This window comes from Peromyscus californicus, unplaced genomic scaffold (genome assembly GCF_007827085.1).
Source record: "Peromyscus californicus insignis strain IS unplaced genomic scaffold, ASM782708v3 Scaffold_13__1_contigs__length_99412109, whole genome shotgun sequence".
NCBI lineage: Eukaryota > Metazoa > Chordata > Mammalia > Rodentia > Cricetidae > Peromyscus > Peromyscus californicus.
Window position 1 is genome coordinate 59,153,044 of NW_026294424.1, and position 144,179 is coordinate 59,297,222.

General features: G+C 45.0%; 4 protein-coding genes across 9 annotated transcripts in view; 2 read left to right on the top strand and 2 right to left on the bottom strand.

The window, feature by feature from the left end:
- Positions 1-874: 874 nt before the first annotated feature.
- On the bottom strand, positions 875-80,396 carry Rfc1 (replication factor C subunit 1). Of its 3 annotated transcripts, none has more exons than XM_052734993.1 (25): positions 80,262-80,395; positions 59,018-59,146; positions 52,217-52,289; positions 49,115-49,237; positions 44,967-45,199; positions 43,900-43,977; positions 38,330-38,407; positions 37,102-37,189; positions 34,715-34,992; positions 31,784-31,891; positions 27,683-27,862; positions 24,883-24,987; positions 19,574-19,973; positions 18,868-18,977; positions 17,747-17,861; positions 16,054-16,145; positions 15,741-15,878; positions 14,623-14,718; positions 14,201-14,299; positions 12,973-13,127; positions 12,737-12,854; positions 8,673-8,818; positions 5,766-5,979; positions 3,827-4,018; positions 875-2,145 (listed from the first exon to the last, which is right to left on the bottom strand). In XM_052734993.1, the coding sequence occupies exons 1-25, from the start codon at positions 80,262-80,264 to the stop codon at positions 2,062-2,064; spliced, it is 3,435 nt and encodes a 1,144-aa protein (XP_052590953.1). In that variant the 5' UTR covers positions 80,265-80,395; the 3' UTR covers positions 875-2,061. The 3 variants fall into 3 exon arrangements, with proteins under 3 accessions (XP_052590953.1, XP_052590952.1, XP_052590954.1); XM_052734992.1 differs by having other exon boundaries at positions 18,868-18,980; XM_052734994.1 differs by lacking the exon at positions 3,827-4,018 and having other exon boundaries at positions 18,868-18,980; positions 80,262-80,396.
- Positions 80,397-94,937: 14,541 nt separating this feature from the next.
- Positions 94,938-131,788, top strand: Klb (klotho beta). Its single transcript, XM_052734995.1, has 5 exons — positions 94,938-95,762; positions 117,827-118,331; positions 122,067-122,335; positions 125,389-126,532; positions 128,929-131,788. The coding sequence occupies exons 1-5, from the start codon at positions 94,938-94,940 to the stop codon at positions 129,315-129,317; spliced, it is 3,132 nt and encodes a 1,043-aa protein (XP_052590955.1). The 3' UTR covers positions 129,318-131,788.
- A 2,788-nt stretch (positions 131,789-134,576) lies between these two features.
- On the bottom strand, positions 134,577-137,987 carry Rpl9 (ribosomal protein L9). Of its 2 annotated transcripts, none has more exons than XM_052735002.1 (8): positions 137,933-137,987; positions 137,467-137,513; positions 137,258-137,373; positions 136,615-136,710; positions 135,678-135,810; positions 135,294-135,374; positions 134,833-134,947; positions 134,577-134,660 (listed from the first exon to the last, which is right to left on the bottom strand). In XM_052735002.1, exons 2-7 carry the CDS (start codon positions 137,510-137,512, stop codon positions 134,841-134,843), a joined length of 579 nt encoding a protein of 192 aa, XP_052590962.1. In that variant the 5' UTR covers position 137,513; positions 137,933-137,987; the 3' UTR covers positions 134,577-134,660; positions 134,833-134,840. The 2 variants fall into 2 exon arrangements, with proteins under 2 accessions (XP_052590962.1, XP_052590963.1); XM_052735003.1 differs by having other exon boundaries at positions 137,915-137,944.
- A 107-nt stretch (positions 137,988-138,094) lies between these two features.
- The window catches only part of Lias (lipoic acid synthetase), a 20,603-nt gene continuing 14,518 nt past the window's right edge, over positions 138,095-144,179 (top strand). Inside the window, exons 1-4 of one of the 3 annotated variants that reach the window (XM_052735000.1) lie at positions 138,098-138,247; positions 138,960-139,132; positions 141,592-141,685; positions 142,594-142,674. In XM_052735000.1, coding sequence (XP_052590960.1) covers positions 138,200-138,247; positions 138,960-139,132; positions 141,592-141,685; positions 142,594-142,674 — 396 coding nt within the window. In that variant the 5' untranslated portion in view covers positions 138,098-138,199. Of the gene's footprint in view, positions 138,248-138,959; positions 139,133-141,591; positions 141,686-142,593; positions 142,675-144,179 lie in introns of all 3 variants that reach the window. The other 2 variants (XM_052734999.1, XM_052735001.1) reach the window with 2 other exon arrangements.

Here is a 144,179-nt window from a genome sequence, read left to right on the forward strand (position 1 = left end):
ACAGACATGGGAGGCACCGATCAGGGGATTTGCGTACAGGAGCCAGCCACTGGGCATTAACTACAGCACCTGGGGCCGAAGCGGCCCCCCTTCACCCCTCCACTTCATGTCTTCTTGGGGGCTCACTAAGCGGTACACCTTAAGGAGAGGTCACCAGTCCCAAGCTTCCCGCTACCTCCTCACCCCACTGGGGAAGAGTCACAGCCACCTGGCATCTGTGAAGCCAAGCACGTTGTATTCTGGGATTTACAGGCCTCCGCTTTCACTTGTGAGCACACCCGTTCTAGAACGTCAGGAAGTCATTTGTTTATAACTTCAAGAGGTCAACAGATAATGCCAAAAGCTATCAAAAGGAACTGAGGGGAACTGTCTGTGAGACAGCCATCCAAATGGCCATGACCCGGCGCTCCCCACTTGGGCAGCGAGGGGCACCCAGGCCACTTCAGGAGCTTCGACGAGATTCAATCCCAAAACAAGGACATTTAGGTCCTCATCCAACTCTACGGGCTTCACAGCTGCCTGCCTTTAATCTGCAGCCTTCACGTCATGTTTTAGGAGGGCTTCAAAGAGGACTCCACAGACCACCACGGCTAGTCTCCCGTGTTAAACAACACGTCTAGATTCCAACTCTAAAAGAAATTGTTTTTACAGCTTGCTCACAGCACTCATAATTGAAATTGTAACTATATTAAATAAGGAAACACCATTTTTTTGTTCTGAAAGCAAGCAGAAGACTGGGCCTTTCCTGGAATGTCTGTCCGTCTGAGGGAGGCATGACTTGCATGGATGAATGTGCACGGAGTCTCCTCTAGTGAGGAAACCGTCAGTGCAGCGGCCAAGTGTCAACAGAGAAGAGAGGGCAGGACTCAGAGGCTCAGGCTTCAGGGCAGTTTATTTCCATAATGAACCGATTTCCATGAAACACACTTTTCACACTAGTTATTACACTTGCAATGTCTCCAGGACTTTGTCTCCTCTCCCAACAAGGCCATGCATCCTCCAGGCAGAGCACGGTCCTTAGATTCTTTTTGGCATATACCTCACAGAGGCAGCATGGTCGGTCCTCTGCGCACTTGCTGATTTAAAAACAGTTAAACACCTAAAGGCCAGGTTACATCCATGGCCCAGGGTCCTTCAACAAGCACAGTTCCAGATACATGGGAAAACTCCAGTAGGGATATGAACTCCATCATCACAGGACAGCACCTCCCGGCTGTCCATAATGGACCTGGGAATGTGACCCATCCTGGACGCTACTGGTCTCCCCCTGAAGGCTGAGACTGCAGGATGACGGGAATGTGTGGCAGTCCAGTGTCTGCACACCCGACTAGCCCAGAGGCCTCTTTCAGACTACAGCAGCAATGTGGCCAGTGCAAAGGATGCTGGGATTGGAGCTCTTCACCTGCAGACCTTCAATTCTCAGGTTATGCCGAACGTTTTAATCTAACCAAAGTAATAAGGAGAGGAACATACCAACATAATATCTGGCTGTACAAGATGACAGTCTTAAGAATGATCCATACATTACATGGACATTTGGTTCCTGATTCATACTCTGCAAGATACCTGAAAATGGACCGAGAATGCTCAGCTCCACGTGGTGTATTAAGGTTTATTTACAGAATTTCACCATAAAATAAGAACTACCATGTTTTTAAAAAAATCAGCACTGGTCCTCTTAACGGCCATTAGGAGAAACTGTTAAGCTACAAAGATGCCTCCGTTCCACTGCCCAGACTGGCTATGGTTAACTAACACCTGGCTCCAAAGCCCGTGTGGGGACTGAGTATTGAGCCTGCAGTCACTCTGAATCCCAGCAATCTAACTCGGTTGGCAGGGACAGTGCAGGGCTGGAGCAGTCCTCTGCACCTCTATAAGAGGTGCGTGAGAGCTGGCTAGTCAGCCCGTCTAGCTGTACCGTCCTTTATAGTGGGACCACCAGGCCACCCACCCCACTGTCTACACATGGTTACTCTGGCAAAGGGTAAGGCTTCCGTTCTCTAGACCAGCTGGACTAGTCGAGAGGGTAAGTGAAAAGCAGCTATTGGTACTGAACAGGTTTCATTTCTTCCAACTTCTTCCTTTTCCTTTTTTGGACTCCTTGTCTTTTTCTGGTTTTGAAGGCTTTGAAGACCTTGTCTTTTTCTGTTGGAGGAGAGATACACAAACGGTGGGTAAATGAAATGACAGCATAATCTTTGCCCACAATTTAATTAGAAACGCAAGGTCACAGGTATCTGCCGCTGCCCCCGAGAGCACCAACCACGCCTCTTAGAGCCTTGAGAGGTGGCAGCACAGAGGAAACAGACTCAGACCTAGAACTAAGGTGCGCCCCGTCTAAGGCAGTTTCCTGCGCTCAGAACACAGTATTCTTAGGAAAGCCAGAATAATCGAGGGGTGGCTGACAGATACGGCAACGTCTACGTGACGAACTTCCCTTTTAGCCTCTCACGGAAGATCTAAGGACACTCATTTTGTGAAGAGGGGAGAGAAGAGGAGAGAGGGAACCAATTCAGCTGCAAAGGGCCTGTTCCTACAGACATGCAGCACAGGAGGAGTAAGAACTGCATACACGGTGGAGAGAAGGCTGCATCCCTTCGCCTTGGCAGCTGTAAACAGCAGGCTGATTCCATGCCTCATTCACATCTTTACCAGCAAAAGACAAATTACCAAGTTTTTCTCTGAGAAATTTTTACAGGCAAATAACAGAAGTGAGCAACAGGTTTGTTTAAAACGTTTTTCTGTTTATGCTATAAGATGCCCCTGTGATATGAAAGCACACGCCAATCACCAAGTAAGTATAAACAGTACTCTGGGCAGGGGAGATGACTACTCGGTGGGTACATACTTGCTGCACAAGCTTGAAGGCCTAAGCTGAGACCCTCAACACTCACATAAAGCAGGGTATGGCAGGTATACACTTCTCTAACCTCAGTGCTAGGGAGTGGGGGAAACTCAGGCACGTAGATCCCAAGGACTCACTGGCTAGTCATCTAGCCAGAGCGGCAAGCTCCAAGTTCAGGGAGAGACCCTGTCTCAAAAACTAAGACAGATGGGGCTGGAGTGATGGCTCAGTGGTTAAGAGCACCAACTGCTCTTCCAGAGGACCGGGGTTCAATTCCCAGCACCCACATGGCAGCTCACAACTGTCTGTAACTCTAAGATCTAACACCCTCAGACAGACAGACATGCATACACTAATGCACATAAAATAAAGAAAAAAACTAAGACAGAAACAGAAGCAAACATACACATGCACACATTCAACACACATGTTCTTACAGTGCACATGACCGTCACTACGATGGCCTGTGTTCTTACAGTGCACATGACCATCACTACGATGGCCTGTGTTCTTACAGTGCACATGACCGTCACTACGATGGCCTGTGTTCCTGCTGACTGGCTTTTCCACTACTGTAAATTCAATTTATAAAAATGAAATCGTGAGGTATGGTGGTGCACGCCTTTAATCCCAGCACCTGGGAGACAGAGGCAGGAGGATCTCTGAGTTCGGGACCTGCCTGGTCTACAGAGCAAGTTCCAGGATACTCAGAGCTACACAGAGAAACCTGTCTTGAAAAAAACATAAAAATGGATGGATGGATGGATTTAAAAAATAATAATAAATGTGTTTGTGTGTGTGTGTGTGTGTGTATAAATGAAACCCATCCCATCATCTTCAATTACAATGAGCAAGACGTAATTGTATTTTCAGCTTACCCTGCTACATGTGGAACAGACCTCAGTACTCCCAAGGCACATTACCCAGAGGAAAAGGTCCTCCTCTCCTTTGCGGTCCCCTGCCCGTAGCTGCATACACTACCTTGATCATGGCATCAGCCTCTATTGCATCCTGCTCTTTCTCATCAGACTGACTGTCTTCTTCTTGTAACTCTTCGTGGTATTCTGAATCCAGTGCTGGGCCTGTGCTGAGTCTCGATGTCTTTACTACCTGAAGTGAGTATGGGGTCAGATGGACCTCCTTATTATAAGCTCTTGTGAAGGCTGCTTTCACCTAAAGTACAGAGGAAAGGGGTTGGTTACCTGAGTGCTGGACAATTCATTAACATCTGTTGAGTTCAAGTTTTGAGAAGCAGAAGAAATTCCTTTAAACTATTTGCAAAATAGTTACATACATAATAGAGATTAAGTCTATTCAGTCTCTCTAGAGACATCTGGTGTCCATGTGTTACTAGAGTGTAAGCCTTGTGCACACTAGACAACCCCAGCACTGAGCTACATCCCCAGCTCATGGCATTTATTTTTATATGGTTTATTTATTTGAGAATTTTGAGCCCACAGTTCAAAAAAAAAAAAAATTAAGAGTCAGTGGTTAAGCCAGGCGTAGTGGCACACACCTTTATTCCCAGCACTTGGGAGGCAGAGGCAGGAGGATCTCTGACTTTGAGCCCAGTCTGGTCTACAGAGCGAGTTCCAGGACAACCAAGGCTACACAGAGAAACCCCATCTCAAAAACAAACAAATCAACAACAACAACAAAAATCAGTGGTTAATCTGTGAACCACTAACTAAGTCAAAAAGAGCTCACTCTAAGATTCAAGTTGGTCTTGACTACAAACCATGGAAAGTGGCACACATGGCAGCATCACATGACTCTAATCCCAGTGACTTGAGGAGACTAGGACAGGAGAACACAGGCTTGAGGGTTGCCTGGACTATATAAAACACAGTCGAGGTCAGACGAGACAACGCAGTGAAACCCTGTCTCAAAAAGTCGAAAAGGAGTCGGGCGGTGGTGGTGCACACCTTTAATCCCAGCACTCGGGAGGCAGAGGCAGGCGGATCTCTGTGAGTTCGAGGCCAGCCTGGGCTACAGAGTGAGATCCAGGATAGAAACCAAAAGTACATGGAGAAACCCTGTCTCGAAAAACAAAAAAAAACAACAACAAGTTTAAAAGGAGCTGGAGAGAGACCTCAGCAGTCAGAGTCCACGTCTGGAATACAGAAGGTTCTAGGCTCAATTTCTAGTTCTGAGAAAAGAACACCAGTCTGTTCATCTTTACTAAGTAACTTTGGTAACCTTAGCTTCCAGCTTCAAACAGTCAGCATCCCAACAGTGGATGCCTGCTATAACAGGAAACTGATGCCGTTAAGTCAAACTCTAGAGAGGACAAGTCACGGAGACTGTCTTCTAAAGCTGCATCCCTGAACGCACGCAGAGGTCATGTTCCATCGCTAGTGTTCATGGGAGAACCGGTGGAACAAATACCGGGCCAGCAAGTAGATTTAGGAAGGAAGAAGAGGGGCACACGCCTATCATCCCAGAAGCCTGGAAATAAAGGCAGGAGCATCAGGAGTTCGGGGCCAGTCTGGACTAAACAGGAAAAAGAGGGGGAAAGAGAGAGGAAAGGAAAGAGAGGGAAGGGAAAAGTAGAAGGCAAACTTTATAAAGACCCTCAGGCCCTAACCACGTTCTTGTTTTTATACCCTCCACCCCCACCTCACGTTTGCCCCAGGCTCATCCCATCCCATCAAGAGCATATCTGCATTGGCACCTTACACCTGACCCCTTGTTTTCCCTCAACCTGAGGTCGAGGTGAAAACACAAACTGGAGTGTCAGATCCTGCAGTCTTCTCTGAACACTAGCCTGAAATACCGTCTCTGGAAAGCACAGGCCAGAAAGGCAGCGAAGATTCAGGGAGGCGGAACCAACTGTCCAAAGCAAACAGAACATCCCTCAAGCACTGCTGGACAGTATGCTCATTACCAGCGACAGTGGGCGGTGGGCAGTGCATCTCACCTTGGGATCCAGCCTGGAAAAGGGACTGGGCTGGCCACCCCAGCTGCTAACTTCCATGATATTCTCAAAGTCTTCTCTCATCAAATAGTACGTGTCCATAAGTGTGACAACATGCTGAACTCCTTCTGCCCCTTGTGAGGCCAAGGGTCGCACAAGTGCATCTCTGATGTGTGACAGGTAATCCATGTTCACCGTCCTTTTGCTGGAGTAAGTTCTGAAACAGGACACACATCTTCATTTTTAAATCGTGTCAATGGCACCCCATTACCAACGCCCACTTTAGATCATCACCACCAGTCAACCAGGCACAGTTCAAGCTTTATCTTCTCAACATGTAATTATTTTATAACGTGTAAATTATCTCACAGATCCTTTTAATGAACAGTATTTTGTCCTTAGGAAAACAGCTCTTAGGGCGGCCAGATGGCTCAGTGGGTATAGGCACTTGCCAGGCAAGCCTGATGACCTGAGCTGATCCCAGGACCTCCAAGGGGAAGGCGAGAACCAACTCTATCCTTGGACCTCCACAAGCACTCTGGAGCATGCAGATGTACACACATCATCAACCGACCAATAACATTCTTCAACCACTAGCAGAACACTGTATTCAAAATGAGTCACTAAAAATAGACACAGAATTCAAATCACAGAATCAATGACCTGAAATGTGAAAACACAGAATTCAAATCACAGAATCAATGACCTGAAATGTGAAAAGGTTTTGGCCAGGTATGGTGGTGCATGCCTTTGACCCCAGTGCTCTGCAAGAAGAGGCAGGAAGATCTCTCTAGTAATTCAAGGCTGGCCTGGTCTACATTGAGAGCTCCAAGCCAGACAGGGTTACATAATGAAAATGTCTGTCTCTCTCTCTCTCTCTCTCTCTAAATATATATATAAATTTCAATAAGCATTGTAACTTAACCAATAAACCAGAACTTGTAAGTTAGCTATGTGTTTCTATGCATCCCCCCTAAACTGCCGGTCCAAGTCTAATAGTGTTCAGTGGGCCACCTGCCGTTTAACGGGGGCACTGGGACATCCAGCACTCCACCCCACTGTGCTCAAAGGCAGTTTTCTACGTCTTTGCTGTGACAGCAAAGCAAACACTGGTTCTACTTCCCTCTGACTCGAACACCCCAACAACTGTGTCTCTGTGCTTAGCCTTACCACAGCCGTATCACACGCCACTCCCAGTCCCAAACACTAAAGGCATCGGAAACAGCAGTGAGATTTCCTACATTCGCGCCACTGCTGCAGGAGTGGTGTGAGACTCTCTTTGGTCTGACTGTGACAGACAAAACTGTACATGAATCTCCTTTGCACACTTCCTCATGGCTACACTCTGAACCTCCCAGAGCAGGGTTTTCCTAAACCCAACAACTGCAGAGCGTGTGCCTGCCCAGCTGGGAATAGTCTGTGCCATCCAGAGGAAGCAGGGAAACAGGTTCTGGGCTGCTGAGAACTAGAATGTTATCAAGAATTAACTTTCTGGGCTGCCGTGGTGGCACAACCCTTTAGTCCCAGTACTCCAGAGGCAGAGGCAGGTGGATCTCTGGGAGTTCAAAGCCAGCCTGGTCTACAGAGTGAGTTCCAACACAGCCAGGGCTATACAGAGACCCTGTCTCAAAAAATAAAAAAAAATAAAATAAAGAAATGACTTTTTCCTCTCCCAAATACTGGCACTCCCTTAAAGTAAAAACTGAGCAAAATACTATTTGTAATGCCACCATTCTAAATTTTTATAGTTGCCTCTATCCTGGCAATATCATCCCAGGTACTTTAAACTCAAGGACCTCAGGCTGGGTGTGGAAGTGACACTGGTAATCCTAGCGAGCCCCAAACAACCTGGGGGCTCCTCCCTCTCCCATGCCACAGACCCGCACCTTCAGATCTCCCTGACTCTGACAGAACTGCCTCCGTTTTATAAGGACCTGGGGACGGCACTGTGCCCACCCAGAGAACCCCTCAGGGAGACAGTAAATTTGGGTGGTTTTAAGCCATTGTGTTAGAGTAGCAACAGACAACTGGGGTGGAACAGGACTCTTGCCATGAGGTCGCAAGAGGGAAATTAGTGGAACCGAAACTTCCCAGGCCAGGAACTGCCTCGCCTTTACACAGTGACCAGGGTGGATCTGGATCCAACAGTAACAGCCGGGCCAGAAATGGAAATGGGATTCTTCAGCAGCCTTCATGGGTTTAAGCAGATCCTTCACATTGTAAAAACTTATAAACATTAACAAACGGTGACAAACTTGAGTACTTTTGAACTTTAAACATTTCCAAGTGTATTCACCTTCATTATCCAAGTGGCAACTCCTGTGTGTGTCAACCTGTGTCCCTATCTCAGACAGGACTAGGTCAGCTTTCTAGTAAAACAGGTAGAAGCTGGTTTTTCATATTAACTATTCCGAAGAGCAAAGTTATGTCACTAAAAGAGACACACTTCCCATAACAACAAAAAATAGCAGACCTCAGATGTTTTTAAAAATATCCCTTAAAGCCAGGCGGTGGTGGCGCACGCCTTTAATCCCAGCACTCGGGAGGCAGAGGCAGGCAGATCTCTGTGAGTTCGAGGCCAGCCTGGGCTACCAAGTGAGTTCCAGGAAAGGCGCAAAGCTACACAGAGAAACCCTGTCTCGAAAAAACCAAAAAAAAAAAAAAAAAAAAAAAAAAAATCCCTTAAATCGGGACACAACTGCCATCGGTCTGTTGTTTTTTTTTAAAAACTTCATGCTGACATCAGAGGACAGAACTCAGGCCAAATGGCAGGAACTTACCCAGGATCATTTAGCTGATGAGCAATACAGTCAAACCTCAAACTTCAAGCCATCTTCAAGCACGTACTATCCTTACGGAGTAGAGCTAATGCACCTACCACCAGAGTGACAAGTGCACTAATTCACTTACCTGAGACTCATGTGCAAGGCTAGGTCCTGAACAATCCGATCATGTTTGCCCGTGGATGAGTACTTCCCCAGCCAGCTTGGGAAGGAGGGAAACTGAGTCATATAGCCCCTCATCAACTCTCCAGGAAGAACACTGGCATAAATGGCCTGGGAGAGGGGGGAAATCAAACATAGTCCAGAATTTAAATTTGGTATAAAGCTATTTCTTTAGCAGCTCTCCTCCCCATTGTGAGGTATGAAGAGGTAGAAACTTAACCCAACTGTGGCATTTGAAGGTGGGGTCACTGCAAAGTGATTTGGAATAGAGAAAGTCACTACAATGGAGCTCTCCTAAGTGAATGCTGGATACTCTACAAGAGAGATCAAGTACATGTCCACCTTCCACCATGATACGCTGTACCACCTCAGCACTCTAAGCAAGGAGGCCATCACCAGACTCATCTCCCAAAACTGCGAGCTCAAGAAACTTTTCTTTACATTTTACCCAGTTTGTGGTCAGTGCATTATAGCACTCAAAAGTGGACTGGCAGTCTATGGATAAGTAATGGCCCAATGCCTGATTACAGCACCCCTTCCCTGTCCTAATTACAGGTATGGGAAGCTGCTCCCCTAGAAAACAACAGAATAGAGACTGGGGAGAGTTTAGTAAAGTGCTTGCCACCCCAGCATGAGGACCTGAGTTAGAGCCCAACAGCCAGGGAAAAACCAGGCATTATAATGCACACTTGTAATCCCAACACTGGGGAGGAGACAAGAGGATCCTTGGGACTCAGTGACCAGCCACTGTAGCCTAATCAAGCTCCAGGCCATCAAGAGACCCCATCTCTATTACCTTGGGGCTGGAGAGATGGCTCAGTCATTAACAACACTTAGTGCTCTTCCAGAGGACCCTGGTTTAGTTCTTAGCACCCACACTGGGCTGCCTCTAATGCCAGTTCCAGGAAGGTCCAACAGACTAGTCTCCATGGGTACCTGCACTCGTATGCACATAGCCTCACAAAGACAGACAGACAGACAGACAGACAGACAGACAGACACACACACACACACACACACACACACACACACACACTAGGTATAGCAGTGCACAGTGCTGTGGGATGTTCTGTATGTCAAATGTGTTGCTGATTAGTCAATAATTAAAACACTGATTGGCCATTGGCTAGGCAGGAAGTGTAGGCGGGACAAGGAGGAGAATAAAGCTGGGAAGTGGAAGGCTGAGTCAGAGAGACACTGCCAGCCGCCACGATGAGAAACAGCATGTGAAGATGCCGGTAAGCCACGAGCCATGTGGCAAGGTACAGACTAATAGAAATGGATTAATTTAAGCTGAAAGAACATTTAGCAAGAAGCCTGCCATGGCCATACAGTTTGAAACCAATACAAGTCTCTGTGTTTACTTGGTCGGGTCTGACGGCTGTGGGACTGGCAGGTGAGAGAGATTTGCCCTGACTGTGGGCCAGGCAGGAAAACTCTACCTACAAATGGCGTCCAATGTGGTGGCAAGAGTTTCCACCTAAAAACCTGAGAAAAGATTCTAAAACGGAGCTAAAAACAGTTCCTAATTGTCTCTCTCAAATGAGTGGCAGCTGCTGGTTTGAGCTACTGGTGGGTTCCTAGCGTGCGTGCTCGACCTGCCTATGGCGGGAATGAGGCCTCTGCAAGTGGCACATTAAGCTACATGGTAGATTTAGCCTTTGCTGGTGCAAAACAAAAAAGGGTTTCTGGGCTACTTGCTGCTTGGATAAAAGCATAGACCCACGATAGCTCCCAGAGTTGGCGGTAAACCACTGCCATGTTGGGAAGCTGAGGTGGGTGGATCCAGCAGCCACAGCTGCTGCAGTTTAAGGCAATAGATTCACAATAAGACAGATTCAGATGTAATAGTTTACAATGTGTGTAAAAGATACATAGGCTTGAAAGAGACAAAAAAGATGATATATAGAGTTATAGAAATAAATACATAGTTTTAAAAAATAAAGTCTTTAAAGAGACAGTAAAGGTAGTATAAAAAATAAGCCACGTAAAAATGGATATTACACAGAGAATCTGCATTGTGTTGTCTTTGGGACTTTTAACTGCAGAAAAATATTTGATTGTAAAAGCTGTTGAGTTATGCCAAAATGTATATTTTAAAGGTACCTTGACTTCAAAATTTGGATATAAGGATATGTTACTTTGGAAAGGAGACTCTGCTTTTGTTCCCACAGAAAGCCAGAGGCTATGGATTTGTTCCAGATTAAGATACATCAGGTTTGACCAGCCAAGACCCCCTGAAAGGTCTCCAATGACACCATGGCCCAGATGATCCAACATCCAGAATGGTTTGAAGGCAACTGGCTCAGACGATACACCCTCATGGACTTTATCATGATCCTAAAATTTTCTTTGTATCCCCATAAGATACAGCGCCCCCCTCCAGCAGGAAGTAGTAAGAGAAGCTACGCCCAAATTCCCAAATTATATGTAATTTTACTTTGTTAAGGTTAAAACCTTCCTTTTTTTTAAAAAAAAAAAAAGGGGGGGGGAAGTGCTGTGGGATGTTCTGTATGTCAAATGTGTTGCTGATTAGTCAATAATTAAAACACTGATTGGCCATTGGCTAGGCAGGAAGTATAGGCGGGACAAGGAGGAGAATAAAGCTGGGAAGTGGAAGGCTGAGTCAGAGAGACACTGCCAGCCGCCACGATGAGAAACAGCATATGAAGATGCCGGTAAGCCACGAGCCATGTGGCAAGGTATAGATTAATGGAAATGGATTAATTTAAGCTGTAAGAACAGGTAGCAAGAAGCCTGCCATGGCCATACAGTTTGAAACCAATACAAGTCTCTGTGTTTACTTGGTCGGGTCTGACGGCTGTGGGACTGGCAGGTGAGAGAGATTTGCCCTGACTGTGGGCCAGGCAGGAAAACTCTACCTACAGCACACCTTTAATCCCAGCACTTAGAAGGTAGAAACAGGCAGATCTCTCTGAGTTCAAGGACAGCCTCATCTATAAAGAGAGCTCTAGGCCAACCAAGGCTACATAGTAAGACCTTGCTCAAAAAAAAGCAACCAAACAAAACAAAACTAACCAAACAAAAAACCAGGTAGACAGCACCTGATGACTAATTCTCAAGGTTGACCTACACACACACACACACACAGCAGTGCACAGAGGTGAAGTAGGTGGAGGGAAGCGGGGGGTGGGGGTGGGGTTGGGGGGGATGAAAACAGAGAGACTACAATGCACCCTGGTCTAAAACTGTCTCAGGTCACCTTGCAGCCTTGACCAGCCAACCTCCATGGTGGTGGTGGCGGCGGCGGCGGCGGCGGCGCACGCCTTTAATCCCAGCACTCGGGAGGCAGAGCCAGGCGGATCTCTGTGAGTTCAAGGCCAGCCTGGGCTACCAAGTGAGTTCCAGGAAAGGCGCAAAGCTACACAGAGAAACCCTGTCTCGAAAAAACAAAAAACAAAAAAAAAAAAAAGGAGTGCTTTTAAAGATCAAGTGTATAGTGAATCTGTTCTCACGGCACCTCACATAGACTGACAATGAAGAATCTTGCAATTCCTGCCCTGGCTGCACTGTTCTAGGAGGGGCTCTGTCTGCGCAGTGACCTTCTGACAGTGACAGCCACAAACGCACCAAGATTCTTAAGGCAGAACAGCAAATGAGACTCCTGATGGTCACCTGTGGCTAGAGTGACACCTAGACTTCTTATTCCCATTCCTCCGTTACATTAAAACACTTCTGAACAAATAAAGACAATAGTGACCAGTGTATTTTTCTCTAAACAGTCTGTAATTTTGCCACAAAGACTAGAGATGGCTCAGCAGTTACAAGCACTTGCTGCTCTTCCAGAGGACCTGGTTTGGTTCCCATCACCACATGGCAGCTCACAACCATCAGTAACTCCATTTATAGGGATCTGGTGCGCTCTTCTGACCTCCACAGGCACCAGCATGCACCCATGCAGGTAAAACCCTGCACACGTAAAATAAAAAATGTTAACTATAAAAAGGAAAAAGCCTAACTACAGGAACCATGAGAGCCTTTCTTCAGTCAAGGCAGGCCCCCACTTACCTGTGTGGGCAGGAGACTCCAGTTTTGCTTACTCCGGATCTGACTGTCCACTAAGTCACCGTCACATATGCTGTCTGCGGCCCGGCTTAAAAGCATCAGGTGCTTCTTCATGTCACCCCTGCAGAGAAGAACTAGTCCGGATTACACTGTCTCTCCCAGCCACTCTGCACAAGAGCGCGGCCTCCGCCATGCTGGAGGGTCCTAACCTGCCCTCACTGCCTGCCCTCAGTGCTTACCCTGCAGCCACAGGCTTTACATGGAGGTAGTTCTCCTGGACAAAGAGGGGGGCTATGGAATAGTCATGGAAAAAGAGATCCGATTTGTCCATCAGGGACATGTGTGCGGTCTCCTCTCCAGCTGCAAACACTTTTCGGGCAACGTCAAATGGACCCTGAAAAGAAGGGGCACAAAATGACCAAATGACCAAACCTAATCCTGGGAAAGACATGGAGCAATAGAGACCTTCAAGTGCCCGCTGAGGAGAGAGGCACAGCCTTTGGGGGTCCCAAATGAACAGTTTACAACATCTTTACCATCACTGCCAAAATCTGGGAGGACTAAGATGTCCCTCAATAACCAAGTGGGTAAATAAACTGATACATATCCAGGCCTATTACTCAACAATTTTAATAAAAAATACAGCCAGGAATGGTGGGACACACCTGTAATCCCAGCACTTGAGAGATGGAGTTCAAGGTCAGCCTCAGCTACACACTGTCTTAAAGCCAGCCTAACTGAGCTACAGGCCACACAATCTCAAAAGACCAATGAAACAACCAAAAAGGACGGAAAGGAAAAGAGCGGGTGGCGGGTGGTCAGTCCATTAAGAGACATGATGGAGCCTTAAATGAACAGGAATGTACTCTCCAGTGCAGAAGACGTCTTTCTCCAAAAACCACATACTATCTGACTCCCATTATATGAAACCCAGGAAAAGGCAGAGCCATAGAGATGGAATAGACTGGTGGTGATGAGCCACGCCTTTAATCCCAGCACTCAAGAGGCAGAGACAGGCAGATCTCTGTGAGTTCGAGGCCAGCCTGGTCTACAAAGTGAGGACAACCAAGGCTACACAGAGAAACTCAGTCTCAATAAAACAAAAAACAAAAAAACTTATCATCACTCTAACTAGCAAAACGGAGCACAGAGGTAAGTGATAGAGACCTCACTCAGCTTTGGAGGTTAAACACCTAATTCCCAGCAGCACAAAACCATGCTGGCCATGAATGCATGCAGAAAGTGCACTGAAAAAGCCACCTGCATGAAGCATGGGTCTCCCTTGAAACACCCACTTCCTGAATCTGTAACGACGATGACCACGCTTGAGGAAAAGTGCACTGGCCCGCTGTCTACAGGTCTGACAAGTCCTTGGGCTCACAGGTCCATCAAGGAAGTATGCTGTCCACAAAGACAGTACAAGCAGGACAAGAAACACTTCAGAACTAAGAAGGGAAACACAGTTACCAGTTTGATGTCCTTCTTGGCCCTCTGAGAGTCAGCCTTGGCTTGATCGTAAGTCAGTGCCTTGCTCTGTGCACACCACATGCTCATATTATGTAAAACCTACAAGAAACATCAGTGAGACAATGTCAGAATGAGGAAGGGCTGCTGGTCTCCTAAAGAATGAGGGGGCAAAAGAATTCACAACTGTCAAGAGCTGGAGAGATGGCTCAGCAGTTAAGAGCACTGGCTGCTCTCCCAGCGCCCACATGGCAGCGCACAGCCATCTGTAACTCCAGTTCCAAGGATTCGAATGCCCACTTCCGGCCTCTGCCAATACTAGACACACAAGTGCAGACATACATGCAGGCAAAATACCTATGCACAGAAAAAATGAAATTAAATTCGAAAAGTAACAACTGTCACATAGTATATATCTAACTCACCTGTCTGACATCTTGATTAGCTCCCAAAATTATTTCATTCATAGCTGGAGGGGGGATCTTTAAACCCTCTTTAAATGCAATAGACAGCATTGCACTCTGAAAATGACAAGCAAGGAAATTGTCATTGACCTTTTTTTTTTTAACTAATAGCATCTGCAATTCTATAAAAATATTTATGAGATACTTTTAAAATTTGACCCTTGAGCCGGCTGGTGGTGGCGCACGCCTTTAATCCCAGCACTCGGGAGGCAGAGGCAGGTGGGCCTTTGTGAGTTAGAGGCCAGCCTGGTCTACAGAGTGAGTTCCAGGACAGCCAGAGCTGTTACACAGAGAAACCCTGTCTTGAAAAACCAAAAAAAACAAAAACTGATCCTTGAGTTTTCATTTGGCAATCATCAGACCTTGGATAAACTCACTGGCTACAATATGACACTATCTAAAGTTAAAATCAACCTTTCTATAAAGATAATAATGTCATTTAAAAAAGAAATTGTGGGCCAGTGTGCTGGCTAGTTTTCTATCAACCCGACACAAGCTACAGTCATCCAAGAAGAAGAAAGGGGATTGAGGCAATGCCTCCCTAAGATCAGGCACCTGCAGGGCAGTTTCTTAATTAGTGATCGACGTGGAAGGGCCCAGCTCTTTGTGAGTGGTGCCGTCCCTGGGCTGGTGGTCCTGGGTTCTATAAGAAAACAGACTGAGCAAGCCAATAAGCAGGACCCCCTCCCCCATAGCCTCTGCATCAGCTCCTGCCTCTGTTTGAGTTCCTGACTTCCTTCTATGATGAACAGTGATGTGAAAGTGTAAGCCAAAAAACCCTTTCCTCCCCAAGTTGTTTTTGGTCACGGAGTTTCATCACAGCAATGGGAACCCGAAGGCAGCTAGCAAGCTAGCTCAGAGGGTCAAGGCAGGCACTTCCATCACGCCTGATGCCTGAGACTGGCCCCTAGAACCTACACGGTACAGGAGAGAACTGACAGACAAAGGGTGCCCTCTGACCTCCACATGTACACTCTATTGCACATGCATGAGCTCACAAGTGTGTGCTCTTGAACACACAGGGACACACACCAAATAAATCTGTTGTTTTCATTGTTTTTTAATTAAAATTATCATACCTTAATCTGTTCAACCCGAGGTCTTTGGAAACGAAGATCAAAACAATAATGAACCAAAGAGCGAATTTTGGGGTGATTTCTATCATTGCACATACAAATGATGGGAATTTTAGTATGCTTTATCAGGCCTATTAGTTCCTAAAAGGCAAATTTAGAACATAAAAACCATTATTTTTTTAAAAAAACAAGATATTACGCAATATATTTTAGTATTTTTAAAAGGCCCTCAATTGCTATGAATATCCATGCACATAACCCGTATTTCTTCATCTAAAACCCAACAGTAAAACAAAAAGACAGAGCATTGCGTTACCTGAATTCCGCCCCTGTCCTCACTGCCGGCCATGCCGTCAACCTCATCCATGATGAGAGCATGCTTCGAGCTTACCGAAGGAGTTGCTCCACCTGGCCAGGAGTGAGACGGGACAAAAACACAGGAACACGCTCAAACTGCTAGTTTCCAGAAGTTCTAAACACATTCAAGTTTGAACAACTGCAGGAGTTACGCCATGAGAAGAAACTCTCCCAACCCTTCTGCATTCCCAATTTTTCTTCCCAGCAGCTCCCTTAAAAGGTGTACCTTGTGGTTTTCACTTAATCAGTGACCACTGATCCATTTCCATCCATCCATCCATCCATATATAGATAATACTTTTTTTTTTCCCTTAAGATTTATCTGCCAGGCAATGGTGGCACACACCTTTAATCCCAGCACTTGGGAGGCAGAGGCAGGTGGATCTCTGTAAATTAGAGGCCAGCCTGAGCTACAGAGCGAGTTCCAGGACAGCCACGGCTACACAAAGAAACCCTGTCTCAAAAAGCAAAAAACAAAAAACAACAACAACAAAAAAATCCTAATAATAAAAAGATTTACTTATTTTGGATATACTAGTGTTTTGTATGCATGAATGTCTGTACACCAGGAGAGGGAATGTCCAACCCCAAGAACATTTCTTTTTTAATGTAATTTAATATTCTACTTCATAATAATAATCTTATTAATATTATTATAATTTAGTTTATTGATTAAATATTAAGATGCTTCCAAGCTTTTGCTATGACATACTAATAATTAAATATCTCCATATGTATGTATGTGTCTATGTGTGTGTGTCTATGTCTACAGTGTGTGTGTGTGTTGTACACAACATTGTGCACATATTAAAGTATAATGACAGCTAAATTCCAAGAACTGAAATTTCTAAATTAGAAATTACGTATGATTTAAACTTGAGGAAAAATGCCAGATTGCTCAACTGTATGAATTAACAGCCACATACAAGAAGTAACCTGGAGAGATAACTGTCAGTACAGTGTTTGCCTAGCAAACACAAGAACCTGAGTTCAAACCCTACAACACGCAAAAAACTTGGGTGTGGTGATGTGCGCACACACACACACACACACACACACACACACACACACACGCACACACGCACATATAGAAAGAGACTGTGTGTGGGAGAGGACGTTTTCTGAGCAACTTCTTTCAAAAACTAATTTCTCTCATTAAAAATGCCAAGGTTCTAAGTAAGTCTCCACAGGCATGTTTGATCCTTAACTTACACATCTCCATTTCCCCCACTGTCACAGTCTGAACCACAATGGGCCCCTCATTCTTCAAGGCTTTTTGAACAAATACCATCCTTTTACTGGTGGATTACAGAATGCCTCACACAATTTCCTCCTCAACCACAGGCCTTACACAGGCCGTATGACCTCATACAGTAAAAATACACTGTATTTTTTCATTTATTTTCCATATTCCTTTCCAGGATTCACCTGGGACTTGTCTAAAATCACATACAAAATGAACACTAGGTGTGTGTACACATATTGATCACATTCTCAGACCAAAGCAGATAACCACTGCTCCCAGAGTTTCGTCAGAGGCCTTTCCTGTCTTGACGGCCCAGGATGCTCACCACACAGTGGTGCTCACCACACAACACTGAGTGACTTGTTCTCAAACCACATCTATAGCCACGATTCAAAAGGGCACATACTTGTATAAAAGCCTTTGATGCTGGTGTTGTTCAGGGATTCAGCAACAATAGCTTTCAAACTGTTCTTACTCCGAGTATCACTTGCATTTAGTTCCACGTAACTGTAGCCCAATTCCTAATCAAAATATTGGAAATTGTTACTATCACAGTGCAAATGATAGGGGGGGAGCTAATTAAGGAACAGAGGTTCCAAAACTCATATAAAAAACCACGAATAAACATATTAAGTATGATACTAACAGAGAACAAATTTAACATTAATTTAATAGTATTAGGGATTCTTTTTTTTTTTTTTTTGGTTTTTCGAGACAGGGTTTCTCTGTGTAGCTTTGCGCCTTTCCTGGAACTCACTTGGTAGTCCAGGCTGGCCTCGAACTCACAGAGATCCTCCTGGTTCTGCCTCCCAAGTGCTGGGATTAAAGGCGTGCGCCACCACCGCCCGGCAATATTAGAGATTCTTAAAACACCAGACAGACATACAACACACACAGAAGTTTGCTCTTAAGACCGCAGCTGGTCAGCCAGGTACAGTGGCTCATACCTGGTTATCAGACCACCTGCCACAGCATCACAGTGAACTTCAAAATGGCCCCACAGAACAAGAGTGGGAATGTAGGGAGGGCACCAGGACCCAGACACAGAAGAACGGAGGAACCCTACCCAGCACCAAGTGGCAATGGTGCAGGACACAGAGGGAAAGCGTGGTCCACGCAGGGCCCTGGACTGCCTGCAGCTACGGCACCTACTGGGGTCCTGGGGACACAGCCTCCACGTTTAAGGGAAAATGGATGCTATTGTAACAGCCAACAGAGTAACAGGTGTGGGCCAGCTGTTGGCTTTCTTTGTTTTTTTAAACGTTCGGTGCCATGGAACTCACCATGGAGACCTGGCTGGCCTTGAATTCACAGAATTTCACCTGCCTCCCCAGTGCTGGGATGATGGGCACGCACCTCCACACCCGGCCAGAATAATGGTATTTTTCAAAGGATGCAGTGACAAGCTTCACCTGAGCCGAAGAAAGTTCTGCAGACTTTCTGACTGGAGAACAATCCACACTGTGGGTCTGCCCACCCAAGAGCTGTCTGCTCCTGCAGGTTTGACCTTTTTCCACCTGCACCCACCTGGCACACAAGAGAAGCGGTTGTGGTTTTGCCAACACCCGGCGGCCCGGACAGCAGTGCTGCCTTGAAACTGGAACCATCATCTTTGCTGGAAAGTCTGCCAAATTTTGCTGCTGGGGAGAAGAAGTTCCAGAGCATTAACACGCACCATCTCGCAGACACCCCAGAGCAGCAGGAATCGTTCCTGAACCGCCCAGCGACATCCAAAGCGGAGGGCAGCCCTGCTGCACTACCAAAAGCAAACGAGCTTCAGGCCACTGTGCCGGTGCGGACAGCGGCTTCATGCCTTTCCCTCCTGGGCCCTGAGTGCTCTCACTGCTCGCTCGCTCTCTCACAGGCCTTCAGACCTTGGACTGGTCATTCTTTCTGCCCAACATCACACACAGCTCCCTCACCTAGCTGTCTCCCAGAGTCCAGATCCTCTTCCCTGACTGCACAGCAGCATCCCCAGAGCTCCCTGTACTTACCCCTACAACAGTACTTGGCACAGGCATTTAACAGCTGGCTCACAGTCCCCAGCTCTCTGGGGCTCCTACTCTGTCCACAGCAGCACCACTAGGGCCTGGGACAGCCCCTGGGCTCTGAACAAGCTCTCAGTAAACACTTGCTGACAGGGAGATGAACCAACCGTGAGCCGCTGCCCACGTGTGCAGCTGAGCACTACCTGTCGACAGACACACATCAAAGGACTAAGTTGGGAAATCACCGTGCTTCTTCTCTTCCGGAGAACTCTGATGCCAGTTTCGGAGCCAGCGCAGCAGCTTGTTGGCACAGCTCTGGTCACCCTGCTGTCCGATTATGTTCTTGAGGGAGGTGGGCCTGTACTTATCCACCCAGAGCAGGCTCTCCACTTGGTCCCCACGGCGGTCCGCGGCCGGACCCCGAGCCCTGCTGTGGCCAGGCGTCTCCTTGACTACCTGCTCCGTGAAGTCCAGGCCCCTCCGAAACACATTCGCTTCCTTCTTGGTGGCCTTTGCAGGGCTGTCCTTTTGGGGAGTCAGTTTGCTCTTTTTAGACTCTGACTCCTTCTCAGTTGGACTTGTTTTTCTTTTTCCCTGGTCATTTTTTTGGGGTGTTCGCTCCAATTTGGACTTTTCTTTCTTCATCTGAAGAGGGGAAAAAAAAGAAGAAGGAAAAAAAAAAACCGGATGAAACACAGAAGACTTCTATCCTGCTATACACATGCCCCCGAGGCAAGGGGACACAGTCAGGTGAGCTACTCCAGCTAGGCTGCTGCTGTCACAATGGACTACTGCAGGTGTGAGGTCACCACTCTCCAAACCTCACAAACATTAACAATATGTATAGAAAGCCAAGAATAGAGTGGTCATTTTTCAAAAGAAAGACAGGACTACCCTAGGCTGGAGGAGGCTGGAGAGCACAATGTCGTGCAGGATCCTGGAGCAGAGAAAGGACAATAGGAACACCGTGCTTTACGGCAAACACACACACACACACACACACACACAGACACACACACACACACACACACACACACACACACACACACACACACCCCGCAGCTGACCACGGAGCAGCACATTCGTCCCCACTGCTGCATCCTGACCATGGGTACAGAACCCCATCATCCCCCACTGCTGCATCCTGACAATGGGTACAGAACCCCATCATCCCCCACTGCTGCATCCTGACCATGGGTACAGAACCCCATCATCTCCCACTGCTGCATCCTGACCATGGGTACAGAACCCCATCATCCCCACTGCATCCTGACCACGGGTACAGAACCCCATCATCCCCACTGCATCCTGACCATGGGTACAGAACCCCATCATCCCCACTGCATCCTGACCATGGGTACAGAACCCATCATCCCCACTGCATCCTGACCATGGGTACAGAACCCCATCATCCCCACTGCATCCTGACCATGGGTACAGAACCCCATCATCCCCACTGCTGCATCCTGACCATGGGTACAGAACCCCATCATCCCCACTGCTGCATCCTGACCACGGGTACAGAACCCCATCATCCCCACTGCATCCTGACCATGGGTACAGAACCCCATCATCCCCACTGCTGCATCCTGACCATGGGTACAGAACCCATCATCCCCACTGCATCCTGACGATGGGTACAGAACCCATCATCCCCACTGCATCCTGACCATGGGTACAGAACCCCATCATCCCCACTGCATCCTGACCACGGGTACAGAACCCCATCATCCCCACTGCAACCTGACCATGGGTACAGAACCCATCATCCCCACTGCAACCTGACCATGGGTACAGAACCCATCATCCCCACTGCATCCTGACCATGGGTACAGAACCCATCATCCCCACTGCATCCTGACCATGGGTACGGAACCCCATCATCCCCACTGCATCCTGACCATGGGTACAGAACCCCATCATCCCCACTGCTGAACCTGACCACGGGTACAGAACCCCATCATCCCCACTGCAACCTGACCATGGGAACAGAACCCATCATCCTCACTGCAACCTGACCATGGGTACAGAACCCCATCATCCCCACTGCATCCTGACCATGGGTACAGAACCCCATCATCCTCACTGCAACCTGACCATGGGTACAGAACCCCATCATCCCCACTGCATCCTGACCATGGGTACAGAACCCCATCATCCCCACTGCATCCTGACCACGGGTACAGAACCCCATCATCCCCACTGCATCCTGACCATGGGTACAGAACCCCATCATCCCCACTGCTACATCCTGACCATGGGTACAGAACCCCATCATCCCCACTGCATCCTGACCATGGGTACAGAACCCATCATCCCCACTGCATCCTGACCATGGGTACAGAACCCCATCATCCCCACTGCATCCTGACCATGGGTACAGAACCCATCATCCCCACTGCATCCTGACCACGGGTACAGAACCCCATCATCCCCACTGCATCCTGACCATGGGTACAGAACCCCATCATCCACTGCAACCTGACCATGGGTACAGAACCCCATCATCCCCACTGCATCCTGACCATGGGTACAGAACCCCATCATCCCCACTGCAACCTGACCATGGGTACAGAACCCATCATCCCCCACTGCTGCATCCTGACCATGGGTACAGAACCCCATCATCCCCACTGCTACATCCTGACCATGGGTACAGAACCCCATCATCCCCACTGCATCCTGACCATGGGTACAGAACCCATCATCCCCACTGCATCCTGACCATGGGTACAGAACCCCATCATCCCCACTGCATCCTGACCATGGGTACAGAACCCATCATCCCCACTGCATCCTGACCACGGGTACAGAACCCCATCATCCCCACTGCATCCTGACCATGGGTACAGAACCCCATCATCCACTGCAACCTGACCATGGGTACAGAACCCCATCATCCCCACTGCATCCTGACCATGGGTACAGAACCCCATCATCCCCACTGCAACCTGACCATGGGTACAGAACCCATCATCCCCCACTGCTGCATCCTGACCATGGGTACAGAACCCCATCATCCCCACTGCATCCTGACCACGGGTACAGAACCCCATCATCCCCACTGCATCCTGACCATGGGTACAGAACCCATCATCCCCACTGCAACCTGACCATGGGTACAGAACCCATCATCCCCACTGCAACCTGACCATGGGTACAGAACCCATCATCCCCACTGCAACCTGACCATGGGTACAGAACCCCATCATCCCCACTGCATCCTGACCATGGGTACAGAACCCATCATCCCCACTGCAACCTGACCATGGGTACAGAACCCCATCATCCCCCACTGCATCCTGACCATGGGTACAGAACCCATCATCCCCACTGCATCCTGACCATGGGTACAGAACCCCATCATCCCCACTGCATCCTGACCATGGGTACAGAACCCATCATCCCCACTGCATCCTGACCACGGGTACAGAACCCCATCATCCCACTGCATCCTGACCATGGGTACAGAACCCATCATCCCCACTGCATCCTGACCATGGGTACAGAACCCATCATCCCCACTGCATCCTGACCATGGGTACAGAACCCCATCATCCCCACTGCATCCTGACCACGGGTACAGAACCCCATCATCCCCACTGCATCCTGACCATGGGTACGGAACCCCATCATCCCCACTGCATCCTGACCACGGGTACAGAACCCATCATCCCCACTGCATCCTGACCATGGGTACAGAACCCCATCATCCCCACTGCATCCTGACCATGGGTACAGAACCCCATCATCCCCACTGCATCCTGACCACGGGTACAGAACCCCATCATCCCCACTGCTGCATCCTGACCATGGGTACAGAACCCCATCATCCCCACTGCATCCTGACCACGGGTACAGAACCCCATCATCCCCACTGCTGCATCCTGACCATGGGTACAGAACCCCATCATCCCCCACTGCTGCAACCTGACCATGGGTACAGAACCCCATCATCCCCCACTGCTGCAACCTGACCATGGGTACAGAACCCCATCATCCCCACTGCTGCATCCTGACCATGGGTACAGAACCCCATCATCCCCACTGCATCCTGACCATGGGTATAGTACCCCATCATCCCCACTGCATCCTGACCATGGGTACAGAATCCATCATCCCCACTGCAACCTGACCATGGGTACAGAACCCATTATCCCCACTGCATCCTGACCATGGGTACAGAACCCCATCATCCCCACTGCATCCTGACCATGGGTACAGAATCCATCATCCCCACTGCAACCTGACCATGGGTACAGAACCCATCATCCCCACTGCATCCTGACCACGGGTACAGAACCCCATCATTCCCTGGGGCTTTTCTACTGGAATAAACTGGGCGGACCATCTTGTCACACTGGTGACGGTGCTGGGGACATTAGTCTTGGCATCCAGGCACTCCTGTGTCCTCCATGTGGACAGGCAGATGGTAGAATGAAAACCAGCACTCACTGGGAGACGTAAACACAGAAAATGAAAGGGTTCAGTACTGCCAGCTTGGCAGACTGAGTCCATCCTGTCCTCAGCTTAGCCATGTGAGCCAACTTTTTTTTCCTTCTTCTTCTATTTTTTTTTTTAACCTTTGTTGAAAGGCAATAGAGACTAGCTTCTGTCATAATTGAAAAACTCCTAGTAAAGTTTTCACTAAAGATGCTGATAAACTCCTCTTTAAAAAACAAAGAACAGAAAATAAAATGTTCAGGCAGTAACATTTACAATAAAGTCAATACAAGAATACAGAATATGGATTGGAGACATGGCTCAGCAGTTAAGAGCACTTACTTCTCTTGCAGAGGACATGAATTCAGTTCCCAGAACCCCTGTTAGGTGGCTTACAATTGTACATAACTCTAGTTCCAAAGAAAGATGCCCTCTTCTGGCCTCTGTGGGCACTGCATTCATGTGCATATGCATGTGCATAGACAGACAGACAGACACATACACACACACAAACAAATTTAAAAACTGTGGCCAGGTGTAGTGGCACACAACTTTAATCCCAGCATTCCAGTGGCAGAGGCATGTGAATCTCTATGAGTTTGAGGCCAGCCTGGTCTACATATCAAATTCCTTACCAGCCAAGGCTAAGTAATTGTTTTTTCAAAAAAAAAAAAAAAAAAAAAAAAAATAGATGGAGCGGGGCGGTGGTGTCGCACACCTTTAATCCCAGCACTCGAGAGGCAGAGCAGGTGGATCTGTGAGTTCGAGGCCAGCCTGGTCTATAGAGCGAGATCCAGGTTAGGCACCAAAACTATAAAGAGAAACTCTGTCTTGAAATACAAAAAGCAAAAAACAAAAAACAAAACAAAACAAAAAGATGGAAGATAAGAATGAGTAGGTATGGTATACACAGCACACTATTTGTCACCCTCCCCTGAAAGGTAAACAAACACCAAAGGCGTCCTGAGACACAGTCTTTCGGGTCACAAGGAATTCACTTGTGGTGCAGGGGAGTCTGATCTTCTAGGCCACAGTACTGTCTGTTATGCATCCCCATCAAATACGAGGTTTATATGCCAACTTCAATAACCCAGGTTTGTCTTAGACACACCTCAGCTTCAGCAGCTATTTCATACTTGGATTTCTTGCCTGGCATAGTTCGAATCAGATCCAACAGACCATCTTCATCAAGGATTTTTGTTCCCAGAGCTGCTGCCTGTTGATTAAAATACAAGTCATCAGAACTCCATCTGAACCACTTCCTTCTGTAGAGAATAAATTATTTTAAGGCCTACTGGTAGATGAAGAACCACATTGTAAGTTAAACTCCAGAATGTATTTGGAATTATTTTGAAGATTTTATTGTATGTGTATGAGTGTTTTGCTCATCTGTGTGTCTGTGTACCATGAGTGTGCCTGGTACCCAAGAAGGTCTACAGTGGGCTTCAGATTCCCTGGAACTCAGAGTCATGAACAGGTTTGAGGGGTCATGTGGGTGCTGGGAATTGAACCCAGGTCCTCTCCAAGAGCAACAAGTGCTCTTACCTACTGAGCCCAACAATGGAATTAAGAAAAAAAAAAAAAAATCACCAAACAGTTACCATTAAGGATGAAATCCAGTAATACAGTACTGGATATATGAAGCATTACAGAGGTTATAAAGCTGTTTTCCTAGTTTCAATTCTGCTATCGATTTTTCAGTTTTTCTGTTTGGTTTAGGGTGTGTGTGATGAAGTACATTAAAAATATAACTGATAATGTAGTACAAAGCTCAATGTGAAGCTCCAGAGCTTCAGAATGGCTATGATAACTGTATGCAAGTACCTCTGAGATGTACAGACTTCAAGTCAGGCTAATGTTACTACCTGTTTATTTGCAAATTCTTTACATACGGTTTTAATTTTTAAAAATTATCATTAAGGCCGGGCGGTGGTGGCGCACGCCTTTAATCCCAGCACTCGGGAGGCAGAGCCAGGCGGATCTCTGTGAGTTCGAGGCCAGCCTGGACTACCAAGTGAGTTCCAGGAAAGGCGCAAAGCTACACAGAGAAACCCTGTCTCGAAAAACCAAAAAAAAAAAAAAATTATCATTAAAAAAAATGGGGCTTGGGATGTAGCTCAGTAGCTAAGTGTGCTGGGTGCACCAATGAAAGGACCTGAGTTCAAATCCCCAGTACCTACATAAAAAGGTGGGTGTGGCTGCTTATGTACCTATAACTGCAGCTCTGTGCAAAGTGGAGACAGAGGTGGGTTCCTGGACACCAACCTAGCCCCAGGTTCGTACGGTATCTCAAAGGAATAAGGTGGAGAATAACAGAAAAAAAAATATCTAACATCTTCCTCTGAACACACACATGTGCACATGCATGGGCACAGACACACACACACACAATGATTGAAAGGCAGGAGAATGAACTTTAAGGACTATGAAGCAAGATCTTGCCAAAGAATATAGACAGGAAGGGAAGAGGAGAAGGTTAGCCATGGCATCACATTCCTACCATACCAGTATTCAAGAGACAGAGGCAGGAGGATCAAGAGTTTAAGACCAGCTTAAGCAAGACAGCAAGATCCTTTTTATCCCAAGAAACCAAGTGGTGGAGTATCTTTCTAGCATGTACTGGGGCCTGGGTTCAATGTACAGGACTATCAAATAAATAAATAAACCCACTCCCAAAGAGTGGTATCTCAGTTACAGTTCCTGCTGCCGTGAGAAAACACTTAACCAAAGTCCTGAAACTCGCTTACAGGCGTCCCCCACTGGGGAAAGGGAGGACAGGAACTCAAACAGGGCAGGAACCTGGAGACGGGAACTGTGGAAGGTCACGGAGGGGTGCTGCTTACTGGCTTGTCTCTCATAGCTTGCTCAATCTGCTTTCGGACAGCACCCAGGACCAACAGCCCCAGGGTGACACCATTCTTCGTGAGCTAGGCCCTCCCCTATCAACCATCAATCAAGGAAATCACCACAGGCTTGTCCACAGGCATATCTAGTGAGGGTATTTCTCAACTGAGGTCCCTCTTCCAAAATTACTCGGACTTTAAACTGACGTAAAACTAGCCGCACAAGTGGTGAGTGGGTAGTAGTGGGGTACGGCAGGACTCCTTTTGTGCTATCCGTCACCTTTGCATCCCCGGAAGAACAAAGCCAGGAGAACTGACGTCAGCTATTCCTACCCCTCCTGTGTTTGATTCATGTGGGAGCCATCTCCCACCTTGCTGCTAACAGGACTCCAGCATGTCCAACTCCCAGGGAGACTGACTTGCAGCAGGCCCACCTAACCAGAAGCCCTGTTCTCCTCAAACAACGAGGTGGCATTCTAGAGCATCCCTGGGACAGCGCCTGAAGACCAGTCCCAGCGACACTGTTCTTTTTCCTGACCAGAAGGAAGCTATCTCACAAGCACAATCAACATGCGTGATGCCCAGAAGGCTGAGAGGAGGTGGTGGGACTATCTGGGTTAAGTTCCTGAGCTGCTAAATGACCAATTCCAGTGACTATTGCCTCTGGAATTCTTGTTAGGCAAGGAAAAGAATTAGTCGGGTATATCTTGTTACTTCCGATAGACCTCTGCTTCTTCCTCACACTCAAACACAGGTTCCAACAATGAAAACTTAAGATGGGATCTGTAAGGCATGCATGAGAAAATTTGGAACTAAAAAACAAAACTGTATGCCTCTACGTTAAAAATGTTTTTAAAAAGGTTTAAACTAGAATACACAAACAAAGTCAAATAAACAACAACTATGCTCCCCACTAAAAAACCAAAACCCTGTAATCCCGACCGACAGCGTGTATACGGTATGCAGAGACAGCCAAACTACAGGCTTCCTCCTTTTCTTTTCTCACTGCGACGTGGCCAGCAGCATTAGCACCAACAGCCACACTGTGCAGAGAGCCAGCGGACCCACCTTGTCACTCTTGGACTGTCCGCTGTCCCGGCCCATGACGAGGTAGTTGGTTTTCTTGCTCACATTTCCTGTTACCTTCCCCCCATAACGTTCAATTAGAGACTTGGCCTCTTCTCGTTCAATGGACTCCAGCACGCCTGTGATCACAAACGTCAGGCCTTCCAAGCAATTTTCAGCTCCCTACAAAACCAAAGTGTTCAAGCAGAGAAGAAATGACATGGTAGCTTTCCAAAGGAAGAATTGGCAGCCAAGCTGCAATGAGGTGACGTTTCTCACTCGACATCATAAATAACCCCAGCATGAAACCTGGCTGGAGACCGCAGCAGAACCGCGGAGTCAATCCTGATGAATTCCCACATAGCTAACATTCGACAGATACCAAATGAACGAGGAGAAACATACTGTCAGCGAAACTAAAATTACCCATTCACGCTAGTCTCCGCTTCTCATGTTTACATCAGCAATTAGCTTTCCTACTTTAAGTAAACAACCTAATGTAATCTGCCCCTGGAACTCCCACTGTTGTTAAAGACCAGCTCTGGGTCTGGAAAGCTTACCAAGTCGGAGCCCTCACCATTCTCTCTGCTGACTACCCTCCTGAGATAAACCTACGAAACTGCTAGAAAGAAACATAAAGCTAAGATGGCACCATCCATCCCCACTGGAAAGATAACTGGTAATCTAAGAGCTGACCAGGCTTCTCTTCCTAAGTCTGAACTACAACTCTGTACCATTATAGATTTTGTTTTTAAATTCTTGTAAATAGATCAGCTAAATTATACAGACAAACAAAATGGTCATTATACATGATATGCCGTGCTCCTTATTACTCTTTGAATAGAATGAAGATTGGTAAAGACTTAAAAAGTCTTGAAGAGAAGCTAAACAAACTTGAAGCATGCCCCAGCATAAGCTGATCATCACCCTCCACATAAGAACCTTTCTTGGGAGAAAAAAGGAAGGAAAGAATAGTTATTATTTACTGAGAAAGAGGGGGAAATGGTTAACAGCATCTCCTCAGTCCCTCCATTTCCAGGAGTGAAGTGAACTCTCAACTCTTCTCAACAGACTCCCAATCACCCTGGGGAACGCCACATCAAGACACTCCCACATTTCAAACCCCAGTCTGCCATCTCCTGAGTGCTCTCCCGCGGAGCTCACATATCACTCCAGTGATCAACCAACCTCAGCCTCACCAGCCTCCTCACCCAGCTCATCATTAGAGGACTCCTCTACAGCTCTGACTCAAGAAACTCCCAGCCGCCTCAACCTCTTCAACATTCCCTCACAGCCGTGCTGTCACAGAAACACAGCAGTGCCCTAGGGACACCACTTGGCCTCAAGTCTCCAGACAGGCGCCTGTTTAGTCTCTCGTGTTACACCGTGCTACCGGAGGCAAGGCTGGTCTCTGCTCCAGCTCCTTCCCCTTCTCTCTAGCTACCTACCTACCCTTTCTTCCTTAGGGGAACTACTAACCTCCTTATGCAGCCATGTACACCAAGCAAGATGAAAACTAAACCTATATGTATACCGAATATATCTCCTCCCCTCACAGGAGTCTCATGGTACAGAGAATTATCCTTCCCTGTCTGGAGGATCTATCCCGTCAGCAAGGAGCATACCTTAAGTACCTCCTACCTTAAACACATCCACCTCTTCCCTTAAATCCCACTCTCCATTTCTACTTCACAACCAAACCTAGCAAACGAATCTGTCCCCATCTGTCCCCTCCTACTCTTCAAGCCACTGCATCAGCTGTCTCCACTGTTCTCAAACTGTTCTTGCCGAGGTCAGTAGGTCCATTACTCATGTTATACCTGCAATGGACAACTGAGTCCTCCCTTTGCTGGAAGGTCCACAACATGGCAGACCGTCCACTCAATCACCTCTCTTGCCTGTGCTTCTCTGATGTCACCCTCATCACACTTCTTTCTCACATCCTCAGTCCCATTCTGGTTTGCACCCCTTTTCACAGAGCTGTGATAGGCCTCGTCTCAGTCTGCCAAGGTCTGTCGGGGATAGCACTCCCTCTAAACATTAGCTGTACACTAATACTGCCGACGTTCACGTGGAGTCATGTTTTTATTCTGTGTTTCATTCCCACAGCCACTTGTCCACTGAGCATCTCCACATAAATGCCTCACATACATCTCAATCACAATATGGCCAACAACAAACTCATCATCTTTCCAAAACAGCTCTGCCTCAATTTACCCGGATGTTTATGCCATCACCAGGCCATTCCTGGTACCCGTTCAGCCACACTTCTCACTTTCAATTATCACCACGTCCTATAAGCTTCTTCTGTTTCATTAAAAACCATGTCAGTTGGTGCTGGAGAGATGGCTCAATGGTTAAGAGCATTGGCTGCTCTTCTAGAGGACCTCAGTTGGATTCCCAGCACCCACATGGTGGGTCACAACCATCTGTAACTCCAATGCTCCCTTCTGGCTTCCACAGGTACTGTAAATACATGATGCACATAGATATAGGCAAAACTCCCATATACATAAAAGAAAAACAAATAAATCTTCACACATACACAAAAGAAAATGTCACTCCTTAGCCTTCTCAACATTCCTCCTAAGTGATCACCTGTATCTTTTTCTGCCCTAACCAATACAATCTATTCTCAACAGCCAAAATGATACTTAAAACTCATTCTCTTTGGGGCTTGGGAGATGGCTCAATGGTTAAGTGCTCTTCCAGAGAGCCCGGGTTCAATCCTAACACCCACATGGTGACGCACAACTCTAGCTAACTCTAGTTCCAGGAGATTCAAACCTTCTTCTGGCCTCAGAGGGCACCAGGCACATACATGGTGCACAGATATACATGTAGACAAAACACTCAGACACTTGAAGTAAGTAAAAAAAAATTTTGTTTTTAGATATTTTTCAGGGAACCAGAGTTCAACTCCTAGCACTCACACAATGGTTCACAACCATCTGAAACTCCAGTTCCAGGGACTCTGACTCCCTCTTCTGACCTCTGAGAGTACTAGGCATGCACATAATACACATACACATATGCCAGCAAGCTACCATACATATAAATTAAAATAAAATTAAAACAAGAAACTCCTTTTAGGCAAAAGTCCAGAACATTGGGCCCTACAAGATATGTCCCTAGTCACTTCCTCAGCCATCCTGTCCTTGGTCACTTTGCACCAATGACATTACTTTTCTTTGAGTTCCTTAAGCATCCTGTGCAAATTCCTTCTCCTCTTCGAGATGGCATACATTCTGACAGTGACACATTACCATGTCATCATGACCTCTTCACACCTAATGATGTCTCTTCATTCTTCAAATCCCATTTCAATGTTGCTATCTAAAGCAGTGGTTCTCAGCCTGGGAGTCAAGATCCTTTAGGGGTCACATATCAGATATTCTACATATCAGATATTTACACGATTCATAACAGGAGCAAAATTACAGTTATGAAGTAGCAACGAAAATAATTTTATGGTTGGGGGGGTCACCACAGCATGAGGAACTGTATTAAAGGGTCACAGCATTAGGAAGGTTGAGAGCCACTGCTCTAAATGATCCACCCAGGTTCATCCATGTTTCTCCTACACTTTCTAAGAGCACCTGGGACTTTTCTCTCACAGCACCTAACACAATTACTATCAAATATTAATGCATTTAACATGCTCTTCCTTAAGCTCTGAGTACCATGAAGACAAAAGACACTGCACTTATCACTGGTGAATGGAAAAGCCCTTCTCAAGCTACTTATTATTTAAGGAAAATGGCTAAGCGTCCATCAGTGAGTCACAAAACCGCCTAATTCATAAAAAGAGAGCTGGGATTCTTCTGTTAATATGGGCTTATTAGGGGCTGGAGGGATGGCTCAGAGGTTAAGAGCACTGCTTGTTCTTCCAGAGGTCCTGAGTTCAATTCCCAGCAACCACATGGTGGCTCACAACCACCTGTAATGAGATCTGGTGCCCTCTTCTGGTCTGTGGGTGTACATGCACACCGAACACTGTATACATAATAAAATAAATCTTAAAAAAAATAATTGGCTTATTAACTCTTTGCTGGACCATGAATCAGAGTTCTTACAGAGTAACACAATCCTCATGACTCTTACCTTGGGTATTTCTTTGGAGCCCAGAGCTTTGGGACCTTCTCGATTTAAGTAGCTTCGATAAGCTTGATAATTAGTGCGTTTCTTTTCAGAATCTTCTGGACTTACAGACTTTGGGCAGAGGGAAAGAAAAAAAATCATGTAAAATTGAAATGTACCTAGAAAGAATTACATTATACTACACACACACACACACACACACACACACACACACACACACACACACACACACACACAGATACTGGGTGTGTCTACATCATGTATATTAGGGAGGGGCCCCCTAGATAACTTTCAGAACTACTACAACACTTGTCATTATTTTTTCCAATTCCTATTTTATATCACTTTTAAGTTAAAAGTAACTCTAAATCTCTTGAAGTAGACAAAATATTTATTTGCATAAAAGTGATATGACCAATAAGATAGTTAAGCTGGTTTTAAGTTAAATCAACTACTGCAGCTGATACCAGAATCCAAGCCTTTTGTTGTTGTTGTTGAGACAGGGACTCACTGTACAGCCCTGGCTGGCCTGGAACTTATTATGTAGACTAGGCTGGCTTTGAACTCAGAGATCTACCTATGTCTGCCTCCTGAGTGCTGATATTAGTGGCATATACCATCACATATAGCCCCAACCCTACTTAATAATAGCTCTCAGTCATTAGAAGGTCCTTATCAAATAATAGCTACCTAGACCATGTGCCCTGGGAAGCCATGTTTTTAACAACCTTCAAAAGATAGTCCCATACACCAACTGGGAATGTTATTCATTTGTAACAGTAATTCTGTTTTGTAAAAATCTGAAATAACTTTGGATTATCTGCATGCCTGTCTTTTGTTTATTCTGTGACAGTCTCACTATGTAGCAGAAGCTGGCCCTAAACTATCAATCTTTCTTCCTCAGCTTCCCAAGTACTGGGATTACAGGTATCACCACACCTGGCTATAACATAACTGAAGCACAGTCATTTACTAAGTCAGAAATATTTGACTAGATCAACTGAATTTACTACACCCTGATGTTCCTAAGTACAGGTTCTGAGTTATTTCGAGCCCAACTTTGAAAAACAGCATAAAAATAACCATATCACTTTTAAACTTTTATTTCCTCCTTTCCCCAAAACAGTCACCCTCTGTAAACTTCCTCATGTACTTAGTGTGCCTGAAGAAAAACTTCTCCACCAGATAAGTATTCAGCAAAGAAAAATCTGAGGGCAAAAAGTTAACTGATACTTTAAGCATATTTATGAACATTTCCTGCAAACAAAAGCATTTAAGATCATCACCATTTCACAGTTCCGGGTACACACACACACACACACACACACAGACACTATTCTGCCTTTAATGCTAAGGGCCTCTGTGGCACGAAGGAACGGTGGTTTCTCTTAGAAATCTAAAGTGCTTCCAAAATGGAGGTCCAAAAAGACCCTTCTGTTGGTTTGGTTTGTTTTTTTGAGACAGGGCTTCTCTGTGTAATAGTCCTGGCTGTCCAAGAACTCTCTTTGTAGACCAACCTGGCCTGGAACTCACAGAATTCCCGAGTCTGGGATTAAAGGCATGCACCACCACACTCGGGGGGGGGGGGGGGGGGGGGACGGACACGACAAAAACAAAACTTAAATATATCTGAAAACAAAGACAATTCTTTTTGTGTCTTTGGGGAACTCATTTTGTGGCTCAGGCAGACCTTATCTTTGAGATCCTCGTGACTCAGTCTCTCAAGAACTTATTAGGCCTGTATCACCAGGCTGGGGGGGGGGGGGGCACAGGACATGACGCTTTTGAAAAGCATCATTTCTGCTGGTGGCTTCACATGCCTTTAATCCCAGTAGAGGTCAGTGCAGTGGATCTCTGTGAGTTCCAGGCCAGCTTGGTCTACAACACGAGTTCCAGAATAGTCAAGGCTGCCACACAGGGAAGGGGGAAAAAAAGGCTAAAATATGTATAGCACTTATTACATCCCAGACACTGCTCTAAATGGTTTTATAAATTAATCATTAAACACGTTTTTTTTTTATTTTTTTATTACATTTACTTCGAGTGTGTGTGTGTGTGTGTGTGTGTGTGTGTGTGTGTGTGTGTGTGTGTGTACACATGTCCATGGAGTTCTCCTTACCCACTGAATCATCTCATTGGTGCCCAATACATACTCTTATCTCTATTCACCATCACATGGAGAAGTAACCAGATCAGAATAACACATCTGTTCAGCAGGAGAGCTATGATCTAAAGCCGGTTCCAGACTGCTTGAAGGCTCAATGCTCACACTGCTACAGTCTTCAGAGCTCAAGGCCAGCTCTGCCACTCCACAGGCCATCTTGGAAAAGTTACTAAACTCAGCCTGTTTCTTCATCTTTACAACTTTACATAATAAAGTAAATGCCTCAAGGGTCAAGACTATGGGATGTAATATATGAGTATGAGCACAGTTTCTCATACACAATAGAAATACATAGCGGGTCATTTAGCTATGTTACTGATGACTATTCTTTAAGAGATTTAAATGGGCCGGGCGGTGGTGGCGCACGCCTTTAATCCCAGCACTCGGGAGGCAGAGCCAGGCGGATCTCTGTGAGTTCGAGGCCAGCCTGGGCTACCAAGTGAGTCCCAGGAAAGGCGCAAAGCTACTCAGAGAAACCCTGTCTCGAAAAACCAAAAAAAAAAAAAAAAAAAAAGAGATTTAAATGATACAATGTCTTCTGGGGTCAAACACGGGGGCTCCCATATATTAGGCAAGCACTCTACCACTGAGCTACACCCCCAGCTTCAAATTACTTTTATCTATTTATTTTGTTTTTACATCCCAACCAGTTTCCTCTCCCTCCCCTCTTCCCCAAATCATATATTTTTTAAAACAATGTAGAAGCTGAAAACAATCAAGCTTGAACCAACACATATTCAAAAAATACATTCTTTTCATAAAGTTCCTACCTCTTTTTTAGCTGGAGAACTTTTGGTTTTCTTAGGAGTTTGTTTCTCTCCTTTGAGTTCAATGGCATTTTCTTTTCTTTTTGAGGCTGTCAGTTCTGTGTCTTTGTAGGAACTTTTTTCTTTTGCTTTCATAAGTGCCAGCTTGGAGCTAGCCTTGGGAGAGGAACAGGCTTCGCTCTGGTGAGCTGACGATCTGCAGGGCTGCGCAGACCCTCTGGAGCACCCACCCCTGCTGGGCTTAGCAGGACTGCTGGGCTTCCTTTCGTTTAAAAAGTGCTCTGCTTTTACAAAGGGAAAATTGTGATTGCATCAACATTTTCATTCTTCATCTTTCAACCGTGTGATTTTAGTAGTACTTAGTACCACATAGAAATTCAAAACATTTACTACTTTAGCTCAGATAGCGTATTTATTTTTTTAAATTAAATATTCACATAATACTTCTTTGTAACCAGTTCAAATTAAGAGATCTGTCATTTTTTTTTTTTTTTTTTTGGTTTTTCGAGACAGGGTTTCTCTGTGTAGCTTTGCGCCTTTTCCTGGAACTCACTTGGTAGCCCAGGCTGGCCTCGAACTCACAGAGATCCGCCTGGCTCTGCCTCCCGAGTGCTGGGATTAAAGGCGTGCGCCACCACCGCCCGGCTGAGATCTGTCATTTTGCTGGGCAGTGATGGTGCACACCTTTAATCCCAGCACTCAGGAGGCAGAGGCAGGTGGATCTCTGTGAGTTCAAGGCCAGCCTGGTCTACAAAGTGAGCTCCAGGATAGCCAGAGCTACACAGAGAAACCTTGTCTCCAAAAACGAGAGAGAGAGAGAGAGAGAGAGAGAGAGAGAGAGAGAGAGAGAGAGAGAGAGAGAGAGAGAGAACGAGCGCTGTCATTTTAAATTCAAACTATCTATCTGATATACTATTGTAAACAACACAGGAAGATATTGCTGCAGCTCAGTAGTGTAATGCTTGCCCGCCAATGCACAAAGCCTGAGTTCAATCCCAAACAGTGTGAAAAGACAAAGACTTCATTCCACAGATATGCTATAAAATTTACAGAGACAAAACTCACTGACTGGAATACATTACACAGAATTCTGTAAAATAGCAAGAAAGCCCCAAATCCTGAATTGCCAAGGCTAAAAGGTACTACCTAAGCAGATTTATTTCTAGAATTAGATTTTCTATTACCCCCCACACCTACAGGCACCATAGCCATTGCGTCAACCAGCTATGACTAGAAAACACTTTGTATATTTTATCCTGATCACTGCAACAATACAGTATAATAACTATTTCCATATTTCCGTAGCATTACACTGTACGAAGGTAATCCAGTGACGGTTTAAAGTATACAGGAAGCCAAGCTGTCTGTAAATTATATGTAAACTCTACACTTTTTGTACTAAGAGCTTGAGTCCCCACAAACATGGGGACCACAGGGGTCACGACACCAATCCTTCACAGATAATGAGGAGGGCGTCTGGGCCACAGGCCTGTATACCAGCTACTTAAAAGGCAGAGGCAGGAAGATTACAGCTCTAAGGTTGAGGTACAGACTGACCCAAGGCCAGCCTGGGTTACTCAGAAGGACCCTATCTCAAAATAAAAAGCAAAAGGAGGGCTGAGGATATGGCTCAGAAACGTATCCCTGGTGTTGCAAAAGAAAAAGGAAAGGGTAAGAAAAGGCAAGGGCTGACTGTATCAGTAGACGGATCAATATCAAGACCATCGCAGAACAGGCCGCCCAAGACAATCAGAAGAGCTTCAGATGGCCTGAACAGTCAGAGGCCAACACTGTGACACTACCTCTAATGTGCAAGCTCAGGGCATTGCCTCTCTGTCTTCCCACAGCAAAATTAACAAGCCAAGAGTACCTAATAGTTTACTTTTCCTAACACTAAGTGCAGAAGGGCATTCTCTACCCGGTAGTATCCAGCTTTCAAAAGTGCGGGTGATCCTTGACTTAGGACTGTTCAACTTAAAAGTTTTCAACTTTATAATGGTGCAGAAGTAACACGCATTCAGCAGGCAAACGTGGCTAATTTTGAGGTTTGACTTTACAGGACTGTGACCATGTATCAGCCCACCATCCCTATGGGTCCCACACTCATGGATTCAGTACCCTCCTGAGATACTGGGCACCAGCAGTGAGACTCGCCACGGTGTGCTAGCTGCTGACACTCAGAAGCCTGGGTACAAACCTGCACTTCGCACTATGACCTGCTTCAGCTGCTGACAGTCTTGAGCCCCTTTATCTAAATAGAGCCTGCTCGAACGGCTCTCTGAAACATCCACCAAACCGTTAGTGAGAAGAACGCTGAAGCACAGTCACCAAGTGTCCTCTTCTATAGAGACAAGGAAGTGCTCTCTCTCACGCTCCGCTGCTAGGATTACCTTTATCAGGGCTTTTATGGTTTTCTGCTTTGCTTAAATCAGCTTGGACAGGTGAAAATGATTCTCCCTCTTCAGGGTCCTTTCGGGCCTAAACAAGTGTAAAAAGTGTCAGAAGTATTAAGTAACAGGGAAACTACTACCACAAAATCTGCTCTTAAAATGGATTAAATTTTTAAGTTTAAGGGTCGCCTTCCAAACCAAACCAGCAAGATACTACAATAAACTGCCATTCATTTACCCACAAAAACTACCACAGCAAAAGCAGTATTTTATTACTTCATTTTACTGGTAAGGAAAGAGATAAAAGGTTAGAACAATACGCCAATAAAACATCTCATTCCATCCCAGTCTCCTAAACCGGAAATGGAAGCCTTATTAGCCTTTTGTTTATCTCAACTCCCAAACTACTAGTAGTATAATGCAGCTGAAAACTAAAATGGAAACAAACCAACACAAAAAACTGAAAACCAATTAAAGCCCAGTAGGAAAATGAAAGAGAAGCCAAGAGCGGCGGCTGATGCCGAATCTCAGCACTGGTAGGCTGAAGGCTGAGCCAGGAGCTTGTTGCGTTTAAAGCCAATCTGGGCCACCCAGAGCTACCTGTCAAAGACTGCCTCAAAACCAAAGCACAGAAGAGCACTCTCTCAAGAGAAAAAGAGGTGCAACAGTGAGAGTCTGCTTCCGAAAAGAGTACTGTAGTTATTAAACCCTCATCCTGTACAACTGATACCCATCACTCTGAAATAACACATAAAATACATAAAATAATACATAAAAAATCCCTATGGCTTTGTGGGGCAAGTTCTGATTTGCTTTATTTCTTGAAATCTTTTAAAAAGAGTAACTTTGTAAATGAATTTCCATACACACACACAAATTACAAATTAAAATAATTTAGCTAGTGGGATGACTCACTGGATAAAGTCCCCCCACTTACTGCACCTGCATGGGGACCTAAGTTCTGGTCCCCAGCACCCATGGGAAAGCCAGGGATGGCAGTGCACCCCTATAACTGCAATGCTCAGGAGGACAGAGACAGGAGGATTCTGAAGGCTCACTCACTGGTCAGCCAACCTAGAAGAAATGGTGAGCTCCAAGTTCAACTAAGGTAGAGAACCACAAGACCGGACATCTACCTCTGGCCTACATCACACGTGAGCTCACTCTCACCACCACCCCACCCCCCTCTCTCACACACGCACACACGCACAGAGTAACACCATGTTACCTTTTTGGTCTTGGGTTCTTCATCCAACATGGCTAACGTTCGGGCAAACTCTTCATCTTCATGCAACTGCCTCTCCAGCTGTAAAAGCACCACCACAGTGAGATGCTTTTGTTATTTTTGTATCTAAACGCTTTTAAATGTGTGCTTCATATGTTTAGAAGGAGAAAAGCTTCCTAAAATAACAATGCCATCTTCACACTAAACATTAACAGTCAAGTATCACAGACCTCTTTCACTAAACTAACTTCACAGACTCTACACTTCAGCTCTGAGAGCATAATAAAGTTGGTGTATTTTAAATTTATTATATTTATTTATTGTATATGTGGGTATGCATGCCATGGCACACGTGAGAAGGTCAAGAGACAATCTGTAAGGGTTGTTTTTCTCCTTGTGGGTCCCAAGGATTGAATCCAGGCCCTCAGACTCAGTAGAGGTACCTTTTTCCTGCTGAGCCATCTTATTGGCCAATGGGGTTGCCACGTTCTAAAGTGATATTTCTTTATAAAATCTGAAGTCATATTTTCTCTTAATGATTTTAATATAACATCTCTTCATGACATGTTTTTGGGCCTTGTCTACCCTAAGGAAAAGCTCATGTGTATATGTCCATCTATGTGGGTATGTACACTTGAGTGCAGACACCAGATAAGGGCATCAGATCCCCTGGAACTGGAGTTATAGACAGCTATAAGGCACTCAACCTAGGTGCTAGGAACCAAACTCTGATCCTCTACAAAGGCAGTATTAGTTAGATCTTAACTGCAGAGTCATCTCTCCTGCTTACCCGACCCACCCACCCTTTTTTTTGAGATGGGGTCTTACTATACATCTCTGGCTGGCCTGGAACTCACTCTGTAGCCCAGGCTGGCCTCAAACTCACAGAGATCTGCCTGCCTCAGCCTCCAAAGTGCTGAGATTAAAAGCGTGTGCCACCATGCCTAGCTTATCCTCCTCCCAATCATCTTTTGTGGAAGGTAGTGAGTGGCTCATGTAGTGCTAGAAGGTCTGGAACCTGCTATGTACACCAGGCTTTGAACTAGCAAAGATCCACCTGCCTCTGCCTCTTCCTCTTGAGCACTAGGATTAAAAGTGTGTCCAACATCCCCAGCTTACTTATATGTATTTTAAACTCTAGAAATATCCCTCAAAGCAATCCTATAGGGCTGAAAATATGTCTCAGCTGTAGTGATATATTGTATACCCTAATAAAATCTGCCTGAAGATCAGAGAACAGAACAAGCCACTAGATTAAACATAGAGGCCAGGCAGTGGTGGCACACACCTTTAATCACAGCACTTGAGACCTCATGTCTTTGCTTGGGAAGCACATACATCTTTAATCCCAGCACTAAGAAGGAAATGATGGCTGGGCGGAGAAAGGCGTGAGGAGACAAGAACTAAAGGCTTTTCAGGTTGAGGAGTCCTAGAGGTAAGACATGGCAGTGGCTTGTTCCTTTGTCTCTCTGATCTTCAGGCAAATTTTATTAGGGTACACAACATATCACCACACTCAGTAGTTAAGAGGACATACTGCTCTTTCAGAGAACCCAGGTTAGGTTCTCAGGACCTATGCTGGGAGACTCACAACTTTTTAACTCCAGCTTTAAAGAGATATGATGCCTCTGATGATCCCCACAGGCAAGTGGACTCACATGTACATACCGATATACAAACACACACATATACATATAATTAAAAATAACAAAAGTAATTCTTTTTTTTTAATTCTCAATCTATAAGAAAATAATGTAACCCTGTATCTAACACTGGGAGATAGCTGAACAGTTAAGAGCACCAGATGCTCTTCAGAGAACCCTGTTTGATTCCCAGCCCCCGCATGGCTGCTCTCTTCCAGGCTCCACAGCATCGGGCATACATGTGGGGCAGGCATATATGTAGGGAAAACACTTACACACATAAAGGACAAAAATAAAAAAAAATTTAACAGAAAAGTATGTTTTCTTTATACACACAAATACCACCATTTTCCCTGTCAAACCTCTATTAACACACGGACACTCTAAGCACCTATCATTGCCAAATATATGTACTTTCAGCAAAACAGAGCTTCTTTCAGAAGAGAATGTAAAATAATGAAATTCACTTACCATTATAAACTAAACATCTCATGTACCCTGGAAAACCTAACTGCCCAACCTAGTATCCAACAACATTTTATATTATTCAAACAGGAAAAATCTGCAAAAACCTTTTCAGTCTGAAAGAAAGCTGAAAGCTGGGATACGCTTGATTAGAACTCAGTAAACAAGCTCTTCTGGTTATAGAATGAACTAGCCACACGGGAAAATAGCTCACCGATAGAGGCCACATACTTAGCATGTGCAAGACCCACCATTTCATCCCCACTAGCAAAACAAAAACCTAGCCTATGAACTCATGCTAAGTCGGGCTATAAGATGCAGACAGGGCAGGCACCCTTACATGTTCCCGGCTAGCATTTCTTCACTACAAGTGGACTCGGCACCTAACTGCTAATCAACGTGCATGTCTTCATCACAGGAGCTGCAGACTCTATGGCAGCCTTGATACCGCTGGTTCCAATACACACTACACACTGCGGTGTGTTTATGGTAGGGGGGTTCTAGGTACTTTAGAAAGAACCGGTACACTTCTGTTAGAAAATTCAGGGCAGTGGTGGCGCACACCTTTAATCCCAGCACTTGGAGACAGAGGCAGGGGGATCTCCGAGTTCCAGGACAGCCAGGGCTACAGAGAGAAACCCTGTCTTGAAAAAACAAAAGAAAGAAAGAAAAGTTTACCACTGGTGATTATGGCCTGTAATAAAGAACACTGTGTTTTAACAGAACGTTTAATGTAACTGACTTCATGTGGCATCTGATATATGGACTTGAGTGTCAGATAATGGACATACAGTTACCATGAATAAAGAGAGGTACAACTGGGATGGAACTCTTGGAAGATAATTAGGAAACAATTATTAACATCCTAAAAGTCTTTCATTAGATTACTAAACTAAAGACTCTAAAGAATGTGACAGAAATGGGGAAATGGAACTGTGATACCGTTGGAAAGAACTGGATAATCCTCTACTATTTGGGACAGATAAGGTAAGTTAGATCCCTGAGAATGACTTCACAGGCTGACCTAGGTCATTTGTACTACCCTGAGTCATCAGGATACCTGTTTAGAAATAATACAACTCTAAATAACCAAAAACAGGAAGATATTTTTCTTTTTTGTTGTTCTGAGACAGGGTCTCACTATATAGTGTTGGCTGGCCTGGAACTTGCTATGTAGACCAGGTTGGCCTCAAATTCTTAGAGATCTGCCTGCCTCTATTGGGATTAAAGGTGTGGACCACCACATCCAGCTAAAGAATAAATAATCACGTGTGAAGCATTATGTTAATGAAATGAAGAACCACAGCACGGTCTAGCCCCTGCACTACAACAAGCATTTAGACATAATCAATTATGGGAGGTAGACCTTGAAAGCTACACACAGAAGGCATTTATATCACAAGTTTAATAAACAAGAATAGTTGCTGAGGGTCTAGAGAGTCTGGGAAAAAGAAACCTACTCTAAGAAACAGGGAAGGAGTTCAACAAAGCCCTAAACCTGAAGCTTTGGAAGACGAGCCCTCCCGTGAACTGCGTTCATAGTCAGTGTCTGCAAACCCCTAGCTCCCCTGATCTCCCCCTTCATTCACAACTCTCCTCATCTCTGCTAGATCCTCCTCTTCATCCCTTTTAAATGTTAAAACCCCGTGATCCTGGCTGCTCTTCCTGAGGTCCTGAGTTCAATTCCCAGCAACCACATGGTGGCTCACAACAATCTGTAATGAGATCTGGTGCCCTCTTCTGGCCTGCAGATAGAACACTGTATATATAATAAATAAATCTTAAAAAAAAAAAAAAAAGTATTCAATCCTGGAAGCCTCTCCTTTTGTTCACATTCTCTCCAAGGTATACACGTATTAAATGCCACACAAATGCTAATGACTTCCAAATACACAGCTTCTGCTGAGCACCAGACTTGTGAACCTCTTCCCATCAGCTACCTCCTCTGCATCTCACCTGGAGGTCTATCAGACATCTACAACTTAACTGTCAAAACACAACTCTTTCTAAAAAATTACTGTGTATGTGTGTGAGGGAGTGTGCGTGCATGCGTGTTCATGTGGAGAGCAGACAACAACTCTTCTACCTGAACGTGGGTTCCAGAGATCAAACTCAGGTGGCCAAGCTTCCCTGTCACCCACCCTTAATCACCTCGCCAGCCCCCTAACAGAACTTTTAACTGCTCTGTACCAACTGGCCCTCCGCCCTGTGTTCTGGTCCTCATTAACAGCATCACCACTCACCCAGCTGCTCAGGTCCCCTTACTGCAAACCTGTCAGCAGCTCTGAGGCCTTGAGTCGCCTCTCACCGTCTCTTCCACTTCCTTCCTGATACAACCAACATCTCCCACCCGCCACACCTTACAAGTCTCCAAGCCGGTCTGCTTCTGCTCATGCCCAACTACTGGGAAGGACCTCAATTACCCTGCTTGCATTAGAGAAGCCAGTGTGCTTTTAAGACCCACCAAGTCGGGTCACTTTATTAAGAACGCCACCATTTCACAGAAACTAAATCTGAAGTCCTGACCAATCCAAATTCTTTTCACGGGTATCAAAGACCCAGTGTGACCTACAGGACTTGCTGATGGCCATTTCTCCAAATCACCTACCTTTCTTCTTTCTCACTCATTTGCCCAGCCATACTGGTCTGCTGAGCACACTTGCTCCTCAGGATGCTTACACTTGCTGTCCCGTGCTTAGTGGGGATCTGAGTGGCCACCACTGACTCACTGTGCTCCATGTTCTGACACAAGTCATTCCCTACCTACCCCAGAACTACACCTGTGACTGCTGGCATTCTATTTTCTTAAACCTTTGTTTTCTATGTAAACTGTAGTCACCTACTGCTACAGCAGTGTGAGGAACTCCGTAAGTGATGAACACACCCTTGTCAGATATGGGTTCACAGCTCAAGAGAGCATCCTGAGTCAAACTGAAGTCATCAGTATATACAGTGACCAAACAATGGGAAACGGTAGGTGTGCTCAGAGTGAAAGCAAAAAGGCACAGGAACAAATGAAATTCTTTCATACACTGAGGAGCCTCCTAGTCACAGAACTTCAAATTTTTACATAAATAATTATCCATGAGTCTCATCATTTATCTTTTACAGGAATTTATAATCCCATATACTAGATTTTAATTTATTTTACACCAAACTTCTAATGAGGCTCAATTCAAAATTAGACTATAACAATTTTGAGCTAAGCATGGTTGTGCACAACCATAATCTAGAAAAACTGAGGTAGAACTGTGAGTTCAAGGCCAGACTAGCCTATACAGTGAGTTCTAGCCCTGTCTTGGATAGATGATAAATAGATAGATAGACAGACAGACAGACAGACAGTCAGTAAGTAATGCCCTATTCAAAGGAAAAAAAAAAAAGCTGGAACATCTTGACTATTTGTAAATAAGTACCAAGTCACAACCTCAAGTTATTAATGATAATTAAGTGGAATGGCAATACCTCTGCGTCTTCATCGAGCTGCAACTGCTTGGCAATAGCCTCATCATTTAACCTGGAATCATTCATGTTTTGAGAAGTCTGTATTCCAAAGAAAATCAAGCAAGACAAAACGTAAATTAGGCTAAAAGTAAAGTGCTTTTTTGCGGGGGCAACACCTAATTGAACACATCAGTGAGAAAGAGGTCTATCGGTAATAGTCACAACCCACAGCAGCAACAAAGTCAAGATTATGGTTATTCTGATGACGTCAGTTCATAAAGAGTGAATATCCTACAGACAGATGGTTCTCATTTTGTTCTTCTGGTACGTTCAAGAGAAGTGTGCGCACACACACTATAGGTTAATGCTCTGGCTTGCAAAGTAGTCTAAAACACTGGCCAATCGATGTAAGAATGACGTCTCAGGCCTGTGCAGGCACCAACCAATCAGCACACACTATAGCACAGCCTATGAGGCACTACCTTCCCTGTACTTCATCTATATGCCCATTTCCTAAACAGCCAGAAAAAGATGAATCCAGTATCAGTCAAACTAGAGAAGATCAGCACAGCTACACTCTGTTACTATGATGTTTATCTCATTTCAAGAAAAATTGTGCACTTCTGTTTGCTAAAGGCAATAGTAAAATAAGTTTGCATTTTGAAAATTCCACTTAAATTCTAAAAACTGTGATTTTTTTCTGATAGTTAAATGGTTTCCTGCTTTCAAGTAAAAATAAATACATATCTACATAGCTTCCAAAATTAGGGCAATATTTATCTATAACCATAGAAAATTATTTCATTATTAATAAAGCATGCTTGCTCATTCATCATATCCCATTATTAGTATCCATGAGTGGGTGTCAATCCTGAACATTCTTTTTGCTATTGTTTCCAATAGCCTCATTATGCAGCCCAGGCTGACCTCAAACTAGTGATCTTCTTGCCCCAGTCTCCCGAGTGTGGGCGATACAGGCGCACGCCAGCATGCCCAGCAATCCTCACTCTGGCGTGCGTGCGTGCGTGCGTGCGTGCTTGCGTGCGTGCGTGCGTGCTTGCGTGCGTGGGTGCGTGCAGAGTGCTCACCTCTTTTCTTCTGCTTGCCACCATCTTCTTTCCAGATCTCTGGACACTTTCGGTTCCAAAATAATCGAGCACTGACGTTGGTGTAAGCTTTATTGGTGATAAAGGTTTATTCTTGGTCTTCGTGTTCTCTTCATTCTTTTTCGCGGTTGATGCTCCATGGTAACTGTTTGCAGACACTCCGTTCTCTTTGGATTTGGAGGCTGCCTTTTTACACACAAAGTCATCGTCTTCATCTTAAATGGAAAGTATTTTTTGATAAAGCATAGGTCTTAATTATATAAAGTAATCGTTTCTAGCAGCTTTAAAAAAAAGAAAAAGCAGGCCGGGCGGTGGTGGCGCACGCCTTTAATCCCAGCACTCGGGAGGCAGAGCCAGGCGGATCTCTGTGAGTTCGAGGCCAGCCTGGGCGACCAAGTGAGTTCCAGGAAAGGCGCAAAGCTACACAGAGAAACCCTGTCTCAAAAAAAAACAAAAAAAAAAAAAAAAAAAAAAAGAAAAGAAAAAGAAAAAGCAATACCTTGGGTTGTTTTTTCCTTCCTATCTTCTGAATTTAACAGTCACGCGTTACATTCACAAGGGCCAGGCCTGTGGTTACATAAATACCTGCAACATACCCACTATACACCAGGCACTGAGGATGCAACTAAAGGGCTGAGAAGAAACTGCTTCAGCAGTGAAAAGACACACCACACCCACTGACCTCATGGGGCTTCAAATTGCTTGTTTTGTTACACTTTAAATCCTAAAAGAACTTCCAGCAGCCAGGAGATGCTGCAGTAGGTACAAGTGCTTTGTTGCTAATCCTGATGACCTGAGTTCCATCCCTGAGACTCACCCGGTAGGAGAGAACTCACTCCCACACACTGTGTTCTAACCTCCAATCATTCACTGAGGCACATGCACCCATACATGTGGGATACATTTTGTCTACCCTGAAGGGAGGAGCTTTGTTCTACCACATGCTCTACACCACAATCTTCTGCCTTGTCAAAAGCCTAGACGGGATCAAAGATGGTTCAGTGTTTAGGAGCACTTGTTTTTGCAGAGAACCCAGTGCTCCATTCCCAGCATCTACATGGTAGCTCAAAAATCAGCTGTAACTCCAGCTCCAGGGGATCCTATGCCCTCTTCTGGCCTCCGTAGGCATTACATACATGTGGTACACATACACAGAAACAGGCAAACACTCACACACAGAAAATAAAAAATAAGTATTTTCTAAAAGAAAAAAGTATGAAGAATTATTCTTTTAAAAAGCCCATTAGCAAAGCAGCCACCTAACTGAAGCCTCTGAGATTATGAACCTAGTACTTTGTCACAGTGATGGAAATCCTACCAGAATACTCTGTCACAGGCACAGCTGAAGACATCTTGTCATCTTGCCTTGATTAAAAACAAAAACCAGGGGGCTGGAGAGATGGCTCAGAGGTTAAGAGCACCGACTACTCTTCCAGAGGTCCTGAGTTCAATTCCCAGCACCCACATGGTGGCTCACAACCATCTGTAATGAGATCTGGTGCCCTCTTCTGTATACATAATAAATAAATAAATCTTTAAAAAAAAAAAAACAAAAAACAAAAAACCTCAAGAAAGAACAACTCTGTCTCTACACCAACTAGCTGTCTTTCAAGTCCCTTCAGCCTTGAGTTATTTCAAAGGCTACACCAACGTACTATGTAGAAAGAAGCCAATATAGGCCATGTGGCCAGGTGTGGTGGTACAGCCCTGTAACTCCAGCACTTAGGAAACTGAGGCAAGAGAATTCTAGCGAGTTCTAGGCCAGCTTGGGCTACACAGTGAGATAGCAGCTCAGAAAAACAACAAAAAGACTACAACACAGTAACTTGCTTCCCACAAAGACGCAATCGTTTAACGGTTTTGCGGAGCCATCCTCTGGTAAAATAAGAACTCTGCAATCCTACACAATGTGCAGTTCCTCTTGTTTTCTAATAAACCTGATTTGTTTCTGTCTTTGTCTGAAGCCAAAGGCCAGCTGTTCTCTCCTCCCCAAATTCTGTAATAAAACACTGATAAACAGATCTAAGTCAGATTTCTGACAACTACTTGAAAATCATAGGCAACTCAACACTTAAAATTTCCCTCCAGGATATCTGTCTCCTTGTAAAAATGCCATTTATTTTTATTTATAGACAACATAATTTCAAATGTGCTAACAATGACCGAGTAAACTAGCATTTTCCAACACAGAGCAGAGGAATTGCCTAGGAGAGGAGATTGCTCTGCCACTCTGAGTTAGACATGTTCATTTATTCAGAAGGATAACGGCTGGACGAGAAAGGGATAATGTGAAGGTCTATCATAAAATCTATTTACAAGCCAAGGAGGAAAAACAAATCTAATTCTAGAGCTCCTGCAGCTGAGAGTTTGGCCTCTGCAAATGGATCCGACTGTCCTAATGCTACGAATGTCTTGCCTTTGGTCTGGAACATACCAAAATCCAATTAACAGGTAGATTTCATTATAAGGATTAAAAATAACTGACTTAGCAACAAGTGAACCTCTAAGCAGGGAAGCTGGGCAAATGCTCAGTGTATGTATGCAGTTCCTTTTCAACACTTCTCACTGCTGGCTTGGTTTGGAAGGGGAGAGAAAGGGTCACTTAATCTTAGGCCTTCCAAATACTCGTTCATTAAATGAATGGAGAGGCAGCAAACACCCATCTCTGTTCATTCATAAATCAGTCTCTGCATATAATCGAAAAATAAAACCGATCAAGAAGCCAGGAGTCTCATGATTTGTTACCAATAAATCCTTTCAGAATCAAAGTGGGTCAGTTAAATAAATGCAGAGACCCACAGTCAAACATTAGGTGGAGTTCAGGGAATCCTGCAGAAGAGGGAGAGGAAAGATTGTAGGAGACAGTGGGGTTAAGGGCACCATAAGAAAACACACAGAACTAATTAACCTGGACTCATCGGGCTCAGAATCTAAATCAACCAGGGAGCCTGCATGGGCCTGACCTCGGCCCTCTGCAGATATGTTACCGTTGTGTAACTCTGTCTTCCTGTGGGACTCTTAACAGTGGGAGCAGGGGCTGTCTCTGATTCTGTTGCCTGCTTTGGGACCCTTTCCTTCCTACTGGATTGCCTTGGGTTCAGCCTTAGTAGAAGAGGAGGTGCCTAGTCTCACTGCAACTTGATATACCATGGCTGGCTGATATCCATGGGAGGCCTGCCTTTTTTCTGAAGAACAACAGAGGAGGAAGAGTAGATGGGGGGGCGGGGTAGGTAAAGGGGGAGGACCTGGGAGGAGAGGAGGGAGGGGAAACTTTGGTCAGGATGTAAAAACAAAAACAAACCAAACAAAAAGAAACACATCAGTCTATTAAACATGTTTCAAAAATGGTTCAGGTGCAGAAGAGATGGCTCAGCAGTTAAGAGGACTAGTTACTGCCAGATGGTGGTGGTGCACCCCTTTAATCCCAGCACTCAGGAGTCAGAGGCCAGCAGATCTAAGTTTGAGGCTAGCCGGGTCTAGAGGTTGAGTTCTAGAACAGCCAGGGCTACATAGAGCAATGTCTTAAAAACACAGGAAGAGCCAGGCGGTGGTGGCGCACGCCTTTAATCCCAGCACTCGGGAGGCAGAGCCAGGCGGATCTCTGTGAGTTCGAGGCCAGCCTGGGCTACCGAGTGAGCTCCAGGAAAGGCGCAAAGCTACACAGAGAAACCCTGTCTCGAAAAACCAAAACCAAAACCAAAAAAAAAAAAAAAAAAAAAACCCACAGGAAGAAAATAGGGGGGGGGGGGGGCTAGCTACTCTTCTAGGTTTGATTCCCAGCACCTATATGGAGGCTCACAGCTGTCTGTAACTCTAGTCCCAGGGGATCCAACACTCCCATATGGCCTCCACAGGTACAGACATATATGCAGACAAAATACACATAAAACCAAACTCTTTCTTAATTCCCCTGGGGATTGGGGATTTAGCTCATTGGCAGAGTACTTTCCCAGAGAGTACGAAGGCTCTAGGGTCAGTCCTCAACTCCGACAAGGAAAAAAAAAAAAAGACAAACTACTCCCCTAGGGCTAGGAACTTAGCTCAGAGGTGGAGCATTCACCTAGCCACAGATGATGATGCCTTTCCTCTGACAGATACAACAGTCAAAAGGAACACATTCGGGATCTTACCTGTCTCAGAAATGTAAGTAACAGGATCCTTCCGAGAAATTTTACCAGGTTTAGAAGACAGTGGCAATTTTTCTGATTTCTTTTTAGCATTTTTTACCTGCACTGTCTCCTCTGATTCTGAATCTACAAGAGAAGAATTAAAACTATGAAAGGAAATATCAGTGTATTTTTTAAGTGGTCATTATGAACCAATCCCCCAAGGAGCATCTCTTGATGAGTTTTTACATTACTTTTATCCAGTAATGAACTCATGCATTAGATTCCTATTGCTGTTTTAACAATCACCACAAACCAAGTGGCTTAAAACCCACACATGTGGGCCGGGGACATCGTTCAGTGGGTAAAGGTGCTTGTTGTCAAGTCTGATGACCTAAGTTCTGTCCCCCAGGACCCACATAGTAGAAGGAGAAAGCCAACTGCCCCAAAGTACCTGTCTTCCACATGCACGCACGCACGAGCACACACACACACACACACACACAGAAGTTCAACACAGATATATTATCTTTAACAATTCCTGACAAAGTCTGACACAGGTCTCATGAGGACAACAGCAGGGGTGTGGTCCTTTCCAGTTCCCTCGGGAAGAATCACTTCCTTATCATTTCCACTTGCTAGTGGCTGCCATCGATACACAGCTCTTAACCTCCCATCTTCAAAGCCAAGAAACTGGGCAGAGTGGCCCTGGCCAGGGAGACTCAAAGTTTAGGCTTATCTGGGGTACAGGTTAAAGGCCAGCATGGGCAACCTTAGTAAGACCTTGTGTCACTAACTTTTTAAAAATATTTTTGAAAGAGCTATGGATGTAGCTCAGGGGTAGAATGTTCGTGTAGCATGTGTGCATGCAAGGCACTGTGTTCAATTCCTACACCACACACAAATAAATAACCTCAAGCAGAGTGCTACCATCGCTCTGGTTTCTGACCTTCTTACACTCTTTGTTGGGAGGGGGGAGGATGTTGAGAAAGGGTCTCTCTGTGTTGTCCCGGAGCTCTCTAACTGGACCAAGGTGGCCTTGAACTCACAGGCCTGTCTCTGCCTCCAAGTGCTGGGATTAAAGGAGTGTGCATTCTCACACTCTAATCTCTCTCCAGACCTCTTCTGCCTCTCTACTCCTCAGGCACATTGAACCCATCTTATTTTAAGGTCATCTGACTCAATCTGCAGCTTTATTTCCACAGAGTCTAGGATTTCGATTGTGGCTCTATTGGAGACGTTACTCTCCTACTTGGCCAGACTACTCGATGCGGTGTAGGGCAAGGCTCAAGCACCTAACACAGAGCCTGGTACAAAGCAGCCCATTCATCAACTCTCTGCCCTCCCTCTGTCCACACATCTAAAAGCTCGGCCTCACCCTGCGTGGATCAGTTTCTGATTCTGAGACAGGGTTTCACCATTAGCCCTGGCTGGCCTGAGATCCACCTGCATCTGCCTCCAGACTGCTGGGGTTACAGGTGTGTGTCACCATACCCTGACCATACTGCTTTAAATTAGTGTTTAATGTAATTATTTCCAAGAGGAAACTCAGAGAATACAGGTACACATTTCCAATTTCCTTATGATAAAACACAGTAAAATGCACTTAGTAAATATTGAAGTACTTTGAAAAATCAGTCAGACCCTGTGCTATCATGTGAAAGTTCCGACAACCTACATGCTGTGACACACTGCAGCACCAGCTACTGCAGAGGAGGCAGGGAAGCCCTTGAGCCTAGAGGTTCAGGCCCAGCCTGGGCAACAACGGTGGGGCCCAACTAAAATTATATATATATATATATATATATATATATATATATATATATAAAATAAAAATATTTAAAATATAAAATATGTTGTTTAAAGAATAAGGAACAAAATAAACCCAAAATATTCATAATACACAAATGCTTCCTTGGCTACATTATTTTATATCTACTAGGCATAATGGCGCATACCTATAATTCCAGAATTTAGGAAGTGGAGGTAAGATCAGGAATCTAAGGTCATCATTAGCTACAATAGGAATCCAAGGCCAACCTGGGCTTCATAGAACCTTGACTCAAATAGGTGAGAAGAAAAAATACCAGATAAAATAAAAATTAAGTCAGGTGTAACGTGTGGGGGGGGGGGGTGCAGGGGACTGACCCACGCCTGCAGTCCAGTTACTTAGGAGTCTAGGCAATATCACAACATCCTGTTTCAATATATAAACAGAGCAGGGGGGTAGGGCTCAGTGGTAGAGTGCTTGCCTACCAGGCAGAGGGCCTCAGTTCAATCTCTGGCATCGCAAAATAAATCAGTGAATAAATAAGACATACGCACAAAAAGTCCTGTTCCTCATCTCAAAACTATATTCAAAGAAAATCCTTCAAATTGTGTTTATTGCTTTTTCAACAGAAATAAAATTATCAAATCTTCCTATCACACACACACACACACACACACACACACACACACACACACACACACACTTAATTTTAGATATTTGCTTTGGGGTGATTAAGATGGCTCAGCAAATAAAGACACCAACCCCAAGCCTGATGCCCTAGATTCAACCCCCAGGAACTACACAGTGAAGAGAGAGCCGACTCCTACAAGCTGTCCTCTGCCCTCCACTAGAATGCCTTGGTACACATGCCCATATACACATGAATTAATTCATTAAATGAACTCAATATTTGCTTTAACAGCAGCACTATATGGTACTTTTTTCTTTTAGTTTCTTTCTTTTTTAAACAAATTCAACTTCTAAGAACCTGAGTTTGAAAAAAATTAATGGGAGTATTTTTTTAAAATGTGGGCTGAAACTACAGATCAGTGGCAGAGCAATTACCTAGCATGAGTGAGGCCCTGAATCCAATCCCTGAGCTAAATAAGTAAGTAAATAACCTGAGCTAAATAAATAAGTAAATAAGCCACACTCAAAGTAAATCTGAGACATGCTACATATTCTATCCCTCACTAAACAAACCTTTAACACATTAAAATATTTAGGTTCTGGTAAGTTCTGCTGTTAAAGCTCTCTTCACCCAGCACTTACTAATAATGTCAGATGTCATTGGAAAACACAGTTACCGGGGAAATGAAAGACGCTGAAGCCTTGAAGGTCCTCAGGAAAGTTACCTGAGTCATAGATGATCCTCTTCCTCTTGTGTGGCTTTGGTTTGGAGACATCCTCTCTACTGGAGTTATTAGCCTGTAGACAGCAGGGTGCAATTAGAACAACTTAGCCCGGCATTCTCCTTAGACTCAGGGTTCGTGGCCGTCAACTGAGGCGAGTTTGCCCCCATGGAGACATCTGTTGATACCTAGAGCCACTGTTTATCACAAAGTGGGAGACGGGTTTTTTTATGACATCTAGTACATAACGACGTTACTAGCATCATCCAATGCAACAGTTATCTAACCCAAACGTCAGAATGCTCTTACTGCACAGGACAAGACCAGAAGTGCACAGGAGAGAAGACTTACAGAAAAGCTATACTATTATTCAGCTACACGGTCAGCACCAGTCCACAGATAAGAAAGAGTAAAAGGATGTTGTGGTGATATTTTGTTTGTGCTCTGACAAATAAAGCTTGCCTGGAGATCAGGCGGCCGAGCTAGCCACTAGTTAACTATAGTGGCCAGGCAGTGGTGGCTCACACCTTTAATACTAGTACTTGGGAGGAGGAAACGGGACGTGATATGGCCGGGCAGAGAGAGGAATATAAGGCTGGTGGAGCCAGGAGCTGGGCCCCTTTTTGCAGTCTGGGAAGTTGCAGAGGTAAGAGATGACTTTGGCTAGCTCCTTCAGTTCTCTGATCTTTCAGCATTTACCCCTGTATCTGAATCCAGGTTTTTGTTATTAAGAACAATTAGAATTCGTGCTACAGGGGGTCAGACACCAGAGGGCCAAGATGTTTACTAGATCTTGAACGTCCCTGAATGCCTTGGTCTCCAAGGTGGTGCAGACCCTTTAAGAGGCAGAGCCCAGTGGAAGGCCCCTAAAGGGGAAAGAGAACCCTATCCCTTCCTCTACCAGTCTGTCTCTTGGCCATGAGGAAAACATTCACTCTACCACACACTCCCAGTGTGATGTGCTGTTTCCTGAGCAGACCCACAGCAATGAGCCAACAACAGATCACAGACTGGAAACCTCCAAGCCAAATAACCTTTCTCTTTATAAGTAAATTATCTCAGATACTATTTTGTGATAGTAATGGAAAGGTGGCTAACACGCAGGACAGGTGCTTCCTAAAATGCAAGATAGAAACAGAAATAAGAGCTAGACTGGCAGCCCGTCGCTGGCAAATGCATGCTGAAAAACTAAAGGCAAGTCAAAAGGTTACCTGTATTTGTAAACATCACATTTCTAACACACTCAGATTTTCCCAAAATGCACAGGAAAAAAAAAAAAAAGATGACTTAGAAGATAGAAATACCTATGTATTTCTGTCCATTAAAATAAAACTTCAAAAATATCAGAACACAACTAACTTCAAAAACTAAGACAAATGAACCATAATTTACAGCCACAACCAAGAGCTGGGTCAGGAAACAGAAGGAAAGGCAGTTACAGTAACTCTGAAGACAGACACCTCGAAAGAAAGTCTCCAATTCTTCCTATAAATCTGCCCAAACCTCCTGTGCTGTTTCTATAAAATAACTCAAGTACTTAGAGGGTCAAAGTATTAAAAGGCTAAATAAAAAGAACTAAACAAAGCCAGGCAGTGGTGGCACATGCCTTTAAGCTCAATATCTGAGAGGCAGAGACAGGCAGATCTCCAAGTTAAAGGCCAGCCTGGTCTACAGAGTGAATTCTAGGATAACCAGGGCTATACAGAGAAACCTGTCTCAAAAAAAAAAAAAAAAAAAAAAAAAAAAAAAAAAAAAAAAAAAAAACTAAACCAAGATTTCACCTGCTGCCCATCAAACAGGAAAGCAAGAATTTGGAGCCTAAGTTTGGTCAAGTTAACTACATGCTAAGCCAAAAGAACAATCCAACAATCTTTGGAGAAATATAACTGAATCCAATACAATAAACCCAAAATAGGAAAAAAGCAAGAAATTCAACCTGTGTGATTAAGTGTGTCAAGATAACAAATCACAAAAGATCCAAATACCTGATCAAACATCACTCCAATGTTTGTGTGAGGTGCTTTTGGATGAGATAACAAATCATAAATGATCCAGATATCTGACCAAACATCATTCCAATGTCTGTGAGGTGCTTTTGGATGAGTTTAATATTTAAATTAATAAAATAAAGATGTCCCTCCAGGAAGTAACTGAGTCTTATCAAATTAGCTGAAACCCTGAGAAGCTAACCTTCCTTGGAATGAGAGAGAAATCTTCCTGCCTGACTTCTAGCTAGGATGTCCGATTTTTCCTGCCTCTGGACTGGAATCAGACTACCACTTCTTTGGGTTTTAGGGGAGGAAGGGGCAGGTTTTAGGTTTGGTTTGTTTGGTGTTTGGGTTTTTTTTGGGGGGCGGGGGGTGTTTGGTTGGTTTTGGTTTTTCAAGACCAGGTTTATCTGTGTAGCCCTGGCTATCCTGGAACTTGCTTTGTAGACCAGGCTAGTCTCAAACTCGAAGAGATCCTCCTGCCTCTACCACCCTAGTGCTGGGGTTAATCACTTCCCAGCCCAGCCCATCACCTTCTAGTGGCCTCTCTCTACTAGAGTAGACCCACATGCTCAGCTCTTCTGATCCTCAGGCCTTGCATCTGGACTGGACCTCTACCATCAGCTCTCCTGGGTCTCCACCTTACAAGCTGCAAGCCTTGTCAGCTTCTACAATCCTCTGAACCAATTCCTAGTAATAAATCTACTTATGTTCATACTATTGGTTCTGTTTTACTGGAGAGCCTGGCTAACAGAAATTTTCAGTGCTAAAAAATGGAAGACTGCTATTAAAAATATATCTAAAATAAAGAAGTAACTTTAAAACTAGGTACTGAGTAGAAACTGGAGAAATTTTGAGATACATACTAGAAAGAGCCCAGAATGCCATAAAGGAACTGTGAGTAAAAACTCAGTCCAGCCCAGCCAAGGCAGGTGGATCTTTAAGTTCAAGGCCAGCCTGGTCTACAAACCAAATTCCAAGACAGCCAAGGCTACAAAAAGAACTCCTCACCCAAAAAAAAACCAAAAAACACATGAGTCCAGTGAGAGCTCATGAAAAGAACAGAGCCACAGTGGAACTCTTTTATCTCAGAAGTCAGTGCCTCGTCTTGAACAGCACGCTGGTAAGTGTTTAAAGAACTGGAGCACAGCCCGGCGACAGGAGTAGTTTGCCTAACTTACACAAAGCCCTCCCCCATTTAGACCTCAATGTCGCTGTAATAAAATTTAAAGAAAGGAAAAATGAAGTTAAAGGCCAACCTACTGAGTTCTCTGACAGAAACAGCAATAGGCTTTTGAAAACTGCAGGCAAGAATTTGGTTGGGCTGAGCAGTGCTGGAGCACGCCTTTAATCCCAGCACTCGGGAGGCAGAGGCAGGTGGATCTCTCTGAGTTCAAGGCCAGCCTGGGCTACAGAATGAGTTCCAGGACAGGCTCCAGGGCTACACAGAGAAACTCTGTCCTGAAAAACCAAAAATAAAGAAGAACTTGGTTGTGTGCAGACCTAATGGCACACGCTTTTGATTCCAGCACTTACAAGCAGGCATCTCTGTGAGCTGGAGGCCAGGATGGTCTACAAAGGGAGTCCAAGCCAGACAGCCAGAACTACAGAATGAGACTCTGTCTCAAAAAAATAAATAAAATAAAATAAAAGGGGAGAGGACCAAATCTCGTTGTAGGACTGGAGATGGTTCAGTAATTTAGAACACTTTTTGCTCTGAGGACCCAGCTCAACTCCCAGCACCCGAATGATGGCTCACAAACACCTATAACTCCAATTCCAAGGGATCCAAAGTTCTCTTCTAGCCTCTGTGGGCACCAGACATGCAGGTGGTACACACACATACATGCAGATAAAACACTCTTACATAAATATATACATATATAAATATATACATACATACAAAATAAAATAACTTGGTTGTATTCTAGTCCTCTATGAAAAATAAGAAATTACAGTACTAAGCTAAAGAGATTCTGAATCAGAATGATGAGGTATAGGTTGAGTTCTGACAACTTATGGTAAACTAAAGAAAGGTTAACTACACAAGAAAACCACAGAATCAACTAACCTGGGCCCATAGGGCCTCACAGAGACTGAACCAACAGCCAGGGAGCCTGCACGGGTCTGATCTAGACCCTCTGAATACATGCTATGGCTGTGTAACTCGGTCTTCCTGTGGGACTCCTAACAGTGGGACAGTCCCTGACTCTTGCCTGCTCTTGGAACCCTTTTCCTCCGATTGGTTGCCTCATCCAGCTTAATAGGAGGGGAGGTGCCTGGTCTTATTACAACTTGACATGCCACGTTTGGTTGATATCCTTGGGAAGTCTGCACTTTTCTGAAGGGAAACGAGAAGTGGATGGGGGAAGGAGAGGTGGGGGAGGGGCTCGGAGGAGAGGAGGGAGGGGAAACTGTGGTGAGGATGTAATATATGAGGAATTTTTTAAAAATCCATAAGCTAGACCTTGGTAAAATAGTTTTTTTAAAAAAGAGAGAAAGAAAAGACAAAGGAAGGAAAGAAGGAAGGGAAGGAGGGGGGAGGGGAGGGGAGGGAAGGAAGGAAGGAAGGATGAAGGAAAGGGAACTAAAGTACTGCTAACCAAAACTTGATGACTTGGAAAATTACTTAGACTATCCACACTGCAAAACTGAGACAGAATAGTTTGAAGAAAGTTATCAAGGATGTAGCTGAACTATCACTAAAGAGGTATTAATACATGCAGAAACACACTGCCCATTTTAACTAAAGGAGCCAAAAACAGGACAAAACAAAGAAATCCTGCCTGACTTCTCACATTTCATAAATAGACCCATACGGTTATTCCGAAGGTATCATCAGGACTAACTTCACTTTCAAAAGACCAGACAGCCGCCGGGCGGTGGTGGCGCACGCCTTTAATCCCAGCACTCGGGAGGCAGAGCCAGGCGGATCTCTGTGAGTTCGAGGCCAGCCTGGGCTACCAAGTGAGTCCCAGGAAAGGCGCAAAGCTACACAGAGAAACCCTGTCTCGAAAAACCAAAAAAAAAAAAAAAAAAGACCAGACAGCCTTTACCTGGAGCCCTAAGGAGTCCCAGGGACAAGGCTGCTGCCTAGGCTTACAGGAATGCAGTAACCCAGAGGGTCTGCGAAAGAGACGATAAAACCAAGGATTATTGCTGCATCTTAAAATATTATGGCATTTCTTTGCTGGGTTTTGGACTTGCTTGAGAGCCATTATCTTCCCTCTCTCTCCCTTAAGATGGAAATGTCTACTCTGAATCTCTACCACTACTGTATGCAGGCTTCTGAGGTTCACAACTAGGAAAGAATTTGCCTAAAAATGAATCATCCCTTCAAGCCTTATTTATCTTTGACTTAGATGAAATTTAAATGATATCAGTCTTTACACCTGAGAGTAGAATGAATCAATACTGGGGAGGGGGTGTGACTGAAATAGAATGGAAGTACTTTCAGTTGGCCATGGATAAAATGTCATAGACTGGATGTTTACATCCCCAAATTCCTATGTTGGAGCTCTAGTCCTTAGTCACAGCCTTCAGAAGGCAGAGAAAGGGGCATCTCGGAGAGTTCAGGGCCAGCCTGCTCTCCATAGCCAGTTCCAGACCAGCCAGGGCTGCATAGTGAGACTCACTCTCAAAACAAACAAACAAACTTCCAAAGTGATTAAAGTTCAATGATTTAACGAGGTGGTATGGACTATGTCCTGATCTGACAGGATTAGCATCCTGGTAAGAACAGGCACCAGAAGGCTCAATCTCTCCTTCCTGAGCACAGGCTCCCAAGAAAAGGCTGTGTGAGGACACAAGGAAGACAGCTGTCTGCAAACCAAGAGTCCTCACTAGAAACTACATCAGCCACAGAATCATCATCATGGACAAACAGGCCCAGGACTCAGAGAAAGCACGGTTCTCCTGTTTAAGCCACTGAGACCATGGTATTAAATTAAATCAAATTAAAACATGACCTGCAGACTCAAGAGCAAAGGCACTTAATAAAGATATTCCTCATATACTCCAGATACTGGAATTAACAGACAAAAACTTTAAAGCAGAGTCGAACACCATCTATCTGAAGACAGGTCCCCGTGTCTCTATGAACAAACCTGGTTTTTGTTGTTGTTGTTGTTGTTGCTTTGTTATTTATGACCCAGGCTGACTACAAACTCAATATACTCCTGCCTCACCCTCTTCATTTTATTTCCAGCACATGCCATGCCACCACAGCTGGCAAATTTTGATCTTAAAATAAAAAAATTCTGCCAGGTTGTTGGCAGTGCATGCCTTTAATCTCAGCACTCATGAGGAAGAGACAGGCAGATCTGTGAGTTCAAGGCCAGCCTGGTCTACAGAGTGAGTTCCAGGACAGCCAGGGCTACACAGAGAAACCCTGTCATGAAAAAAAAAAAAAAAACAACAAAGAAGCAAAGGTTTTGTTTGTTTGTCTTTGTTGTTGTTGCCAGCATTAGTCTGTGCACTGTGCGCATGTCTGGTGCCCCTGGAGGCCAGAAGAAGGCTTCAGATCGCCTGTAAATGGAGTTACAAATGGTTGTGGGCCACCATGTGGGTGCTAGAAACTGGACCTGGGCCCTCTAGATAGTGCTCTTGACCACTGAGCCAAAATGCAAAGTTTTAACAACTAAAAGGAGAAAGAAAGAAGGGAACATCAGGATCGAACACCACGCTGTACTAGCTAGACATATCAGCCTTACTGCTTTCTCCCTCCTCCGTGAACTGCGCTGAAATCTCTAATTATTCCACACCTCCCAGCTGCCTGGACACCCCACACAGTACAAACTTGGACCTGGAAACTCACCTTGACTTCCTTTGCTCCTTTCTTTCCTTTGACAGTTCCCTCCGAAGGTTTTATTTTCTCATTCTTCTTTACGGCCTCACTCACAGGCTTTTTTCCACTTGATATAACCCCAAAGAATTTCCGAATGTCCTAAACACAGAAGAGGAGACATGTAAATATTAAACACCTGACGCTCTAATTTCAGTTACTACCAGGACAACTTTACTCAACTGGTCTAACCCAAGTCACCTCTCCAAATCAAGGCCATCTTTATTCAGCAGCATCCTTTTTATAAATAAAAGCCACCTCATAACATTACCTGAATCAAAAATAAGTTTTCTAATGTTCTAATGTAAAGTAATATTAATCCTCAGAATGTAACCAAAAACAATGCAAAAATAAACAAGTAAAATTTTTGATAAAGGGGCTGAAGAGATGGCTGAGTGGTTACAGCACTTCCTGCTCTTGCAAGGACCTGGGTTCAGTTCCCATCACCTACATTAAGTGGCTCACATCCACCTGTAACAACCATCTATTTGGGGGTCTGATGCCCTCTGGCCTCTGCGGGCACTTGCATGCCTGTGGTGCACAGAACCTCACACACAAACACACACATAAAAATAACAAACCAGTTTTAAAGAATTGTTTTTGAGGAGCCAGGCGTGGTGGCACATGCCTTTAATCACAGCACTCGGGAGGGAAAGGCAGGTGGATCTCTGTGAGTTTGAGATCAGCCTGGCCTACAAGTTGCAGAATAGCCAGGGCTGTTAAACAGAGAAACCCTGGGGGGGGAGGGGGAGGGGGGCTGTTTTTGACAATGAGAGCACAGTTATGAAGAGGCAGACAGCAGGAATAGTGACTGAATATGCATGCACATACAAATCCCATTGTCCTACAAGATTGCACTTCAGCTTGAGAAAACAACTCTCACAACCCAGATCGTTCTTAGAAACTAAGAACACTGAAAAGATTTTTCTCTACATGATTCTTTTCAAACTCTAAAAAAAAGAAAAAAGCTGGTGTCCTGCTATAATATACTCTTCAATACTTGACCCTGGGTTAAACTATAGAATTCAAATTAATCATACAAGTTAGCATTAAAAGCACCCAGTTTTCTTATTCTTCACATATATATTTTCCTTACCTTTTTTGTTTTGTTTTTATTTTGTTTGGAGACAAGGTCTCGCTACGTAACCCTGCTGTCCAGGAACTCACCATGGAAGCCAGGCTGGTCTCCAACTCCTAAGAGATCTACCTGCTTCTGCCCTCAACCCCAGTACTGGGGATGTAGGTGTGCACCTCCACGCCCAGCTCCCTACCTTTCTGCAACTAAGTTCTGAAGAAATTACATAGAGAAGAAAGTGAACAGAACAGACCTTCGAATCAAGAAGCCTTGGTCTGAATCTTTGCTCTAGTGCATTCTACTTGTGTGATCCTGGACAGTTCACTAGCATCTCATCTGTTTTCAGATAAGTAAAATGGAATTCATTATATCTACCCTTTATAAAGCTTCAACATGCATCTATTATCATTTTGGCTCAGCAAAAAAGCTTCTCCACTTCATTTTTGAACTATTATTCACTTAAGTCACTGAAACACCCCCTTTTGTAAACTGTTTATAAACAAAGGTATAAGATTTCATATCTCCCTTTGCAGATCTCCTGTTATATTAAAAAGTTCTAATTCATTAATTAAATCTAAGTTTAAAAAAATCTTGCTGCCAGGCTGGAGGCATGTGCCTGCAACCAGGTGGTAGAAGCTGGAGCATCAGGAGTTCAAGACCAGCCTTCAAGAAACTACACAGCAAGTTTCCGACTAGTCTGGGATACAAGAAACTGTCTCAAAATAACCAAACAAATAAACACATCAACAGGGAGCCAATGTGATGGCTCAGCAAGGAAAACTAAGTTCAGTCTCCAGGACCCATGTAAAGGAGGGGAGGGGGGGAGAACTGACACCTGAAAGTTGTCCTCTGACCTCCACGTGTGTGTGGCATATGTGCACCCACACAAACATCACACACACACACACACACACACACACACATACACAATAATAATAATAAGATTCAAAAGTAAGTGACTAAAATACAACCTATTGAATGGACACCTTGGCTCTAAAACTCAAGACATTTGTGTCAAGTGCTGAAGAATCGGACAATAAGGAAAGCCACAATCACATGTATAATTTACCAAGAACTGAGCTTGAGGCTGACTACTTTATTGCTTCTGGAGGAAATGACAGTTTCTAATCAGTGTCACTTTTTAGAATTACACAGTGATTCTTCACTCAAACAGTGGGGCTTAAACACATACAAAGGAAAGAAAAAGAAAAGGACAGAGATCATGCAGGTACTCCACGGAAACAGCAAAACTAGAGGTTAATAATGAGGGAGCAAGCGAGATGGCTTGGAGGGTAAAGGCGCTTGCTGTCGGCCTAAGGACCTGAGTTCGATCCCTGGAGCCTACACGGAAAGGAGAGATCCAACTCCACATTGTCCTCTGACTTCCACACCTAAACTATGGCACGCACGCACGCGCGCAGCAGACAGACAGACAGACACACACACACACACACACACACACACACACACACACACACACACGCAGAAAAAGAAACAAAATGTAAAAACATGGTAATTACAGTCCTGGTCTCACCTTGTTTTTACACCACAGACTAAAGAAACCAAACATTCAGCGAAGGAAGCGGCGGGCAGCAGTGAGCACTGACTGACATACAGCAGAGTCTGCCCTGCACTCGGCACGGCTGCCCTTCTCCCTAAGGAGCTGGCGGCTCACCTTCCTTCCTTCTCCTTACTCCACCTACTCCTCAATCCCTACACCGACGGCGGCGGCAATATATACTGTATGTACGTATATCAGTATCTATCGCAATATGTACTAAATATATACTGTATGTGTATATATATATATCAGTATCGCAATATGTACTAAATATATAGTGTATGTACGGATATCAGTATCTATCTCAATATGTACTAAATATATACTGTATGTATGTATATCAGTATCTATTTCAAAATGTACTAAATATATACTGTATGTACATATATCAGTATCTATCTCAATATGTACTAAATATATACTGTATGTACATATATCAGTATATATCGCAATATGTACTAAATATATACTGTATGTACATTTATCAGTATCTATCTCAATATATACTATATATATACTGTATATATATATATCAGTATCAATCTCAATATATACTAAATATATACTGTATGTATATATATATATATCAGTATCTATCTCAATATATACTAAATGAGCCCAATCTCAAATAAATCAACTAAAAATGTTTACAGAAAAATGAAATGAAAGATATCATAAACAAAAATGTCTACAATATAAGTTATACGTAAGTGGGCTTCTACAAATCAACGAAAGACAACCAAAATAAAAACTGAATAAAAGCTAATAATAGGTAAACTATAAAAAGAAATGCAATACCAACAAAACATACATATTATCTTTTCTCCCAATAATCACATTTCTTATATTTTGGGTTGTGAGCCTAGCTTTTAACAGCTGAAGCATCTCTCTGGCCCAATCATCACATTTCTAAAAGAAATGCTAGTGGATGGAAAAGCGCATACTGCTCTTGCAGAGGACCTGAGTATGGACTCAGCACTCATCACACCTCGTGGCTCACAGCTGCCTGTAACTCTAGCTCTGGTGGCTCAAAACCCTCTTCTGACTTTCACAGGCACCTGCACTCACATGCACACACCCACACACAGATACACACACACACACACAGATACACACACACACACACACTTAAGAAATTATAAAGGAGAACTGGAGAGATGGCTCAGTGGTTAAGAGCATTGGTAGCTCTTTCAGAAATCCTGAGTCCTGAGTTCAATTCCCAGCAACCACATGGAGGCTCACAACTATCTACAGTGAGATCTGATGCCCTCTTCTGGCATGCAGGCATACATGCAGATAGAACACTCATACCAAAAAGAAAAATAAAAAATAAAAAAGTATAAAGGAGGTGAGCATAGTGGCACACATCTAATTCTATCAGTAGGGAGGCAGAGGCAGGCAGATCTCTATGAGATCAAGGCCAGCCTGGTCTACAGAGTAAGTTCCAGGCAGAAAGAAAGAAGAGGGGGGTGGGGGGAGCCGGGCAGCAGTGCACGCCTTTAATTCCAGCAATTGGGGAAGCAGAGGCAGGCAGATCTCTGAGTTCTGAGTTCAAGACCAACCTGGCCTACAGAGTGAGTTCCAGAACGGCCAGGGCTACACAGAGAAACCCTGTTTCAAAAAGCCAAAAGGGGGGGGGGTCAAAAAAGAAAAAAAGAAAGGGGGAGGCATGAAAAAAGGGAGATGGGGATGGGGGAGGATGAAGGAGGGGACCAGCTAAGTGTAACTCTCCTTTTTTTCTTGGTGATTATTAGTTTTAAAAAACAGGGAAATTCAAGCAATACAAAAGATTCGGGCAAAACGCACACAAAAGTTCAGTTTTAGCAGCAATAACTAAAAATAAGATTACCAGCCGGGCGGTGGTGGCACACGTCTTTAATCCCAGCACTCGGGAGGCAGAGCCAGGCGGATCTCTGTGAGTTCGAGGCCAGTCTGGTCTCCAAAGCGAGTTCCAGGAAAGGCGCAAAGCTACACAGAGAAACCCTGTCTCGAAAAACCCAAAAAAAAAAAAAAAAAAAAATAAGATTACCAAAAATAAGTAAGTTTTTCATGTATTACTTACAGCAACTGGACACAGATTTATGTCTTTTGATGAGCCCGTGAGGTAAATAGTTGAAGTAGAGTGGATGCGACAAACACAAGGTCTGGACAAACTTGACACTTACTGAAACGACACTTCGAATGAGTTACTTCGTTTTTCTGTCCCTTACTTTCCTCATGACGTCACTTGCCTCACAAGATCCTTCTCACAACACAGGTGGCATACCTAAAACCTCTGAAACTGAAATCTGGTCTTCCATCTCTAAATCCCTATCCATCCTTCAACTTCATCTACCTACTCACTATTTCCATAACTCGAAGGACTGGGCAAAAACAGACATACCATTAGCAACCTTCCCTTGACCCATTTGGTCTTATATACTTATAGGAAGGCACAGTGTAGGGAGATAAGATGCAAAGTGAGCAACCCCTTATGAGAAAAATGCCCTTGTGAAGCTACTCTGGAGACACATGAGTATGTAAAGACTTAAACACAATGGTACATGAGGCCACGAGAGTACAGGAACCACCTGGCACAGGACCTCAGGGACAACACATGAACAGGGCCTTACTATGACTAGTAGGTGCATCGGGTGATACTCACCAAAACTGAAGCTTGGAGATACTTCTATAGGTTCTACCCAAAAGGCTTGGACACTCCAGACAAGCAGGGAATGAATATTCCATGAGCACACAGGTGATTAGTCCATCATGGGCTCAGACAGACTAGTTTATATACTATGAAAATGACGTTAGATTTGCTTTTACAACACTTTGGCCACAGCCTCCTCAACCAGGGCCTCTGCCTCTCACCTTCTCCCAAACAGACACCCAACAAAGTCCGAAAATATGCAAGAAGACAAACAAGCCAGCTGCAGGCCTTCACAAAACGTGTGAGCAGGACCTGAGAGCTCTGCAAATGCAGGAAATGTACGATGCCAGGGTAATGACCACCTGCTGGTAATAAAGTTAACTGAGAAGACAGTATCAAGGAAGAAACAGTAATAGGGAGGGAAAGAAACAACAAAGCATAAAGCCATCTCCAGCAGAGTCATCTAGAAACTGACAATGGAGGTGTAAGTGAATAGAGAGAGAAGCTCCCCAAGAAATGGAAAGATGGCTGGCTGTGGTGGCACTCACCTTTAATCATTTCAGGGCCAGCCTGGTCTACACAGTGAGTTCTAGGACAGCCAGAGCTACATAACAGAGATTCTGTCTCAAAGGAGGGAGGGAGGGAGAGGAAGATGGGCCAGGTGTGGTGGTGCATACCTTGAATCCCAGCAGAGAGAGGCAAGTGGCTTTCTGTGAGTTCAAGGGCAGCCTGGTCTACATAGTGAATGAGTTCCAGGCCAGTCAGGGCTTCATAGAGAGCTCCTATCTCAAAAGAAAGGAGGGGAGGGGAGAAGGGGAAGGAAGGGGGAGGGGAGAGGAGGGGAGAGGAGGGGAGGGGAAGGAAGATGAAGCTAGGCACAGGAATGCCTAACTGTAATCCCCAGCACTCCGAAGCTGGGCCACAGGAGGATCATGAATTCAGGGTCAGCCTCAGCTATGAAAGCAATTCAAGGCTAGCTTAGTCTATATCAGACAGGTACACAACGGCCATAGAAATGGAAAAAGCAGAGATAAGCAAGATGATGGGTCAGGTGAGTGAAAAGGGACGGCCATGGTAGCCCTAAATGTGATGAACTACAGAGACCACTGTCCTCTTCACAGTTGCCATCAAGCTAAATCCCCACTTGGCCATTCTGTATCCTAAGAGAATCATTGTCCTCACCACATCACAGGTGCCTCTGCCATCTAAGACAGAGACAGAGCCACTGAAACAGACCCTGATTCACTCAGCCTTACAAGTGAGAAGAAACGCTCACACATTTCCGAGTCTCTAGGCAGCAGCAGGCGACAATCTCATCCTGGTCTGTGTTGAGGATGCCAGAACAAGAGTAGACATTCAAGGGTGGAGGTGCGGGAGGGCTCAGTGGTTAAGGCGTGTGCTGCTCTTGCAGAGGACCTAATCCAATTCCCAGTACTCACAACCACCTGTAACTCTAGTGCCTGGGGATCAGATACCCTCCTCTGGCCTGAACAGGCACCTGAACTCACAAGCACATATCCACACCAAGATACACACTCATACATAATATAGAAATAATAAATCTAAAAACAGAGAGAGAGAGAGAGATTTAAGGGTAGGTCCAGAACACTGTAGAACACTGATGAAAGAATGAGATGTAAAGCAGTATCAAAACAGAATAGAAAGGGTTAAAAGAGCAGCGCTCACAACAGGTGTTCTGCATGGCATTTCTGGAGTAATGCCAGGTGTCTGCATGGCATTTCCAGAGTAATGCCAGGTGTCTGCGTGGCATTTCCGGGGTATGCCCGGTCAGTTTCCTGAAGGAGTGCCTGGAATGGTAGGAATGCCCAGAGCTGCCCGCAGCTCTGCAGGATCCAGAAGTGACTGTGGACTTTGTGGATATGGCAGAGAAACAGATAAGTATCTGAGCAACCAAAGGTTATGAATCTCGCCAGTACACGTCCAGTCAAATTCAGAGTAAAAGCCTATGGTCTTTTCGGCCAAGCGTTTACTAAGAGTAACCACCTAAGGGATGTCTAACAGTACAAACCCGAGTCTTGGCCATCAACAGAACTGTGTTTTAATGCTAATCTTCACGCATTGGCACCAAATGCAGCTCAAGAGTTTTACAATAGTGTGCTAGGAGGGCATTCATTCAAATCATGTTTTTCTAGTAGGAATTATACATTTTCAACTTTTTACAGTCCTGGGACTTGAATCTGAGGTCTTGCCCAGACTAGACACATATTTTACCACTAAGCTACATTCCCAGCCCATCTCTTACTCTTTATTTTGAGACAGGATTCAAAGTTGCCCCGGGTGGCCTTGAACTTGTGATCCTCCTACCTTAGCCTCCCTGTGGCTGTAATCACAGCTGGTACCACCAGGGATGGCCCAACACTTTTTAAACTACAAATTTTTAAAGGGCAGACAGAGATGGCTCAGCACTAAAGAGCACTGGCGGCATCTCTCAGCAGCCTCATGGTGACTAACAACCAACTGTGACTCCAGTTCCGGAGGATCCAACAACCTCTCCCGGCCTCTATGGGCACTATAGTCACATGGTGCACAGACACACATACAGGCAAAAAAACATCCCTACATAGAAAATAAAAATGTTATTAGGCAGTGTTGTACGCCCTTAATCCCAGCACTTGGGACAGGCACATCTCTGTGAGTTCAAGGTCAGCCCAGTATATACACTGAGTTCCAGGTGAGCCAAGACTACATAATGAGACTCTATCTCAAAAAAACAAACAAACAAACAAAAATAAATAATGCAAGAGGGTGTGTTAACTGCTAACCAAAATAAATATTATGTGTACTAAAACAATCTTTAGCTGGGCATGGTGGCACACACATGTGACCCCAGCACTGGGGAAGCTAAAGCAGAGGACTACCAAGTCCAAAGCCAGCCAGGGCTACACAACAGTACCAGGCCACCAAGGGCTAGACAGTGAGACCCTGTCTCAAGCCCTCCACCAGGAAGTCCTTAACTGGAGTTTTTGCTAAGATTTTACTTGCTGCTTTTTGTTAAGAAAATGTGGGCAGTGGTGGCACATGCCTTTAATCCCAGCGCTCAGGAGGCAGAGGCAGGCAGATCTCTATGAGTTCGAGGCCAGCCTGGTCTACAGAGCAAGATCCAGGACAGGCACCAAAGCTACACAGAGAAACCCTGTCTCGAAAAACCAAAAAGAAAGAAAGAAAATGTAAGAAGAGGCCCAGGAGACAGCTCAGCTGTGAAAGTGCATGCTATGTTCAAATACTCACCTCTCATAAAAAGCCAAGCATGACTGCACACATGCTATGTTCAAATCCTCACCCCTCATAAAAAGCCAGGCATGACTGCACACATGCTATGTTCAAATCCTCACCCCTCATAAAAAGCCAAGCATGACTGCACACATCTGTAACCCCAGCACTGTGATGGGGGCACAGACAAGAAGACTGCTGGGGCGGGCTAGCTCGGGGTTCAGTCAAAGACCCTATCTCAAAAGAACAGGATGGAAGGCGACAGAGCAGGCCCCAGGTGTTTTCCTGGGGACTCCTCACGTGCTGGGACACACACACACACACACACACACACACAACACACACACACACAACACACACACAAAACACACACACACACTCTCTCTCCTTAAGGTATTAAATTAGCACTGTGTATTATTCTGAACTAAATTACTAAAATTCACCTTCTATATTAGATCTATATTCTCATGTCATGTTGTATTACAATATTGTGGCTATAAAAGACAAAAACTACTTTCACATTTAGTAGGCCATTTCCTCTTCCTTCCAAATTGGTTTTTGGCCAAACAAATTACTTGTTTCAGAAATCAAAACCATCACCACACCCGACTGACATTACTGACGCAGCAAGTCTGGCACCTGCCTTGAGCTCTTCCCTGAGAAAGATATCCTGAGTAAACAAGTACGGTCTGAAATCTTTGAATTTTTCAAAAGTTCCGGGGGTGGGGTGGGGTGGGGGTGGGGGGGTAACTGTACAGGGAAGAGCCTGTGACAGGTTCCAGGGAAGAAGAGTCTATGGTCCTCACTGACGGCTTCATTCACTCAGGGTACCACTCAACTTCTAACAGCCTTCAACAGACAGGAGCAATGCTCAGTGCTCAGAAGAAACAGAACAGGAAGCAGGCCAGCCCGGGAGGCAGAGGCTGTCGGATCTCTGAGTTCAAGGCCAGCCTGGCCTACAGAGCAAGTTCCAGGCCAGCCAGGGCCACACAGAGAAACCCTGGCCCCACCACCACCACCAAAAAAAAGAAAGAAAAAACATCAAGAAAAACCAAACCCTCTGCTCTCACAGAGCTCGCATTGGTCTCGCTGCTCTTCAGTCTGTCTTCAGAGAACAAAAATTGAGCCTGGAGAAGCCAGCCCGGCCCGGGAAGGGAAGTGGGGCCCTGTTCCTGCTGCTGTCCCTTGAGTCTACAGACGGTCTTCCTGACAGGCTCTTCTGACAACGGAAATCTTAACTGTGTCAAGAGGATACAACAGTCTCTCAATTAAACACTCAGCATACAAGTTTTCAGGTTCCTGTCCCAAAGTTACAAATGGACCAAACTGAGCACAACACTGAAAATATTATCTAATTGAGATCTGAAACAATAAGGTTTCTTTTCACAGCTGCTCAGCTGGGATAACTAAAGTGTCTGAGGCTGATTGTGCCTGAAGAAGTGCTTTATTCCAGAATGCTGACATTTTCACCACAGCTAACATACTGATTGAAGTTCTCATTCATCCAGAGGTTAACATTTCACAACTGATTTCTAACCCAAAAAAATCAAATTTCAACTACCTACATGACCACATAACTTAAGTTCAAACCCAAAACAGACCTAAAATATAATACAGTAAAACACCACACTTCTCTGGGCTACCTTACTGTCATTTAGAGAACTAAAACAAACCAAGATAGTCAGTCACCAGGTAGCCCTGACTGGTCTGAAATTGGCTATGGAGACCAGGCTGGCCTCAGACTCAGGAGGATCCATCCACCTGCCTCCACCTTCTGAATGCTGAGATTAAAGGTGTGTACTACCACCACGCTCACTCGTGAAATGTCTTAATAACTTAGACACATTATGAACAAAAGGATGGAAAAAATATTTTAATAATTTAGTTTACTTGATGTGTATGAGTGTTTTGCCTGTATGTATGTGTGTGTACCACATAAGTGCCTGGTGCCTATGGAAATCAGAAGAGGCCTCAGGTCTCCTAGAAACAGAGTTATGGATGGTTGTGAGCCACTAGGTGGGTGCTGGGAACCGAACTTGTGTCCTTTGTGAGAGTAGCAAGTGCTCTTAACCACTGAGCCATCTTGCTTGTCCCTAGAACAGTGATTCTCAACCTGCTGCAACCTTTTAATACAGTTCCAAAAGTTACAGTAACCCCCAACCATAAAATTATTTTGTTGCTACCTCATAACTGTAATTTTGCTACTGTTCTGAATCGCAATGTAAATATCTGTGTTTTCCAATGGTCTCAGGCAACCCCTGTGAAAGTCCTTCACCCCCCCCAAGGGGTCATGACCCACATGTTGAGAACCACTGCCCTAGAAAATGTCATCATCTTTTACCTTCCTGGGTTTTTTTTTAAAAACTGGAATTACAAAGTTTATTCACACCTCAAATATGTATGGGAAAATGTACCATCTGCCAAACACTACAGAGTACTTCTCTGTCCCTGTGGCTTCTATCCCCACAAAGACTATCAGTAACAAGCAGCCCGTTTAGTAAACTATGTGAATGTGCCAAAGAAACAAAACAGGTGGTCTTTGACTACCACACTAATCATTTTTAAACATTCATAAACCTCAGAAGTTATATTTTCCCCAGAAATATTCAAAAACAAACATGCACACACACTCTGACTACAGATCTGAGGTATAATCTGGGATGAAGACTTGCCTATCATCAGTAAAGCCTGAGGTTTACTCTCCAGCACTGAGGGGGGAGTGGGGGACAGGAGGGACTGGACCAGTGTCATGGCTCAGTGGGTAAGGGTGCTTGTCACCAAGTCTGAGAACCTAAATTCAGTTCTGAAGACCCAGGCCGCAAGGTGCCTCTCACCTCCACACGTGTGCTGTGGCAGTCATGTACACACACACACACACACACACACACACACACACACACACACACACACACTAATTAAATAGATGTGGCTAGTAGATAAACTGTGGCTGGGCAGGGTGGTACATTCCTGCAATACCAGCACCAGGAAGATGCAGGCAATAGAAGGAACTGAAGTTCAAGGTCATTCTCAATTCAAAGACAACCTGGGGTACTTGAGACTCTGCCTCATAAATGAATGAATGAATGAATGGATGAATGAATGAATGAGATCAATGTGCTTAATCCATGTAACAAACCTAGAAGTTGTTAGCCCCAATTCACAGGCTAGGAAACTGAGAATGCCAGGAAGCCATTAACTAGCAAAAGTTTGAAAATTGAAGATTGGGCTGGGTGGTGGTGGTACACACCTTTAATACCAGAACTCAGGAGGCAGAGGAAAGCAAATCTCTGAGTTCAAGGCCAGCATGGTCTACAGAGAGAATTCCAGGACAGCCAGGGCTACACAGAGAAATCCTGTCTCAATCAACCCAAAATAAATAAATTAATAAATTAAATAAAATCAAAGGCTGGGGCTGGAATGATGGCTCACAGTTAAGAGACTTTCTATTCTTCCAGAGGACCTGAGTTAGGTTCCCAGCATCCCTATCGATTCTCATAATTAATCACCTGTAACGCTAGCCTCCAAGGGCAAGTCACACATGTAGCATTCACTCAGACACAGAAATACACATAAATAAAAGTAAGTATTTAAATTGAAGACTGTCTTAAACGTAAGGGGGAAAATCCTCACTACCAACCCAGCACTAGGGAGTCTAGGCAGGAGGAACAGGAATTGAAGACCGCCCTGGTGGTGGGTGAAACTGCCTCAACAGGGAGACAGGGTTAGGGACAGGGAGGCAGTCCCATCATCGTTCAGGTATAATTAACAATTTACAAGATGACTGATTAGAAAGAAGGAAGCGTCGCGAATCAGGCAACCCAACACAACTGACAAACAGACCAAACTGAATTACCTGACCTGCCAGGGACTGAAAGGAAGGGGGCACACTTTCTAAGTTTTAATCTCCACCAAGACACTTCATATCCGACTCGGTTTCAAGTCTATTAGTACAAGTAGAGATGCAAAAAGAAAACTTTGCTATACGCAGCAGACTATGACATCAGCTTGAGACACTCCAGAGTGTAAAAGCAGCCCTCACAACTGTTCCACCGTAAGGAGCCCAGCCACCAGATGAGGAAGACGAAGGAGGAGGGCGAGAATTATTATGTCACACATTCTCTCATCTCTGAGTACAGGATTTTATGCAAAGTAGACCCCACAGTGTTCCGCAGAGCAGCTGCTGAAATAATACACATTGGTTTTACTTCTCTATTTTAAAATTAGCAAAGAAATGAAAATATTTAACATTTTAAACAGCCCACCAAATTTACAAGAAAAATGATCATCAACATCCTTCACAAAACCTACTCAAACATTCAACAAGCTTTCACTTTATAAAGCACTAAAATGTAAACTGTATTTGTTGTTGTTTGCCCCAGGCATACGGTGACATACAGTGGCAACTAACACATACAGAATGGGATACTCCTACCAGCATCAGGGAAGTAAAACAGTCACTGTCACAGCTGAACAAATGAAGCAGGTAACACCATCTCTCAGAAACGAGAAAGCAAGGCCCAGCACGTGAGTAGGGCACTCAAGGTCCCACAGCAGTCGTGGAATGGCAGGGAGGGAGCAGATTTAAACCAAGGCTGCTTTGCCACCCAATACCCTTCTTACCCTCTGAAGAATGGCCTCACAGACCTGGCTACAGGCCCCATCCTTCCAAGGAAGAGAGAGACAGTGAGGACCACAGGCTCCTACAGCTTACTGAAGTGTGCATTCAAACCTGGCTTTGACTCTGTGTCTTCCCGAGATCACATGCTCCCTCCTGAAGCCCTCCTGACCTCCACCCTCAGCCCCCAGCACCACTCCCACCACCTGCCTCCTCTCCCTTTTCCAGAACCACCTTGGCCTCGTCAGTGGCTTCCTTCTGATCAGTGTTGCTTCCTTCCCTAAAGACAGACCATCCGATCTGACTTCCCCATTCTGCCACTTCCTAAAGGGCCACTGCTTGTCTCAGGCTGTGCTGAGTACTGAGGTTCAGAGAAAGACAGCCTTGACCTCAGGAAGCTGGAACCTGCATCCTGCCAGACCCACTCAGCTCCAACAGGCCTGGGACATTGAGGGTGCTGCGTGTACAGAAAGGGATACCCCTTCTCTGAGGGTTTTCAGGCCGCCAAGAGCTGTTTTGGTTTTTCAAGACAGGGTTTCTCTGTGTATCCTGGCTGGCCTGTACCTAGCCATATAGACTAGAGTAGCCTTGAACTCAGAGATCCACCTGCCTCTGCCTCCCAAACGCTGTGATTACAGGAGTGTGCCACCAAGCTGGGTTTAACGTTTTATTCTCTTGAATCTTGAATGATATGAAAATGTCACTATTAAATAGGTAGAAACACAATACTAAAAAGGTAATAAAGGAAGCCGGAGAGATTGGCTCAGTGGTTAAGAGCACTGACTGCTCTTCTAGAAGAGTCAGGTTCAATTCCCAGCACCCACACGGCAGCCCACACCTGTCTGTAACTCCAGTTCCAGGGCTTCTGACACTCTCACACAGACATGCATGAAGGCAAAACACCAATGAACATAAAATAAAAATAAATTATTTTTAAAAAGTCATAAAAAGCCACATAAACTGTGCATTGCCGTGAGATTTAACTGCTTAAAATATAAGTAAAATCCTATAGATGCTTTTTTTTCTTAATCAACAATTGGCTGGTATAATTATTGAAAATATGCATATGGTTGAACTAAATGCACATCAGTCTTTTTTTTTTTTCTTCTATAAATGTGCCTGGGTGTTTTGCCTGCATATGTGTCTGTGTACCATGTGCACGCAGTAACGTCTTGTGGGTGCTGGGAACTGAACCCGGGTCTTCCGGAGGACCAGGAGCCATCTCTCCAGCCTCTGAGTATCAGTATTAAAGGAAACCTCTGGAGTGGGGTCAGGTGTCTGGATACTCTGCAGTCTGAGCTCCATGCCCCACTCGACAGACACCTTTCCATCACTCCACAGCACATCAGAGCTGACTGTGGAGTGGTCTCCCTGGGGCAAGGCTGGCTGTACTGCAACACAGCTTTTCCATTTGTGTTAGAACTTGGCCTGCTTACTTTTCTGATTTTATCCCTCTGTTTTCCATCAGGTGTGAAATATAGAGGCCCAAATTTATTCTTTATTCTTTGCATGAGGGTATCTGGTCTTGGCAGCCCCCCCCCCTCCAGACAGGGTTTCTCTGTGTAGCCCTTGCTGTTCTGAACTCACAGATCCTCCTGCTTCTGCCTCCTGAGATTAAAGGTATGCACGTTTACACCTGGCTTTGACAGCATTTTTTTTTAAATAGACTACTGAACTGTCTCAACACCTTTGTCAAAAATCAGTAACTCCCAGAGCAAAAGTTCTGTCTACGGATGAGCTTCAGACGAGCAGGAAAGGCCCTCAAATGGTGTTAAGTGCCTACAGGCATCTCTGCTGGCCAGAAAATTTGCATACCGCTCACCACATTTATCAAAGGGAATTGTGGCCCAACATAAGAACTTCCTTTTGTGCTAACTGCTGGAGGACTAAATTAAATATCAGTAAATAATTTTTTTAAACATTTACTTTAGGCTGGGCGGCAGTGGCATACGCCTCTAATCCCAGCACTCGGGAGGCAGAGGCAGGGGATCTCTGTGAGTTTGAGGCCAGCCTGGTCTACAAAGTGAGATCCAGGACAGGCTCCAAAACTACACAGAGAAATCCTGTCTCAGAAAACCAAATAAAAAAACTCTACTTTATTTATTATGTGTATGCTCTTTTGCCTGTATATATGCATGTGTATCACATACATGTCTGGTGCCCTTGAAGGTCAGAGGAGGGCTCTAAATTGCCCTTGGACTGTAGTTACAGAGAGTTGCAAGCTGCCATGTAGATGCTAGGAATCAAACCCAGGTCCTCTACAAGTGCTTTTAATTGCTGAGCCATCTCTCCAGCCCCAAAAATACACATTGGGGGGGGGGGGTTGCTTATTTTATGTGTATGCATGTGGGTGTGTGCATCATGTAGGTGCCCTCAAAGACCAGGTGCTTTGAATCCCTTGGAGCCGAGTTACAGACGGCTGTCAGTCACCCCATACGGGTGCTGAGAACAGGAGGAGAGTCCCTCTGCAGGAGCAGTTGGTTCTCTTAACCACTAAGCATCTCTCCAGCCCAATACAAGATTCTCCACTTTCTAGAAACTTTTCCTTTTAACAAACAGTAAAAATTTGGCCCTTTCTTTTCAACAAGGAGAATGACTTTAAGTTCTACCAAAATGAACCAGGAGCTGGTAAAGTGCTCACCACACAAGCAGGAGGAGCTGTCTGGATCCCCAGCGTCCACATAAAAGACAGGTGTGTGGGCACACACTGTAATCCAGCACTGGATCCCAGACTCCACATAAAAAGACAGGTGTGTGGGCACACACTGTAATCCAGCACTGGATCCCCAGCGTCCACATAAAAAGACAGGTGTGTGGTGGCACACACTGTAATCCAGCACTGGATCCCAGCATCCACATAAAAAGACAGGTGTGGTGGCACACACTGTAATCCAGCACTGGATCCCCAGAGTCCACATAAAAAGGCAGGTGTGTGGGCACACACTGTAATCCAGCACTGGATCCCATCGTCCACATAAAAAGGCAGGTGTGTGGTGGCACACACTGTAATCCAGCACTGGATCCCCAGAGTCCACATAAAAAGGCAGGTGTGTGGTGGCACACACTGTAATCCAGCACTGGATCCCAGCGTCCACATAAAAAGGCAGGTGTGTGGGCACACACTGTAATCCAGCACTGGATCCCAGCGTCCACATAAAAAGGCAGGTGTGTGGGCACACACTGTAATCCAGCACTGGTGAAGCAGAGACAGACAAGATTCCTGGAGCTTGCTGACCAGCCAGCCAATTTAGGCAGCTGGTGAGCTCCAGGCTGTGAGAGACCCTCACAAAAATAGGGTGAGTCTAGGCGAGGGGATGACTCCGAGCGGACCCACAGTGCCCCATAAAACTAGGCACGGCCACAAGTACCTGTAACTCCAGCACAGGGCAAGCAGAGACATGAGGATCACAGAGCCTACATGAAAAACAGCAAGCTGGAGGACCAAGGAGAGACTCAACCTCAGGATAAAGCAGACAGAGAAAGAGAGGGGGACAGAGGGAGAGAGTGCTAGGCCGGCACGCCAAACACCCTCCTCCGGCCTCGACTCACACATCAGAGAGAATAAAAACAAGGCCTGAAAGAACCTGAACGCTCAAGCAGTCCACCAAACATCAGAAGCATCTAGGAAGCTCCCAACCCTTTTCCCCCTAATTTTCTGAGATAGGAGCTCATGTACTACAGGCTGGCCTGGAACCAGGCAATGGGGGCTGGACTTCAACTCCTGATCTTCCTGCCTCGGCTTCATTAAGTACTGATTACAAACATGCCCAGCAGAGTATGTAAAACTATGTAAAAACCCTGAAAAACTGATGTAAAGTGGAGCGAAGTGGCACACGACTTGAATCCTAGCACTCAGGAGGTCTGCAGAGGCAGTCGGGTTTCTGAGTTTCCTGGTCTACAGAATGAGTTCCAGGACAGCCAGAACTACATAGTGAGTCCTCTCAAAAAACAAAACAAAACAAAACAGACTGGACATAGTGGTGCACACCTTTAATTCCATCATAGGTAACAGGGGCAGAGGCCAGAGGATCTCTGTCAGTTCAAGGCCAGCATGGTCTGCACAGCAGTTCCAGACCAGTGAGGGATATACAGTAAGACCTTGTCTCAAAAACAAAACAAAAACCCTATGTAATTTTCTAGTGTCCTTTCTGAAAAAACAGACTATTGGCAGTTGGAACAATTATATAATGCATTCCAAGTTTCAGAATCAAAGCTCTACATACATTGTTTGCCAGAAATTTTGTTGCGGTTTTGTGTGTGTACGTGGTATGTTTTACATGTTTGTATTGTGTGCATGAGGGTCTATGCAGGTGCATGTGGGTACATGTGCACACTGCAGGTGAAATCCAGAGGTTTCACTAGGTTATCTTCCTCAAATGCTCTTTTTTTTTTTCAGGACAGGATTTCACTGTGTAGCCCTGGCTGTCCTGGAACTCACAGGCTGGCCTCGAACTCAGAGATCCGCCTGCCTCTGCCTCCCGAGCGCTGAGATTAGCTCTCCTTATATTTGAGGCAGGGTCTCTCATTGACCCTAAAGCAGATGATTTACGGAGGCTGATTGGCCATGAGCCCCAGGCATCCACTCAGCTCACACCCCTGCACTGGGGTTACACATGCAAGAAACTGCACCCGCATTTTACTTGGGTGCCGGGGACCCAAACTCAAGTCCTCAGGCCTGCAGGGCAGGCACTGTACCAACTGAACCGCCTCTCTGCCCTTAACTTGTTTTAATTTTGCAAACAGTCACTTAAAGGGAGCTGGAGAGACGGTTCAGCAGTTAACAGTATTTGTTGCTCTTCCAGAGGACCCAGGTTCAGCTCCCAGCACCCACGTGGCAGCTCAGAGCAACCTGTAACTCCAGTTTCAGGAGCTCCAACCCCCTCTTCTGGCCTCCTCAGACACCAGGTACATACATGGTGTGCATGCGAACATGCAGGCGAACACTTATACACATAAAATAACAGTAAGTACATATGTTTAATTAACTTAAGAGGGCACGGTTGCATAGCAACTCATAAGCTGCCATGTGGGTACTACAAATATGCCATGGCACTCACACTCATACACATACACAAAAAAAGTAAATAAATACAACTTTTAATGTTAAATCACTCAAGACAGTTATTATTCTCCCCATCCTTTTTGCAAGTAAGAAAATAGAAACCAGCCAGTGGTGGTGTACACCTCTAATCCCAGCATTCAGGAGGCAGAGGTAGGCAGATCTCTAGGAGTTCAAGGTTAGCCTGGTCTACAGAGTGAGTTCCAGAACAGCCTAGGCTACACAAAGAAAAGAAAGAAAGAGGAAAAAAGAAAATAGGAACCAAAAAAATTAAGCTACTTGCTGGGTCCAGTGGTTCACACCAGTGATTCCATCACTTCGAAGGCTGAGGCAAGATTCACACAAGGTGATCTTGTGTATAGGACCAGGTAACTATTAAGTATATTAGCATACCAACATAACTGTTAACTATTTTTTTTAAAGATTCATTTATTTATTATGTATACAGTGTTCTGTCTGCACATATCCCTGCAGGTCAGAAGAGGGCACCAGATCTCATTACAGATGGTTGTGAGCCACCATGTGAATGCTGGGAATTGAACTCAGGACCTTTGGAAGAACAAGCAGTGCTCTTAACCTCTGAGCCATCTCTCCAGCCCCACTGTTGACTATTAAACTAAGACGGAAACTCAAAATCTCATCAACTTTCCACAATACCAAGATAAGTAAATTCCAAAATGCAATGCTGATCATTTTAGGGAGGCAGAATGTAGTCAGAAATGCCTATGTTCCAGTTCAAGGTCAACCACCTACCAGTATGACAATCTGTTTCAAAGGTGTCTTTACTGTCTATAAAAACTGGACTGTTGACTAACTGGAAGTTGAGGTAGATCCAGTCTGTTCTACAGACATTGTAAGATCAAAGCCTGATACGTGATACCATTACCCAAAATTTTCCTTCAAAACAATGACCTTGGAGCAGAGCATGACAGAACATGACATTAATCCCAGCACTCAGGAGGAAGAGTCAGGAGCATCTCTGTGAGTTCAAGGCCAGCATGGTCTACACGGTAAGCTCTAGGACAGCCAGGACTTAAAAAACAACAAACTTGCCGGGCGGTGGTGGCGCACGCCTTTAATCCCAGCACTCAAGAGGCAGAGGCAGGAGGATCTCTGTAAGTTCGAGGCCAGCCTGGTCTACAGAGCGAGATCCAGGAAAAAGGCGCAAAGCTACACAGAGAAACCCTGTCTCGAAAAACCAAAAAAAAAAAAAAAAAACAAACTTGAGAGGCTTGAATGTGGTTCAGTAATTGGGAACACTTGTTACTCTTGCAGAGGACCTGAGTTCAGTTTCCAGCACCCACACGAGGGTTCACAGCTATCTATGACTCCAGTTCCAAGGGATCCAATGCCCTCTTCTGATCTTGGGACCAGGACTGCATGTGATGCACATACATGCACACAGACAAAGCACTTGTACACATAAAACAAGTAATTTTCTTTTTAATTTTGAAATGAACTGAAGAGGCGTGACTGGGAAGATGGCTCAGTGATTAGAGTGTTTGCTGCTCTTTCACGGGACCTGAGTTCAATTCCTAACACCTCCAATCATCTTTAACTCCAGTTCCAGAGAATTCAACACCCTCTTCTGACCTCTGACAGCACCAGGCATGCATGTAAACAGAAATATATTTAGGCAAAACATATGCATTACCGAATAAATAGACATTTAATGAACTTGGGGCTTAGAGAGATGGCTCAGTGGTTAAGAGTGTGTACTGTTTTTGCAGAGGACCTGAATTCCATAACTAACACCCACAGTGGGCAGCTCAAAACCACCTGTAACTCCAGTTCCAGAGGACCCGACACCCTCTTCTGGATGCCATGGGCACACATATGTGCATACACAAACATAGGCACACATATACACATAACTAAAATAAATCTTTTTTCAAAAAAGCACTTTAAATGAATTTTTAGAAGGTATTTATTTATTTGTTTGTTTATTTTGTTTTTGAGACAGGGTTTGTCTGTGCTGTTTTGGTGCCTGTCCTGGATCTCACTCTGTAGACCAGGCTGGCCTAATGCACAGAGACCCGCCTGGCTCTGCCTCCCGAGTGCTGGTATTAAAGGCATGCACCACCACCTCCCGGCTTAGAGGGTATTTAAAGCAACAACTCACATATTAACCTGAAAAAAGGCTGACCCTCCGTGGCTACTATTACTATCCTTTTTTTCCCCCAAGAATAAACAACAGGAGAGCTGAAATTTTTCCAATTTGGCATAAAACTTTCCCCCTTGAATGCTGGCATTCTGAAGAATGTTGAATAATAACAAGTTGAAGAATAATAGAAAATATATGTACATATGATTGTTAAATATCTTCCAGATTAACTGAACATCTTCAATTGTCCTTTAAATTAAAAATTATTTCAAACATGCAACTGTCTCCTATACCTGTTGCTATATTACTTTCGAGCTGTTTGAATGTCCATTACACAGGATTATGAATTGAAGTTGGGACTGAGGATATTTTTTTAACACTTTTTTTAAACAGGTGATAAGAAATGACAGCTGTCATATACATAACATCCCTCTGTACCCGCTGTGGTTTTTATGCCCGGTAAGCCAGGTCATCTGTTCAACTCCTATAAACTACTCTCAAAAAAGTAAAGCAACTTCCTTGTGTCATCAGCTCTCCAAACAGCGGAGACGCGCTTCAGGAAGAAGCTGGTGAAGGCCCGAGCAACTTCTCCCAAAGAAAGCAAAGTGTTACTTTCTTCCTCGCAAAGCTTGGAGGCACGGCTTTAGGAAGCATTCCAACTGAGATCTGGGACAATGCCCAACACCGAAGTAACTTTTAACGCCGTGTCCAAATCCACGTTCCTCTTCCTTCCTCCCTTCCCCCAAGAGTCGGGGGTGGAGTGTGAAAGTGCCGCGTAGCAGCCACATCCCTGCACGTTGCGCCCGCGGTGCGCCCCGCACCCTAAGCGGGGCCCCTCGGAGCACCCTGCGCCGTCCTCCCCACCCCGCACCGCGGCCGCGCCGCGTCCACACCCGGCCTGCAAAACCTCTGGAGTTGCACGGCCTCCCGGGCAGCTCACCATCGCAGCCCGAAGACCGAAGAGGAGCAGGTGTGCAGGCCCTCGGCTAGGGGGAATCCGTTATCGGGGCTCGGGATCCATTGGCGCCAACAACTTCTCCCGCGAAGTGGCAGAAGCGCAAGCGGCGGCGCGCGGCGATGACGTCAGGAGGCGCGCTCCCCGCGGCCCCGCCCCGAGGCGGGAGTTGCGCGCTGGGTGCGGCGCCGCCCTGGCGGCCGGAGGATTGCTGCCTCTGCAGGGCGCGGGGTGCGCGCGCGATCGCGACCCCCGGACGCCCAATCTGGGGTCTGAGGCTGGCTTCCTCCAAGGCGGGTTCCCGGGTGCCTTCCTCCCGCGTACACGTGCGGCCAGGGCAGTGCTCTGTAGGAACTTCCAGAAGGTCTTAACTCACACCCTTAAAAAATAAATAAATAAATAAAATGAAGGGGCTGGAGTGATGGCTCAGCAGTTAAGAGCACTGGCTGTTCTTCCAAAGGCCCTGAGTTCAATGCCCAGCAACCACAATGTGGCTCACAATCGTCTATAATGAGATCTGATGCCCTCTTCTAGCCTGCAGGCAAAACATGCAGACAGAACACTGTATACATAATAAATAAATAAATCTTTTTTTAAAAAAATGAAATGTATTCGATACGCACTGCACACATCAACTGTTGTTCCCCATCAGACTTTACTCTGATTTGTTTTATTTTCTTTTTGATGTTTGACCTATTGATTTTGGCTCAAACTAAGAGACCCATGGTTAGAGAACTCCGAGGATAAAGGACAAATATTTGTTACTTTTTACACGTTTATTTATTGGCGGTGGAGTGGCCAGAGAAGCTTGTGGGAGCCCTTCAGCCACGTGGGCCCATGTTTGTATTAAAGGGGCTATTTACATTAATGGAATATTTACATTTTGTTGTTATTTTGAGACAGAATCTCATCTGTCCCATCCTAGTCTCAAACTCCCTAAATAACTGAGGGTGACTTTGAACTAATGATTTTTCTACTGCCTCCCAAGTGCTGACATTTCATACATACACCAACATGCCCGGTTTATGCAGTGCAGGGGATCAAACTCAGAGCCACTACAAAAGCATGCAACCAACTGAGCAACCCCCAGCCCAAGAAGCTCTTTGTTCTAAAACTACCAAGCTAGGAAAACTAGCCCCATTAATTCGTACAGCTTCATTAAGTCGCTTAAAAATTAGTCAAGCAGCAGGAGAGTGGTGGCTCAGGCCTTTAATCCCAGCATTTGGGAGGCAGAGGCTGGCGGATCTCAGTGAGTTGGAAGCCAGCTTGGTCTGCAAAGTGAGTTCCAGGACAGCCAGAGCTGTTACGCAGAGAAACCCTGTCTCGAAAAGATAAAAAATAAAATAAAAATAAAAAATAGTGAAGTCATCCAGGCACACACCTTTGATCTGAGCACTGTCAAGGCAGAGACAGGAGGATCTATGTGAGCTCGAGGCCAGCCTGGTCTACAGAGCAAGTTCCAGGACAGCTAAGGCTTCATAGAGAAACCCTGTCAAAAAAGGAAAGGAAGAAAGAAAGAAAGGAAGGAAGGAAGGAAGGAAGGAAGAAAGAAAGAAAGAAAGAAAGAAAGAAAGAAAGAAAGAAAGAAAGAAAGAAAGAAAGAAAGAAAGAAAAAAGAAAATAGTGAAGTCTTTGAGGCAAGCATACCAAGATACACACTCATAGAAAAACTAGAATCAGGAGAGATTTTAGGATAAGCAAGTCTCAGCAGGAAATGAGGTTCTTTTACTTTGTCAGTTTGCAGAGCTGCTCTTGGTATGTGACTCAGGTGGACCTGGAACTCATGATAACGCCTCTGCCTCCACCCCATTGCTGGGATTACAGGGGTAATCTTGTAATCCACACCTGGCCATCAGGTTTCCTATTAATAGGTAAGCAACGTGGTTGTGGAATAGAATGTAACATTTGCATACAATTTCAAGAGAAAGCATGAGATTATCAAAGAATTTAGTGAGGAGAGCAATGTCAGACTTTGGCCTTAGACTTTCAAGTCTCTTTCTAACCACGTCTGGGTGGGTCTTGTCCTTCTATGACACCGTATCTACCTGGAGAGGCAGTTAAGCCTTCAGGAATACAAGAGTTCATATTTACTAGATGTCTATTGCAACATGATTTTGGTTTGTTTTTTGTCTGTTTGTCTGTTTGTTTTTGTTTGTTTGTTTTCAATGTAGCCCCTACTAACCTGGAACTCACTAAGTAGACCAGCCTCGCCTGGAACTCCAGAGATTCCCCTGCCTCTGCTTCTCCGACGCTGGGCTTAAAGGTGAGTACCATACCCCGCATCTTTTGTAACGTGCGCCCCACATGCAGCCTTGCTCTGTTCTAGGTCAAAATTCACCACTAACAATAAAAATCCCCAGTTTAGAAACAGATAAACTGTTGGTCAGGAGCAAGGCTTCACTGCCTGGGTCCCTCTGAAGCCAGTCCCTCGTTCCTGCTCCACTATATGCTCCTTATGTGACCATAGAGATGTAGTTATGACTCAGTTTCCTCATCTGTTGGAGAGAGAATTATCCCTGACACACATCAAGTAATAACAGCATTTTGGGTGGTGGCAGAAGTTATGTGATTTGGTTGGAGTATAATCCAGAAAGACTCAGTATATAACCCAGGCTGGCCTCAAACTTGAGATCCCCCTGCCTCAGCCTCCCAAGTACTAGGACTATAAGCATGCACCACTACACATGGATGATAACAGTGGTTTTAAGTCAGCAATTATCATTATTATTATTATGGAGTCTGCACATGGGTGGCAGAAATTACCAGAGAGACCCTGCCTCATAAACAAGATGAAAAGAGAGAAACAATCTTGAAGATTGTCCTCTGACCTCCACACACACTCTGTGGCATGCGTGTGCTCATACCCAGAAACACTAAATAAATAAATAAATAAATAAATAAATAAATAAATAAATAAATAAATAAAATACATCTCAAGCCGGGCAGTAGTGGCACACGCCTTTAATCCCTTAATCCCAGAATTTGGGAGGCAGAGCCAGGCGGATCTCTGTGAGTTCGAGGCCAGCCTGGTCTACAGAGCAAGTTCCAGGACAGGCTCCAAAGCTACACAAAGAAACCCTGTCTCGAAAAAAACAAAGAAATATATCTCAAAAATAAAATAGGAGAGCATTCCAAAATTAGACTTATCTATACTCTGCAGTTTTGCTTAGGGAAATGGAAGACTAGATCTGTCCATCCATTGAAAAATCAACAAAATCTATGAACCAAATCCCTAGAAAGTTGTACACAGCAGATGTATGATGCAATTTTGTTCATACAACCTTAGAGGAGCTAAACCAGTGTACAATATTCATTGTGTTATAAATCAATAAATCAATGACTAGGACATTTAAAACATGACAGCTGAGTTGACACACACATTTAACTCCATCACTCATAGGCTGAGGCAGGCAGCTCTCTGTGAGGGCAGTATAGTGAGACCCTGTCTCAAAAAAAAAGGGTGCCACTCTTACAGAGGACCCAATCTGGGTTCCATCACCCACATGGCAGCTCACAAATTTCTGTGACTCCAGTTCCTAGGGATTTATTGCTCTCTTCTGGCCTTCTCAGGCACTGCATATACATGGTGCACATACCTACACACAGATACACAACTACATATAATTTTAAAATAAATCTTTCTTAAAATAAAATAAAATCTTAACTATCAAGACAAAAGAAAACTTGCAGCTGGGTATAGTGGCTCACATCTTTAATCCTAGTAATTGAGAGACAGAGGCAAGAGGATTTCCAGGCCAGCCTGGTCTATATAGCAAATACCAGGAAAAGTCAAGGCTGCATAGAGAAACTAGACTCAAAAATGGAAGAAAAAGAAAACTTGTGTATTTTCTGTATTGTATTATTTTCAGCATTTTTTTTCCTTTCCTTTTGGAGACAAGGTATCATGTATCTTAGGTTGGCCTCAAACTTGCGATGTAGCTGAGGCTGATCTTGAACTTCCGATCCTCCGGCTTCCACTTGCCCAGTGCTGAGTCGGATTATGGTCCTGCACCAGCACACCCACTTCATGCTACACTAGAGCTCAAACCCAGGGCTGGTCTGCAAGATCAGCAAATGCTCTTAACCATTGAGCCATCTCTCCAAACCCTGCTTGTTTGATTGATTTTCTTTTGATGATTCAAGACCTCGGGTAGAAAAGACACATTTGAAGCCAAGTATTACATATTAGATCTGATTACATAGTGCTCACTGGCTTTGTCTTAATCCTTAAGAGAAAGGCTGTGGGGGAAAAAATTAACTTTATTAGCAAAACCAATGTTTTGAAAGTCAGAGCTATTTTCCTTCCCACTTAGGAATAGATCACTGGTGGGGAAATTTATCTACATTCCAGGAAAAACTCTTTATCCCCAATTTAAGAATACTGACATTAGAATCTTTCTTAGTCGTTTCTCAACTTGTGAAGAGTTGGATCTGATAGTTTCTAACACACACACGACCCTCATCCGCTAACACAGGGAGGTAAGGCAGAGCTCTGAAACATCTAAAAATGTCATAACAGCCAGGAACATGAGCTGGTTCTTGACCCTCCTTTACATTCCAATTGCAAACGACTCAGGTGATTAAAATGACTTCTGTATCGATGCCTCCATCTTCTGCTAACGTAACTAAGCCATAGGATGCACTCCTGACTCCCGTTGAAACCCTCCTAACGTATCTAAGCCATGGGATGCACTCCTGACTCCCGCTGAAACCCTCCTCAAGAGGACAATGCTCACATTGTCTTTCATTAGACTTTGAAAAATCAACAGAAATCAATTGAATTCTCACTGTGCCGCAACACAATGACCTTCCACCCTCTGGATAAATATTAGCATGTCCTGCTTCGTCAGGATTTATTGGAACGTTTTCCTTGTAGACAACAGTCTGTCAGGCAGCTTCTCCGTGGCAACTGTCTGTCTTGACCTTGAAGCCCTTTAGGAACACAACCATCAAAACCTGTCGCCATTAAGGGGCACGTATTCTAGTTTAGGAAATCAGGTATGAACTATGTCAATCATCTTAATTATTAGGTGATATCCAATTAACTTTAATATGTTAATACTTGAATGATCTAGATCTATGAAGACTTGCCTGGTAGTTTTTTGTTGTTGTTGCTATTGGTTTTTTGTTTGTTTGTTTGTTTGTTTTGGTTTTTTTTTGTTTTTCAAGAGAGGGTTTCTCTGTGTAACAGTTCTTGCTGTCCTGAACTCCCATTGTAGACCAGGCTGGCCTCAAACTGGTGGTTTTTATATCCTCTAAGTGATAGGAAATTCCTGCCAAGCCAATCTGCATATTCACTTACTTGAAAAGGAACTTTTCCTTTTAAAATGAGATAATAAAAGGTTTATAATGATAAACTGTTAACATACATATTTGATTATGTATATAATCCCAAACTATAATTTCCTAACACTCATTGACTATTGTTTTTAATTTTGTTTCTTCGGTCCTGTCCTGGGGATTAAACCCATCGGGCCTCTCCCATTCTATGTTTATCACTTGATCGCTGAACTATAGCTCTGTCTTTTCTGTTTTATTTTATACTGGAAGGCCTTGAACTTGTTGCAGGCTTGCGTGGTTTTGTTGGTTTAGGGGAGGGGTTGTTTATCTTCTAGCCCAGGTTGAGCTTGAACATACTATGTAGGCAAGCATGTCCTTGAACTCCTGATCCTCCTGGCTCTACCTTCCAAGTAGCTGGGATTATAGGCCAGTACCAACAGGCCCAGCTCTCACCACAATTTTTTTTTAAGATTTATTTATTTATTATGTATACAGTGTTCTGTCTGTATGTATACCTGCAGACCAGAAGACAGCAACAGATCTCATTACAGATGGCTGTGAGCCACCAAGTGGTTGCTGGGAATTGAACTCAGAATCTCTGGAAGAACAAGCAGTGCCCTTAACCACTAAGCCATCTCTCCAGCCCTCTCAGCAGAATTTTAAGGTCATGGGTAGACAGAGCAATAAATGTTCCAACAGCATTTTGTATTGATAGTAGGATTTATGATTAGTGTAATTTTTTTTTTTTTTTGGTTTTTTGAGACAAGGTTTCTCTGTGTAGCTTTGGTGCCTGTCCTGGAACTTGATTTGTAGACTAGGCTGGCCTCTAACTCACAGAGATCCACCTGGCTCTGCCTCCCAAGTGCTGGGATCAAAGGCGTGTGCCACCGACACCCGACTTAGTGTAATCTTTTTCTCCATGTGCTATCGGGCAATGCCAGGATTACTGTTGATTCATAGAAATAATGTGAGACTCAGCAAATGCAGGAAGCTTTTGCCACCTCCTTGCAAACTCCTGCCATAGGAAGACCAAGCACATATGGGCTACCATAGGCCCTCGGACCTTCCTGGATTTAGGCCTGTGTCTGAGTGTGTAGTATGCATGTCTATGTACATGGGTGTTGGAGTGTGTGGACATATGTGAGTGTGTAGGTGCACCTACACATGTGCTCAGGATGCAGGCCTGAGACTGACATCAGGAGTTCCCAGGGACTGCTCAGTTGAACCCAGAGCTCGGTGATATTGGGCACATACGTGGGCTTTGGGTATCTGAACTCTGGTCAGATTATATGGCAAGCCCTTTACCTGCTGAGCCATCCTCCCAGCCTGCTAGGGCCCTTAAGTATCTGAAATTCTGTTGAGTATGGTGGCAAACACCTGTGGACCCAATAGCCAGAGGCTGAGATGGGAGGATCCCTGGAGTCCTAGAGTTCAAGGGATTGCTAACATAACAATAACAAAATATAACAATTCTTCATTTCCAAAAGATAGAGAGGAAGCAGGAAGAGAAGGAAGAGAAGGGATGGGACCATCAGAAATTCTTTGATAAGGCAAGCTCAGAATCCTCATGCATCATTCAAAAACTTTTCTTCTTTTTCTTTTCCTTTTTTTTTAATGTACATTGGTGTTTTGCCTGCAGGTCAGATCTTTGAGTTACAGACAGTGGTTAGCTGCCATGTGGGTGCTGGGATTTGAACCCAGGTCCTTTGGGAGAGTAGTCAGTGGCCTTAACCACTGAGCCATCTTTCCAACCCCTCAAAAACTTCAATAAAAAGAATTTTGATTCCGCTGGGCGGTGGTGGCACAAGCCTTTAATCCCAGCACTCAGGAAGCAGAGGCAGGCAGATCTCCATGAGTTTGAGGCCAGCCTGGTCTACCGAGCGAGATCCAGGACAGGCACCAAAACTACACAGAGAAACCCTGTCTCGAAAAACCAAAAAAAATTCCATAGACATCTTTCCATTCATCTTTCTTGACATGCAGTTGAAACAAAATTGAATATATTACCACATCTATTTATACAGAGCAATACTCTGTATACTTTTTTTTTAAGTAAAAAGGTCTTTCAGGGTCTGTCATGATGATATATCCGGCATGATGATGTGTATATATCAGGTGTGATGATGTGTGTGTATCAGGCATGATGATGTGTGTCTATCATCTCAGCCCTTGGTAGGCTTCAGAGTTTGAGACCAACGTGGGATACATAGCAAGAGCCTGTCTCAAAAAGAAAATGTTACAGGAGAGCATCGGTGTGAATTACTTAACTGATTAGTCAACTGGACTGGATCTCACTGTGTAGCCCTGGTTGCTCTGGAGCTCACAGAAACTGAACTCTTGCCTCAGAAACTGGAATCAAAGATGTGCACCACCATGCCCAGCCCTACAGGTCTGAATCAAAGAGTCCTAACAAGGTCTTCCACAAAATATACATTAAAAACCTTGCCAGACATGGAGGCAGAGGCAGGTGGATCTCAGTCAGTGGGAGGCCAGCCTGGTCTACATAGCAAGACCCTGCTTCAAAAGAAAATGTTGCAAATGAACCCAGACCAGATCTGCATTAATTAATATACGATTTCTTTATATTTAAGTATTTATTTATTTAGCAAGTTCCAGGACAGCCATGGCAGGGACCAGAAAGATGGCTCAGCAGGTAAAGGTATTGGCTACTAAGCCTGACAGCTTCAGTTGAGTTCAATCCCCAGGATCCACGTGGTGAAAGGAGAGGACCAACTCCAAGCTGTCCGTCACTGCACATACACACTCACTCAGAGACAAAGACACAGAGAGATGCATACAGATAAATGTAAATAAACTAACCTCAATCATATGAAGTCTGGTTCACTAACATAGAAAAGAAATAATATATCCATTTGAACGGCCAGTTGTTCAATTTTGTCTTAGGACAAATGAAGTAAAATGCCACCCAGTGGGCTGGAGAGATGGCTCAGAGGTTAAGAGCACTGACTGTTCTTCCAGAGATCCTGAGTTCAATTCCCAGCAACCACATGGTGGCTCCCAACCATCTGTAATGAGAGCTGGCGCCCTCTTCTGTATACATAATAAATAAATAAATCTTTTTTAAAAAAAAAATGCCACCCAGTGGTGGCACTCCTTTAATCCCAGCACTTGGGAGGCAGAGGTAGGTGGATCTCTGTGAGTTTGAGGCCAGCCTGGTCTACAGAGTGAGTTCCAGGATAGTCATAGGTACATAGATCGAGCCTGTCTCTAAATAAATAAATAAATCTTTTTTTTTAAATGCTCTGCCCTCTAGATTGTAAAATATTCCTCCTGATTTTATGCTTTCATATAAATATCTTCCTTAAATTGTCCTTGGACCTCCACAGGCATATACCCACAAACAAAAGATTCACTGTTTTATGGATATAAAGAGCTCCTAATTCAGGTCTAGAGAGATGGTCCAATGGTTAAGAGAGCTTGCTGCTCTTCCAGAAACCTGAGTTCAGTTTCCAGTACCTATGTCAAAAAAGTCCACACCACCTTTACTCCCGCTCCAAAGGATCTGGTGCCCTCTTCTGGCCTCCAGAGTGACCTACACACACTTGTCATATACACACCCAGACATACACATATATAGATAACAATAGAAAATAAATCTTTTTTTAAAAAGAGCTCATAATTCACTAGAAAAAGATCCCAAGGAAAGCAGAAAGGGCCGGTGAATTGGCTGATCTGGTAAAGATGCTTGTTGCCAACTGTGATGACCTGCGTTTGATCCCTGAGACCCACTGGTAGGAGAGAACTGATTCCCCCAAGTTGTCTGACCTCCACATGTGTACACGGTACATTAAAAGTAGACAACAGACTTTGAAAGACTACTCACAGCAGAAGAAATTTAAGGTCAATAAAAATATGAAAAGATGTCCACACTTTTCACTATAATCAGATAAATGCACAAAAATCCAAAGATGAGAAGCTATTTCTCAGCATACCAACGAAATAATGAGATGGGCTAGTAATTTCCACACTTGAGAAGGGGGGGAGGAGCTGCCTTCTTAAGCTGATAATGCCTTTTTGCTGGGCAGTCAAAAACATCCATGGACAGATGGGTTACTGCCTTTAATCCCAGCACTCAAGAGGCCTGTGAGTCTCTGTGAGTTCAAGGTCAGCCTGGTCTATGTAGTGAATTCCTGGCCAACCAGGACCACAGAGAGAGTGACCTTACCAAACAAAAAGAAGGAAGAGCAGGGAGGAAGGAAGAACAAAGTCCGCCATAGTGGTATACCCCTGTAATCTCAGCACTTCAGAGGATGGAGGAAGGAAAGTCAGGAGTTCAAGGTCATCCTCAGCTACACCATAAGGTCAAGGCCAGCCTGGGCTACATGAAACCCTGTCCTCTTTACCCCAAAAGAAACATCAAGTGACCGGGTAGTGGTGGTGCATGCCTTTAATCCCAGCACTCCGGAGGCAGAGGCAGGAGGATCTCTGTGAGTTTGAGGCCAGCCTGGTCTACAGATGAGTTCCAGGAAAGGCTCCAAAGTTACACAGAGAAACCCTGTCACGATAAAACAAAAGCAAAACAAAACAAAACAACAACAACAACAAAAAAAAAAACAAGTGTCTATTTAGATTTGTTAGGTCAGTCTCCAAGGGAAGAAATTAACTATAGTCAAAAAAAATAAATAAATAAAAATAATTTTAAAAATTAAACTTCCAGGCAATGGAAAGGAGGCTCAGTGGGTTCAAAGCATTTGCTGCCAAGCCTGACGACAGGAATTCGATCTCTGGGAACCACGTGATGGAAGGAAAGAACCAGTCCCCTCAAGATGTCTTCTGACCGCGTGTGCTGTGGTACACATGTGCGCCCCCTCCACACTAAATTAATAAATAAATAAATAAATAAATAAATAAATAAATAAATAAATAAATATGCACTGGGGGTGGTTAATGACAGGGTTTCTCTGTGTAACAGCCCTGGCCCTCCAGGAACTCGCTTTGTAGACCAGGCTGGCCTCGAACTCACAGAGATCCACCTGCCTCTGCCTCCCGAGTGCTGGGATCAAAGGTGTGCACCACCACTGCACAGCATAAATGCAATTTTAAAAAATTAATGAAACAAGAGGAGTGTATAATTAGCAATGATCTTCTAACTACAATTCTAGGTATATGGCCCTTAAAGAAAGCAGATTCAAATAGGCATGTGCGTATGCATATTGATAGCAATGCTGTTCGTAACGACCAATCAGTAAAACAGCCCAAATGATTTTTTTTTCTGAAGACTTTCAAATTTTTTTTTTTTTTTTTTGGTTTTTCGAGACAGGGTTTCTCTGTGTAGCTTTGCACCTTTCCTGGATCTCGCGCTGTAGACCAGGCTGGCCTCGAACTCACAGAGATCCGCCTGGCTCTGCCTCCCAAGTGCTGGGATTAAAGGCGTGCGCCACCACCGCCCGGCTCAAATTTTTCAATCTGTGTGTGTGTGTGTGTGTGTGTGTGTGTGTGTGTGTGTGTGTCACACGCCACATGTTTGCTGATGCCCTGGGATGCCAGAAGAAGGCATTAGATTCCCCGGAGCTAGAATTACAGACAGTTGTGAGCTGCCTGGCATGAGTGCTGGGAACTGAACTTGCAGCTTCTGGAAAAGCAGCCAGCGCTCTTAGCTGCTGAGCCATCTCGCCAGCCCCAAACAGTCCTAACGCTCACGAGTGGATAAGCAGATAAGTAAAATGCGCTGTCCACCCACAATGCAATATTTAGCCCTAGACAGGACCGAGAAATCAAGTACAGTTGTGCTCATCTGTAACCCCAGCCTTCGGGAGATGGAGGCAAGCTAATAAGAAACTAGGGGCCAGCTTGGACTGCGTAGTGAGTTTGAAGCCAGCCTGGGCTAGTGTCATGACCTCATCTCAAAAACAAACTTACAAATGAGCACTAAGCACCGCTTCCTGCCTCAAGAGTCCCAGCTTCCCAGATACTCTGGGGGGTGCTGAGGCAGGAGGATTGCCTGAGTCTAGGAATTTGATACATCTTTAAAAAACAAATAAATAAAATTAAATATATAAAAGAAGGGAAATTAAACCAGCGCTCACTATCCAAACACGGTTGGTAGAAACTGTGAGTATTTTCCTATGATTTTGTCTTGGTTGCTTCTGATTCACTCCTGAAATCACACTGTTTTTAACTCAGCTATTCAATTCCTCTCCAACAATCAGTCTGTGCCCCTAAGCTGCACCTGTGGTTTTACCTTAAGTATTTAAATGTCTCTGTAAATTCTTCAAAAATATTAACGATCCCTCTGGAGCACACTGGTCATGGCGGCACATGAGCTACTTAGCAAAATCCTGTCTCAGAAAAAGAGAGAAACTGCTCTCTTCATTAACTCACAGCGGCTGTGGTTGCCTACACAAGACCAGAACCAAGCCAGGCAGGGTGGTGCACGCCGTAGCTCACTCAAGATGCAGGCAGATCTCTGGGAGTTCCTGGCAGGCTTGGTCTGCGTAGTTCCAGGACATCCGGAGCTACGTAGTTAGACCCTGTCTCAAAAAAAAAAAAAAAAAACAAGCAAAACCGACCTACACAACATCAAGCTGTCAATATTCCAGCAGGACAGGACAGGGGAGTGATTGACAGTTGATGACTTCTGGGGTTGGGTCAGGTTTCTTTAAGGGTGTGGCCCTTCCTAGGTTGACCACACTCGGGTGGATGGCCCAACACCCATGAGTATATAGGCATCACAAATTGGACTTAGTGGATATCTGGGAATTCAAAGTCAGCATGATCTATATAGTAAGTCCTGTGGCAGCCTGTCTCAAAAACAAAAACAAAACACAAAAAAAAACCACACACAAAGTTGGGAAGGGGTGGGAGGAGTTAGAGGGAGGGACGGTGGGTGACTTTGTCAAAATACCTTTTATGCATATATGAAATTCTCAAAAGTAATAAAAACATTTTAAATGAGAAAAATAATTGAGTCATGATTAACTTCAAGACTTATTGCACCGAGGGGCGGTGGCTCACATCTTTAATCCCAGCACTCGGGAGGCAGAGACAGGAGTATTTCTCTGAGTTCAAGTCTAGCCTGGTCTACAGAGCAAGTTCCAGGACAGCCAAGGCTACGTAGAGAAACCTTGTCTCCAAAAACCCAAAACCAAACCAAACCAAACAAACCACAGACATGAGCTAGATAAAGGGAGAGTCATGGCCAATGGCGAGAGTGTACCGAGGAAGACACCAGGCTAAGCGGGGTGTGGACAGCTTAGTACACGCCAAGCTAAAGAGAAGTGTGCTGCATGCAGTCTCGAATGATGATAAAGGAAGGGGAAACAAGGGGTTGGGGATTTAGCTCAGTGGTAGAGCGCTTGCCTAGCAAGCGCAAGGCCCTGGGTTCGGTCCTCAGCTCCAAAAAAAAGGGGGGGCGGGGAAACAGAGTCAGAGCAGTGCTTTCCATACTGCCTCTGAGCACCACTTACTACATTCTTTCCCTTCCACGTAAAAATAATGCTTACTCACTGGGGAGACTGAGGCAGCACAAATGGATGACAAATGCTAGATCAACCCGGGCTACACAGCACAATCCTGTCTGTAATCCCAGAACCCAGAGGCTGAGGCAGGAGGAGCTCCACAAGTCCCGGGTCAGCCTGGACTACAGAATGAGAACCTGTCTCGGGGTAGTTTTTAATTTAAGTTTATTGAGCATTTACTCTGTGTCAGTCTCTGGTCTAAGTGCCTTAGATGTGGTAACTCTGCCCTCATAATAGTCCATAAAATAGCATTCTTATTATGCTTCTTGGTTTTTTTTTTTTTTTTTTGGGTTTTTCGAGACAGGGTTTCTCTGTGTAGCTTTGCACCTTCCCTGGGACTCACTTGGTAGTCCAGGCTGGCCTTGAACTCACAGAGATCCGCCTGGCTCTGCATCCTGAGTGCTGGGATTAAAGGCGTTCGCCACCATCACCCGGCTGTTTTTTTTTTTTGTTTGTTTGTTTGTTTGTTTGTTTTTTTCTTGTTTTTGAGACAGGGTCTCACTGTGTAGCTCTGGCTGGCCTGGAACCACCTGCTTCTGCCTCTCAAGGGCTGAGATTAAGGATGTGTGCACCACCACAGCCAACTTATGCTACTTCTTATGTAATAGGAAACTGTAGTGCAGAATTGAGTTCCAGGTCAGCCAGGGCTATGTAGTAAGACCCTATCTAAAAAAAAAAAATAAATAAATAAAAAAAATTTTTTTTTAATTAGATAACTTGCTGGGCCTGGTGATATAGGCCTGAGGCAGGGGAATTGCCATATGTTCAAGGCCAGCTTGCACTACATATCAACTTTGTAGGCAACATAATGAGCCCCTGCTTTATAATAAAAGTAAAAAGAGGACTAGAGATATAGCCCAGTAGTGGAGCATTTCCTTAGCATGCACATGCCCTGGGTTTGATCTCTAATATTGCCAAAAGGAATTAAATTCATGTCCTTAAACTCAAATTATCTCCCACATTCAGTGTCATGTAGCCCCAGGTAACTTCAAATTCCATTTGTAGCCAAAAATGACCTCGAACGTCTGATCCTCCTGCCACCACCTCTTAAGGGCTCTGATCATAATGCACCTGGCTACTTGGTTTGGTTTCCCGTTCTTTGAGATGGAGTCTTGCTCTGTAGTCAAAATGGCAATTATGTAGCTTAGGCCGTCCTTAAACTCACAGCAATCCTCCTGCTCTGGCTTTCCAGCTTCAGGAGTTACAGGCTGAGCCACCATGTTCAACTAAATTTTCTTTGTTGTTTGTTTCTGAGACAGGGTTTCTCTGTGTAGTCCTGACTGTCCTGGATCTCGCTCTGTAGACCACGCTGGCCTTGAACTCACAGAGATTCACCTGGCTCTGCCTCCCAAGTGCTGAGATTAAAGGCATGCACCACCGCTGCTCTGCTCAACTAAGTTTTCTTAAAATAGATGACATCTACCAAGATTATGCTTAGGTGTGTATGTTTTTGGTTGAAGTGTAATATCCTGCTTTTAATTGTTTATTTCTGGCTATCGATTTCTATGTAAAATTGCTTTTCCTAAAAATGGGAGATGATAAAATTACCACGCTAAGACTCTAAATAGAAAAGTAGATCCCTTATTCAATAAAGTTCGAAACATTCAGAAAAGATCTTCGGCCACGTGAAAGGCTACACAGGAAATGCCACTCTTGTGCGTTGTTTCCATATGCTTATTTAACACCTTCAAATTAGTGTCAGAGATACATCCCCATCTATCTCGTTTTCCTCATCCCAAGAAGACTCCACGTGTTGTTGACTGCAATGAGGCCACCTCCCTCAAACTGCGTGGCTCTCATGACCCATCCTAAGTCTCCCGGTCCAGGCTAATCATTGACAGGGCTTTACAATCACAGGCTTTTACTGGCGCGCTGATAAAGTCCAGCGGTTAGTTAGTGGCGAATGAAGGCAGGCTGTGCAGCAGGGTCCCCGGGGAATGAATGGATTTCCTTCAGCTCTGATGAAAGAAGCACACGCTCTAGGAAAACAATGTCCAACAGGGCACTGCAAAGATCCGTCGTGCTGTCAGCGTTTGTCTTACTGCGAGCTGTTACCGGATTCTCCGGAGACGAGAGAGCGATATGGACTAAAAAACAGTATGTGAGTCCGGTGAATGCAAGTCAGCTGTTTCTCTATGACACTTTCCCGAAAAACTTTCTCTGGGGCGTTGGGACCGGAGCGTTTCAAGTGGAAGGGAGTTGGCAGACAGACGGAAGAGGACCCTCGGTCTGGGATCGGTTCATCTTCACCCACCTGAGAGACGTCAACATCACGGACAAGTCCGCCGACAGTTACATTTTTCTGGAAAAGGACTTGCTGGCTCTGGATTTTTTGGGAGTTTCTTTTTATCAGTTCTCAATCTCCTGGCCACGGTTGTTCCCCAACGGAACAGTAGCAGCCGTGAATGCAAAAGGTCTCCAGTACTACAATGCACTTCTGGACTCGCTGATACTTAGGAATATTGAGCCCGTCGTTACCTTATACCATTGGGATTTGCCTTTGAGGCTGCAGGAAGAATACGGCGGCTGGAAAAATGCGACTATGATAGATCTCTTCAATGACTATGCCACATACTGCTTCCAGACCTTTGGAGACCGTGTCAAATATTGGATTACAATTCACAATCCTTACCTTGTTGCTTGGCATGGGTTTGGCACAGGTGTGCACGCGCCGGGAGAGAAGGGAAATTTAACAGCTGTCTACACTGTGGGACACAACCTGATCAAGGTACTGTACAGCTGGCTTCTCGCAAGAGCTTCAGAGCATAGGATTGGGGGTTCAAAGAAACACTCTGTTTAAGGGGCAGTTTAGTAAAAATCAACACCAGTGATTTTATGCTAACTCACAAATTCTGTCCTCTAATTTTATGTTTAAAGTAGGATACCTTTCATCTTCCAAAGCTGGCATTAATATGTTTGTTCAGCGAGTTTCCTTCACAGTTGCGACTTAAGGCCATTTTTAAAGTCTGTGAGGTTATGGTTATAGTATATAGTATAGTTACAGTAATGTAAGGAAGGGAATATAACTTTATTCTGTGGGAAAGAAGCACTTTTTATACGTTTAGAGGTTGGGTTTCTTTTCTGACAACACATCCTGATTCCAGAATAATGTTAATGCACAATTATTCTCGATACGGATTTGTTCCTCCTGTTCTTAGGGGTACTTAGCAACAGGAAGGGGAGTTGACGGTAGCACGCCTGCGCATGTTAAATACAGAAAATGAAATGATTTGCAGCCCACTTTTGGCATTACACGAGTCCCATAGCAAAACAGGTGGGCTGGCATGTGTTGGGAGCTAAATGAAACCAATCGTATAAAAACTGGGAGTGTTAGGCCCTGCTGTGGTATTTAAAACAATGTGCTTCAGAAGTCAGAATTTATGCTGGGAAATGGTCTGTGTGTTAAAACAATAATAAAAGTGCAGGAAAAATAACAACTCCCACTGGGCACTATAGGTTACAGGAAGCACTTTTGTGTAACGTGTTTGACCCTCAGAAAACCATGAAATAGGTCTTCATTTTTACCATCCCCACCTTAGGGAGGAGAACTGAATCTCAGTGAGAGTAACTATCTTAGCCATGGTTCAGAATAAAATTCAGCAGCTAGGAACCTGAGATGTATGATTGGCAACATAATTCAATGCTCTTTATTTTCCACCTTTTTTATTAAGAGTAACCTAGGGAAGCCGGGCGGTGGTGGCGCACGCCTTTAATCCCAGCACTCGGGAGGCAGAGCCAGGCGGATCTCTGTGAGTTCGAGGCCAGCCTGGGCTACCAAGTGAGTTCCAGGAGAGGCGCAAAGCTACACAGAGAAACCCTGTCTTGAAAAAACCAAAAAAAAAAAAAAAAAAAAAAGAGTAACCTAGGGACTTCGGAGAGGCACAGCCTGGTGGGAAGCTAACATCTGAAATCCAATGTAACTTCTTCGATAAACAGTTCACTTGAGAAAAATAAGCTACTCTAAATACTTGTTACATTTTTAAGATGAAAAAAGGAATCAATAACACTTTATAGTGTGCTGGGGAAATAATTTAATGTCTAAAGAATCAAAATTTCAAATGTGTAGAAGCAGGAAAAAGTGTCCAGGAACATAAAACTTCCCCATCTAACCCTTCTTTGCTTTGGATTTTTTGAGTTCAAGTAAACAGATATCTTATATATTTAGTCCAATGGTTGCAGTCACATCTTCCCTTGGCAAGAAACAGATTGCAAAAGCTTTCAAGGTTTATTTGTTTCATCCAAATAGCTTTTAAAAAGCTATGTTTGTGTGTTTTTCCCTTTCCCTCTATTTCATCAGCTCGACCTTCTTTTTTTTAAGTTTCTATTACATTTATGCACGACTGTGTGAGTGTGTGTGTGCACGTGTGTGAGTGTGTGCTCACACCGATCCTCGTGCACGGGCCATGGTACACTTTCGGAGGTCAGAGGACAACTTGCAGGAGGCGGTTCTCTCCTCCCACCGTGTGGGTCCTGGGGAACAGACTCTGGTCATCGGGCTTGACTGTGATGAGTGTCTTCATCCACTGAGCCACCTCAGAAGGCTTCCTTTTTAAACAATCATGTTTTCCCAAGTCACTTCTCTGATGTCCTTGCGATTTCTAAACCACTAGCCTAAATAAATGGCCTAAGGGGTCCCTTGAAATCAGCCAGACAGTTAAATTCGCTGCATAACCCAGTGACCTATTACACCAGAGAGAAGTCCCGTAAGGCTTTGGTAGCCTGAAGTGAACTTGTTACCACGTCTCCTCTCAGCCTGTTCTTCAACATAAATGAGTTTTTTGGGGGGTATTTCATGCTACGACAGAGTATTCTCCCTTCTTGTTTCTCCTTGTGACCCAGGAGAAGCATTCTTTAGAGTTAGTTCAGTTCAAGAACATTCATTAAAGGAAAGCTAACTTCAAACTCAAGCGTTACGCCATCGGAGGATGCTCTCTTCTCTACTTCTCGGAGGTTTTGAAAAACTGTAATACTACTAGAGTCATTTTAGTTCTAGAACGATCTTGAAAAGTTCATCTCAGTTGGAAAGGTCCTGGTTTAGAGGCAACCTGAACGGTCCAGCTCACTACAGACTAACCTGGAATTCGGGCTTTTGTTGGCTTGTTTGTTTGTAAGATGAAGCCTCACACAGCCCAGACTGGCCTTGAATTTGTTACATTTATTATAGAGCTGGGGATGGCCTTGAGATTCTTACCTTCTGCCCCACCTCAGCATTCCTGGTTTGTGTGGTTCTGGAGACCAAACCTAGCGCTTTATGCATGCTAGGCAAACTGCAATTGAGCCACATCCCCAGCCATGACCTGGCTTAGACTCTATGTTGTGGAAAATACTTTATTATTCCTTAAAGTAAGTCCATACCTCTGGCATGAATTTCCCATAATCCCACCTACAAATGAATGTTCTGTTCTGTTCCAAGGTTTTTTTTTTTTTGGTTTTTCGAGACAGGGTTTCTCCATGTAGTTTTGGTGCCTGTCCTGGATCTCACTCTGTAGCCCAGGCTGGCCTCGAACTCACAGAGATCTGCCTGCCTCTGCCTCCCGAGTGCTGGGATCAAAGGTGTGTGCCACCACCGCTGCCTGGCCCTGTTCAGAGTTTTTAATAGTGTTTGGAACAGAATAAGGGTGAGTTTTTGGCTTATCCGTTTTTAACCATCTAATTAATTTAACTCTTGTATGTAATTTTCACAACAGCCTTACGGCGTAGCTATTATCATGTCCATTTGACAGAATAATATTTGAAATATGCATCATGCTTCCCTGCATAAAATACTTCGGTGGCTTCCTAAAGCTTTGGGCTAAGGTCTTAATTTGTCACCCAGCCCTTCAAAACATACCCCTTGCCTTAACATCAGCATACTTCCTGGCCACTCCCTCACCCTGCTATCATATCACTTTCTGGAAGCACACACAGCTCGTCATAATGCATTGTTGGTACTGGCCCAGGTTTACCTTGCTAGTCCTCTGTATCCAGCCCTTCTAGCCTGTTCTATCCAGACAAAATGCCTTTCAAAGCCCTGCTTTTCCCATCTAATATTGTGAAATTTTTGCTTTAGACAGTTAACCCCGTCAGAGGTAACTGTCCCTTCTATGGGCTCACAGCGTCATATCATCTGACCCGCCCCCCCTTTTTTTTAGTGAACATTGGTGTTTTGCCTGCATGTGTGTCTGTGTGAGGGTGCCGGAGTTACAAACAGTTGTGAGCTGCCCTGGGGCGGGGAGGAGGCAGAATTGAACCCCGGTCCTTTGGAAGAGCAGCCAGTGCTCTTAACCCCTGAGCCATCTCTCTTGTCCCTGGTCCTCTTTTTCCTCTGCAGTTAGACTAAGAATTCCTACAGGGATTTTCTTTGCTGCTGCTGCTGCTGCTACTGCTACTGTTATTTTTGTTAGCTCGATTCTTTTGTTTTGTGTTTTTAAATCATATTTATTTAGTTTGAGAAGGAGCGCGGGCATGCTGAGGCGGGCATGCTGAGGCGGGCATGCTGAGGCGGGCATGCTGAGGCGGGCATGCTGAGGCGGGCATGCTGAGGCGGGCATGCTGAGGCTCAGGAGTGGAGGTTAGAGGGTGACTTTTGGGAATCATTCTCTCTCTCCATCACGGGGGTCTTAGGGATGGAACTCGGGGCCTCGGGCTTGGTGGGGAGTACTTTTCCCAGGGAGTACTGAGCCACCTTACCTGCACTGTCTGCTTGCTTTTTGGTTTGATGCTTCCAGCATCTAACACAGAACGTTTGGCACACGTTAGAGTACAGCTGTCCATTGAGTGAATGCTTCCTGGTTCTATCTGAAATCGAAGAGTCAGGGTCAAGTTCTTGCTTCCCGCTCCGCTGTGTTGTCAATTATTCTCGAGATATTGCCAGTATTAGTCTGGGGGTGTCTTAGTCAGGGTGTGTTGTCAATTATTCTCGAGATATTGCCAGTATTAGTCTGGGGGTGTCTTAGTCAGGGTGTGTTGGTTGCAAGTGACAAATCGAATTCAAGTTGGCTTTAAGCAAAAAGGAGCCATTTCCTGGCTGACTAAGCAGGGATAATGGACTCAGCTACTAGGACCCCCTCAGAGGACCCTTTCCTGCCCGCCTCAGGTCCCCTCCTTCTTAGAGGTGGATGTTTTCTCCTTTCTAGAAGAAAGATGTTAGCTGGGCTTGATGGCGTATGCCTTTAATCCTAACACTCGGGAAGTCTCTGTGAATTTGAGGTCAGCCTGCTCTATGGAGAGTTCCAGGCCAGTCAGGGCAACGGCAAACCCCTGTGGCAAAAGTAAATAAATACATTTCTAAAAAGAGAAAGAAAGAGATCTTTAAAAACACTCAGTTTTTAAAGTGCAACAGTCTGATGGGTGCGGCAATACATGCCCAATGCACCAATCCCAGCACCCGGGAAGTTGGAGGCTTGAGGAATTCGAGTTCTAGGCTAGCCTGGGTTACATAGTAAGACCCTGTCTCTAACCGGGCGGTAGTGAGAGTCCGAGGCCAGCCTGGTCTACAGAGTGAGTTCCAGGACAGCCAGGACTGTTTCACAGAGCAATCCTGTCTTGGAAAACAAACGAACAAAAGAAAAAAGAACCTGTCTCAAATAAATAAATAAATAATAAATAAATAAGGCTAGGCAGATCACTCAGCTGGTAAAGGTACTTGCTGCCAAGCCTGATGATCCTGGTGGAGGGAGAGAAGCTCCTATCAGGTCTATGGCATGCACTCACCCCTTCCCCCCCTCCACACACACATATACACACATGCTTACAAAATACATAAGATGCAATTTTCAAAATAAATAAGTGAAGTTTCAGAGATAGTTGATCTACTTAGGTGGTGCTCTTCTTTCTTTGATCATCAAAGCTGGAAGAGTTCATATTAATGAGTCAAGGCGATAATGACATTCACTTTTCATTCTATTTTTAAATCACAAATACAAATAGTAATCTAATTTTGTAAATTTGCCCCCAAAAGTGGAGCCTCTGAGAGCCCCTGGGTGGACAGTCTCGAGGGTTGGGGGTGTGAGTTTGCTGAGGGAGCCAGTCATTCACTCAGTTTATTACTCCACAAAGCCCTGCTGGCGTCCATGTTAGCTGTGAGCATGTTGAGGCTTTGAAATGTTATCTTTCATAGACATACGCTGTTGACACAGTGTGAGGCTTTCTCAACCCCAGACCTATTGACATTTGGGGCTGGACAACTTTCTGTTGCGATGGACTAGCGTGCGCATTCTGTCATGCTCATTGACAGCCCTGGATCTTCCCACCCCATCTAATTCCTCAGCCTGAGCCCAGCCCTGCTTCAGGCTTGGGGACAACCCAGGTGTCTCTGGACATGGCCCAGTGTCCCACAGCAGTCAAGAGCCCTTCCCTTTTCTCCACTACTCAGTGACTTCCATCTACACTGGACAAGGGGTCAGATGAAACATGGCTAGGTTGATGGGCATAAAGATGGCTGGGATCTTACAACAAGGCCTTCAGAAGATTTTCACTGGACCTCTAGGGTGCATGCACATCGAACCTCAAAGTTAACTTGTATGCTAGGAAGACACAATACTTTAAAAAATGTTTTTAAGAGGAGGCTGGAGAGGTGGGTCTTGGTGGTTGACAGCTATTACTCTGGCAAAGGACCTGAGTTCTGTGCCTAGCACCCATGTGGGGTAATTCACAATTGCCTGTAACTCCAGCTCTAGGAGATCCGATGCCCTCTTCTGGACTATGAAGGTACCTGTACTCATGTGCACAGACACATAGACACACAGAACCACAGAATTTAAAAACTAAATCTTAAAAAAATATTTTTAAAAGCTGGTATACCCTGGATGATGGTGGTACATGCCTTTAATCCTAGCACTCAGCAGGCAGAGGCAAGAGGATCTCTATGAGTTCGAGGCCAGCCTGAGCTACAGAGTGAGTCCCAGGAGAGCCAGAGCTATGTAGTGAGACCCTGTCTCCAAAAGCCTCCACCCCCACAAAAAATCGGAGTATGGTGTTGCATGCTTGCAGTTTCAGCACGTAGAGGGCTAAGCCAGGAAAATTATGAGTTTGAAGTCAGTCTGAGTTATATGGCAAGACTCTATCTCAAAAAAAAAAAAAAAAAAAGCAGGGGACAATAGTGGGATGACTCTGCAGGTAAGGTCCTTGCTACCAAGCCTGGTGACCTAAATTCAATCCCCAAAAACCTGGATGCTGGAAAGAGAGAACCAACTCCTACAAGTTGTCCACTGACCTCACATTCACACCATAGCATTTGAGGCCCATCCATACACACACACACACACACACACACACACACACACACACACACACATATAAATAAGTGTAACTAAACAGTAGGTATGCCTGGTTTAGAAAACACCACTGAAAAGCCGGGGGGGGGGGGGGGGGGGTGTGTCTTATAAGGGTTTCACTTACACTTTAAGCAATTAAATCTCCTAGCAATACGAATTATTTATATGGATTCTCATTACTTTTTAAACATTGTGTTTCTGTTTATTTAGTAGCTAACATCTTCACATCATTCAAAATTCAAGAGAATAAAAATGTCAAACCCAGTATGGTGGTACACATCTGAATCCCAGCACTGGAGAGGCAGAGGCAGCCTCACTCTTTGTGAATTCGAGGCCAGCATGGTCTACAGAGTGAGTTCCAGGACAGGCTCCAAAGCTACACAGAGAAATTCGGTCTAGGAAAAAAAAAAAAAAGACCAAAGAGAAAATATAAATTTTACACAGTATCTAAGTGTACATTTACTTCTCTCTTTTTTTTTATTTGTTTGTTTGCTTTTTGTTTTTCGATACAGGGTTTCTTTGTGAAACAGTTCTGACTGTCCTGGAACTTGCTCTGTAGCCCAGGCAGGCTGGCCTCGAACTCACAGAAGACCCGCCCGGCTCTGCCTCTCAAGTTCTAGGATCAAAGGTGTGGGCCACCACTGCCCGGCTTACATTATTTTTAATTTTTAAAATTTATTGTGTATGTATGCTGGACATGGTAGCACATGCCCTTAATTTCAGCACTTGAGAGACAGAGTTAGATGATTCTTTGTGAGTTTGAAACCAGTCAAATCTACTTAGCAAGACCCAGGACAGCTAGGGCTACATAGAGAGACCTTGTCTCAAAAAAAAAAAAACTGTAGTGTGTGTGTGTTGGGGATGGGGCTGCTCACGTGCAGTGACTCAAGTGTAAAGGTCAGAAGACTACCAGGGGAATCGGTTTTCTCCTTCTACTCTGTGGGTCTCTGAGGTCAAACTCACACCGTCGTGATTCACAACAAGCCCCTTTACCCGCTGAGCCGTCTCACCAACCCTAAATTTGTCGGAAATGAACTTTACACCACAGTCTCCAACAACATGGTTTTCTATGAAATGTAACCTATGTCGACACTTTTTTTGTGTGTGCCACACACAAACGCTGACATGCTTTGCGACATTCCTTAGGGAGACAAGCGATTGCTTCACACTGTGAAAGACGCGCTTAGGACATGGTGTTGGGAAACTCTACTCTAGGTCAAGCCCTTACTGGCTGGTTCCCGAGCTTGGGAGCAGTCTGTTTTTCCTGCTTGTTTGTCCAGCTCTTGGAGGACTTGGTTGAGAACTATTTCTCTGCATCGTTAGTTGGAGAAGCTCACATGGAGGAGCTGACAAAGAAATGAATAGATTATTTTTAATGATTTTCCTTTTTAAATTTTTAGAATTTTTATTATCTTTGCCTGTTTATTTTTATTTTATTTTAGGGAGGGAGAGGTTGAGACAGGGTTTTAGTATGTAGCTCTGGCTGTCCTGGAACTTGCTACAATAGCGCAGGGTGGCCTTGAATCACGGAGACCGCCCGCCTCTGCCTCCCCAGTACTTGTATTCAAGGCGAGTATTACTAGGCCTGGCTGTTAACTTTTTTTTTTTTTTTTTTTTTTTTTTTTGGTTTTTTCGAGACAGGGTTTCTCTGTGTAGCTTTGCGCCTTTTCCTGGAACTCACTTGGTAGCCCAGGCTGGCCTCGAACTCACAGAGATCCGCCTGGCTCTGCCTCCCGAGTGCTGGGATTAAAGGCGTGCGCCACCACCGTCCGGCGGCTGTTAACTTTTTATCTGTGGGGGTGGTGAGCTGTGCGTGTAATCCCAGCACTTGGGAAGCAGAGGCAGAAGGATCAAGAGTTCAAGATTATCAACTGCATACCTAGCCTGAGCTACACGAGACCCTGTCTCAAAAAGCCAAATAAATAAAAAGTTTAAAAATTTAAACTTTTAAATTTTTTTTTAATTAAAAAAAAAAAAAAAAGTTGCCGGGCGGTGGTGGCGCACGCCTTTAATCCCAGCACTCGGGAGGCAGAGCCAGGCGGATCTCTGTGAGTTCGAGGCCAGCCTGGGCTACCAAGTGAGTTCCAGGAAAAGGCGCAAAGCTACACAGAGAAACCCTGTCTCGAAAAACCAAAAAAAAAAAAAAAAAAAAAAAGTTAAAATAAATAAATAAATGAAAAACTTCTCCCACAGAGGGGCTGGAGAGGTTGTTTCGTGGTTAAGAGCACTTACTGCTCTTGCAGAGGACCCAGGTGTGGTAGCTCACAGCTTCCTGTAACCCCAGCTGGATTCCAGGCCTTTTTATGACCTCTTCAGGCAGCCACACACATATGGCATGTCCACACACAGACACATACACACAAATACAAATAAAATCAACCTTAAAAATTTTAGGTGAGCAAGACTCTGGGTTTGATCCCCAGCATCTCACACACACACACACACACACACACACACACACACACACACACACACACACAACCTTTTTGAAATAGCCTGAGTTGTAAAAGCTGAGTGGTGTGTCAATGAGTATTCATCATGCTCTTCTATTTTTGTTTTGTTTTATTTTTTTGGTTTTTTCGAGACAGGGTTTCTCTGTGTAGCTATGCAGCCTGTCCTGGAACTCGCTCTGTAGACCAGGCTGGCCTCGAACTCACAGAGATCCACCTGCCTCTGCCTTCCGAGTGCTGGGATTAAAGGCATGCGCCACCACCACCACCTGGCACGCTTCTATTTTTGTGTTCACAATTTTCAATAAGCAAAAATAAAAATAAGACAAGAAGGCAAATATTTTAAAGTAATGGAGGGCTGCTAAGCCTGACTCATGAGCTCAGCCCCCTGCCACATGGTGGAAAGAGAGAACAACACCTACAAGCTGTCTTCTGCACGCAGCTGTGACAAACAGTATCCAAACACCCAAAACAAATCTTAAAGATGTAGTAGAAACTTAAAAAGCAAAAGTAAAAAGAATAGGAAATAGCTGAGGTGGTTATACAAGATATGCACGCTTGTAATCTCAGCACTTGGGAAGCTGAGAAGGTTCCAGAGTTGGAGGCCAGCAGGATATGTCAGGACCTTGTCTCAGAAAGCAAAAGAAAAAAGAAACTGTCTTTATATAGCTTTTTTTTCCTTAAAGATGCTGTTGAAATTCTTAAGCAAAAGTTAACGTTAATACCACAAAAACAATTGTGATTTATGAATCTTCCTTTGCCCACACACTGCCAAAACTTTGGTCTGGAATGCCAAGAAGACTGCAGGTTTCTGAGAAGCACTGAAGTAGACTAGATGTCCCCTCTAGGTCTCTTCCAGCCAAGCCCCCACCAACAGTATCTTAGAAAATACATCTGGTGTTTGAATGAAGGGTAGGGGAGCTTCGGGTGTCTTTATCACCACTTTCCACCTTATTCCTTCGAGGCAGGGTCTCTCCCTGAACCGGCAAGCCCCAGCAATCCTTTGTCTCTGTCCCCACAGTGTTTGTGTGGACCACACCCAGCTTGTCGTCATGTGAGTACCGGGACAAACTCAGTCCTCCTGGTTGTGCAGTGTGTTCTTAACCGCTGGGCCATCTCTGCAGCCCCACAAGTGTGTTCTTAACCACTGGGCCATCTCTGCAGCCCCACAAGTGTGTTCTTAACCACTGGGCCATCTCTGCAGCCCCACAAGTGTGTTCTTAACCACTGGGCCATCTCTGCAGCCCCACAAGTGTGTTCTTAACCACTGAGCCATCTCTGCAGCCCCACAAGTGTGTTCTTAACCACTGGGCCATCTCTGCAGCCTCAACAGGAGACTTTTTGAGGTCTTATTCGTATAGAGGCAAATCTTCAAACACTGGGAGAAATACATTTTCTCTGGAAAAAAAAAAAAAACTTTCCAAGCTCCTTTGGGAAAGTTGTAAGATATAATCAATACAGCCAAAACTAAACTTTGCTGCAATTGGAGCTAAATGACTAACATGCTTTTAGCTACCAGATCCATGAACTAGTTAGCCCATGACTAACACATTTTTTATTTATTTAATTTTATGTGTATGGGTGTTTTCCCTGCATGTGCCTCACGTGTGTCTTATGCCTACAGAAGCCAGGAGAGGGTGTCAGATGCTCTGGAACTGAAGTCACAAACAGTTATGAGCCACCATGTGGGTGCTAGCAGTCAAGAGCAGACCGTGCTCTTAACCATTGAGCCTTTTTCTCTCTAGCCCCAACATATTTTATTTTATTTTTGAAACAGGGAATCTCTCTGTAGTCCTGGCTGTCCTAAAAGTCGCTATGTAGACCAGGCTGGCCTTAAACTCGCAGAGATCCTCCTGCTTCTACCTCCTCTTGAGTGCCGGGGTTAAAGATTAGCCCTAGAGCTGGAGAGATGACTCAGAGGTTAAGAGCACTGACTGATCTTTCTAGAGGTCCTGAGTTCAATTCCCAGCAACCACATGGTGGCTCACAACCATCTATAAAGAGATCAATGCCCTCTTCTGGCCTGCAGGCAAAACATGCAGACAGAATACTGTGTACATAATAAATAAATAAACCTTAAAAAAGAAAGAAAGAAAGAAAAAAAAGGTTAGCCCTAACATAATTCTGAAATGACATTTTTCATTTATCTTGAAATGTTAGTTGTATTTGCTCAAATGTCTTTTAATGTCTCAATGAGGGGATATTAGACTATTATATGTGCCCTTATCAATATTATTTAGATTTTAAGTAAACTAGTTAATATAATTAATTTAATTATCTAATGCCATCGATCTTGCATTATAATCTCTCTGTCTCTGTCTCTGTCTCTCTCTCTGTCTCTCTCTCTCTTCTTTTGAGACAAGTTCTCACTGTGTAGGTCTGGGAGGCCTGAAACTCACAGAGATCCACCTGCCTCTGCCTCCCGAGTGCTGGGATTACAGGCGTTCACCACCACCACCTGGCTATTTATTTATTTATTTTTAATAAAATGTAGGAAATTCTAACCTGACAGATTTAAAGTTGTAATCTTGAGCCATCAATAAGGGTCAGTGGCCAAAAGCACTTGCCCTGAAGACTGACAACCTGCGTTCGATCCCCAGATTGAAGGAGAGAACAGAATCTGAAAGTTGTCCTCTGACCTCCTGCTTGTGTTGGGGCTTGTGGGTCCCCCACCCTCAAATCATACATCCAAAAAAGGAAGAGGAGGAGGGGCGGGGAGGGAGGGAGGAAAGGAGGGAGGGAAGGGGGAAGGGAGGGAGGAAAGAAAAGAGAGGGGAGGAGAGGGCAAGGGAGGGCAGGGGAGGGCAGGGGAAGGGAGGGGAGGGGGGAGGGGAGGAGGAGGGGAGGGGGGAGGGAAGGGGGGAGGGGTGACTAGAGTTTGTCCCTCCACTGTGTGGTTTGCAGGGGTTGAACTCAGCTAGGCAGGCTGGCTACAGTTTGAAACAGGGTTTCTCTATGAAGGTGAGGCTAGCTTCAAATTCCCAATCCTCCTGCCTCTGCGCCCCAAGTGCTGAAATCTTGGGTTTGTGTTTCCATTCCCGGCTTCATGGCTAGCATTATTCTTTGAGATGTTTTTGTTGTTGGGTTTTGTTGTTGTTGTTTGTTTGTTTTTTGTTTTTCAAGACCGAGTTTTTCTGTGTAACATCCCTAGCTGTCCTGGAACTCACTCTGTAGACCAGGCTGACCTCACAGAGAAGTGCCTGCCTCTGCCTTCCAAGTGCTGGGATTAAAGGCATGCGCCATCACTGCCTGGCTTTTTGAGATACTTTTAATCAAGTGTAAATAAGTGATAGAACTGCTTGGGGGAAAGTGCCAAAGACTGTTCCTACAACCATAACACCCTGTTACTTCTGAGTCACAAACTTGAAGGCTAAAAATGGCACTCTAAAACCTTCAAGAGAATAATGTTTACTTTTTCTAACCATTAAGTAGAAAAAGTTAAACTTCAGTGAATGATTAACAAGAGTTTCAATAAATGTAATTATAAATGACCATAGAATAACATTGCAGTCTGATCTAAACAGCTTTGAACACTCTCACACATGGAGAATACACCGGCCAGAAGTGAAAACGACTACAAGTCGTGGAAATGGTAATGAATGGTTTGAAAACAGGACTTGACAGGAACTTCACCACGGACTAGGTCATTTATTATGAGATCTTGGAGAAAAAAAAAAAAACCCTTACACATTAGGCTAGGTGTGACTCACATCCTTGATCCCAGCATTAGAGGAGCAGAGGCAGGAAAATCTCTTGTGAGTTCGAGGCCAGCCTGGTCTACGAATCGGGTTCCAGGCCAGCCAGAACTTCATAGAGATACCCTGTCCCAAAACAAACAACAACAACAATAAAAAAAAGTCCATAGAAATACAAGGGCTGGAGAGGTAATTCAGGGGACAGAGCGCTGGCTGGGCAAGCATTCCAGCGCCAGGAAGAATGTCTGGTGTGGCTGTGCCAGTGCCTGTAACCTCAACGCTCTTGGGGGTGAAGACAGGAAGATTACTGGGGTTTCCTCACCACCAGCCTACCTTCTGGTTCAGTGAGAGACTCGGTCCCATAAAGCAGGTGCATATGCACGAGCACGGGTACACGTGTGCACACACCATTGGCACACACACCACACTCACGAGCATACATACACAATAGTAATAATAACAACAACAACGACGTAAGATTTCATTCAAACCACTGAACACTAGCAATTCCGGCAATGTGGGGCTAGGAATGCTGAGCAAAGCCTAGAACCTTCTAGTTTATCAGTTAATCATGAATGAACCACAGAATTGCTTAGAGCAGTCCTTGAGTGATCTGATGGCGTCTTTTGGAAATGGTTTGGGAGAACCCAGATGTGGGTAGAAGCCATGATCTTTTAATGTTGGGTGTTTTTGTTTGTTTGTGTGTGTGTGTGTGTGTGTGTGTGTGTGTGTGTGTGTGTGTGTGTGTGTGTGGTTTTTTTTGTTTTTTGTTTTTTGAGACAGGGCTTCTCTGTGGAGCTTTGCGCCTTTCCTGGAACTTACTCTGTAGTCCAGGCTGGCCTCGAACTCACAGAGATCCGCCTGCCTCTATATTAGGTGTTTTAATAGGGAGGTGGTACATGACCAGGTATGTGGGATGCACTTGTACTCCTGGCCCTTGGGAGGCAGAAGCAGAAGAAGCCTAGCTGGTTTACATAATGAATTCCAGGCCAGGCAAGTCTACATGGCAAGACCCTGTCTCCGAAAGCTAAAACAGAGGGGGTGAGGGGAAGGAATGCCGAGCTGGTGTCTCCTGCTTCCTCTCTTAACCAGAGATTATGGCAGAGATGATTTACTGTTATCCAGTCCCCTTTCATGTTAGTCCATCATAGCCTCCTCCTCTTGCCATGTTTTAAGCATCAATATGTTATCGTTGACTATAAAACACACCCCATGCACAATAAACTCCAGAATAATTGAGCTTCATATTTACGTTTTACCTTTTTTTCTGAGACTTTTAGAAGTTTGGAAAATCTGCAAGAATAATCACACAAAACAGTCCAATTCCCTGACAGAAAGTGTTTCTAACTGTTCTCTTGAGTTCTAAAATTCTTATTTATTTGTTTATTCTGGTCTACATATCAGCCAAAGCTATATAATGAAACCCTTTCTCAAAAAAGCAAAACAAGAACAATTAATTAAATAAAATACTCTCTAAATGACAGGCAACAGCCAAGAGCTGAAGCAATGTAGCCTAGGCTTGATCCTTTTGGTGAGTGAGATGGGGTACTTAACTTCCCCACCCCTTGGTTTCCTTCCCTCGAAAATGGGGATGATGGTGCCTGCTCCAGTGGACTTAAGTGGGTTTAAGTGAGAGAGCAGGGGCGGGAAGATGGCCCAGTGGTTAAAGCACTTGATGGATGGCTCAATGGTTAAAGCACTTGATAGATGGCCCAATGGTTAGAGCACTTGAAGGATGGCCCAGTGGTTAAAGCACTTGATAGATGGCCCAATGAAGCAGGAGGAAAGCACCTGGAACATCTGGTGCTGTTTATATTATTATGTTTCCCCTGTTCCTAGTGTCCCCACTATTCTATCTGACAATGTAAATCAGTCACCTACAGAAACGTGCACTTTTCCTTGTTTGAAGGTGATGCTGTCCTAAATGCTGTGCAGGAACCGCATCCCTGTCCTTTGCATCTGACATTGACAGTGGTGTAAAGATCACCGTCTTCTGGGAAAGACAGTTAATGCAGGGGTGCCCTGAGGGATTCATGTGGCCTCTGCCACCCTGAAAGAAAATGTCCAGTGCCAGCATTACTGGTTCTAGGAAAGGGGCACAGGGATTTTCCCATCAGTGTTACATGCTATGCTAAGCACTTGGACAACCACGTGGCTTTCCAATTTGGGGTGGGAGAATTTGCTGGTAGGTCCTCTGTGAGCTTTCTAGAGAGTTCTGAATTCCAGAAACACATAGAGATGCAAAGTTGGAATACTGGTAGGTGTCTTTCCAGGATGATGTAATAGCCAAGTATGGCCATAGTGCCGCATACCTGCAAATGGGGCCTTCAGGAGGATGGAGAGTTATTTACAGAGTTATGTTCTCTCAGGGTTTGGGACTTCCTTGATGTGGTTTGGAGACAGGGTCTCGTTCAGCACAACCTGGCCTGGACCTCAGTACGCGGTCAAGGACGACCTTGAGCTTCAGGTCTCCTGACTCCTCCTGAGTGCTGTTGGGATTACGGATGTGCCTCCACACCCTGTGTGTGCCTGCTGAGGACTGAAATGAGGGTCCCCAGCATTCTAGGCAAGCCCCCCACCACCTGCCGGCCGTCTAGAGCCCTCTGTCTGCTTTGCAGCAGTTCTCGGGGTGTTTAGTTTCAACTCACTATACTGAGGGAAGCAGCTAAGGGCTCTGAGAGAGAAAAGATCCGTCGAGGTCATAAACTTCAGTAACAGCGGAACCAGAAGCAGAGCCCAGATTTCTTGGATTCAAAATCAGGGTCATTTCCCCAACAGAAGGTTGTAAGTGAGGGACTTGTTCACATCATGCTCAAGGACAATTTCTCTGTGAACAGAGCTGTCAAAGTTTGGCAGCAGATGGTCCAAGAACACTCATACCAATGGGCACAATGTGTGGAAAGTGATTTGGGAATATTCGAAGCAATTCCTAGAAACAGGCTGTCCAGGGCTGGCGAGATGGCACAATGAGAAAAGGCATCTGCTGCCAAGCCTGGTGACCTGAGTTCAATCCCCAGGACCCACTTGGTGGAAAGAGAGGATGGACTGCTACAAGTTGTCTGCTGACCCAGATGTTGATGCATGCACACACTTAGGCACTTGTACACACACATGGGCACACACACACACACACACACACACACACAAATAAATAAATGTATTTTTTTTCATTTTACTTTATTTGTATGGATAGTTTGCCTGCATACATGTCTAGATACAACTTGCCTGTTTGGTTCCAGAAAAAAAGCATCAGAGCCCCTAGAACTGGAGTTATAAATGACTAAGAACCACCATATGGTGCTGGGAATTAACCTGAGTCCTTTGGAAGAACAGCCAGTGCTCACAACCTCTGAGCTATCCCTCTAGTTCCGATAAATGTAATTTTTTTAAATTAAAAATAGTCAGCTGGACATCGGTGACACAGGCCTTTAATCCCAGTACTCAGGAGGCAGAGGAAGGTGGATCTCTGCATTTGAGGCCAGCATGGTCTACAGAGTGAGTTCCAGGACAGCCAGGGCTATACAGAGAAACTCTGTCTCAAGAAAAAAAAAACAAAACAAACAAAAAAAACCCTCAATCTGTTACTGTTACTGACAGAAAGAATTCAAATAAATTAAAAGCTACATGCCCAAAGTCAGTTACTGCAGCCTTTCTCACAACAGGTAAAAAAGAAAAACAAGCTGATTTCTATCAAAAGACAGAGCTGACCAAGGAAGGCCTGTCTGTCATCAACTCAGGAACTGTCACGTTCTTGAGCTAATTATCAAGACTACAACACACGGAAAATGTTTAAACTGACCTTAGCTGGGACGTTAGCTTCTAGAAGGTGGAAAGGAACACAAAATATGAAAACATTTTTTTTTTTTTATGTTACGGAGACCTTTATTTGCTTGCTTGCTTTTTAGTTTCTTGAGCTCAAGTCTCAGTACATAGCCAGGCCAGGCCTGAACTCATCATGCAGCTCAAACTGCCCTCAAACTTACATTCATCCTCCTGCCCCAAGCCTCCTGAGATTACTAGTGTGTGCCACCACACCTAGTGACTGGGATATTTTAAAGTAAAACTTAAGTTTTTATTTTGTTCTCTACTCGATAGCTTTAACAATCAACAAATTTACAAACCACATGAAGATATTTCCACCAATATACGACTGAAATCTGACAGATTTGGATTGACTTTCTTTTTCTTTTAATGTATTATTATTATTATTATTATTATTATTATTATTATTTTAGAGATAGGGCCTCACTATGTAGGCCTGGCTATGTAGAACTCTCTACATAGATCAGGCTGGTTTTGAACCCACAGAGATCCACCTGTCTCTGCCTCCCAAGTGCTGGCATTAAAAAGGCATGTACAACTTCACATCTGTCCCTGGAAAACTGAGTATCTTTTGTTAATTGTTCAGTTTCCTGCACGTAAACAAAATATCTTGATCATACCCATCCATCCCCCCAACTCTTCCCTTCCACTCCCCGCACCCCGACACTCCCAACAGGTGGAAAATTAACTTTTCAAATGATCAGGGGTCCTTTAATGCCCTCCAGGGATGGTCAGGTTCATTGTCTGCCTTGAAGCCTTCCTTCCCACTGGTGTCTCTCCATGTTGTTCTGACCCCTTCGCTTCTTCATCTCCATCTTATTATCTTATTTGCTGCCTACCACCTATCGAATTGATCAGCCTGGACTTCTGACGGAATAAAAAAGATCAGCCTGGTGGACGTGGGAGGGATGAGATTTGGGGGTCCCTACTGTCTCTCAAGGGTATGGAGTCCCAAGAGCTGGCTCTAAAGCAAAAGGCAGCTAGGTTCCTGTCAAGCTACTGAGTCTAAAGCACAAAGGTTGACGCACCCGTCAATCAATCATTCCAAAGGTAGATGGCCTTGGACAAGATAGAAGGTAACCTTGGAAACCCGTAGGAGGTTGTACAAGGGTCCTGGCTGCACCCCATTCACATTGTCCTAGCAGATCCTTCTGTGTAACATCCATCCACACATCTGCAAGATTTGGGTCAAATGGACCATCTCGGGGCAAAATTGTCTCCCTGTTGTTTGACAAACAAGAGTCAAGTCATAACCAAAAGCACTGTGCAGAGAGCCTCCCTGCCCCGTGTTCTCTAAGGAGAAGTCTCTTTGCCTTCAGTCCAGAGCGAAGATAACCTGAGATACCTCGATAGCTTGTGCAAACAGCAGCAACAGAGCAAGACACCGGGTGAGGCACGAAGGTCACCTTGGGCTGTGACAGCACGTGCACCTGAGTATCCAGAAATCCAGGTTGCAAAGGTGCAAACCTATCACCTTCTAAGCTGTCCTGGTCCCTATTTTAATGCTGATGTGACCAAGATTTTATCACAGCTTAAGCCTCTTTCCTAGGATCACCTAGTCAACAGAGGGCAATTTTGAAGAAACTCACCTCCCTCTTCTTCCCTACTAGGCTGGTTAATCTCCATTGGTTTTTCTTTAAACCGTTCATGTATTTATTTACTGGGGAGAGGGGTGTGCGTGCGCAAGGAGTGTGTGTATGCTACGATGCACATGTGAGATCAGAAAACACCTTTCAGGAGTTGGTTCTCTCTTTCACACATACAGCCCAAGCGAAACCTGATTCTCCTGCCTCTACCTCCCAAGTGCTGAGATTACGGGGCCCCCACCACCACGCTTGGCTCTGGCTAATTCCTATTCGGAGTGCGAGCACGCCTTGATCTTGATCCTGCCACACTCTCCCTGGAGTGTTAGTGGCAGTCCCGTGAGTGAGGTTGCTAACTAATGGTTCAACTCCCATGCTTGTGTGTGTGCTCCTTATGTACACATCTGGTGTGCACAAGTCTGAAGGGAACTGCTGTGATTTCTTTTTTGTTTTTGTTGGGTTTTTTTTGTTGTTGTTGTTTTTTGTTTTTTGTTTTTTGTTTTTTGAGACATGGTTTCTCTGTGTAGTTTTAGTGCCTGTCCTGGAACTCACTTTGTAGCCCAGGCTGGCCTCAAACTCACAGAGATCCACCTGGCTCTGTCTCCCAGTGCTGGGATTAAAGGCATGCCATGTGCCGCCACCACCACCACCGGACTGATTGCTGTGATTTCTAAGGATAAAAGTACTAGAATCATCGAGAGACTAAGTGGCTGCCATCAGGGTGGAATGTCCCCTTTAGAGTCTGCCATTCACAGCTGTAAAGAAAGCAGACCCCAAAACTTTCCACAGTGATTCTAGCCTCAGAACAGCTCAGGAAGATGGGGCTTCCGACCATCCTTTTATTCTTTGATAATGTCACATAGTCTATTTTAGTATTCCTTCCCACCTCCCAACTCCTCCCAGATGCTTCCCCCATCCAACCCCATTTGTGCTTTCTCTATCTTAAAAAACAAAAACAAAAGAGAAATCCACTAAAAAAATATGGAGTCCAAATTGTTTTGGCAACTTCTGAGCATGGGGCCTGCACAGACATGTGGTTGGTATACCTCGTGTCGCTCCGTAGAAGAAAACAGATTTTCCTCCCCCTGGCATCTGTTATTTACAAATAGCTGCTTGACTAGGGTGGGACTCTGGTCCCCACTCCTCCTCCTCCATGATGAGACTTTGGTCTGGCTTGGTCTTGTGCAGGTCACAGTCTCTGTGAGTAACTAGCACAGACCACAGATGGACAAGGTGGACCGTGGATAACTAGCACAGACCCACAGAGGGACAAGGTGGACCGTGGATAACTAGCACAGACCCACAGATGGACAAGGTGGACCGTGGATAACTAGCACAGACCCACAGATGGACAAGGTGGACCGTGGCAGACTTGGAAGTGCTCAGCCCTAAAAGGGATGCCTTTATCTCACACACACACACACACACACACACACACACACACACACACACCCTCAAGGCTCATGGATCTATGCAGAAGAGGGGTCTGGAAAGTTGGGAGAGCCAGTGGTAGCAGACAATGTTAAGGAAACAGCATTTTCCAGCCACACAGGGCAGATGCACACATGAGCTCACAGAGACTCTGGCTGAGAACCTTTAAGGCAGCCGGCCTCGGTCTCCGCTGGCTCCTTGCAGAAACTACAACCTCAGCCTAGAGGCAAGAGAGGAGGCTAAGGCAGATCTCTGTGAGTTCGAGGACAGCCTGGTCTACAGAGTGAGATCTAGGACAGGCACCAAAACGACACAGAGAAACCCTGTCTTGAAAAAAAAAGGGGGGGGGGCTAGAGCTTAAGCCCTTCTCTGAGAGGAAAGCATTCACAAAGATCCTTGTGCTTGGTGGTCCACGACATTAATCCTAGGAGCGGCAGAGGCAGGCAGATCTCTGTGAATTTGAGGCCAGCACGATCTACATAGTGAGCTCTGGGACAGCCAAAGCTACATAGTGAGACTCTGTCTCAAAATAAATAAATAAACAGATAGATGATAGATAGATAGATAGATAAATAGATAAGTAAATAAATAAATATCAAATTTATCTCTGGAGTTGCATATGGCAGTCCACACCTGTAACCCCAATACTTGGGAGGTTGAACTCTAAGGACTGTGGTTTGGAGGCTAGCCTGGGGTACATTATGAATCCTAGTTTCAGAAGAAAGGAAATCACGATGACTTGGACATTTGAATGCTAAATTGTTCCAGGATCCAGCAAGGAAAACACAGAGAGGACTGGGGTCGGGTGGTGAGTAAGGACCTACTGCTGAGGTAATCGTTCTAAATGTCTTCCTCTAGAAAATTTCTCCAGGAATGATTTGCTTTTTGTTTTTTTAACATAAAGCTGGTAGGCACTAGTTTTGAAATCCTTACCATTTACATCAATGCTTACTTTCCCCACCCTAGCAAGATTAATAGAATATTAATAGAATTTGGGTCTATAGGATTTATCAAGTGCGAATTCATTGCTCGTGACTGGTTGTTTTTGACTTACGAAAAGGCAGTCATTGATGGTTCATCCTGGTAGAAAACATCTCGGGTGAGTGGAAGAAAACTAAGGAACAAAACTGAAAATTGGCCACAGGTCAAAAACAGTAACGGCAGGGCATGGTGGCACACACCCTTCATCCCGGCACTCAGGAGGCAGAGACAAGCGGCCCTCTGTGAGTTCCAGTCTGGCCTGTGAGTTCCACACCAGCTGATGTTCCACATAGGGAGACCCTGTCTCAACCAACCAACCAACAACAGCAACAAATAATGGAGGGGTATATATTTGTCATTTTAAAATACTCGAACAGGAGAAATTGAGAGAAATGAAGAGAGACACTGGGGGGCAAGCCAGTGGGCTGGGATGTACCTCCCGGGTAGCTAGCGGGCTTGCCTACCATGCCCAAAGTCCTTGGACAATACCCAGTGCCCCATAAACCAGGCATGGTGGTGCACACCTGAGATCCCAGTACTCCGAAGGTAGAGGCCAGAGGATCAGAAGTTCAAGGTCATCCTCCACTATACATCAAGTTCCACACTGACCAAGGCTAGAGGAGACTGTGTATCAAAAGAAGCAAGCCAAATGCTTTGGAGAAGCACAGCGGCCGTGACGCAGATGAAGGGCAACCCCATGGGTGGCCAGAATAGAGAAGTAGCCTTGTCTAGAACCCTGAATTGAGTCTCTCTTGGTCTCTTCTTTAGTTCATAGCTCTGCTAGACCACATTTTTAGCTTTTAAGTAGTTTTCATAATATTTTTGTTTTATGGAGTTCCCTGTTTCTCCTTCACACACTTCATTCTTTGTTTGTTTGTTTGTTTTTTGGGTTTTTGTTTGTTTGTTTGCTTGTTTTTTGTTTTTTGAGACAGGGTTTCTCTGAGTCGCTTTGCGCCTTTCCTGGAACTCACTCTGTAGCCCAGGCTAACCTCCAACTCACATAGATCTGCCTGCCTCTGCCTCCCGAGTGCCGGGATTAAAGCATGCGCCACCGCTACTCAGCTGTTCTAAAGTTATTTACAGTGTTAACCCTCACAACATCCCTTTCGTGGACTCTATTGTCATCCATTTACAGACTCAGCAGCCTGCCCTGTCCTGGCCTTCTGCATCAGGACCAAAAGGGGCTGAAGAGATGTCTCAGAGAGCAAACTGCTTGCCACACGAGCATGAGGACTTGAATTTAATTTTTAGAATTCATGGAAAAAGGCTGGGTGTCGGGGCCACCCGAATGACTCAGCAGGTAAATAAGCCTGCTGCCACAGCTGATGACTTGAATTTGTTCTCCGAGACCCACACGGTGGAAAGAGAAAACCAACTCCCCAAGGCTGTCCTCTGACCTGGACATGTTTGCCTTGGCATGTGCACACACACACACACACACACACACACACACACACACACAAATAAGTAAATGTAATAAAAAAAATTTTTTTTGAACTGTCCAGGATTTACTAACCCTGTCACAACCCCAGTGAGTAGGAACAGTGAAGACCAATGATATTTTCTTTCCCATCAGGCTCATTCGAAAGTGTGGCACAACTATGACAGGAACTTCCGCCCCGAGCAGAAGGGTTGGCTGTCCATTACCTTGGGGTCCCATTGGATAGAGCCAAACAGAACGGAAGACATGGCAGATGTAGTGAGCTGCCAACACTCCATGGCTTCTGTGCTTGGATGGTTCGCCAACCCCATCCACGGGGACGGCCAGTACCCCGAGTACCTGCAGACGATGCCCGACATATCCGTGTTCTCTGAGTCAGAGAAGGAGGAGGTGAGGGGCACGGCTGACTTCTTTGCCTTTTCCTTCGGGCCCAACAATTTCAGGCCTTCGAACACCGTGGTGAAAATGGGGCAAAATGTATCGCTCAGCTTAAGACAGGTGCTGAACTGGATTAAACTGGAATATGACAACCCTCGAATCTTGATTTCGGAGAATGGCTGGTTCACAGACAGTTACATAAAGACAGAGGACACCACGGCCATCTACATGATGAAGAACTTCCTCAACCAGGTTCTTCAAGGTTGGTTGCCCTCTGGCTCAGTTTTTAGTAAGCGTATGTGTATGTATGTTTACTCGTGTGAGTCTATGCCACATGTGTACAGGTGCTCTGGGAGGCCAGAAGAGGGAGTCGGATGGCCTGGAGCTGGAGTTACAGGCAGTTGTGAGCCACCTGACTGACACTGGTGCAAAGGACCAAACTCAGGAAGCTCAGGAAGAGCTGCAAGCATCTCTAACTGTTGAGCTCTCCGACCCCAGCTCAGGGTTTTGTTTAAGCTAGTTACCTTGAATATGTCATTATTGATGATGGTTTTTCTATTGCTCAGTATTGGCCAAAATTTGTTTTTGTAAGTGCCAGGGTCCCACATAACCCAGATTGGCCTTGAATGTTCTGTTTCTACTCCTAAATGCTAAGGATTACAGGCATTTACCACCCAGCTGTTTCTTTCTTCATAAAGGACATGTGGAGATATGTTTAAAGTTTCCTATCAAGAGTGATTATTGGAATCATGATCCTTTTTTTTGTTGTTGGTGGTGGTTTTTTGTTTGTTTATTTTGTTTTTCAAAACAGGGTTTCTCTGCATAGCCCTGGCTACTCTGGAACTTACTGTGTAGACCGGGCTGGCCTCAAACTCACAGATCCTCCTGCCTCTGCCTCCCGAGTGCTGGGATTAAAGGCGTGCGCCGCCGCCGCCGCCGCCGCCGCCGCCGCCGCCGCCGCCACCGCCATCACCACCCCCTGGCATGTGAACATCTTGACATGTTTGAACAATTTAAGTTCTGAAAACAAAGCTGAGCCATTTCTACACTCCTGGAGATTTTTTTCCTACCACAATATCACCTCATTCACTGCTCAGGCAGTGACATCTACAGGCCAATGGAAATGAGGAGGCCAAAGACAGCTCAGGGTGTCCCCATCAGATCAGGCTCCATCCTACCTGAATAGAATTCCTGTGGGTCTTTCTCCAGCTCTGCAGCTCTTTCGAAGTCCTAAGTATTGGAGCTAGGGAGCAGGCTAAGAGGGTAAAGTACTTACTATGAAAGCAAGAAGACCTGAATTTGACCCCCAGCACCCACATACACAGCTGGGTGCAGGACAGGTGGGATGATTCAGCCAGTAAAGGCACTTGCCCCACCAAGCCAGACCCCCGAATTCAATCTGGGGACTCACATGGTGGAAAGAGAGAAGTGACTTCAACAAGTTGTCCTCACACATGCACTAGGGCATGTATTCACCCACACACATGCACTGCACACACACACACACACACACACACACACACACACACACACACACACACACCCCTCCCACCACAATTTATAAATAAAGTAGAACTTCAAAAATAAGTCCTAAATGTGGAGAGAAATCCCAGCCCCTGCAGGAAAGAGGCTTCAGGAAGGATTTTCAGAAAGAGCAAGTCTTGGGACTGGGCTGGAGAAATGGCTCAGAGGTTAAGAGCACTGGCTGAGGTCTGAGTTCAATTCCCAGCAACCACTTGGTGGCTCCCAACCATCTATAGTGGGATCTGATGCCCTCTTCTGGCATAAAGGTGTACATGCAGATAGAGCACTCATACATAAGATAAATAAATAAATCTTAGAAAAGAAAGGGCAAGTCCCTCTCCTGGTCTCACTGCCCCACTGTGCAAGAAGGAACAGCATGAAATACAGCCACACCAGGCCCTGGGCCACATGAACATGAACACTACCAACAGGCCCCTGGGTCAAGTGCCATGCCCTTGGGCAAGAGGGGTTTCTATTCCACCCTTCCTCACAACACCACACCACCATGGGACCAGAACTATGGCTTGTTGAAATACATTTGCCTTTTTGGAATCTTCTGCCATGGTTGTCTACCTTTCTTTCAAAAAAGAATTTTCTACCTTTTTAAAAAAATGGTGTTAATGATAAAGCCCCAGAACGCAGAAATGAGGCATTTCTGTGAGAGAAATGAAGGGTGATTTGTTTGTTTGTTTGGGTTTTTTAATTAAAATGATTTGCCGGGCAGTGGTGGCGCATGCCTTTAATCCCAGCACTCGGGAGGCAGAGCCAGGCGGATCTCTGTGAGTTCGAGGCCAGCCTGGTCTCCAAAGCGAGTTCCAGGAAAGGCGCAAAGCTACACAGAGAAACCCTGTCTCGAAAAAAACAAACAAAAAAAAAAACAACAAAAAAAATGATTCAAGGTAGGTTGAGGCTGCTCTTACAGAGGTCCTGGGTTCAATTCCCAGCACCCACACAGCAGCTCACAACTGTTTATAACTCCATTCTAGAGGATCTGATGCCCTATTCTGGCCACCATGTATACAGACACATAGGTAGTTCACAGATACACATGCAGGCAAAACACTCCTATACATGAAATAAAATTTTTGTTAATAAGCAAAAATAATAATTTTTAAAAAATGATTCAGGGTTAATTTCAGTTTTTATTGTAGACCAGGCTGGCCTTGAACTCACAGAGATCTGCCTGCCTCTGCCTCTCAAGTGCTGGGATCAAAGGCTCCGTATCTCATTTCTACCTCGTGAGAAAGGTCCTTAGGGATTATCTTTTCCAATATTTTCTGTTTGCAAATGAGGAAATTGCCATTCCAAACCTTGCCCAATAGCTCCCTCCCACAGACACAGCAGGACCTGGCCTTGGGCCTGCTGCCCTTCAGCCCAGCCACTTCTAACACCACTTCTCTGCTACCACACCTCCTGTCTACATTTGCTTATGGTCGTCCTGAGAGCTGGTATTTCAGTCCCTGAAGGACAAAATCACAGAATGGACAGTTGTGCACAAGCAGGAACCCGCCCAAACTCAGAATGAATAAGTCCAGGTCACTAGTAACATTTACATCCCCAAAGGCTCTGAAACTGATGCCCCATGCCCCAGGACACAGATTTGCATGCTAAATACAGCCCCCTTCCCATTTTTTTTTTTTTTTAAATTTGAGACAGGGTCTCACCATGTAGCTCTGGCTGACCTGGAACTCAATATGTAGACCAAGTTAACCTTGAACTCAGAAATCCACCCTCCTCTGCTTCCTGAGTGTTGAGATTAAAGGCAAGTACCATTATACCCTGCTAAACAACATGATTAAAAAAATTTTTAAAGCCGGGCGGTGGTGGCGCACGCCTTTAATCCCAGCACTCGGGAGGCAGAGCCAGGCGGATCTCTGTGAGTTCGAGGCCAGCCTGGTCTCCATAGCGAGTTCCAGGAAAGGCGCAAAGCTACACAGAGAAACCCTGTCTCGAAAAACCAAAAAAAAACCAAGAAAAAAAAAATTTTTAAATAGCCGGGGAGTAGTGGCACACACCTTTAATCCCAGCACTTGGGAGGCAGAAGCAGGTGAATCTCTGTGAGTTCGAGGCTAGCCTGGTCTACAAACCAAGTTCCAGGACAGCCAAGGTTACACGGAGAAACCATGTCTTGCAAAATAAAATAAAATAAATTTTTGTAACTATCAGAAATGTTTTTAATGAGATCCTTAATGTCATCTGTTTGTTAGGGAGTGTGTAGTGTTTATTTATTTTGTGTGTGAGGTGCATTTGGAAGTCAGAGGACAACTTTTCTCTTCCCACCATGCAGGTCTCTGACTGATGTTGTCAAGCTTTGTGGCAGGTACCCCAAACCAACAACTTTTTGGTTTGATTTAAAAGGGCTGATATTTAGGAAAAGTGTTGCTGTTGTGATATGTCAGGACTTGCTCATTGTTAATGAAGCCGTCAACATGTTTAGCTCCCTGAAAATCCCTGCTTCCTTTCCTCCGTGCAGCAATAAAGTTTGATGAAATCCGAGTGTTTGGTTACACAGCCTGGTCACTCCTGGACGGCTTTGAATGGCAGGATGCCTACAGGACCCGCCGAGGACTGTTTTATGTGGATTTTAACAGTGAGCAGAAGGAGAGGAAACCTAAGACCTCGGCACATTACTACAAACAGATCATACAAGAAAACGGTTTCCCTTTGAAAGAGTCCACGCCAGATGTGCAGGGCCAGTTTCCCTGTGACTTCTCCTGGGGAGTCACGGAGTCTGTTCTTAAGGTAAGTGGCTGCTTCTAGATGACTCACACACTAGGGGAGAGAGGGCACAACATGTTTTTACAAATGTTACGTGTTGGGATGTTTTGCTTGTATGTACGTCTGCGTGCCTGGTGCCCACAGAGGCCAGAAGAGGGCACTGGATATTCTAGGACAGGATATACAGATAGTTATGAACATCCATGTAGGTGCTCTGAAATACTAGTCAGTGCTCTTAACTGCTGAGACATCTCTCCAACCCTGAGTCGTGGTTTTTAAAAACTTTATTACATTTAATTGTATACGTAATGTGGTGCATGTCTTAGCTAGGGTTTCTATTGCCGTGAAGAGACACCACGACCACGGCAACTCTTATAAAGAAAGCATTTAATTGGGCTGGCTCGCTTACAGTTTCAGAGGTTCAGTCCATTATCACCATGTGGAGAGCATGGCATCGTGCAGGCAAATGTGGTGCTGGAGCTGAGTGCAGGCAGCAGGAAGTCAACTGACTGTCACCCTGAGGGAAACTTGAGAAGAGACCTCAAAGCCCGCCCCCACAGTGACACACTTCCTCCAACAAGGCCACACCTCCTGATAGCGCTACGCCTTTGGGGGCCATTTTCTTTCAAACCAGCATAGTGCATATCGCAGCATTTGTGGAGGTTAGAAGACCAGTTTGTGGAGTTGGTTCTTTCCCTCCGCCTTTATCTGGGTGTGAAGGATTTGAACTCGGGGCACCAGGCTTACTGAGTAGGTGCTCCACCCCCGGAGCCATCTCCCCAGCCTGAGTCCCCTGGTTTTTATTGTCTCATGTTAATTACACTAGTGTGTTTCAGTGTCACCCTTCACATGTATGTACAATACACTTCCATCGTGCTCACCTCCCCATCACATCCCTCACTCTCCTACTGGCCCTCTTCCACTTGGGGTGCATCATCTTTACGTGGGCTCTTAGCAGATAACCACCTGCATTGGCTACAGCTAGTGTTTTCTGGGGGTCTGTAAAGTGCAGTGCGTTTTGCCTGATCTTGCCTTGTTTTGTGGCAAAATGACCTTTTATGAACATCTTTTCAACGATACTGGGATGTCCTGAACTTTTCAAAACACTGGAGCTGGCCTTCGCTGGGAAGACTGCTGAGGTCATTCATTATGCACAGGCTGAACTTCATGCTCACATGGTCAATGTTCTCTCCGTTTAATGTTCTAGATAACCGGTTGGCAGATGGCAAGTGGGCAATAATAGGACCTTGTAATTAGACTATGAAAGATGACACACGAGAAAACAATTAGAAGGGAAATATTTACCAAAGGCTAATTATCAGTTTTCCTGGTGCATTTAAATTCAGCCACAGGGGGGAAAGTACTTTAACCCAAGTACAGATTTTTTTTCCTTGCTCTAATTAATCTCGAATTTGGAAATGACCTTCTTACATCTTTGTTTTCTTTTCTTTTCTTAGTTTTTTGAGACTGGGTTTCTTTGTGTAGCCCTGGCTGTTCTACTAAACCCAAGTCAGCTCATCTTTCTCTTCTTTTCTTTTTTTTTTTTTTTTTTTTTTTTTTGGGTTTTTCAAGACAGGGTTTCTCTGTGTAGCTTTGTGCCTTTCCTGGATCTCACTCTGTAGACCAGGCTGGCCTCGAAATCACAGAGATCTGCCTGCCTCTGCCTCCCGAGTGCTGGGATTAAAGGTGTGCGCCACCAGTGCCCGGCCACCTTACCTTTCTATGATGGCTTCCAGTTGAGAGCCTGCCTTCCCCACAGTGTACCTGGGGGTGTGACACAGGGCCATCCCCATCTGGTTGTACAGCCAAAGCTCAAAGAGGGAGATTCAGGGCTGAGGATATAGCTTAGTTGGTAGAGTTCCTGACTAGCATGCACAGGGCCCCTGGGTTTGATCCCCAGCATCAAATTAACTTAACTAGGTGGAGCTCTATATGCCTGTAAGCCCAACGCTTGGGAAACGGAGACAAGAGAAGCAGGAGTTCCAGGTCATCCTCAGGTACTTATTAGGTTTAAGGCTAGCCTGGGCTGTATGAGCCACCACACACACACACAAAGGAAAAGGAAGACAGAAAAGTCCATGAGTCTCCGAGGCAGAAAGGCTGGGAGATCCAAAGTCAATCTTCAGGATTTGAGGTTATCTCACTGTCTTTCCCCCTCATAACTGAAACTCCTTACACAGGGAGAACATTCCATACTCTGCTGCTAAGTGAGAGCCATGCTCACAGACACATGGTGGAGGAGATACTGTGTGAAAACGGGGTATCCTTGGACCTTCCTTCCTTTAAAAAAATTTTTTTTGAAGGGTTAGAAGGATAAGACTTTTTCTCCCATATTACGAACAGAATAGCCAGAACACAGAGACCATTATGAAGGACAAAGTTATTTATTTATCTTGTAGTCTCTGCTATATAGCCCAGGCTGGCCTCACACTCGTAGTAATTCTCCTGCTTCAGCCTCTTGGGAGCCGAGATTATAGACATGACCACTACTCTAGGCTATCGCTTGGACTTTTCAAACAAGACCTGCTGAGAGTTGTGGTCCGTGCTTGCTAGGGGTCACTGCCTCCTGTCACCCCCTCCCACAGTGTCTTTCAGGGACGGTCTGGCTCTCCTCTGAATGCAAGTGCTGCTCTCAGTGGGTCCTTTACAAGCTCATTTTTACGCCTGTCAACAGCTGAGGACAGGACTTAGAATCCATCTTTCATAACCACCCTCAACTGAGGGCACCAGGCCACTTGTCCTGATGCATTTCAACACCATCACACCAGATGCCATATAACCTGGATTTGTAGGTCAAATGAGCTGGAAAATGGCCTCTTAGGCTTTCCCCAAACAACTGCTCTCCCTCTCCTCTCTGTGGTTCCTTCCCTGTATTTCCTGGTCTCCCTGGAGATTTGAAGGGCTAGGACAAGGCGCTTCTCCCATGTTACCAACAGTACAGCCAGAACACGGAGACCATTATGAAGGACAAAGTCATTTATTTTATCTTGCTTCGTAAGCTCAGTTCTTCCGATCTGATGGGGTGGGATATGGTAGGAGACACACTTGATTTACCTGAATGTGCTTGCTTTCCACAGCCGGAGTTCATGGTGTCCTCCCCACAGTTTATCGACCCTCACCTGTATGTGTGGAACGCCACTGGCAACAGACTGCTGCAGCGAGTGGAAGGAGTAATGCTAAAAACAAGGCCATCCCATTGCACAGATTACGTGAGCATCAAAAAACGAGTTGAGATGTTGGCCAAAATGAAAGTCACCCACTACCAGTTTGCTCTGGACTGGACCTCTGTCCTTCCCACGGGCAATCTGTCTCAAGTTAATAGACAAGTGCTAAGGTACTATCGGTGTATCCTGAGTGAAGGACTGAAGCTGGGCGTCTCCCCCATGGTGACATTGTACTACCCCACCCACTCCCATCTAGGCCTCCCTGAGCCGCTTCTGAGCAGTGGGGGATGGCTCAACACCTACACGGCCAAGGCCTTCCAGGACTACGCGGGGCTCTGCTTCCGGGAACTGGGGGACTTGGTGAAGCTCTGGATCACCATTAACGAGCCTAATAGGCTGAGTGACATGTACAACCGCACGAGTAATGACACCTACCGTGCAGCCCATAACCTGATGATCGCCCACGCCCAGGTCTGGCGCCTCTACGACAGGCTGTATAGGCCGGTCCAGCGTGGGGCTGTGTCGCTCTCCCTACATTCCGACTGGGCGGAACCTGCCAACCCCTATGTGGACTCACACTGGAAGGCAGCCGAGCGCTTCCTCCAGTTTGAGATCGCCTGGTTCGCGGATCCGCTCTTCAAGACTGGGGACTACCCGCTGGCCATGAAGGAGTATATTGCCTCTAAGAACCAGCAAGGGCTGTCCAGCTCCGTCCTGCCGCGCTTCACCCGCAAGGAGAGCAGGCTGGTGAAGGGCACCGTCGACTTCTACGCGCTGAACCACTTCACGACCAGGTTCGTGATACACAAGCAGCTGAACAGCAGCCGCTCTGTGGCAGATAGGGACGTCCAGTTCCTGCAGGACATCACCCGCCTGAGCTCGCCCAGCCGCCTGGCTGTAACGCCCTGGGGAGTACGCAAGCTGCTTGGGTGGTTCCGGAGAAATTACGGGGACATGGACATCTACATCACAGCCAATGGCATCGATGATCTGGCTCTGGAGAATGATCGGATCCGAAAGTACTACTTGGAGAAGTACATCCAGGAGGCTCTGAAAGGTGAGGTTTGGGAAGCTCACATATGAGGTGGGAGAGGTATACGAATTGACCGCAACGAAAACCTGGGCACAAAGATAACCAGCAATTCAGATTTGTGGCTCCTGACCATTGGATTTCCTCCTTACATTGGGCCTTTATTATTGAATTTTTAGTGTTTTTTTTTTTTTTTTTTTGGAGAGTCTCTTTAAGTCCTGTCTTGAAACCCACTTTGTAGTGTAGACCAGGCTGACCTCAAACTCACAGAGACCCACCTGCTTCTGCCTACCGAGTGTCGGGATTAAAGACATGCACCACCATGCCCAGCTTAATTTTTAATTTCATCATTAATGTTTTTTAGACAGGGTCTAACTAGTCACCCTGACTGGCCTCCAGTGCAGGCTGACCCCTCTCCTCCTGCCTCAGTATTCCAAGAAGTGGGATTATAAGCCTAGATCACCACATCTGGACTTTAATGAAGTGGCATAAACTCATTATAGAAAATTTGGAAAGCATATTTCCCCCCTAAATAACACCTAAAATCTCACTTCCCAAGAAAAACACAATGAATTTTGGATTACTTCCAGTGTGCTTCTTAGATACTTTTTGTTTGTTTGTTTGTTTGTTTTTTGAGACAGGATTTCTCTGTGTAGTTTTGCACCTTTCCTGGATCTCGCTCTGTAGACTAGGCTGGCCTCGATCTCACAAAGATCTGCCTGTCTCTGCCTCCCGAGTGCTGGGATTAAAGGCGTGCGCCACCACAATTGAGCTCAAGCTGTTACGCTTGTTTGGAGAGTTGAACTCAGGTTCCATTTGGCTGTACTAAAAGCTACATCCTCATATCCCTAACTCTTCCACTTCTGTGGAGCTGGGAATTTAACCAAGGACCTCATGCATATGAAGCAAGAACTCTACCACTGGCCTACATGCCCAGTCCCTAACTTTCGTGTGTGTGGTGCTGGGCTTTATGTGCGCTAAGCAGTCAACCTACCAGGGAACCACAAAACAGCCATGTAGTCGACCTTCTCTCCAGACGGAGGGTCTCATGTGTCCTAGGCTTGTCATGAACTCCTGTTCTCCTGCCTCTGCTGCCTCCACTTGAGGTTGCAGACATGTGCAACCACACCTGGCTCACCCTTTAAAACATTAGATGTGTTTCATGTCATTAAAAACTCTTAAGAATGTTAATGGATGCTTAACGTCTTATCAATAAGCATGTCATGTATTCAATCATTCTTTAGGTGGGAGAACCACCCCACTGAAAAATTTATCTTTGTGCAGAAATGCCATTTCTAATTACCTCCTTAGATTGCTCAATATATGGAATGTTTTGGGGGCTGTAATCAACCAAAAAGGGACTGCGGACATAATTGGTGGTGTCTGCCTCGCATGCAGAAAGCTCTGGGCTACATCCCTGACACACATAAGCCAGGCATGGCGGAGAAGCATGCAATCCCAGCCCTCTGGAGGAAGTGGTAGGAGGGTCACAAGTTAACAGTGGTCTTCCGCTTACATAGGGAGTTAGAGGCCAGCCTGGAATACATGAGATCCTGTCTCCAAAACAAAACCTTAATGAAAATCATGACTTCTTGACTTTTTATTGACCTGACCTTAGTTTCAATGAAAACTAAATTTTTTTATATTTTTATTTTGTGTATGAGTGTTTTGCCTCCATGCATATCTGTTTACCACATGTGTGCCTGGTGCCTGTGGAGGTCGAGAGAGAGCAAGGGAGCCACCATGTGGGAGCTAGGAACCCTGGTCCTCTGCAAGAGCAGTCAGTGCTTTTTTTTTTTTTTAAGATTTTATTTATTATGTATACAGTGTTCTGTGTATATGCTTGCACACCAGAAGAGGGCACCAGATCTCATTATAGATGGTTGTGAGCCACCATGTGGTTGCTGGGAATTGAACTCAGGACCTCTGGAAGAACAGCCAGTGCTCTTAACCACTGAGCCATCTCTCCAGCCCTGAAAACTAAATTCTTTTTTGTTTTTTGGTTTGTTTTGTTTTTCAAGACAGGGTTTCTCTGTGTAGTTTTGGTGCCTGTCCTGGAACTCACTCTGTAGCCCAGACTGGCCTCGAACTCACAGAGATCCACCTGCCTCTGCCTCCCAAGTGCTGGGGTTAAAGGTGCGCCCACCACCCGGTGAAAACTAAAACTAAATTCTTTTTTTTTTTTTTTTTTTTTTTTTTAAATTATTTATTTATTATGTATACAGAAGAGGGCGCCAGATCTCATTACAGATGGTTGTGAGCCACCATGTGGTTGCTGGGAATTGAACTCAGGACCTCTGGAAGTGCAGTCAGTGCTCTTAACTGCTGAGCCATCTCTCCAGCCCATAAAACTAAATTCTTATTCAAAGATACTTTACTGTCCACTTGTGATCACCATGTTCTTTTCTGTTTTGTTTTTCTAGCATACCTCATCGACAAGGTCAAAATCAAAGGTTATTATGCATTCAAACTGACTGAAGAGAAATCAAAGCCTAGATTTGGATTTTTCACATCTGAATTCAAAGCTAAGTCCTCTGTTGAGTTTTACAGCAAGGTGATCAGCAGCAGTGGCTTCCCCTCTGAGACCAGCAGTCCCGCGTGCGGTCGGCCTCCAGAGGACACAGAGTGCACCCTCTGCTCCTATCTCACCCAGAAGAAACCACTCATCTTCTTCGGCTGTTGCTTCATCTCCACTCTGGCTCTGTTGCTGTCAATCACCATTTTTCATCATCGAAAGAAAAGAAAATTTCGGAAAGCAAAGAACTTACAAAATATACCATTGAAGAAAGGCCACAGTCGAGTTCTTAGCTAGACTATCATTCCTGACATAGTTTAAAGGTTCACTCCAGTTCCATATACTGGTAACTCACAATGTGAGAGACAGCAGTAACCAAGGTGATGACAATCGATGCCTTTCAGTGTGGTTCAAATCATTCCCTTAGGTATTGACAATCAGTGAATTCAGTTCTTGGGGCTGAAGGCTTCATCCTGACAGTAATCCTGGGGATGACCCCAAAAATGGCTTCAGGAAGTGTGAAGCGCTGTTTCACATCATTTTTCTCTAGCTCTCTTCTGTAAATAGCAATCACTATTCACGGTAAAGGAATTAATTTTAAAAAGTGAAATTTTATTGTTTTGGACTTCATAGTTTAAAACTATTTTGTTGTTTTTGAACAGGGTCTATTGTGTAGCTCTGGCTGTCCTGGAACTCACAGAGATCCACCTGCTTCACCCTTCTGAGTGCTGGGATTAATGGTGTACACCACCCCGCCCAGCTAAAACTATTCTTTAAACTGGACAGTTAGTGACATATGCTGTCACTTCTAACAAGGTGCTCTTCTGTTTAGGTCAGATAGTCTTCAGATGGAATGTAGAAACATAACAGGATTTCAGATCATGTTTGTCCATAGGTAGTTAAAGTGTAGGATCTAAAACACACCAATCTTAGCTTTTCTCAAAAAAATCAAACACAAAAACCGGGCATTTCTTAAACATTCAATTTTGTGAGCTCTCTTACTGGACTTCTGATTGGGGGGGGGGAAGGTTCAAGATGGGGTATTTTTGTGTAGCTTTCCCTATCCTAGAACTTGCTCTGTAGACAAGGATGGTCTTGAACTCAGAGATCCACCTGCCTCTGCCTCCAGAGTGCTGGGACTAAAGGGGTGCCCACCACACTCAGCTTGGACTCCTGATTTTAAAAGTAGCTTTCATAACTCATTAGACAACTAGACCCAAGTGTCTGTGAAGAGCAAGCTCACTTAGCCTTGTAGCATAGCAATTTCCATTTTATAATAAGCCGACATTACCCCTAACCCCTGATTTTGAGGTGAGACTTGGCATTTTAGGAAAGTTAAAAAGATTTTATGGGTAAAGGTCAAAGACATTACCATTATTCAGAGTCCTGCTCCGTCCCTAGAACTTCATAACTTTCTTATGCACATAGATACTGAATACAACTATGATATCTGGAACAAGTCACTGTGACTCTGATGAATCTAGCCTGTTAGTTTGAATGAGTTAATTTTATTTTACCTTTTAAGGCTAGCACTAAGTAAATCTCAACTTGGATATTTTTATATTTAAGGAACTACGCTTGATTTGATTACAAACACTAGGGATGATTTGAATGTGTACCCATCCACATCCATTCTTTCAAGTCAAATGTAAATAACCATGTTACTCAGTCACTGTCAACTTTCTCCAGGAATTCAGACGTAGGAGTCCAAGAAAAGTGGCTCTTCCACAAAGAGCCTTAGTAAGAAGCCATCCTAAAATGCAAGGTGATTTTAATTGTACTCCAGATCTACCTATTGTTAGATGTCAAATTTAAGACACAATTAGGATCCCACCCCCAACGGAGACAGGGTTTCTCTATGCCTGGCCATGCTGGAACTTACTCTGTAGAACAGGCTGGCCTTCTAAGTGCTGGGATTAAAGGCATGTGCCACCACCACCTGATGCAGAATTATGATTCTTATAATCACTAATTTTCAAAAATCATAGAAACAGCAGGTACAAAAGTGATGAGAAATAAAGCTGCTATTGGACGAGCCAAATCTAACAATAAATCTCTGCTTCTCTACTTCTGGTTCCCACAACCACCACCCTGCCAGTCTTAGGCTTTTCCTTTTAAAAATGGGAGGGGGGGGGGGGACTGGAGAAATGGCTCAGAGGTTAAGAGCACTGGCTGCTCTTCCAGAGGACCCGGGTTTAATTCCCAGCACCCACATGGCAGCTCACAACTGTCTATAACTCCAGTTCCACGGGATCTGACACCCTCATACATGCATGCAGGCAAAACACCAATGTACATTAAATAAACAAATTAAAAAAAAATGTGTATGGATGTTTTGCCTGCATGCATGTATGCACTACTTGTATGCCTGGTGTCCTTGGAAACCAGAAGAGGCATCAGATCCCTGCAACTGGAGGTACAGATGGATGAGTCAACATGTGGGTGCTGGAAACCAAACCTGGGTCCTCTGTAAGAACAGCCAATGCTCATAAACACTGAGCAGCTCTTAGGTTTGTTTTTTGTTTTTGTTTTTGTTTTTGGTTTTTCGAGACAGGGTTTCTCTGTGTAGCTTTGCGCCTTTCCTGGAAATCACTTTGTAGTCCAGGCTGGCCTCGAACTCACAGAGATCCACCTGCCTCTGCCTCCCGAGTGCTGGGATTAAAGGCGTGCGCCACCACCGCCCGGCCTGTTTTTGTTTTTTTTTGAGACAGGGTTTCTGTGTGTAGCTTTGCGCCTTTCCTGGAACTCGCTTTGTAGACCAGGCTGGCCTCGAACTCACAAAGATCTGCCTGCCTCTACCTCCCAAGTGCTGGGATTAAAGGCGTGTGCCACCACCACCACCACCACCACCACCACCACCACCACCACCAGGCCTACCATGTTTGGGGTTTTTTGAGACGGGTTCTGACTGCACGGCCCTGGCTGGCCTGGAATTCACTACACAGAGCAGGCTGACCTCTAACTCCCCCTGCCTATCTCCTTAGTAGTTCCTAAGTAGATCTTGCAAAGAATCTTTTACTCTCCTTTGAGAACTGTGCACAATAACACCCATTGCAGTTGGCTGGACAACTGTATTGTTAGCCACATAGAAAGGGTATGAATCACTTGTTTTTTGGGGAAAAAAAAACTTCCTGGAATTGAGTATTTTGCCTGCATACATGTATGGATGTGCACCTGGTACCTTTGGAGGTCAAAAAGAGTACACTAGATCTTCTGGAACTGGAGTTACAAATGGTTGTGAGCCTCCATAGTGAGTGCTGGGACTAAAACCCAACTCCTCTTCAAGAGCAATTAGTGCTCTTAACTGAGATAGCCCTCCTTGGGTTTTTCTTAAGTCACAGGAATTCACTCCAGAAAAACTTTAAAAGTTTTTTAAAATCATCTTATTGACCTCTTAAAATTTATAAGCTTCCATGTTAGCCTTGAAAAATGCAGCAATAGGAGTTAATGAAGAACTTGGCATCAATCCTTAATTCAAGCAGTATGTTCAAGGTTTGACTGGGTATCATTATATAGACTAGACTGGCCTCAAACTGGCCGACAGTGATCCTCCTGTCTCAGCCTCAGAGCGCTAGGATTAAGGTGTGCACTATCATGCCCAGTTCAGTTATGGTTTCCAACTCCATTACTGCCTCAACTCCACTGCAGGGGTTACAGGGATGCACCACACATCCACCTAAAACCTTTCCTTAACAATGTGCTCCCACTAAGCTAAGCTTAGAACATGTCCTTCCCTCCTAAACTTGCCTTGCTGAGTCCCCCAAATGTAAAGTTCCTAGCCCAATGCTGCCACACTTGGGTGGGGGAGTGTGTGTGTGCAGTTACCCATTTTAAAGGGATCATATGGAAACCATTAGGTCATGATCTAGTGATAGCAAATGCATTGAGTTTCCAAGGCACAGGTTGGGAATATGGCTCAGTGGTACATAGTACTTGCCTAGCACACACATGATCCTAGGTTTGACCACTGATACTGAGAACATTTTTAACTCAACTGAGTAGCTACAGAAAAAGATGTATCACATTTTACATTTCAGTAAAACCCATCTGTCATTAAATCTTTAAATACTGCCTTAGCTGGTGTTTGTTTAGCCTCTGGGAAATGAGGCGAGTACCTTGTGCCTAAAGGTTTTATCCTTCAGTGCTATCAAACAACATGGTTGATGTCAATTATTTATATTGAACCATCTGGCTGGAGGTAAATGGTGTCTGGCAATCTTTTTCTCCCAAACTGGTCAACTGTGTAGCTGAGGCTGGCCTTGAAGCCCTTGTCCTTCTGCAAGGTCAGGATTACAGGTACATGCCACATAGATATGCAGTGCAGGACTTTAATACTAGGAAGGCACTGTCAACTGAGCCACAACCTGGCCTTTTTGTGGTTGAGACAGGGTCTCACATAGCCTCAAATTCCTGACCTTCCTGCGATGGATTAAGGACAGGCCTCTACCAGAGGCCATTAAAAAAAAACAAACTGCATAGCTTGTAGGATTTAGCTGGGTATGAGGTATTGTGCAAACCTAGCTTGGATTAAATATACTAGTTAGGCATGGTGGCACACCCCTTTAATCCTAGCACCTGGGAGGCGGGTGGATCTCTGAGTTTGAGGCCACCCTGGTCCCTTTGCCTCCTGAGTGCTGGGATTAAAGGGGTGCACCACCACCACCCAGCAATTGTTACCGCTGCTCCTTCAGAGTTCAGCTCTCACAACTCCATCTAGTGGTTGACAATCACTCCCCTGTGTAATTCCAGCTCCAGGGGAACTGACACCTCTGGACACACGTGACTATAGACACACAGGGAAGCATAGTTAATTGGGCAGTCTGTACCCCAGCACTGCGGAAGACAGATACTGCCTCAAACACAAGGTGAAAAGGCAATAGGCCAACACACTGACTGCATGTACATGTGCACACACACAGGACAATTTTCTTTTGAGCCCATCAAAAGCTGGGTGTGGTGGCATTTGCCTGTGATCCTAGCACTGAGTAGGTAGAGGCAAGAGGATTAGGAGTTTGAGGCCATGATAGAACTTGTCCAAGAAAGTCACTATAGGTCTGGTCTCAGTGTTCGCTGGGTTCACTCTTCACCAGGTGGGTAGGATGTAATTTACACAAAACACGGGCTTACTATGTCTAGAATACTATATTAAAAGCCTGCACCCCCAATGTTCCAGAGGAACCCCAAGTTCACTGCTTCATGCATGTAATCCATGCTGGCCCCCAATGCCTGATCCTCCATCAACCTCCTCAGAGCTGAATTACAGCCAATAACGTACTGAGGATTGTCACTTTTCAGTCCTTCCTGAGACACATCCGCACACCAAATAGTCTTTATGCCTGGGCCAAAGTCAAACACCTCTAGGATCTTCCCGCCAAAGTGCCCACTGAACATTCACCAGGATGACTGTCTGTCAGTGATACTACATGCCTGTTATCTGAAGTATCCTGTTATTCTTTTAAGCCACTTGTTTCCATGAAGAAAAAGAAAAATATCTGTTGTGTTTTTCTCAGAGCAGTTGACCTATTTGCTAACTAATCAGAAAAGATCAAGCATGCACCAAATTAATACAAGTCTTTTATTGTCCCAAAAGACACCCCAAATAGTACTTAAATGAAGAATCTTGTTTCTGGAGCAGGATAACTGTAAAAAGAAACACAATACACATAAACTTTCATCAATATTCCTGCCCAGAAAGTTCTGTTCTTTATATACAGAGTAAAACAAATTCATTTATGATATCCTTTACAGGCAAGTATTGATTTAATAACTTTCAGTCTAACAAGCTCCATCAACTATAAATATGTGAACCTACCTGAGGTCTTACTCATCAGCCTGCTGCACTGTTCCCTTTTCAGACACATAGATGCCATCCAAAAACTTTCTGATATCCTTGTTTTTAACTGTCGTGGCTTGCTGAATCAGAGCCGCTATAAAGGAAGAAGCAAATAAAGCCATTATTTCACCAGCCAAAATCATCTGCAAGTCTACCAACTGGAGCTCAATCCCTGGAGCCTACATGATGGAAGGAGACTCCTTCACTGCCCTCAGTTCTCAACTGAGTGCAGCGGCACACACCCCAATACAGATACAAAGCCAGCCACAGGCTACCCATCAACTTAGAACTGCATACCCACCACATACAAAGTGCAGTATATACAGAACAGATCTGGAATGACGTTTGACCTCTCAGAAGTTTTAAAACAGAAATCAGACATGCATTCAGCCTTAAGGCTCAGATAAAATTTGCCAGATAACAGACATAAGCACACATACCTGAATTTGAAACAAGTTCAATATCGTTTCCTTCAAGGATTAATTCATCCTTCTGGGCTTGAGAGACAGAACAAGCAACGCCTAAAAGAGGTGTGCACTCAACAGGATTAACACGAGATCCGTACAGAACACAATTTTATTTAAAACTACACGCCACCCATCAACCTTAGAACATACTTCTGAACATACTGTGATTACAGATGTGTCAGACTCAATTCCCAGCACCCACAAAAAGCTGCTTTATCCTACAAACAACTTCAACTTCAAGCTAGCACTTACCGTAACACAGTTCTGAAATAACCCTCACCACAGCCAAACACTAGCACTCCAAGACTCAAGGAAGAGAACTGTAGCAGCTGATCATTCCTGAAGGCACACACATACCTGTCCTCATCCGAACCCTGCGGATGTATTTTTCTCCCAAGAAATTCCGGATTTCAACCAAAGACCCATTCTCCTGAATGACGACGTTGATGGGGAAGTGGGCATACACAGACCTCATCTTGTAGCGGAAGCCCTGAATTAAGTAAACAGTCAACAATCTCAAAACATTTTCAGTTCAGGCTGGCCCCTTCTCCAGCTTCCCCTAAATCACAGCTGTGCGCCACCAGGGCCAGCTCTAAAATTCTCTAAGGTGCTTTTGTTGTAACCTGAAAACCTAACACAACACACCCGACCTGCCATCTGTGACCTGCAACACGTCTCATACAGTTGAGGTTTACTTCAAAGGAGCAAATGTCTCTTTCGGTAGTAATATTCCTGGAGGAAGCATGTGTTTTACTACCCATCCTGGCTTGCTTCTTTCAGTGAGAGCCCAAGACCCTCATCTTTGGCACTAGATTTATTGAATTACCAGACCACAGACTTCAGATTAGCAAGCTAAATAAAAGGTCTGGTCCTTCAAGGAAACTATGGAACAACAGGGAAGCTCAACCCAACAGGTACGTAAGAGACCTGTTATGTACAGGGTACAAACTCCTTCAGCATCAATTTTATCTTTGGAGAATGGATCCAGAACTAATAGTGACATCAGATATGCAGAAGTCAGACCTTTTCTATCCACAAGTTCCACACATACCAACCAATAATCGAATCTACACTATAGCAGACTATATATGAAAATAAGTTCTGAAGCATGATGGCCGGCAAATTCCTAGGCTTGATCCATGGTACACCCCTTTCCCATAAAACAAACAAACAAAAAAACCGTCTAACTTATCAGGGTCCACAGCCCATTCTGGTACTAGACATCTGTATATACAAAACACACCCAAGAAACTTCTTCCAAAGGATTAAAAAGCAGCCTGATGGGCTGGCTTACCAGCGTAACACCCTTGATCATGTTCTGAACGTGACTGCAGATGGTGCGGACAGTGGCCAGCTCCTTTCTGTTACCCCACCATTTGTCAACCCGGAGCTGTAATACAACAAGACTTCAGAATTAATTAAGAGTTTTTAGCTGGTTACAAGGGCATTCAAAACTACCTACGAATGACCAATACACTGTATGTCACAGACACGGGCTCTCCCAGAAGAATGATTCCCCCACCACAAAAACAAAAAAAATCGAGAACACAAGGGTCACCCCAGGATTAAGTCTGAAAAAGTACTTAAATGATAATATTTTGGAACATTAATACTAGATACCGGGTTTTACAATATTAGGTTTGGTTTTATAATTTCACCAAAGCAAAATTCCCTATAAGTTCAGGCACCCCATCGGTAAAGTTTTAAAAGTTAAACGCCACCATTATTATTATTATTATTTTTTTTTTGGACAAAGTCTCAATTGTGTAGTCCTGGCTGTCCGGGAACTCACTGCCCCCCCTCTGCCCTCCCGGTGCTGGGATTTAAAGGCCCGCACCACCACGGCGGGCTTAAGGCACCAAAAACCTCGTGCTGTTAACAACCAAACCACCCTGCAAACAAGCAACCCGAGTATCAGAAAGCAACGGAGTGCTCACCCTCTTCTTCTTCTTCCCGAGGAGACTCAGCTCTACGTTGATGTGATTGAAGTCCCTCCGCAGGGTTCCTCGGGGGCCCTTCACGATGACCGTGCGCCCCTTCAGAGTGATGTCCACTGCAAGAGAGAGGGCGAACCCGTGAGGCCAGAGGCCAAGGCTCAAGAGCATGCAAGGCAGACGTCAAGGCCCAAGCATCAGGCCCTGCCTACCATTCTCTGGAATGTCGACCGTCTGGTTGCTGAGAATGGTCTTCATTCTGAAACACAAACACCCAGGGGTAAGAAGGCTGGAGCGGGGAGCGCGCTACACCAGACTCGGGGCAGAGTTCCGCTCCCACCGGAAACCGCCGGGTAGGAAATCCGGGGGCAAAGACACACAAGATGGGGTCCGTGCCATCGGGTGGGTGGCCCGGGGTTGCGCGAGCCGGGAGGCGGCGGGCCCGGGAGGGATGTTAGGAAGCCCGGCCCGGGGCGCCATGGCGGGAGGGCTGCGGCCGGGGCAGGCCTGCGAGCCCGGAACGCAACGTCCAGCCCGCGCCGCTACACCCGAGGGACGCCCGCCGTGCTGGGGGACACCCGGGACACGGACTCGGGGGCGCCGGGCCCGTGCCGCCGGTGTCCCCCAGAGAGGATGGCTTCGGATTCCCAGGGTACGCACACCGGACACGCCGCTCACCTCGCAGTAGACGGGGCAAAGAGAGAGCGTCCTCCGTCATCACGTTCTTGTAATCCGTCAGGCGTGTGACGTCGCGAGCGCGCGACGGGGCTGGAGGCTAAACGAGTCCATCGCCGAAGAGGTCGACCCGCGCAGGGGTTGGCGATGACGTGTTGTCGTCATCAGCCAAGCGACGGGTTGTTTTTTTTTTTTTCCCCAGACGCGTCCTGTGCAGGGCGTGCTGCTGGTTCCCTGGAGCCCTGGACCTTTCTAAGACCTGAAGAGGGGATGTCTTCTCTACGCTGCGGGGATGCGGCCCGCAGCCTGGGGTCCTGGGTGAGCTGCAGGAAGGCTGTTGCTTATCCCAAGTCCCGCCCTAGGGAACTCTTCCCAGATATCCTTTTTTTCAAACTCCCTGACTCGGGAATAAAACGTTCACAGCCGTGGCGTATCTTAGTGATTGCAGTTTAAACTTGTTGACCACGTACTTTTAGTGCCCGGCCTAAGACTTTCCGGGCGGTGGTGGTGGCGGCGCGCACGCCTTTTAATCCCAGCACCCGGGAGACAGAGGCAGGTGGATCTCTGTGAGTTCGAGAGCAACCTGGGCTACGAGCGAGATCCAGGACAGCCAGGGCTACACAGGGAAACCTTGTCTCAGAAAAAAAAAAAAAAAAAAAAAAAAGGAACATGAAAATGTGACACGTTAAGTCAGTTCCTAAGGTTTTCGAATCTATATTTAGCAGTTAACTCTTACTCTATCGTACCCCACACCCCTCCTCCTTCCGTGGGGGCAGGGGATGCACCAGGATCTCTGTAGCTGGCCTGAATTCTCCTCCCTCTGCCTCTGAGTGCTGGATTACAGGTTCGAGCCACCGTGTCTAGCAGTTCTTTCACTTTGAGTCTTTTTAAGAGTCATCTAAATAGCTTCAGCTCTTAAATCCTTTTACATGACTTCTGAATCAGTTCTTTGGCTTTGGTATTATAATGGGTTAAAACTAAATAATTGCAGAGTCTACTGAATGAATGTTGTAATGAACCTTTTCTGTAGGTATTGGGAAGATGTTTATACAGCCCGGTTAGAGCATTAAGTTCTTTGCCCGATAAAAAAAAGGAATTTTTACAGACTGGACCAGACCTTCAAGATTTTGTATCTGGTGATCTTGCGGACAAGAGCACCTGGGATGAATATAAAGGCAACTTAAAGCGCCAGAAAGGAGAAAGGTAATAGAATGTGAAGATATCATTTTAGTATCCCACTCTTGGAGTTTGTGCAGTTTTTAATCAAGCCCTGTAGTAGATTTTAAATTTCAGACACGTTAAACTTACCCAAAGTTACTAGAAGTGATAACAAATCTAAACAGGATAAGTGAGCAAAGCTATTAGAATCATTTTATTTTTTCTGTACCCTTTGGCCATTTTTCTTTATCCTTCCTAAAATGACCTGACCATTTTATATTATGATCTCCTATTTTTTTTTTTTTTTTTTTTTTTTTTTGGTTTTTCGAGACAGGGTTTCTCTGTGTAGCTTTGCGCCTTTCCTGGGACTCACTTGGTAGTCCAGGCTGGCCTCGAACTCACAGAGATCTGCCTGGCTCTGCCTCCCGAGTGCTGGGATTAAAGGCGTGCGTCACCACCGCCCGGCATGATCTCCCATTTTATACCCAGCATCTAATTGGAAAAGTTTTCCTCTTGGTAATTATTGATTTATTTTATTTTGTTTTTCAAAACAGGGTTTCTTGTATACTCCTGACTGTTCTGGAATTCACTCTGTAAACCAGGCTGGCCTCGAACTCAGAGATTCCCCTGCCTCTCTGCCTCCCAAGGACTGGGATAAAAGTCGTGTGCCACCACTAGCTGTCTTACTTATTGACTTATACCTTTATATAATTTTAATTGTTATTGGACATTGATTATCTAACTTATTCTTTTTTTTTTTTTGAGACCGGGTCTCACTGTGGAGCCCTGGCTGACCTGGAAATCACTATGTAGGCCAGGCTGGCCTTGAACTCACAGAGATCCGCCTGCCTTTGCAACCCAAGTGCTGGGATTAAAAGCCATCGCCACCATGCCTGGCCCTAACTTGTTCCTTTTCTGAGAAAGTTTACGTAGAGCCTACGGTTACTCCATCTTTATTGTTTTAGTGATGAAAAGATTGCTTTGCATGCAGAAGGCTCAGGGTTCGATTCCTATCACCACAATAAACAGAAATAGTAAGAGAAGTATGGTGAGGGTTGGGTGAACAAGGTCGTTTTCAAAAATACTTATCAAACAACTTCTAGACCACAAGTGAATATATTCAAGGGGAAAACAAGGATACAGTCTCGTTCTAGATTTTAGATCTATCTTTTTTTGTTGTTGTTTTCAGTTTGTCATTTTCTGGTTTATGTAGCCTGGGCTGGCCTTGAACTCACTATGTAGTTAAATTTGACCTTGAACTCCCCATCCTCCTACCTCCATGGTTTAAATTCTAGCATCACAGACATGAACCACCACAACTAGGAAGTTATGTCCCTTTCTTTTTTATTTATTATTTTATTTATTTCTTTAATTTTCCAAAGCTGAGAACCGAACCCAGGGCCTTGTGCTTGACTAGGCAAGCACTCTACCACTGAGCTAAATCCCCAACCCCGTCCCTTTCTTAATGACTAGAACCTAGAATGCAGGGTAGATAGTGTGCAGTTGGGCTCATGCCTTGTTTGGAGTTACTGTAATAATTTGTAGGATGTTGTGGAATGTTATTTTAACTGGGCAAAGATGTGTTACATTTGTTTCTGCTGCCTTTGTTAATGTTGTAAAGATGTGTTACATTAGTTTCCCCTTGCCTGCCTAAGGTACCTAAAATTGATCTAGTAAAAAGCTGACGGCCGGACGGACGGCCGGGCCGGCGGTGGTGGCGCTCGCCTTTAATCCCAGCACTCGGGAGGCAGAGCCAGGCGGATCTCTGTGAGTTCAAGGCCAGCCTGGTCTACAGAGCGAGATCCAGGAAAGGCGCAAAGCTACAGAGAAACCCTGTCTCGAAAAACCAAAAAAAAAAAAAACCCCAAAAAGCTGACGGCCAGCCGCTAAGCTGGAGAGGAGTAGGAGGGGCTGGTGGACAGAGAGAACGGGTAGGAGGGAATCTAGCCTCAGGAGAGAAGAGAGGAGGAGAGGACAAGGAAGAGAGGGGCACGCCCCGGGCTAGAAGTCAGGCAGCTGCCAGCTAGACGTGAGAAGTAGTGAAAGTAAGGTCTACAGACGGAAAGAAAGGTCGAAAGCCCCGAGGCAAAACAGAGATAAAGAGAAACAGATTAAATAAGAGCTAAGATAAGGCCAAGCATTCACAAGTAATAATAAGTCTCTGTGTCATGATTTGGAAGCTGGTTGGTGGCCCAAAAGAGAAAGCCTGGTACAGTAGTATGCATAGGGAAGGACACCCTCAAAGACGTGTCCGTCCTTTAATTAGAATAGTGTAACAACGCACCTGTGCATAAGGTGGCTATAAGCATAGCACCCCCTTAGACTCCATTATCAGTGTTTCCTAAAGCAGCTTGAGCAGACCTGAGTTTGAGTCTTTGTTCTTATTCCTGGGATGGAATTGAGTTAGTCCAGGAATACGGAAAGGCTGTACTAGGGAACTGCTGGAGCTAAGCTCTGTGTCTTCCAAAGGTTGGTAATGGACAGTTCTTTTTGGCTTTCCCTAGGTTAAGACTACCTCCATGGTTAAAGACAGAGATACCCATGGGTAAAAATTACAATAAACTGAAAACCACGTTGCGGAATTTAAATCTCCACACAGTAAGTGGCCAGTGTGTTTCCTCTCTGATTTACCCCAGGGCTGTGCTGTTTCTCCATACTTACAACAAAAAGCTTCTGAGATATGGTCTCATTATTTAGCATAGGCTGGCCTGGAGCTCACTATATAGGCCCAATTGGTCTCAAACTTGTGATTCTCCTGTCTTAGCTTCCCAGGTGCTTGGATTATAAGATAAGTGGTGCCAGACCAGACCAGAAAGAAATGATGAATGAATATATAAACATTAGCAAGGAGAGCGGGTAAAGATGAAAAGTAAAGTGTAGCTACAGCAGTAAAAGTGTACATAGAGCTGGGCGGTGCCTCCAGCACTCAGGAGGCAGAGGCAAGTGGATCTCTGTGAGTCAGAGGCCAGCCTGGGCTACAGAGTGACTTCTGGGATGGCAGGGCTGCACAGAGAAACCCTGTCTCAGAAAACACAAACAAACAAATAAGAACATAGACATTTAGGGGCTGAGAGTATAACCTAGCGCCTGCATAGTGTGTGAGAGCAGTTTAGTCCCTAGCTGCCCTTGATGTTTTCCTGCAAAAGAAACAGTGATTATATTTCTTCTGAAATACATTGGAAACAATGGGCAGTTTAAATTACCTAATGCTGGCCTGGAGGGATGGCTCAGTGGTTAAGACCATAGGCTGCTTACTCTTCCAGAGGACCCAGGTTCAATTCCTAGGACCCACATGGCAGCTCACAACCATATCTAACTCCATTTTTGGGGATCTGACACTCTGCTGGACTCTTTGACACTCTGCATGCGTGTGCACAGACATAGATGCAGGCAAAACACCCAAACATACAAACCGATACTAAAAATAATCTTTAAGCTGAAAACCCATGTACTTCATTGATGGTGGGCAGTCTTTTCAGCCTGATGCATTGTTTCCCTTTCCACAGGTCTGTGAGGAAGCCCGATGTCCCAACATTGGAGAGTGTTGGGGAGGTGGAGAGTATGCCACGGCCACAGCCACGATCATGGTAAGGCCAGCTCAGTCTCTACAGCTCAGCCATGTAATGGGGACATTTTATGTCCTCCTCCTAAAGATGTGCACTGTGAACACCCAGTGAAATTCTTATTGCCTATGAATTTATGAAAATTACAAAGAAAAAAGTGACAGAATCCGGTCACCTGTTGTGATTTCACCCTTCTGAATTAATCTGTTATTGGTTCTTCCGTGTATCTGATAATTAACACTTTGGTCCCTTAGGGTGTGTGTTGCACTAATGTTTGGAAATATTCTTCGTAATTATTTAACTGTTGTACACTATTTCCATAACAAGAATAAGCGGTATTTCCAGTTTCACTCTATTCAGATCTGCACATTCGTCTTCCCACTGAATGTATCTGGGGCCCAGCCAGGTGGCTCAGTGGGCAGAGTCACCTGCCGTCAAGCCTAGTGACCTGAGTTCAACCCACAGGACCCACATAGTGGACAGAAAAAAACAGCTCCTGCAAGTTATCCTCTGACGTCCTTGTGTTCACACACACACACACACACACACACACACACACACACACACACACAGAAAAATATCATTAAAAGAGAATATTTTTAAATGGTACTTGTTGATTATTGAGTAAGTTGTAAAGAATGACAATACAGCCGGGCGGTGGTGGCGCACGCCTTTAATCCCAGCACTCGGGAGGCAGAGGCAGGAGGATCTCTGTGAGTTCGAGGCCAGCCTGGACTACCAAGTGAGTTCCAGGAAAGGTGCAAAACTACACAGAGAAACCCTGTCTCAAAAAAAAAAAAAAGCGGGGGGTGGGGGGGTGGGGGGGTGGGGGGGGATGACGACAATACAACAGACATCCTGACACCTCATTTAGAGCAGAACTTTAGCCTCTCACAGACTCTACATTGGGATCCCATTATTTTATTTATTTGTTTCTCTCTGTTCAAGACAAGGTTTCTCTCTGTAGACCAGGCTGGCCTCAAACTCACAGAGATCTGTCTGCCTTTGCCTCCCAAAGCTGGGGTTAAAGGTGTGTGCCACCATGCCTGGCTCCCATTTTTTGTATGCTTTATTTGATGTTCAGTCATTCTTGTGTGTGTGTCTCTGTGGGTATGTATACCTGAGTGTGAGTGCAGGTGCATGTAGAGTGCAGAGCCATTGGTCCACTCGGTGTGGGTGCTGGGAGCCGAACTTGGGTCCTCTGAAGAACAGCAAATCCTCTTAGGCACTGAGCCATCTCCCATTTTAAATTTTGAGACAGAGTCTCACTGTGGGGCCCAGGCTAACCTTGAACTCATGATCTTCCTGCCTCAACTTCTCAAGTGCTAGGGTTATAGGCACTTGGCTTTAAGTTGAAATTTTATTTATTATTATTATGGTGGTGATGATGATGGTGGTGGTGGTGGATTGTGTGTATGTGGAGGTGTGTATAGAAGTCAAAGGACAACTTGGGAGTCTGCTCTCCTTGCCGTCTTTTTTTTTTTTTTTTTTTTTTGGTTTTTTTCGAGACAGGGTTTCTCTGTGTAGCT

Bases quoted from the DNA above. Each gene is read 5' to 3' on its own strand.
- Rfc1 (XM_052734992.1), bottom strand. The intron at 52,290-59,017 runs GTGAGTTTCCAG...TGCTGTCTACAG, and splicing joins AAGGAGCAAAGGAAGTCAAG to GCTAATAACTCCAGTAGAGA. The intron at 19,974-24,882 runs GTGTGTCTAAGA...TCCCCTCTTCAG, and splicing joins AAATAGCTGCTGAAGCTGAG to ATGAAGAAAGAAAAGTCCAA.
- Klb (XM_052734995.1), top strand. From the start codon at position 94,938: ATGAAGGCAGGCTGTGCAGCAGGGTCCCCGGGGAATGAATGGATTTCC. The intron at 95,763-117,826 runs GTACTGTACAGC...CTTTCCCATCAG, and splicing joins TGGGACACAACCTGATCAAG to GCTCATTCGAAAGTGTGGCA. The intron at 126,533-128,928 runs GTGAGGTTTGGG...TTGTTTTTCTAG, and splicing joins CATCCAGGAGGCTCTGAAAG to CATACCTCATCGACAAGGTC.
- Rpl9 (XM_052735002.1), bottom strand. From the start codon at position 137,512: ATGAAGACCATTCTCAGCAACCAGACGGTCGACATTCCAGAGAATG. The intron at 137,374-137,466 runs GTAGGCAGGGCC...TCTCTCTTGCAG, and splicing joins GGTCGACATTCCAGAGAATG to TGGACATCACTCTGAAGGGG. The intron at 136,711-137,257 runs GTGAGCACTCCG...GTTGTATTACAG, and splicing joins TCGGGAAGAAGAAGAAGAGG to CTCCGGGTTGACAAATGGTG.